Source organism: Oncorhynchus clarkii, chromosome 28 (genome assembly GCF_045791955.1).
Source record: "Oncorhynchus clarkii lewisi isolate Uvic-CL-2024 chromosome 28, UVic_Ocla_1.0, whole genome shotgun sequence".
NCBI lineage: Eukaryota > Metazoa > Chordata > Actinopteri > Salmoniformes > Salmonidae > Oncorhynchus > Oncorhynchus clarkii.
In genome coordinates this window covers 9,022,404-9,141,084 of record NC_092174.1, presented here as the reverse complement: position 1 = coordinate 9,141,084, position 118,681 = coordinate 9,022,404, and the positions used below count along the sequence as shown (strand labels likewise).

At 41.6% G+C, this 118,681-nt stretch overlaps 1 protein-coding gene across 2 annotated transcripts; it reads left to right on the top strand.

Annotated features, from left to right (window-relative positions):
- The first annotated feature begins 27,986 nt into the window (after positions 1 to 27,986).
- On the top strand, positions 27,987 to 95,148 carry LOC139386914 (potassium channel subfamily T member 2-like). Of its 2 annotated transcripts, none has more exons than XM_071132796.1 (30): positions 27,987 to 28,382; positions 28,591 to 28,670; positions 28,918 to 29,017; positions 31,532 to 31,576; positions 32,162 to 32,210; positions 32,392 to 32,451; positions 34,478 to 34,552; positions 35,003 to 35,086; positions 35,339 to 35,433; positions 42,898 to 43,078; positions 43,788 to 43,952; positions 44,215 to 44,351; positions 44,635 to 44,698; positions 49,073 to 49,181; positions 49,412 to 49,520; positions 49,783 to 49,932; positions 55,314 to 55,516; positions 55,781 to 55,997; positions 56,855 to 56,960; positions 57,256 to 57,428; positions 59,684 to 59,755; positions 60,103 to 60,237; positions 78,336 to 78,447; positions 83,529 to 83,630; positions 84,062 to 84,145; positions 84,591 to 84,719; positions 84,978 to 84,998; positions 88,264 to 88,576; positions 91,372 to 91,462; positions 92,356 to 93,800. In XM_071132796.1, the coding sequence occupies exons 1-30, from the start codon at positions 28,288 to 28,290 to the stop codon at positions 92,468 to 92,470; spliced, it is 3,471 nt and encodes a 1,156-aa protein (XP_070988897.1). In that variant the 5' UTR covers positions 27,987 to 28,287; the 3' UTR covers positions 92,471 to 93,800. The 2 variants fall into 2 exon arrangements, with proteins under 2 accessions (XP_070988897.1, XP_070988896.1); XM_071132795.1 differs by having other exon boundaries at positions 28,032 to 28,382; positions 56,855 to 56,969; positions 92,356 to 95,148.
- Positions 95,149 to 118,681: the final 23,533 nt, after the last annotated feature.

The window sequence follows — 118,681 nt, the reverse complement described above, 5'->3', positions numbered from 1 at the left end:
TCTCCATTCTAGCAACACGAAAGCTTACATAATAGACTGGAACCTACCTCACATATATTTAGGAGTAGGAGGACCTGTCTCTTACGTAGTTGTTAAAAGCAGTGTGCGTTTAGCCAGTTGAGGCAGCATCTGCATTGGCCAGAGGCCAGCGGAGGCAATATGGCTCGAGTCTGTCTCGCTGTGGCACTTCTGTCACCAAAACATGTTCCATAATGAAACACTGTTACAGGCGTTGAATCAAACCTACTGTACAATAAAACACAGCGGTAGCGCACTGTACATAGGGAGCCAATTTGCATGACGTCAGTAAATCTAACTGAGGCATTGTTTTTACGTTTATGCTGATTAATTCATATTTGTTGATGCTGACATACTGAGTTGCCTAATGTACTGTATGTAAATACCATGTCATAATCAAAATACAAATTGCAAGTGGGTCTGAAATGAGGGAGAATAAAGGGCAGAACAGTAAAGGGGTCTATACTGTTGAAGTAAAAGGAAGGTTTGCTGCCCAAAGAAGACATGGAGAAGGACGAAAGGGGATGAGATGAAGAATGCAGTCACCACGATTGTCAAAAGAGTACAGCTACGACTGGAAGTTACTTTTTGTAGTAGGTCAGGAGAGCACTCTAGCTATACCTAAACCTTTCCCTAACCATAATCTAATTATCCAAACCTGCTAAGTTAACTTACCCAGCAGGTTAGAGGAGTTTTCCTAACCTGTTTCTAAAGGACATCCCTGCCGGCCAAACCCTCCCCTAACCCGGACAACGCTGGGCCAATTGTGCACGGCCCCATGGGTCTCCCAGTCATCACCGGCATCGACAGAGCATGGACTTGAACCAGGATCTCTAGTGGCACACGACCACTGTACCACTCGGGGGCCCCTGATGTGTCTCTACACTGAGTATACAAAACATTGATAAAAAGAGATTTCACACTGGGATATTATGTTGATCTTAACAAGTGAAATGGCATGAACACTGAGTATACAAAAAATGAAGAACATCTGCTCTTTCAACGACATAGGGGCTCCCGAGTGGCGCAGTGGTCTAAGACACTGCATCTCAGTGCAAGTGGTGTCACTACATTCCCTGGTTTGAATCCAGGCTGTATCACATCTGTGGTAGGCTGTCATTGTAAATAAAAATGTGTTCTTAACTGACTTGCCTAGTAAAATAAAAATGCTTTCGACACCTTGTAGAGTCCATGTCCCAGCTGTTCTGAGGGCAAAAGGGGTGGGTGCTGCAGTGGTCTAAGGCACTACATCGCAGCGCTTGAGGTGTCACTACAGCCCTAGGTTCAATACCAGGCTGTGTTACAACTGGCTGTGACTGGGAGACCCATGAGGCGGTGCACAATTGGCCCAGCGTTGTCCAGGTTAGGGGAGGGTTTGGCTGGGTGGGATGTTCTTGTCCCATTGTGCTCTAGTGACTCCTTGCGGTGCAAGCTGACTTCAGTTGCCTGTTGGACGGTGTTTCCTCTGACACATTGGTGTGGCTAACTTTCTATAAACACCCACTAGAGGGAGCCAAACAACACAATATACTGATAATGGCATACTGACAAAATACTGCTATTATGGCTGATGTAATGTGGACAAATTGGGGAGGGAAGCCATGGGTGGGCCTGGGAGGGCATAGGCCCACACACTTGGGAGCCAGGCCCATGCCAATCAGAAATAGTTTTTCCCCACAAAAGGGCTTTATTACAGATAGAAATACTCCTCAGTTTCATCAGCTGTCCAGATGGCTGGTCTCAGACGATCCCGCAGGTGAAGAAGACAAACGTGGAGGTCCTGGGCTGGCATGGTTACACTTGGTCTGCGGTTGTGAGGCCGGTTGGACGTACTGCCAAATTCTCAAAAAATATGTTGGAGGTTGCTTATGATAGTGAAATGAACATTACATTTTCTGGCAACAGCTCTTGAGGCGTCTGTGGCATTGTGTTGCATGACAAAACTACACATTTTAGAGGGGTCTTTTATTGTCCCCAGGACAAGGTGTACCTGTGTAATGATCATGCTGTTTAATCAGCTTCCTGATATGCCACACCTGTCAGGTGGATGGATTATCTTGGATTATTTTATCCATTCACTAACAGGTATGTAAACAAATTTGTACGAACAATTTGAGGGAAATACGCTTTTTTTTGTGCGTATGGAATATTTTGGGGATCTTTTATTTTACCTCATGAAACATGTTACATTTATAAATGTTGTTCCGTGTATATAAATGCAATCACTTCCTTATTTACATGTCATGATCAGTTATGTGACATTGTTACTGTGTTGTTAAGTGCTACTAGTCATTCAAGAAATCTAATCTTTCACCATCCATTTCAAAACATTTGTTTTTGTTTTGCCTAACTTGTAACAGTACTAAAGAGACATAGTACTAAAGAGGGATATGAAACCTCATTTGTCAGCAAAAGTTTTAAATGTTTTTTGTTTGTTGTCAAAGCTAGCTAGCTATTTAGCAGCCAGTGTTAGAGACCACGCTAGCAAAGCTATCTAACTTACAAATATTTTGGAAACACAACACATAAAAAATAACTGATACCCCCTAACATGTTTATATAGAATGTGTTGTAATTGTAGTATGTTTCTGACTATGTTTCACCTCCACACACTTTATCTTCTCCAGCACTTTGACTATCTGATATGGCCCTAGGAATACCAAAATTCTGCAGGATTCGGTTCTTCAGGATCCGTGTTGGGATATTCTTGGTCCTGCGGGAATTGCCAGGTCCTGCGGGAATTGCCATATCCTGCCGGAATATGAAAATCCTGAAGGTTTTGGTCCTGCAGGAATTGTCATGTTTGTGCAGGATTTTCAAAACTTTTGCAGGACATGCTGCCACCTATCCATGGTTTTTGGTTTGTATAAGTTCTTATTGTCAGGGACTTTTCCTGAGTTTATCAAACCTACAGGATTCCTGCAGGATTCCTTCACAAAAGGTTGAATTCCGGCAGGATTCCTGAAGGACTTTTTCGTAAGGGATAGCATTATGGAGGTCATAGCTGGTCTATTTGTACAGGTCCATGTTCCCAGTCACCTTCCCGTGCTAAAATGCTTTGGTTCACGCTTTCAGTTTTGCGCAAATGCTGCCATCTATCCACTGCTTGGAACTGCCTGGCTTCCGACTGCAAGGCGCTACAGAGGGTAGTGCGTACGGCCCAGTACATACTGGGGCCAAGGTCCCTGCCATCCAGGACCTCTATACTAGGTGGTGTCAGAGGAAGGCCCTAAAAATGGTCAAAGACTCCAGCTACCCATAGACTGTTCTCTCTGTCACCGCAGGGCAAGCGGTACCAAAGTGCCAAGTCTAGGTCCAAAAAGCTCCTAAACAGCTTATATCTGCTGCTACTCACTGTTTATTATCTACAGTGCCTTCAGAAAGTATTCAGACCCCTTGATTTTTTTCCACATTTTGTTACGTTACAGCCTATTTCTAAAATTGATTCTTGTTTTTTCCCCTCATCAGTCTACACACAATACCCCATAATCACAAAGCAAAATACATTTTTGCAAATGGATAAATAATAAACTGAAATATCACATTTACATAAGTATTCATGACTGTTTACTCAGTACTTTGTAAAGTACTTCTTCTTGGAGATGATGCTACAAGCTTGGCACAACTATTTTGGGAGTTTCTCCCATTCTTCTCTGCAGATCCTCTCGAGATCTGTCAGGTTGGATGGGGAGCATTGATGCACAGCTATTTTCAGGTCTCTCCAGAGATGTTCGATCGGGTTCAAGTCGGGGCTCTGGCTGGGCCACTCAAGGACCTTCAGAGACTTCTCCCAAAGCCACTCCTGCATTGTCTTGGCTATGTGCTTAGGGTTGTTGTCCTGTTGGAAGGTAAAACCAGCGATGGTTTCATCAAGGATCTCTGTACTTTGCTACGTTTATATTTCCCTTGATCCTGACTAGTCTCTCAGTCCCTGTTGCTGAAAAACTTCCCCACAGCAGGATGCTGCCACCGCCATGCTTCAGGCCAAAGTGTTCAGTCATGGTTTCATCAGAGAAGAGAATCTTATTTCTTATAGTCTGAGAGTCTTTAGGTGGCTTTTAGCAAACTCCAAGTGAGCTGTCATGTGCCTTTTACTGAGGAGTGGCTTCCATCTGGTCACTCTACCATAAAGGCCTGATTGGTGGAGTGCTGCAGAGATGGTTTTCCTCTTGGAAGGTTCTCCCATCTCCACAGAGAACCTCTAGAGCTCTGTCAGAGTGACCCTCGGGTTCTTGGTCACCTCCCTGACTAAGGCCCTTCTCCACTGATTGCTCAGTTTGGCTGGGCAGACAGCTCTAGGAAGAGTCTTGGTGGTTCCAAACTTCTTCCATTTAATGATGAAGGCCACTTGGGGATCTTCAAAGCTGCAGAACATTTTTGGTACACTTCCCCAGATCTGTGCTTCAAGACAATCCTGTCTCGGAGCTCTACAGACAATTCCTTTGACCTCATGGCTTGGTTTTTGCTCTGACATGCACTGTCAACTGTGGGACCTTATATAGATAGGTGTGTGCCTTTCCAAATCATGTCCAATCAATTGAATTTACCACAGGTGGACTCCAATCAAGTTGTAGAAACATCTCAAGGATAATCAATGGAAACAGGATGCACCTGAGATCAATTTCGAGTCTCATAGCAATATTTTTTTTTCTAAAAACCTGTTTTTGCTTCTTCATTATGAGGTATTGTGTGTAGATTGCTCCGGATTTGTATTTATTTAATCAATTTTAGAATAAGGTAGTAACGTAAGAAAATGTGGAAAAAGTCAACATACATATTACCTCAATTACCTTGACTAACTTGTAACTCCGCACATTGACTCGGTACCGATGCCCCCTGTTTATAGCCTCGTTATTATTATTTTTTGGTGTTATTTATTTTTATATATTTTTTCACTTGAGTTAATTTAGTAAATATTTTCTTAACTATTAATTTTCTTAAAACTGCATAGTTGGTTAAGGGCTTGTAAGTAAGCATTTCACGGTAAGGTCTTCTACACCTGTTGTATTCGGCATGTGACAAATACAATTTTATTTTATTTGATTTGAAAATCTGGGACACTCAAATGAATATGATATGTTAAGTTTGGTTACATAAGACAGAAGGTTACTTAAGGCAAAAACAAAAAGAGGGTGGTTGGTCGGGGTGGCTATATAACTCAAACGTCTAGCAACCCAAAGGTTGCATGTTTTAATCTCATCAAGGTCAACTTTGCAACTGGCACATCAGATACACTCCAAGAGGCACCCTGCACTTCTCACCACAGCATGGTGAACTCTGACCTTAGTGTGAGTATCACAACAGCATTAATGCATTTTATTATAAACAAATTATGGCTTGTCATATTCTGGGGAAGATAAATTACATATTTTAACATAGTCAACATTACTCTGATGGTCCATTAATGTTACCACATACTAATTGATTTTGCATTCAGTCCCTGGGTTTCCCAACATCTTAAGGGTGATGATTTGAGGGCCTCTTCACAGTTATTACAATGGTTTACTCTACAGATAGATGACACATTCTTATCGCTCAGGTTGAAAGTTGTATCCGCTTTTGGCCACAAGGTGGCAGTCTTGAAACGTTAATGACAGGGAACTGTATTGACCTGCCCAGATTTAATTTCTTCCTGTTTTCTAAGACTTCTCCGAATGGTATGTAATACACAGTTTTGGTACTTCACTGGTGACTATTACTATGGTGACATAGTCTCTTGGACTCTAGGGAAATTTGGTTTCCTGACGGACACCTTGGTTTTCCCCACCCTCCCGGATTCTTATGGGACTCTAGTATTAACAACTGCTTCTATTAGTTACCACAGCCACAACTTCAAATTGGCGATATCGTACAAAATTTATGAAAACAAAAATGAGCTTTTTGGTGTTAATTTAAGGTTAGGGTTAGGCACAAGATTAGTAGTGTGGTTCCATCTTGGAGGGCGGTCAAAATGATTAGCCAAGCAAGGAAAGTTTACAACGTAAGTCCCTCAGCCCTCATTTTTAGTCGAGTTTGCGTGTACAACTATGTTCACTTCAGGGCCTGTACTCCCCATAATTCAATTCGCGACGATTGTACATCCGCCAAGAAAAGTTAGCCAAAAATGAAAACCACAATGTCAAAATGGAGTCAACATACAAGTGTAAGTAAAAAGAAATGTAAATAAGTTAGAGATTGTGCTACTAATGCACATGACGGCACAAACACATCACAAATAAAAATGCTGTCACATGCACCGAAGTGTAGACCTTACCGTGAAATGCTTACTTACTTAACCAACAGTGCAGTTCAAGAAGAGTTAAGAAAATATTTACCAAATAAACTCAAGTAAAAAATAAAAATTGATTAAAGAGTAACACAATAACAATAATGAGGCTATATACAGGGGGTACAGGTTAGGTAGGGGTGAAGTGACCATGCATAGATAATAAACAGCGAGCAGCAGCAGTGTACAAAACAAATGGAGGTGGGTCAATATAAATAGTCCGCTGGCCATTAGATTAATTGTTCAGCAGTCTTATGGCTTGGGGGTAGAAGCTGTCAAGGAGCTTTTTGGTCCTAGACTTGGCGCTCCTGTACCGCTTGCCGTGCGGTAGCAGAGAATACAGTCTATGACTTGGTTGACTGGAGTCTCTGACAATTTTATGGACTTTCCTCTGACACGCCTATTATATAGGTCCTGGATGGCAGGAAGCTTGGCCCCAGTGATATACTGGGCCGTACGCACTGCCCTCTGTAGCGCCTTACGGTCAGATGCTGAGCAATTACCATACCAGGCGGTGATGCTATCAATGGTGCAGTTGCAAAACCTTTTGAGGATCTGAGGACCCATGCCAAATCTTTTCAGTCTCCCGAGGGGAAAAGGTTTTGTTGTGCCCTCTTCACGACTGTCTTGGTATGTTTGGACCATGATAGTTTGTTGGGGATGTGGACACCAAGGAACTTGAAACTCTCGACCCGCTCCACTAGAGCCCCGTCAATGTTTAGCCCGCCTTTTCCTGTAGTCCACGATCATCTCCTTTGTCTTGCTATCATTGAGGGAGAGCTTGTTGTCCTGGCACCACACTGCCAGTTCTCTGACTTCCTCCCTATAGGCTTTCTCATCATTGTCGGTGATCAGGCTGGTGAGCAGGATCACTGTTGTTGTCCGCAAACTTAATGATGTTGGTGTCGTGTTTGGCCACGCAGTCGTGGATGAACAGGTAGTACAGGAGGGGACTAAGTACACAACCCTGAGGGGCCCCAGTGTTGAGGATCAGCGTGACAGACGTGTTGTTGTGACAGGTTAAAGGAAATATTCATAGCCTGTTATACATTAAAAAGTATTAGTAAGTTCATAGTATATGAGGATCTTAAAACATCTAAGGTTAAAAAGATCATGCGTTCAGTATTAGTTGATAGAGATTGATAACATTCATATAATTGTGTTAAAGTTCAAATCCGTCAAGCGTACAAAGGGTACGAATTGTGAGAGGAATGTGTAAACGTTATATTGATCACTTTATTTTGTGGTGCCTAAAAGTGTTAATCTGTGATCTACTAAATGCTCTTAATCTATGAGCCTGAGATCGATTGCTCTGGTCTCCACCCATGTTCCCGGGGAAATCGTGGTCTTTTCTCTTTGCACTAAAAGTTATTGTTGAGAAAACAAGACCATATAATTCTCCTGATTATTTCTCCCCTTTTTCAGGAGCGTAATATTGTTGCCTACCCTTACCACGTGGGGGTATCCCGTCAGGAAGTCCAGGATGCAGGGAGGTGTTTAGTCTCAGGTTCCTTAGCTTAGTGATGAGCTTCGTAGGCACTATGGTGTTGAACGCTGAGCTGTAGTCAATGAACAACATTCTCACATAGGTGTTCCTTTGGCCCAGGTGAGAAAGGGCAGTGTGGAGTGTGATTGAGATTGCGTCATCTGTGGATCTGTTGGGGCGGTATGCGAATTGAAGTGGGTCTAGGGTGTCCGGGAGGATGCTGTTGATGTGAGCCAAATAATGATGCTTTTGGAAATTGTAGAAATAAAACACAATTTTCCTTTCTCAGAAGTTCCAGCTAGACAGGCTAATGTTATTTAGCTAATTAATTTGCTAGCTATCATACAGTAAGCATATATGAATAATTATATATTTAATGTAAGTAGACATGCATTCATAATTGACTGTAGTGCATATAAAGCACCCACAAGCTACCGGTGGCTGAAAACACAATCATCGCGGGATGAACAAGTGACGAATTTCCGGGCAAAGGCGGTCCACTTAAAAATCATTCCTTCCTCCCTTGCCCTGCAAGTGTAAACTCGTCAGACATCATGATATGTCATCATGATATGTCATCAGAAGTTTTCCACTTAATTTGAGGGCTGAGGGGATAGGGTGCGTCTTTTAAGTGTTTGGATTGCAGACATTGTCTCAAGCAAGGGGCTATGGTTCTGGTCTTGAGTTACGGTTTCGACTGATCCGACAGTGTTACTTCGGTACTGCAGTTTAACTATTTAACTAAAAATATAACTTCCATACACGGCCACATAGAGAAGTCAGATTTCAACATTCCAGTAAGACACTTTAGTCATCACCTCCGTGCATAAAATGAGCGGACAATGCAGAGTTGAAAAGTAAGAAAAGATTAGCAAGTAAAAAATAAAATAAAAAAAGGAAATAGTAACACAATAAAATAACAATAATGAGTCTATATACAAAGACTACCGGTACAGAGTCAATGTGTAAGGGGTACAAGGTTGTTGAAGTAATTTAGGTAATGTGTACAGTACATGTAGGTCGGGGTAAAAGTGATTATGCAATCAGTGTGAGTGTCTGTGTGTGTGTGGCGTCAATATGCATGTGTGTGTGTTTTATGAGTGTGTGTCTGGATGTGTTTAACTATTCTTGTGGGGACCAGAATAGTAAACAAACCCCCCCCCCAAAAAAAATGTACCAACTGGGGACATTTTGTTGGTCCCCACAAGGTCAAATGCTGTTTCTAGGGGGTTTAGGGTTAAGGTTAGAATTACGTTTAGGGTCAGGAGCTATGGTTCGTTTTAAGGTTAGGTTTTTGGGTTAAAGTTAGGGTTATGGTTAGAGTACGGGTTAGGTTTAGGGAAAATAGAATTTTGAATGGGACTGAATTGTGTGTCCCCACAAGGTTAGCTGTACAAGATTGTGTGTGTGTGTGTGTCGGAGTGTCAGTTTAGCATGTGTGAGTTTAGCATGTGTGAGTGTGTGGGTAGAGTCCATTGAGTGTGCATAGGTTGTGGGCAGGCAGCAGTGGAGAGTTTCAAAAACTTCAAGGTCCTCAGCATGCACATCACTGAGGACCTGAAATGGTCCCTTGTCACCGACAGCTTGGTGAAGAAGGTGCAACAGCTCTTCTTCAACCTGAGGAGAAATTTGGTTTGGCCCCACACAAATTTCTTCAGATGCACCATCGAGAGCATTCTGTCGGTCTATATTACCGCCTGGTATGGCACCGCCCGCAACCGCAGTGCTCTCTAGAGGGTGGTGAGGGTAGACCAACGCCTGCCCTCCAGGACATCTACAGCACCCGTGGTCACAGGAAGACCAAAAAGATAATCAAAGACCTCAGCCACGGCCTGTTCACCCCGCTACCATCTAGAAGGCGGAGACAGTACAGGTGCATCAATGCTGGGACTGAGACACTGATAAACAGCTTTATCTCCAGGCCATCTGAGTGTTGAGCTCAGTACCCTGCCCTGAATCTTAGACACTGTCACTAGCCGGCTACCACCCGGCACTCTACCCTGCATCTTAAAGACTGCTTCCCTATCAGTCATTGAACACGGGTTAATAATGTATACATACTGTTTCACACACATTATACAGTATGTACAGTACATTCAGAAAGTATTTATACCCTTTGACTTATTTCACATTTTGTTGTGTTACAGCCTAAATTCAAAATATATTAAATAGATTTGTCTCACACATACCCTCCAAATGCCCTCAAAAGACCAAGTGAAAACCTGTTTTAAGAAATGTTTGCAAATGTATTGAAAATGAAATACAGAAATATCTAATTTACATCAATATTCACACCCCTGAGTAAATACTTTTACAGCCTAAGACCTGGATTGTACAGCATTTGCCCATTATTAAAAAAATTCTTCAAGCTCCATCAATTTGATTGTTGATCATTGCTAGACAACGCCAGTGTAGATTTGGCCTTGTGTTTTAGGATATTGTCTGTTGGAAAGAGACTGAGGTTTTCAGCTAGTATTCTGCCTGTGCTTATTCTGTATTCTGTTCATTTTTATAAAAACAACTCCCTAGGCCTTGCAGATGACAAGCATACTCATAACAAGATGCAGCTACTCAGTGATGTGTTGTATTTGCCCTAAACATACTGCTTTGTATTCAGGATAAAACATACAATTTGTTGTGAGTAATTATAATGTTGTTGAATCATCATCAGTTTTCTCCTATCACAACCATTAAACACTAACTGTTTTAAAGTCACCAATGGCATCATGGTGAAATCCCTTCCTTTTCGGCAACTGAGTTAGGAAGGGCTCCTGTATCCCCCCCAAAATAATCTACAGTTGAAGTCGGACGTTTACATACGCTTAGGTTAGAGTCATTGAAAGTTGTTTTTCAACCACCTCACACATTTCTTGTTAACAAACTATAGTTTTGCCAAGTCGGTTAGGACATCGACTTTGTGCATGACACAAGTCATTTTTCAACATTTGTTTAGATACAGTGAATTATAAGTGAAATAATATGTATCACAATTCCAGTGGGTCAGAAGTTCACATAAATTAAGTTGACTGTGCCTTTAAACAGCTTGGAAAATTCCAGAAAATTATGGTCATGGCTTTAGAAGCTTCTGAAAGGCTAATTGACATCATTTAAAAAATATATATATATATTACCTTTATTTAACTAGGCAAGTAAGTTATGAACAAATTCTTATTTTCAATGATGGCCTAGGAACAGTGGGTTAACTGCCTTGCTCAGGGGCAGAACAACAGATTTGTACCTTGTTAGCTCAGGGATTTAAACTTGCAACCTTTCTGTTACTAGTCCAACGCTTTAACCACTAGACCACCCCATCATTTGAGTCAATTGGAGGTGTACCTGTGGATGTATTTCAAGGCCTACCTTCAAACTCAGTGTCTTGCTTGACATCATGGGAAAATCAAAAGAAATCAGCCAAGACCTCAGAAAAGAAATTGTAGACCTCCACAAGTCTGGTTCATCCTTGGGAGCAATTTCCAAATGCCTGAAGGTACCACGTTCATCTGTACAAACAATAGTACGCAAGTATAAACACCATGGCACCAAGCAGACGTCATACCACTCAGGAAGGAGACGTGCTCTGTCTCCTAGAGATGAACGTACTTTGGTGCAAATCAATCCCAGAACAGCAGCAAAGGACCTTGTGAAGATGCTGGAGGAAACAGGTACAAAAGGATCTATATCCACCGTAAAACGAGTCCTATACCAACATAACCTGAAAGGCCGCTCAGCAAGGGAGAAGCCACTGCTACAAAACCGCCATAAAAATGCCAGACTACGGTTTGCAACTGCACATGGGGACAAAGATCGTACTTTTTGGAGAAATGTCCTCTGGTCTGATGAAACAGTAATAGAACTGTTTGGCCATAATGACCATCGTTGTGTTTGGAGGAAAGAGGGGGAGGCTTACAAGCCGAAGAACACCATCCCAACCGTGAAGCACGAGAGGAAATTATGTGGATATATTGAAGCAACATCTCAAAACATCAGTCAGGAAGTTAAAGATTGGTCACAAATGGTTCTTCTAAATGGACAATGACTTCCAAAGTTGTGGCAAAATGGCTTAAGGACAACAAAGTCAAGGTATTGGAGTGGCCATCACAAAGCCCTGACCTCAATCCTATAGAAAATGTGTGGGCAGAACTGAAAAAGTGTGTGCGAGCAAGGAGGCCTACAAACCTGACTCAGTTACACCAGCTCTGTTAGGAGGAATGGGCCAAAATTCTCCCAACTTATTGTGGGAAGCTTGTGGAAGGCTACCTGAAACGTTTGACCCAAGTTAAACAATTTAAAGGCAATGCTACCAAATACTAATTGAGTGTATGTAAACTTTTGACCCACTGGGAATGTGATGAAAGAAATAAAAGCTGAAATAAATCATTCTCTACTATTAATCTGACATTTCACATTCTTAAAATAAAGTGGTGATCCTAACTGACCTAAGACAGGGAATTTTTACTAGGATTAAAGGAAAACTGAGTTTAAATGTATTTGGCTAAGGTGTATGTAAACTTCTGACTTCAACTGTATATATGTTCTCCTCTAATTGGCAATTGGCACCATATCAATCAAGTCAAAGCATCAGCAATTTTTTGGTTTACAGTAATATCATATGGCGTAAACTAAACAACATTACACTTACAGACTTGCTTTTTATCTAGTTGTTTCATGGGTGGAATCCTCAGTGCTTGGGGCTAGAAACAAGTGGGAAAATGGTTGCAATAGTGGGCTCAGTCCCTAGACAGTTCCTGTAGGTCTGAAAGGATCACAAAATGTATGTGTAAATGTACAGTATGTGTTTGTTTGCCATATTGCTTACATCCTTAAAATACTTTGCATTGTTGTTGCTATATATTTATAAATCAGAGCTTATTCATATTTATTTTTTAAATATATATTTTTAGGGTGTAGATCACTAATATGGCAGAGAGATTGTGACTTCTTTCAATGTAATTGTCGGCATCTTTTCCAACACCCCATATATATATTTTTTGTAAATATACAGTACCAGTCAAAAGTTTGCACACTCATTCCAGGCTTTTTCTTTATATGTACTATTTTCTACTTTGTAGAATAATAGTGAAGACATCAAACTATAAAATAACAAATATGGAATCATGTCGTAACCAAAAAAGTTATAGAATCCTGTCCTTTACACGGAAATGTCTGACTCGCTCCTTCCTTCACAAACATATATTTTGTAAGATCCAGCAGGTCTAAACTCCTTTGGTAAACTGTACAGGGATCTGGTATATAGGAAGTTGATATAAAAGACAATGATGGTTGAAATATCATGAGACAAGACAGTTGGATGTGTGATTGCATCTTGCTCATTTTAGCTAGTGATTCATTTAATTACCTATACAAGTGGATTTGCTTGACCATTTGTGACCAACCGGCTCGATTCGGTCTTATGTAGAAAAATTTGAAATGGTGTTCTTTACAATGAATAAAAGTAGAGACTCAGAGCTTAGAAAATGGTACAGTGGGGCAAAAAAAGTATTTAGTCAGCCACCAATTGTGCAAGTTCTCCCACTTAAAAAGATGAGAGAGGCCTGTAATTATCATCATAGGTACACTTAAACTATGACAGACAAAATGAGAAAAAAAATCCAGAAAATCACATTGTAGGATTTTTTATGAATTTATTTGCAAATTATGGTGCTTTTTGACTGACACCGGCCATATTCAATGGTTGTTGAGCGTTCGTAAATTCATCAACTAGATAGCCAGAGCGAATTGACCAAATACGTCTATCAACAGTTGTCGCAGTGACATCATTAACATTCTATTGAAATGGTTAATTGCATAGTGGAGTCTTTTGTTAAGACATGTAGCTAGCTAAACAATAAACCATAATCCCAACTCATGACGTTACTACCCTGCATGAATCTGCAGGTAGCTAACCAACCAGGGTCAATTTATTTATTTTAATTTTACCTTTATTTAACCAGGTAGGCTAGTTGAGAACATGTTCTCATTTACAACTGAGATCTGGCCAAGATAAAGTAAAGCAGTGTGGCACAAACAGCATCACAGAGTTACACATGGAATAAACACGCGTACAGTCAATAACACAATAGAAAAAAAGAAAGTCTATATACAGTGTGTGCAAATGGCGTGAGGAGGTAAGGAAATAAATAGGCCATAGTAGCAAAGTAATTACAATTTAGCAAATTAACACTGGAGTGATAGATGTACAGATGATGATGTGCAAGTAGAAATACTGGTGTGCAAAAGAGCAGAAAAGTAAATAAAAAACAATATGGGGATATTAGCTAGCTAACATTAGGCTATAACTAGTGAAGCAAATGGCTCTGAGATACGAATAATATTACTACGCAGATCAATGTTAGCTAGCTAGATAACAGTACACTTTTACTTGAAATGAAAACAACTTTCTGACAACTTTAGAGGCGTGTAATATCTGACAATGTATTTTACCAGTATACATGGATGGACACTTCTCCCTCTGACATGGATGCCATGGTTGCCCTTAGTTGTAATCCGGAGACAGGTGTTTTCTCCATCCCTTAGCTATCATACTCTAATTCCACTGATTTCAAAACACAGTCCTCCAGAAAGTGGAGAGCAACATTTATGCACTTCTACTATGTGATATCTTTAAAAAAAAGCTTTGTTAGAAAGGATTACCTGCACATACTGACTAGCTCAAATAGACAGAAGCGTGCTACATGGCAGACCAAACCGAAATAATCTCTCGGCAAGTCCAGCCTGTTCATTATTTCAGCCAATCGTGGCTAGTGGGAAGGTTGCTGGCTTTTTCTGTGGCTAAACCAATTTAACAATTGTATGGGTATTTACAAATGGCTTACAAGTTTGTTATCAAGGCACAAGAAAGTTCACATGTTCCAGAAGGCATTTCTGCCAAAATACGCAGTTTACGTTTGAATGGCTCTCCTGTGAAGAAGTGATGCCGTTTCCCGAAACTAGTCACATTTTCCATCACTATGACACATCACTTGCTCTGGGCCCTCAAGTTTATAAAAGTTACTACATGTGTGAGTCAATGCATTTCGATCGTTGTCACTGATAAAATCCCCATTAAACAACTGTTGGCTTCTCTCCACATCTAGCAACTGAAAAACAAGTACAACTCTTAAGGATAACAAGGATATGCACATATTGTTCTGAGACATTTCAGCTCATCAAGCAGGCCACTGCCAGATGAAAGGAACCAGGGTAATGTCAGGCAGCCGAGGGTAGAATGTAGCCGTACTACGCCACCTAGGTGTGATATAAGCCCAGTAGGAAGTCAATGGAATAATTACAAAATAACAAGATCTTGGTTTAGGAGGGGAGCAGTGTAACAATTACACAAAAGGAGGAGGCTGAAGTAGTGTACACAATTATAATTTTGATTATATTGTTTTGTATGATGAATTATAAAAATAATGTCTACAGAAAAGTATTCAGACAAAAATGACAAAACCATTATGCTAATTTGATGTCCGCTAGAAAAAGTCACTTTCAAAAGACAGTCTTATTCCAACAGATGGCACCAACGTCATCCTCAGTTCAGTCCATATTCACAGGTTCACCAACAGTAGTATAGATTCTCTCACAGCAGCTCCTCAATTTCCCACACGGTGAAGCCAGATCAGCGAATCACCTTAAGGTACACAATACTGCTGTATTTCAGGCGTTCCGAAGGCTGGCTTGGTCTAGTAGTTGCGGCTCCAGAAGTATATACAGGTTGGCCTTCCTGCTACACTATAAATCTATCATGTTTTCCACAGCGGTCTGGCGTTTGTCCAAAGGTCACACGTTAGGAGCGTCAGGATAAAACTGCTCTGTCCTGCCCAGTGGGCTCAACTGCAGGAGCAGTATAAAAAACATCTACTCCAGTCACTGTGCTGCCTTCCCCTACCACACCGGCTTACCTAGGACCTGCGAGGAAGTCTGGGTATTGTGGACATGGTTCTGCCTATGCTTCTTAGTAACTGCTTCTACCTCCCTACTTACAACAGTGGGGCTTAAGGGGACTCTAGTCTCCACTGTCTGCAGGCAGCAGATAGTCCCCCAAGAGTGAAAACCCCATACCTCTTCTACCATGCGTGGCCAGAAGAAGTGCTGACGAATTTGAGACACGGTCCTCCTCCCCCCCACATGGCCAGCACCTTCAATGTACTTTGTCCACACGTCCTGGTACATGGATGTTGGACAATCTGTAAGCGTTGCTCGTGGATGTTAGGGTCTGTAAATCTCCTACACAACACATCAACATGCCCCTGGCATCAACTCCATCTCCACATACCGTTTGACAGCTTGGATGTCTGGATCACTCAGCAGACCAGTCTGCCACTCAATAACCTGTGTACCAGAGTCCCCCTGCTGGTCAGGTACCACCACCACATTGGTCACACTCCGGTCTTGGGCTCCATGGGCACCCACATCCACAGTGTCTGGATCGGGCGAGGAATACGGGTCTCATGGCGGCCAATAGGCCCAACATATCCAAGAGACCCCTCCTTCCAATTGGCAGTATCTGTCCACCGGCAGGTGGTAGAGGCTCCTCTTTTGACCGGCTGAGGACGGGGGATCTGGCAAGGCAAAGTCACTGCGTTCCCATGGCTTTTGAATAACAGTGTCTGTCCAGCCATGCAATTATAACATTCATACCAATAATGAGGGGGTCAGTTGAAGGTTCATCCTTTACAAATCCTCGATTTGGTATTTTGACATCTCCAACTTCAAAGTTCATAACTTACCCTAATGTAAGGAATCTCAATGCCACTAGAGTGTCAAAACCGCAGGGTTTCCCCCCCACCCTCATACTACAATGAAGGAAGCATTGGTTCAGTAAGTGTTGTTGCATCAGAGTTACTTGCGAGCCTGTGTCTGGCTCCCTTGGAAGTTTAACTCCATCTATATGAACGTCCACTGTTGGACAATCTGCAATACAAGTTGCGGTGGCCCATTTAAACAACCATTACCAGGTGACCGTACTGCTCGGACCTCATCAACAGGGCTAGCTAGTTTAAAGTTGGGCCAGATTCTGAGAAATGCCTACTAATCTCTTGCTATGTTTTCGGCCTGGCAATGGTGGCAAAATGAGTTACCTTCAGCCCATATGTTAGAGTAGGATATTGGCCTCCTTCGTTCGGCCACAGTAGGTCAGCTCTTTGAAAGGGTTTCAGCTCCTGGATGATGTCCCTTGTTAGTGCCTTCATCTGGTCCTTAACCTCTTCCATGATTTCTCTTTTTAAAGCCTGCTTCCAGTCAGTTTCCTGTGGACGAGATCGCAGAACATTATACTCTCCTAAAGCAGAACACATTACCTCAGCCAAACTTTTGCCATGATGTTCCTCAGCACAGCCTCCTGGCATATCCGCAAATCCCTTTCCTGGGTTACAACGGGCATACAGTTGAAGTCGGAAGTTTACATACACCATAGCCAAATACATTTAAAAATCAAATCAAATTTATTTGTCACATACACATGGTTAGCAGATGTTAATGCGAGTGTAGCAAATTGCTTGTGCTTCTAGTTCCGACAATGCAGTAATAACCAACGAGTAATCTAACTAACAATTTCAAAACTACTACCTTATACACACAAGTGTAAAGGGATAAAGAATATGTACATAAGGATATATGAATGAGTGATGGTACAGAGCGGCATAGGCAAGATGCAGTAGATGGTATCGAGTACAGTATATACATATGAGATGAGTATGTAAACAAAGTGGCATAGTTTAAAGTGGCTAGTGATACATGTATTACATAAAGATGCAGTAGATGATATAGAGTACAGTATATACGTATACATATGAGATTAATAATGTAGGGTATGTAAACATTATATTAAGTAGCATTGTTTAAAGTGGCTAGTGATATATTTTACATCAATTCCCATCAATTCCCATTACTAAAGTGGCTGGAGTTGAGTCAGTGTGTTGGCAGCAGCCACTCAATGTTAGTGGTGGCTGTTTAACAGTCTGATGGCCTTGAGATAGAAGCTGTTTTTCAGTCTCTCGGTCCCAGCTTTGATGCACCTGTACTGACCTCGCCTTCTGGATGATAGCGGGGTGAACAGGCAGTGGCTCGGGTGGTTGATGTCCTTGATGATCTTTATGGCCTTCCTGTGACATCGGGTGGTGTAGGTGTCCTGGAGGGCAGGTAGTTTGCCCCCGGTGATACGTTGTGCAGACCTCACTACCCTCTGGAGAGCCTTACGGTTGTGGGCGGAGCAGTTGCCGTACCAGGCGGGTGATACAGCCCGACAGGATGCTCTCGATTGTGCATCTGTAGAAGTTTGTGAGTGCTTTTGGTGACAAGCCGAATTTCTTCAGCCTCCTGAGGTTGAAGAGTCTTCTTCTTCTTCACGATGCTGTCTTTGTGGGTGAACCAATTCAGTTTGTCTGTGATGTGTACGCCGAGGAACTTAAAACTTCACAATTCCTGACAATTCATTCTAGTAAAAATTCTTAGGTCAGTTAGGATCACCACTTTATTTTAAGAATGTGAAATGTTAGAATAATCTTTTATTTCTGTCATCACATTCCCAGTGGGTCAGAAGTTTACATACACTCAATTAGTTTGGCAGCATTGCCTTTAAATTGTTTAACTTTGGTCATTTTGGCCCATTCCCCCTGACAGAGCTGGTGTAACTGAGTCAGGTTTGTAGGTCTCCTTGCTCGCACACACGTTTTTTTCTGCCTACAAATGTTCTATAGGATTGAGATCAGGGCTTGACTTTGTTGTCTTTAAGCCATTTTGCAACAGGTTTGGAAGTATGCTTGGGGTCATTGTCCATTTGGAAGACCCATTTGTGACCAAGCTTTAACTTCCTGACTGATGTTTTGAGATGTTGCTTTAATATATCCACATAATTTTGCTGCCTCATGATGCCATCTATTTTGTGAAATGTACCAGTCGCTCCTGCATTAAGGCACCCCCACAGCATGATGCTGCCAGCCCCTTGCTTCACAGTTGGGATGGTGTTCTTCGGCTTGCAATCCTCCCCCTTTTTCCTCCAAACGATGGTCATTATGGCCAAACAATTTTATTTTTGTTTCATCAGACCAGAGGACATTTCTCCAAAAAGTACAATCTTTGTCCCATGTGTTGTTGCAAATCGTAGTCTGGCTTTTTTATGGCGGTTTTGGAGCAGTGGCTTTTTCCTTGCTGAGTGGCCTTTCAGTTTATGTCAATATAGGATTTGTTTTACTGTGGATATAGATACTTTTGTACCTGTTTCCTCCAGCATCTTCCTTGCTGTTGTTCTGAGATTGATTTTGCACTTTTCGCACCAAATTACGTTCATCTCTAGGAGCGGCTTGACGTCTGCGTGGTCTCCCTCTGTTCACCATTGTGTTGTTCGGTTTTTCTTACTATATCCGTTGGTCCTGTGACTACATATAGTGTTGGTTTGACTTCTGTGCTGCGTGCTTTGAATGTTTGGCTATGTTTGGCTATGAAAAGCCAACTGGCATTTACTCCCGAGGTGCTGACCTGTTGCACCCTCTTTTTTAATGTTTTTATTTTTTTAACCTTTATTTAACCAGGTAAGTCAGTTAAGAACAAATTCTTATTTTCAATGACGGCCTCGGAACAGTGGGTTGCCTGTTCAGGGGCAGAACGACAGATTTGTACCTTGTCAGCTCGGGGGTTTGAACTTGCAACCTTCCGGTTACTAGTCCAACGCTCTAACCACTAGGCTACCTCTACCACCACTGTGTTTATTATCTGACCCTGCTGGTCATCTAGGAACGTTTGACTATCTTGGCCATGTTCTGTTATAATCTCGACGCGGCACAGCCAGAGGAGGACTGGCCACACCTTAGAGCCTGGTTCCTCTCTAGGTTTCTTCCTAGGTTCTGGCCTTTCTAGGGAGTTTTTCCTAGCCACTGTGCTTCTACACCTGCATTGCTTGCTGTTTGGGGTTTTAGGCTGGGTTTCTGTACAGCACTTTGAGATATCAGCTGATGTATAAATAAATAAATACATTTGATTTGATTTGACTTTATAAATACATTTGTGCAATTGTTATTACGGGTCTCATCCTGTGCAATTATTAGAGATTTAATCTCACTCTTTTGTTTTGGTTTACATCCCTGTGTGTTTTGTATACGTGTTTGTTTTGGGCTTCGTCCCCGTAACCTTTCATGGCATGTTGTGTAGTTTGAGTATTAAAACCCCTATTACGTTTTCCTTCGCCTGTCTCCAACCATTTATACAACGTGACAGTACTTTACTATTTATATTTGACCATTTTTACTTCAATACATTCCTAAAGAAAATATTGTACTTTTTACTCCATACGTTTTTCCTGGCAAACCCAAAGTACTCGTTACATTTTGAATGCTTAGCAGGATAGGAAAATTGTGAAATTCAGACTCATCAAGAGAACATGTGGTCATCCCTACTGCCTATGGTCTGGTGGACTAACTAAACACAAATGCATCTTTTGTGTTATGCATGTGAGTGAGGACCCAAAAGCGGTTTAACAAAAACAGAGTCCTTTAATGTCAAAACACAGGTAAGACATAGATCCTCTTCAAATGTATATGATGGCAAAATAAACAACCCGCAGAGAGGGCGACAAATGAAACATAAAGTCCTTCTGATAATCACAGAAGAGTTCCCCTTCTAGCAGCAGAGGAGAATAGCTGGGATAGAGTCCCCTTCTAGCAGCAGAGGAGAATAGCTGGGTTAGCGGCGACAGACTGCTGGTCTCTCTGGGTAGGCGCGGGTCGTAGAGGACAGAGGTACCTGATCACACGTAGCATCAGATGAACAGGCAGATTCCGACAGGACAGGACAAGGGTGAAGCAAACGAGACGATAGTTTGGTTCTGGCATGAGAAACTCAAACGAGAATCTGACAAAGACAGAAGCAGGAACAGAGAGAGAAATAGAGACCTAATCAGAGGGAAAAAAGGGAACAGGTGGGAAAAGGGTGAACGAGGTAGTTAGAGAAGATGAGGAGCAGCTGGGGGAAGGAGAGGAAGAGAAGGTAACCTAATACGACCAGCAGAGGGAGACAGAGTGAAGAGAAAGAACAGGAACAAGACATAATATGGCAATACATGACAGTACCCCCCCACTCACCGAGCGCCTCCTGGCGCACTCGAGGAGGAAACCTGGCGGCAACGGAGGAAATCATTGATCAGCGAACCGTCCAGCACGTCCCGAGAGGGAACCCAACTCCTTTCCTCAGGACTGTACCCCTCCCAATCCACTAGGTACTGATGACCACGGCCCCGAGGACGCATGTCCAAAATCTTACGGACCCTGTAGATAGGTGCGCCCTCGACAAGGATGGGGGGGGGGGGGAGACGAGCGGGGGCGCGAAGAACGGGCTTAACACAGGAGACATGGAAGACCGGGTGGACGCGACGAAGATATCGCGGAAGAAGAAGTCGCACTGCGACAGGATTAATGATCTGAGAAATACGGAACGGACCAATGAACCGCGGGGTCAACTTGCGAGAAGCTGTCTTAAGGGGAAGGTTCTGAGTGGAGAGCCAAACTCTCTGACCGCGACAATATCTAGGACTCGTAGTTCTACGCTTATTAGCGGCTCTCACAGTCTGCGCCCTATAACGGCAAAGTGCAGACCTGACCCTCTTCCAGGTGCGCTCGCAACGTTGGACAAAAGCCTGAGCGGAGGGGACGCTGGACTCGGCGAACTGAGACGAGAACAGCGGAGGCTGGTACCCGAGGCTACTCTGAAAAGGAGATAGCCCGGTCGCAGACGAAGGAAGCGAGTTGTGGGCGTATTCTGCCCAGGGGAGCTGTTCTGACCAAGACGCAGGGTTACGAAAAGAAAGACTGCGTAAGATGCGACCAATAGTCTGATTGGCCCGTTCTGCTTGACTGTTAGACTGGGGGTGAAAGCCGGAAGAGAGACTGACGGAAGCCCCAATCAAACGGCAAAACTCCCTCCAAAATTGAGACGTGAATTGCGGACCCCTGTCCGAAACGACGTCTGACGGAAGGCCATGAATTCTGAAAACATTCTCGATGATGATTTGTGCCGTTTCTTTAGCAGAAGGGAGCTTAGCGAGGGGAATAAAATGAGCCGCCTTAGAGAACCTATCGACAACCGTAAGAATAACAGTCTTCCCCGCTGACGAAGGCAGTCTGGTGATAAAATCTAAGGCGATGTGAGACCACGGTCGAGAGGGAATGGGAAGCGGTCTGAGACGGCCGGCAGGAGGAGAGTTACCGGACTTAGTCTGCGCGCAGACCAAACAAGCAGCCACGAAACGACGCGTGTCATGCTCCCGAGTGGGCCACCAAAAACGCTGGCGAATGGAAGCAAGTGTACCCCGAACGCCGGGGTGGCCGGCTAACTTGGCAGAGTGAGCCCACTGAAGAACGGCCAGACAAGTAGGAACGGGAACGAAAAGAAGGTTCCTAGGACAAGCGCGCGGCGACGGAGTGTGAGTGAGTGCTTGCTTTACCTGCCTCTCAATTCCCCAGACAGTCAACCCGACAACACGCCCCTCAGGGAGAATCCCCTCGGGGTCAGTGGAGGCTACTGAAGAACTGAAGAGACGAGATAAAGCATCAGGCTTGGTGTTCTTAGAGCCCGGACGATAAGAAATTACGAACTCGAAACGAGCGAAAAACAGCGCCCAATGTGCCTGACGCGCATTAAGTCGTTTGGCAGAACGGATGTACTCAAGGTTCCTATGGTCAGTCCAAACGACAAAAGGAACGGTCGCCCCCTCCAACCACTGTCGCCATTCGCCTAGGGCTAAGCGGATGGCGAGCAGTTCGCGGTTTCCCACATCATAGTTACGTTCCGACGGCGACAGGCGATGAGAAAAATACGCGCAAGGGTGGACCTTGTCGTCAGAGAGGGAGCGCTGAGAAAGAATGGCTCCCACTCCCACCTCTGACGCGTCAACCTCGACAACAAACTGTCTAGAGACGTCAGGTGTAACAAGGATAGGTGCGGATGTAAAACGATTCTTGAGGAGATCAAAAGCTCCCTGGGCGGAAACGGACCACTTAAAGCACGTCTTGACAGAAGTAAGGGCTGTGAGAGGAGCTGCCACCTGACCGAAATTACGGATGAAACGACGATAGAAATTTGCGAAGCCGAGAAAGCGCTGCAGCTCGACGCGTGACTTAGGGACGGGCCAATCAATGACAGCTTGGACCTTAGCGGGATCCATCTTAATGCCTTCAGCGGAAATAACAGAACCGAGAAATGTGACGGAGGAGGCATGAAAAGTGCACTTCTCAGCCTTCACAAAAAGACAATTCTCTAAAAGGCGCTGGAGGACACGTCGAACGTGCTGAACATGAATCTGGAGTGACAGTGAAAAAAAATCAGGATATCGTCAAGGTAAACGAAAACAAAGATGTTCAGCATGTCTCTCAGGACGTCATTGACTAATGCCTGAAAGACAGCTGGAGCGTTAGCGAGGCCGAAAGGAAGAACCCGGTATTCAAAGTGCCTTAACGGAGTGTTAAACGCCGTCTTCCACTCGTCCCCCTCCCTGATGCGCACGAGATGGTAAGCGTTACGAAGGTCCAACTTAGTGAAAAACCTGGCTCCCTGCAGGATCTCGAAGGCTGAAGACATAAGAGGGAGCGGATAACGATTCTTCACTGTTATGTCATTCAGCCCTCGATAATCTATGCAGGGGCGCAGGGACCCGTCCTTCTTCTTAACAAAAAAAACCCCGCTCCGGCGGGAGAGGAGGAGGGGACTATGGTACCGGCGTCAAGAGCTACAGACAAATAATCTTCAAGAGCCTTACGTTCGGGAGCCGACAGAGAGTATAGTCTACCCCGGGGGGGAGTGATTCCCGGAAGGAGATCAATACTACAATCATACGACCGGTGTGGAGGAAGAGAGGTGGCCCTGGACCGACTGAACACTGTGCGCAGATCGTGATATTCCTCCGGCACCCCTGTCAAATCACCAGGCTCCTCCTGTGAAGAAGAGACAGAGGAAACAGGAGGGATAGCAGACATTAAACATTTCACATGACAAGACACGTTCCAGGAGAGGATAGAATTACTAGACCAATTAATAGAAGGATTATGACAAACTAGCCAGGGATGGCCCAAAACAACAGGTGTAAAAGGTGAACGAAAAATTAAAAAAGAAAGGGTTTCGCTATGATTACCAGAGACAGTGAGGGTTAAAGGTAGCGTTTCACGCTGAATCCTGGGGAGAGGACTACCATCCAAAGCGAACAAGGCCGTGGGCTCCCTTAACTGTCTGAGAGGAATGTCATGTTCCCGAGCCCAGGTCTCGTCCATAAAACAGCCCTCCGCCCCAGAGTCTATCAAGGCACTGCAGGAAGCTGACGAACCGGTCCAGCGTAGATGGACCGACAAGGTAGTGCAGGATCTTGAAGGAGAGACCAGAGTAGTAGCGCTCACCAGTAGCCCTCCGCTTACTGATGAGCTCTGGCTTTTACTGGACATGAAGTGACAAAATGACCAGCGGAACCGCAATAGAGACAGAGGCGGTTGGTGATTCTCCGTTCCCTCTCCTTAGTCGAGATGCGGATACCCCCCAGCTGCATAGGCTCAGCACCCGAGCCGGCGGAGGAAGATGGTAGTGATGCGGAGAGGGGGGCAACGGAGAACGCGAGCTCCTTTCCACGAGCTCGGTGACGAAGATCAACCCGTCGCTCTATGCGAATAGCGAGTTCAATCAAGGAATCCACGCTGGAAGGAACCTCCCGGGAGAGAATCTCATCCTTTACCTCCGCGCGGAGACCCTCCAGAAAACGAGCGAGCAAAGCCGGCTCGTTCCAGTCACTGGAGGCAGCAAGAGTGCGAAACTCAATAGAGTAATCTGTTATGGATCGATTACCTTGACATAGGGAAGACAGGACCCTGGAAGCTTCCTCCCCAAAAACAGAACGATCAAAAACCCGTATCATCTCCTCCTTAAAGTCCTGATACTGGTTAGTACACTCAGCCCTCGCCTCCCAGATTGCCGTGCCCCACTCACGAGCCCGTCCAGTAAGGAGAGATATGACGTAGGCGATACGAGCTGTGCTCCTGGAGTAAGTGTTGGGCTGGAGAGAAAACACAATATCACACTGGGTGAGGAACGAGCGGCATTCAGTGGGCTCCCCAGAGTAACACGGCGGGTTATTGATTCTGGGCTCCGGAGATTCGAAAGCCCTGGAAGTGGCCGGTGGATCGAGGCGGAGATGGTGAATCTGTTCTGTGAGGTTGGAGACTTGGGCGGCCAGGGTCTCAACGGCATGTCGAGCAGCAGACAATTCCTGCTCGTGTCTGCCTAGCATCGCTCCCTGGATCTCGACGGCTGAGTGGAGAGGATCCGAAGTCGCTGGGTCCATTCTTGGTCAGATTATTCTGTTATGCATGTGAGTGAGGACCCAAAAGCGGTTTAACAAAAACAGAGTCCTTTAATGTCAAAACACAGGTAAGACATAGATCCTCTTCAAATGTATATGATGGCAAAATAAACAACCCGCAGAGAGGGCAACAAATGAAACATAAAGTCCTTCTGATAATCACAGAAGAGTTCCCCTTCTAGCAGCAGAGGAGAATAGCTGGGATAGAGTCCCCTTCTAGCAGCAGAGGAGAATAGCTGGGTTAGCGGCGACAGACTGCTGGTCTCTCTGGGTAGGCGCGGGTCGTAGAGGACAGAGGTACCTGATCACACGTAGCATCAGATGAACAGGCAGATTCCGACAGGACAGGACAAGGGTGAAGCAAACGAGACGATAGTTTGGTTCTGGCATGAGAAACTCAAACGAGAATCTGACAAAGACAGAAGCAGGAACAGAGAGAGAAATAGAGACCTAATCAGAGGGAAAAAAGGGAACAGGTGGGAAAAGGGTGAACGAGGTAGTTAGAGAAGATGAGGAGCAGCTGGGGGAAGGAGAGGAAGAGAAGGTAACCTAATACGACCAGCAGAGGGAGACGGAGTGAAGAGAAAGAACAGGAACAAGACATAATATGGCAATACATGACATTTTGTAAATGTTGGAGTGTGCACCTGGCTGTCCGTACATTTTAAAAACAAGAAAATGGTGTCTGCTTTGCTTAATATAAGGAATGTGAAATTATTTTTACTTCTACTTTTGATAATTATATTTGAGCAATTACAGGTACTTTTGAAAAAACCAAATACTTTTAGACTTTTATTCAAGTGCTATTTTACTGGGTGACTTTTACTTGACTGACTTTCTATTAAGTTGTCTATACTTTAACTCAAGTATGACAATTGGGTACTTTTTCCACCACTGCATAGGTCTAAAAGGCCTAGCCCAGGGTGCCATCTTCAAGTCCAAGAAACTGGTCCAATAGGTTTCGGTCGGTTGAGGCATCCTCTGGGCTGTGCTGCTGTAGCCTGCAATTTAGTTCCCTTAAACGTAATACGTAAGCTTTTAGTCTCATCAGGCTTTTGCTTGCAACTATAAAACTGATCTTACTGTAAAGGGAATCTAAAAACATAAATATCTTGGTGGCTCTGTTGCGCTCCCCCTCTTACAGTACCTGTTGCTTAGCTTCCCTAATTAAGGTCCTCATTCGGATTTTTGTTCCTGTCAATTCTTGAATGCCTAAAAGCGCCTGAATCGGCTCTTTCCGTTCACCATACTTCAAATTACCATTAGGGCCTTTTAATTTTTCTAGGCCGCATTTCCTTCCAGTTCTCTGCTGCCAATGACTGGAACGAATTGCAAAAATCACTGAAGCTGGACACTCATATCTCCCTCACTAACCTTAAGCACCAGCTGTCAGAGCAGCTCACATATCTATGCGCCTGTACATAGCCCATCTGTAAATAGCCCATCTGTAAATAGCCCATCCAACTACCTCATCCCCATACTGTTTTTTTCTTCTCCTTTGCACCCCAGTATCTCTACTTGAACATTCATCTTCTGCACGTCTATCATCTCCAGTGTTTAATTGCTACATTGTAATTATGTCACCACTATGGCCTATTTATTGCCTTACCTCCCTTAGTTTCTCTCATTTGCACACACTGTATATGGACTTTTTTTCCTATTGTGTTATTTGGGGCGGCAGGGTAGCCTACTGTTTAGAGCGTTGGACTAGTAACCGAAAATTTCCTAGTTCAAATCACCGAGCTGACAAGGTACAAATCTGTTGTTCTGCCCCTGAACAGGCAGTAAACCCACTTTTCCTAGTCCCTCATTGAAAATAAGAATTTGTTCTTAACTGACTTGCCTAGTTAAATAAAGGTAAAATAAATTGACTGTATGTTTGTTTATTCCATGTGTATTTATTCCAACTCTGTTTGTGTCGCTTTGCTTTATCTTGGCCAGGTCGCAGTTGTAAATGAGAACTTGTTCTCAACTAGCCTACCTGGTTAAATAAAGGTAAAATAAAAATATGGGCACCCAGGGTGCACTGGGGTATATTAGCATCATGTTTGTTTAGCTTAAAGCTGTCCATTGGTCAACTGCACACTGCTCCCAAAAACCCAATTCTGATGACTATGCCAAATGTCAAGGGTGGAATGTAGCCAGCCGTACCTCGCCACCTAGGTGTGATATGAGCCCAAGAAACTGAATGTAATAGGTTATTGGTTTGGTTCTGGGTCAATCATGTCATCATTATACTTGGATGTGTTACTGATGTGTTACTGTGTAAGTGTTACTGGACTAGCTTCTATTTGAGTCACTAAATATGATAAAATACCCTGGTGAAAAGTGGGAAACAAAAAGCGGCTGCTCGGCCGTGGAACAGTTCTTGTGCTGATGTTGCTTTCAGAGGCAGTTTGGAACTCAGTGAGTTTTGCAAGATGAGGACAGGAGAGTGTAACGAGCTACGCGCTTCAGCACTTGGCAGTCCTGTGGGTTTGTATGGCCTACCACTTCGCGGCTGAGCCGTTGTTGCTCCTGGACGTTTCCACTTCACAATAACAGCCCTTACAGTTGACCGGGCAGCTCTAGCATGGCCAAAATTTGACGAACTCACTTGTTAGAAAAGTGGTATCCTATGACGGTGCCACGTTGAAAGTCACTGAGCTCTTCAGTAAGGCCATTGTCCTGCCAATATTTGTCTATGGCGATTGCATGGCTGTGTGCTCAATTTTATACACCTGTCAGCAATGGGTGTGGCTGAAATAGCCAAATCTACTACTTTGAAGGGATATCCACATACTTTTTTATATATAGTGTATATTCACATCATCATTATTAGCTTAATCATTATCACCAATAAACCGACGACTCCAATGACTGAGATGTGCGCTTTGGATGATGCTTGCAGTGAGATGACACATGCACAACGTCTCAAGAGCATAATGATGCTCTTGGGTGTCTAGTCGCAGACATGCACTCAAGGATGCTCAACAATGGGACGACTTTGAATAATTAGCCTATATAGCTGCTTCCTTGTTTTCCAAATAATTAAACCATATTTTTGTGATGGATGCAGTCTTTTCGAGAGCTTGGAATAAGGATGCACGACTGAGTGCAACAATTGATTTGAAACATTGTTATAAAAGTGTAAATTTTTAGATCTGGATTGAGCTTTTGTTTCAACTGATGTAGCTACAGCTAAGGAGAACTATGGTTGATTTGGAGAGCGAAGTACCCCGTCTTCCCCCGAGGTATAAATTCAGGGACTTACTCCTCGGGGACCAGAATTTACTAAATGATGACAGGTAGGTTGAGTTTGTTTGACATGTTAGCTTCAATTTAAAAAAATGTGTTTTAAATCATGTGGTTTAACATTGTTGTATATTATTTAAGAGTTTGCACCTGTGGAATTCTTGCACTTAACATCCAGCCTTACCCATGTGAAAATGCTTAGTAAATATGGCATTATTCATTTTATTTATAGAAACTAATTATATGACTCTTTTTTTTAAGGGTGCAAGTTGAATTTTATGCCAATGAAAGTACTTTCAAAGAGACACTTAAACTGTTCTTCATCAAAAACCAAAGATCAAGTAAGTCATGTTTTTTAACTGTGTAGTCACAGTTGAACTACACTATATGCTGTTACTATCCATCTAATAAATCTTTTTTGTACTTTGTTTTAAAGACATAGTAAAAATACACCTGTTGCATCGGTAACAAATAGCAAACTGTTGAACCAGTTATATCAAAGGGGCCCGGAGATGTTCCTGGTCAGGTCACATGGTGAGGAAGTACTGACCCTAGGTATGACATATAACCTCTGTCTTTGTCTCCCAGGCCTGAGAATACAAGTGTTTGACTTCTCCCTAAAGGTCCTGAGCTGTATCTTATACATGTGTCGCGTATTGACAGATGACCCATCCAAAGGACATGGCTGGTAAGGATAGTAATTTAATGTCTCGCAGGTACAGGTAGATACCACCTGGTCTTCACTGAATTGTCACAGAAATGTTGCATTTTTTATGACTACAATTTGACAACAGCCTCTAACGATGGCCCTCAAGGTATAGTAATTCTCAGAGAAGAAACCAGGGATAATTAGTAGAGAATGTGGACTATTAGCTATTTCCATGCCATGGAAAATGTCTTACTAACCAGGTTTCCATCCAGCCATTTCATGCGGATTAATTACCTGTTGCATGAAAAAAAATCGCAATCGGGCTAATGGAAACAGAAAATGCCGGTTCACCTTTATAATGTCGACAGAGAATTAGTTCATTCGACATGGTGGGATCTGTTTGTGTCGGTATAATTAATTACGCAAGTACAAATACAGTAGGAATACAATGTCAGGTATTTTGTTTATTTATACAACTGAATGTGTCATCGACTAGCAGAACCAAATGACCTGGATTGCAGTTGAGATTACATTAAAATACATGGTGCAAGTGATCAATGGCGTTCGAGGTTCTGCTCAGATTATTATAGCAATTGTGGAAATCTCCACAGACCTGTGACAACCTATGCATGCTATCTTGAACATGATTACATAAAAACAAATTAATAGTTACAGTAACCTCAATGTGGCCATGTATGTGTTAAACATTTTTAAGGGTAAATGTTACATTAGTTTGTAAGATAACCTTAACTTTAGGCTATTTGCTGTATTACAAAGGTCATATTGAATTGTGTTCGGTTGGCAACGCAATGCAACCAAATATCCACATTTAAAGGTGTTGTATCCACAGCTTGAATAGTTCCATCTGAGCCACTGGCATAATCCCATTCTTTAAAGTGGTGAATTCAGCATATCATTTGTTAACTTGTTGCCAAGTTAATAGGCTATGCATTGTATTTCAAAAGAGATATTGAATTGTGTTTAGCTGTCAATGCAACCAAATATAAACATTTAAAGGGGATTTATATTCTGCTTGGATAGTTCCATCTGTGCCACTGACTTGGCTTTAATTCAATTTTTTTCTACAAATGAATAATTGATATGCTGGATTCATGTTGGAAATGCAAGGCCTATTGTATTGTATATTTTCTGATGAATTCTGGGATGAAATTAAACAATAGCCGTTGATGACTATATAGGCCTAAATAGCATCATTGATTTATGAGGGATAAAGTATGGTTACATTTCATTTGTTCTTAAATCTACCCTTCGGAATGATTTCAATAGCAACAGGGAATCTATTTAGTTTTTACATGGCGATCTCTCAACAATCATTCTCACAGTAGCTCATCGGTAATAGTCAGTGACAAATATCTTACATAGCTAAGAAGGGCTGAACTTGGTTAAAATCCTGGATAGGAGACCAAATGGTAGGTGTAGATAGATCAACTCTCCAGTAGGACGTTCTGTCCGGTGTATTTTTTTTCTTTCTGATAGTGGATATAATGTTGAAGATCTGACATTGTTTTAAAGGTACAAACTTGACATATTTCATACAAGGTTTGTCTATGTTGAAATTTGGTTATCATGATGATGTAATCCTGTGGCTGAAATGTCACCATCAAAACAACAGTTTACATTGATTACTTTTTTTTTTTCTTAGATTCCATGCCACAATATGTTGACAAATTATGTTGAACCAATGTTGATTCAACCAGTTTGTGCCCAATGGGATCAGTAGAGTTGAAGATTCTATGGAAACCCATTTAACTTGCACTTTTTATTCGGTACATGGGAATTTAACCACAGTTATTTTTATGTGCACTATGTCATCATGCACAGCCTTTTATCCGCAATAAGTCAGTTTGATGGAAACGCATTTCTGGTGGGGAAATGTCCGTATTGTTTTATGCAGATTTGATTAATATTCACATGAAAATCTGTCGCCAATTGTAGGGAAACCTAGCTAACGACAATGATTTTAATACTTTCATTTCTATGCCTGGAAACAGAGCAAGTGAATGCACTGAACATGTACGGAATCATTCAATTCACTGTCTATCATTCTTTCTAGACACTAGCTCAGTGTTTCACAACTCCAGTCAAAACAGCAGTAAAATGTAAAAAACTGAAACACATTTTTGTGATTCATGTCTGGGACTACGACAAAAATGTGTTTCAGTTACATTTTTTTCATACATTTGTAAAAATGTCTAAAAACCTGTTTTCACTTCGTCATTATTGGGTTTTGTGTGTAGATTGATTAAGAAAAAATAGAATTGAATCAATTTTACAACAAGGTTGTGTACGTAACAAAACGTGGGAAAGGGGAAGGGGTCTGAATACTTTCCAAGTGCACTGTATATCAGTACACTCGTAACAACCAAAGCATTAAGAAACTTCTATTAGATCAAATAAGTTTCATGTATAAAAATAGCAATACAGTCGGTTTCCTTGCCGTTGTCCTTGTTTTGAAATGACTGTAGAATTTCATTTTCTTCAATATTATTGTACAAGGTGCATGTTAAATATTTTGAAATTTTTTCTCTACAGCTGGGGATGCCCCAATCAAACATACATCTTTTTAAAGATTGACTGGTGAGTGTTTACTCTCTCTACTCTTATCTAATAGTGTTAAATAAAACAGAAGCATATCCAGACCTAATAATATCAATATTACCCGGTAACAATGCATCGAGACACACACTCACTTAGAGAGGAAACATAGCAGAACAACGTGGTTTTGACCAAAATATTGGCTGCCATTTTCCCAACAATTCTACATGTTGAATTGGCACAAACAGGTGGTCGCTAGAACACACCACGATGACTGCAAGCAATAGGACAGCCATCCACTGCTTTAAGCTGTTTGTCTTTTCTAAAGCCTTGTCAGATGTTTGTAGTGGTTTCATGTCTCAACATTGTCCTACACCAGTGTCCCTAAATCCACTCTCATACTAGGGTACCATCCTGAACAGAAACATTGTCCTACTTAGTCTAAGTTTGGGAAAACTCCTGGACAATATATTGTTTTCAGGGACTCTTTAATCCAACATCAAGCACAACCAATGAGTTATTCTCTACACACCACTGATGGCTAGTTATTCTCTGGACATGATTCAAATCTCTCTCTTCATCTCAATCTCCAGGTGTAAACTAACACACAGCTTTTTCCCCCGCCAGGTCTCCCATAATGTGGGTCGAACGAAGTCTTCTAATATGGCCGTTACAGGTGAAATTTCTGCCAACAAATTTTCTTCATAATTTATTCAATTGTAGTTGTTTGCTAACTACTGTATACATGGGCACTATGCGGTTACTGCTGTTTGTCGTTTATTTTCTCAGTCAACCTGCTTCTCAGTCATTTTTTATGAGCCTCGATGAAAACAAAGAGTCTTCTATTTCTTCAACAGGTGTCTGTGGCAGTTATCTGTCTTTTTGAAACTGTTCTATTGACTTACCTGAGTTACAAGGTAAGTACCATCCCACTCCATAAGGTGTCACTCAGTCTAAGGAAACATTCATTGTAATGTCCACTCTACAGTCATGTCAATATGTATATCTACAGTGCCTTGCGAAAGTATTCGGCCCCCTTGAACTTTGCGACCTTTTGCCACATTTCAGGCTTCAAACATGAAGATATAAAACTGTATTTTTTTGTGAAGAATCAACAACAAGTGGGACACAATCATGAAGTGGAACGACATTTATTGGATATTTCAAACTTTTTTAACAAATCCAAAACTGAAAAATTGGCCGTGCAAAATTATTCAGCCCCTTTACTTTCAGTGGCGCAAACTCTCTCCAGAAGTTCAGTGAGGATCTCTGAATGATCCAATGTTGACCCAAATGACTAATGATGATAAATACAATCCACCTGTGTGTAATCAAGTCTCCGTATAAATGCACCTGCACTGTGATAGTCTCAGAGGTCCGTTAAAAGCGCAGAGAGCATCATGAAGAACAAGGAACACACCAGGCAGGTCCGAGATACTGTTGTGAAGAAGTTTAAAGCCGGATTTGGATACAAAAAGATTTCCCAAGCTTTAAACATCCCAAGGAGCACTGTGCAAGCGATAATATTGAAATGGAAGGAGTATCAGACCACTGCAAATCTACCAAGACCTGGCCGTCCCTCTAAACTTTCAGCTCATACAAGGAGAAGACTGATCAGAGATGCAGCCAAGAGGCGCATGATCACTCTGGATGAACTGCAGAGATCTACAGCTGAGGTGGGAGACTCTGTCCATAGGACAACAATCAGTTGTATATTGCACAAATCTGGCCTTTATGGAAGAGTGGCAAGAAGAAAGCCATTTCTTAAAGATATCCATAAAAAGTGTTGTTTAAAGTTTGCCACAAGCCACCTGGGAGACACACCAAACATGTGGAAGAAGGTGCTCTGGTCAGATGAAACCAAAATTGAACTTTTTGGCAACAATGCAAAACGTTATGTTTGGCGTAAAAGCAACACAGCTGAACACACCATCCCCACTGTCAAACATGGTGGTGGCAGCATCATGGTTTGGGCCTGCTTTTCTTCAGCAGGGACAGGGAAGATGGTTAAAATTGATGGGAAGATGGATGGAGCCAAATACAGGACCATTCTGGAAGAACCTGATGGAGTCTGCAAAAGACCTGAGACTGGGACGGAGATTTGTCTTCCAACAAGACAATGATCCAAAACATAAAGCAAAATCTACAATGGAATGGTTCAAAAATAAACATATCCAGGTGTTAGAATGGCCAAGTCAAAGTCCAGACCTGAATCCAATCGAGAATCTGTGGAAAGAACTGAAAACCGCTGTTCACAAATGCTCTCCATCCAACCTCACTGAGCTCGAGCTGTTTTGCAAGGAGGAATGGGAAAAAATGTCAGTCTCTCGATGTGCAAAACTGATAGAGACATACCCCAAGCGACTTACAGCTGTAATCGCAGCAAAAGGTGGCGCTACAAAGTATTAACTTAAGGGGGCTGAATAATTTTGCACGCCCAATTTTTCAGTTTTTGATTTGTTAAAAAAGTTTGAAATATCCAATAAATGTCGTTCCACTTCATGATTGTGTCCCACTTGTTGTTGATTCTTCACAAAAAAATACAGTTTTATATCTTTATGTTTGAAGCCTGAAATGTGGCAAAAGGTCGCAAAGTTCAAGGGGGCCGAATACTTTTGCAAGGCACTGTATATACAAAGTCAATAGATTGTGAAACAGATTAACTGTGATTTAAAAAAAAATTTAACCTTTATTTAACTAGGCAAGTCAGTTTAAGAACAAATTCTTATTTACAATGACAGCCTACTGGGGAACAGTGCCTTGTTCAGGGGCAGAATGACAGATTTTTACCTTGTCAGCTCGGGATTTGATCCGGCAACCTTTTGGTTACTGGCCCAACACTCTAACCATTAGGCCCCAAAAGGAAGCAGAAGATAAACCCCCAAAAGGGCTAAAAAGATACAAAGAAAGAAGAAACATGACTGCTCTCTACTTTGTCCTCAGGGCAACATTTGGGAGCAGATCATTCGGTTGACGTTTATCCTGGAGATGGTGAACACAGTGCCTTTCCTGCTCACCGTAAGAGTTAACACACTCTAACAGGGCCTAGGATCAGATTTTCCATTTAAATAATAATTAAGAGGGGGGTGACCTGATCCTAGATCAGCACTCCCACTCTGAGACGTGAATATGGGCCCTGGACTCTAGCAAAACACAATGCTATGGCAGGGCTATTATGGTCTCATCCCATAGTCACAGCTAATGAGGAACACGGCTGAATTATACATTGTATGTGGTTTTAACTGGGATTTTAAGATGTTTTAAGTTACATCATATACTGTACGTACCTACGAACTCCTAGTAGTATATTTAGTCTCAGAGAGTATCATGACCAGAGTCTTCCCAGGTAACATAGCTACATTGCTGAAACATTGTGATAACCTATCTCTTTGTATCTGGCAACATTGTCAGGAATGTTTTGGGCTTCTATAGATGGGATAGCCTACAACAATCTCTGTGCTCTTTCAGGTCATGTGGCTCCCTCTGCGGAACCTTTTCATCCCAGTGTTCCTGAACTGCTGGTTGGCCAAGCATGCCTTGGAGAATATGATTGTGAGTGTTAACCTGCCTCAACTCCGATACGGCTGAATCAGCATGTCGCGATAGTGCTGCTGCCTCTGGACCACACATTACATCTGGAGGCAGTGGTTCGATCCCTGGTCCTGCCACTGCTCTATCCCTCTGTTCTGTCTCCCCATCTCAACTATGTGTGCCTACCTTATTCAGCAATGAAATATTAAAAAACATCCTTTACAAAAATAGAGGTAAGAGGTTTACCAACCATTCGTAACCTCTCCCCCCTAGAATGACCTGCATCGTGCCATACAGCGAACACAGTCTGCCATCTTCAACCAGGTGCTCATCCTCATCTCCACCCTCTTCTGCCTCATATTCACTTGGTGAGTGTGTGGGTGCGTGCGTGAATGTGTGTGCACTGGTAGATTGCAGTCTGCAACCCAAACATGGGCACTTCGAAAACCAATTTTAAATTAAGCAAACAATTAGTTTCAGAAACGACGATAAACAACAACAACAAAAAGATGTTGGCACTTAGACTGAGAGGACATGCTAAATTGCTAACTCAATAAGTGGATGGAGGAGGCAAAGCACCCTGCTTTGGACCATCTCTCCCTCTCCCACATCCAATAGGATCTTACGGGGTCAGCCCAGATTGAATTGCTGGGCATTATCTGTGGTTTTCCACCTCAGAGCTTCAGGCACTTACAGTCATTTGCCACTAATGCACCACGTCTGACATCATATTTCTGGGTTACCAAGTGTACAGCTCTGGGACCTATTTTCTCCAGTGCACTCTGTGTAAATGGCATTACAAGGTCAATTACCTCGGAACAATTCCCTCAATATCTGGCTTCCTGTTGACTGCCACAAGACCATTAATGTAATGTGTGCGCTGCCACAAAAGCAAGGTAGTGGCAGCAATTACTACTAGATCCTGGAAAATGTATTTTTTAAGAAAAGTTGAAGGCACATATTCCAAAGAACCAACCCTGCACTCAACAGACAGTATTTCACTGTGTTTATTCACATTGCCTAGAACATTAAATATTCCACTGGGCACAGATGTCAATTCAACGTCTATCCACATTGGTTCAGCGTAATTTTGCTGAAATTACGTTAAAAAATGTTGACTGAACTAGTGTGCCTTGTTTTTAAGGTATAATGCTAGCACGATGTTGCCGTTGCTTTTCGTGATGGTAATAGAATGTCACAATACTGAATTGGTTTGTTATTGGTCAATAGACAGCTAGTCAGTAGACAGTTAGTTGAATGACCAGATGGAAGTGAAATGGAAGGACAGTGATTAGCTATGTTATCTAAGGTAGGGGTCCCCAATCTAGGGGCAACATTTTGTGTAGGGGCGTGGGACCTTCCTTGATTTGAGGGATAAAAAAATATATATATATATTTTTTACAATTTGCAAATGTTTATACCTAAAACACTAATCTGCTATGCTTTAGGCTAGAAACAAGTGGTAAAATGCCCGAGGACGACTCGACTCTGATGCACATGGGAATATCTTTGGTTTGTCTCTATGGCATTCAGAAGCTGAGCTACAACCTAAAGTTGAGATGTCAAACAAATTGGACTTTCCTTGGGAAGTAATCTTATACAATGTGTGAATCTGTCACTATGATTTGATCTTTCCAATGTCATCCCATATGAAAAAAACTGTCATATGTAGCACATTTGCATCTTTGGTCAAATGCATGTAATGCCTTAAAACGTATTCTGAGGGCTTTATTAGTCATGAATGTGTCTGTTTATGATGTACGTGTTTTTATTTCTGCTTGCATTTTGTATTTACAGTACCTTCGGAAAGTTTTCAGACTCCTTGACTTTTTCCACATTTTGTTACATTACAGCCTTATTCTAAAATGGATTCAATAAAAAACAATTCCTCAGCAATCTATACACAATACCCCACAATGACGAAGTGAAAACAGGTTCAGACATTTTTGCACATTTATTAAAAATAAACAGAAATACCTTATTTACATAAGTATTCAGACCCTTTGCTATGAGACTCGAAATTGAGCTCAAGTGCATTCTGTTTCCATTGCTCATCCTTGAGATGGTTCTACAACTTGATCGGAGTCCACCTGTGGTAAATTCAACTGATTGGACATGGTTTGGAAAGGCACACACCTGTCTATATAAGGTCCCACAGTTGACAGTGCATGTCAGAGCAAAAAAACGAAGCCATGAGGTCGAAGGAATTGTCCTTGAATCTCTGAGACAGGTGTGTCGAGGAACAGATCTGGGGAAAGGTACCAAAACATGTCTGCAGCATTGAAGGTCCCCAAGAACACAGTGGCCTCCATCATTCTTAAATGCAAAAAGTCCAACAGGACAATGACCCTAAGAACACAGCCAAGACAATGCTGGAGTGGCTTCAGGATAAGTCTTTGAATGTCCTTGAGTCCATGCACTGTGTCATGGAAATTCAATACTGAGAGAGACTTGGTCATTTTTTCAAACAACCATCTTTATTTAATAGTGATTAATTATTGCAATAATGAGTCTGGTCCTCCCCACACCCTTGAGTGTTGGACAGACTAACCTAATCTTTACACAAATGCAGAGTACTATATATAGCGGACACTACCAATGCTCAATCATGGTTGGTTCAACCCGCCTCTTGCAGACCAAGTGGCATCATAAGCCACTCTGGGTTCATCCTGTCATTATCTGCACGTGGGTTGTTGTCTTAACCCCACCCTCGCTTAGTTTCCCAGATGCAAGGATGATTTTGAGACAACAAGGGATTGTTCTACTCCTAAGCTTTCTCTAGTAAAACACATTCTTGTCTATGCGATGCAGTCTTTAACTAATTTGTAAGCTCAAGTCATCTCCAGTGACCATACTGTACGCCAAAATTAGCTGCAGGGAACGAGAGTGGAGCCCATGAAAACACAGACACTAGTAGGACAGAAATCTCTTACTATTAGTTAAAGAATTGTTAACCATTAATATCAAATGGATCAGTTAAATACAGTTGAATTCGGAAGTTTACATACACTTAGGTTGGAGTCATTAAAACTAGTTTTTCAACCACTCCACAAATTTTTTGTTAACAAACTATAGTTTTGGCAAGTCGGTTAGGACATCTACTTTGTGCATGACACAAGTCCTTTTCCAACAATTGTTTACAGACAGATTATTTCACTTACAATTCACTGTACCACAATTCAAGTGGGTCAGAAGTTTACATACATTAAGTTGACTGTGCCTTTAAACAGCTTGGAAAATTCCAGAAAATGATGTCATGGCTTTAGAAGCTTCTAATAGGCTAATTGACATAATGTTAGTTAATTGGAGGTGTACCTGTGGATGGATTTCAAGGCCTACCTTCAAACTCAGTGATTCTTTGCTTCACATCATGGGAAAATAAAAAGAAATCAACCAAGACCTCAGAAATAAAATTGTAGACCTCCACTAGTCTGGTTCATCCTTGGGAGCAATTTCCAAATGCCTGAAGGCACCACGTTCATCTGTACAAACAATTGTACGCAAGTATAAACACCATGGGACCACGCAGCTGTCATACCGCTCAGAAAGGAGATGCGTTCTGTCTCTGAGAGATGAACGTACTTTGGTGTGAAAAGTGCAAATCAATTCCAGAACAACAGCAAAGGCCCTTGTGAAGATGCTGGTACAGGTACAAAAGTATCTATATCCACAGTAAAACGAGTCCTATATCGAAATAACCTGAAAGGCCGCTCAGCAAGGAAGAAGCCACTGCTCCAAAACCGCCATAAAAAAGCCAGACTACAGTTTGCAACTGTAGAAATGTCCTCTGATCTGATGAAACAGAAATATAACTATTTGGCCATAATGACTATTGTTATGTTTGGAGGAAGAAGTGGGAGGCTTGCAAGCCGGAGAACACCATCCCAGCTGTGAAGCAAGGGGGTGGCAGCATCATGTTGTAGGGGTGGTTTGCTGCAGGAGGAACTGGTGCACTTCACAAAATAGATGGCATCATGAGGAGGTAAAATTATGTGGATATATTGAAGGAAGACATCAGTCAGGAAGTTAAAGCTTGGTCGCAAATGGGTCTTGCAAATGAACAATGATCCCAAGCATACTTCAAAAGTTGTGGCAAAATGGCTTAAAAAGTCAAGGTATTGGAGTGGCCTTCACAAAGCCCTGACCTCAATCTTAAATGTGGGCAGAATGTTCCAGTATGGAACGAACGGAGTACGCCGGGGACCCCTCGGTGTTCAGAGGGGGCGGAGGAACCTCCCGCACCTCAGACTCCTGGAGCGGGCCAGCCACCACCAGCCTGAGGAGAGACACATGGAACAAGGGGTTTATTGCCCCACAAACCGCGGACCCAGCTTCCGACAGGGCAGGCGGAGGTGCAGGTTTCGGGTCGAGAGCCAGACCCGGCCCCTCACTGCAATGACGGTCTGCGCCAACTTTCTGGCGCAGCACTGCGCGCTGAAGATGGACATGGGTGGCGTCCCATGTTTCCTCCGCGCGCCGGAACCAGTCGTCCACCACAGGAGCCTCGGTCTGACTCTGATGCCAAGGAGCCAGAACCGGCTGATACCCAAATACACACTGGAAGGGATAGAGGTTAGTGGAGGAGTGGCGAAGCGAGTTCTCGGCCATCTCTGCCCAGGGCACGAACGCTGCCCACTCCCCTGGCCGGTCCTGGCAGTAAGACCTCAGAAACCTAACCACATCCTGGTTAACTCTCTCCACCTGCCCATTACTCTTGGGGTGAAAACCTGAGGTAAGGCTGACCGAGACCCCCAGACGTTCCATGAACGCCCTCCAGACCCTCGACGTGAACTGGGGACCCCGATCAGAAACTATATTCTCAGGCACCCCGTGCCGGAAAACGTGTGTAAACAGAGCCTCCGTAGGGATGTTAAAGTTAAACAATTTAAAGGCAATGCTTCCAAATACTAATTGAGTGTATGTAAACTTCTCACCCACAGGGAATTGTGATGAAAGAAATAAAAGCGCTTAAAACGGGAACGTTTTTCATCCAAAAATGAAATACTGCCCCCAGAGGTTCAAGAGGTTAAAGTTAATTTGAGGAATTTCTTTCATTTTTAATGCTTTTGAAGAAATCAGTTATGTTGTGACATGGTAGGGGTAGTATACAGATGATAGCGCTATTTGGTAAAAGGCCAAGTCCATATTAATGCAAGATCAGCTCAAATAATCAAAGAGAAACGACAGTCCATCATTACTTTAAGACGTGAAGTTCAGTCAATTCGGAAAATGTCAAGTTTCATCAAGTGCCATCGCAAAAACCATCAAGGGCTATGTTGAATCTGGCTCTCATGAGGACCGCCACAGGAAAGGAAGCCTCAGAGTTACCTCTGCTGCAGAGGATAAGGGGAGACAGGTAGCCTAGTGGTTAGAGCGTTGGGCCAGTAACCGAAAGGTTGATGGATTGAATCCCCGAGGTGACAAGGTAAATATCTGTCGTTCTGCCCCTGAACAAGGCAGTTAACCCACTGTTCCTAGGCTGTCATTGTAAATAAGAATTTGTTCTTAACTGACTTGCCTAGTTAACTCTAATTAACTTTTTAAACCTATATTTAACTGCAGCCCAAATAAATACATCACAGAGTTCAAGTAACAGACACATTTCAACATCAACTGTTCAAAGGAGACTGTGAATCAGGCCTTCATGGTTGAATTGCTGCAAAGAAACCACTACTAAAGGACACCAATAATAAGAGACTTGCTTGGGCTAAGAAACATAAGCAAAGGACATTAGACCGGTAGAAATCTGTCCTTTGGTCTGATGAGTCCAAATTTTAGATGTTTAGTTCCAAGCACTTTGTCTTTGTAAGACGCAGAGTAGGTGAACGGATGTTCTTCGCATGTGTGGTTCCCACCGTGAAGCATGGAGGAGGTGGTTTGATGGTGTGGGGGTGCTTTACTGGGGACACTGTCGCTGATTTATTTAGAATTCAAGGCACACTTAACCAGCATGGCTACCACAGCATTCTGCAGTGATATGCCATCCCATCTGGTTTGTGCTTAGTGGGACTATCACCTCCAGGCTGTGTAAGGGCTAGTTCACCAAGGAGAGTGATGGAGTGCTGAATCAGATGACCTGGCCTCCATAATCACTCGACCTCAATCTAATTGAGATGGTTTGGGATGAGTTGGACCGCAGAGTGAAGGAAAAGCAGCCAAAAAGTGCTCAGCATACTTGGGAACTTCTTCAAGACTATTGGAAAAGCATTCCAGGTGAAGCTGGTTGAGAGAATGCCAAGAGTGTGCAAAGTTGTCATCAAGGCAAAGGGTGGCTACTTTGAAGAATCAAAAAATATATGTTGATTTGTTAAACACTTTTTAGGTTACTATAAGATTCCATATGTGTTATTTCATAGTTTTGATGTCTTCACTATTATTCTACAATGTAGAAAATAGTAAAATAAAGAAAATCCCTGGAATGAGTAGGTAATGGCCTTGGGGTAATGGCCGCTAAGTGATCTCAGTTCTGCCTTTTGCCGCCCTGCCCATAATGTATGTGTGTGTGTGCGTGTGCGAACGAAGTGTTTTTTTCTCTGTCCCTGTATGGTCATAAAGTGATACTCATGATTATGGGTGTGTACACACACACGTGCGTACACACCCTTATCTGGTAGTCTGTCAGTTATCAGTTCTCAAAACAACATATACGTTATAGATGATATTAAGATGTATACGATTTAAAAACAATATGTAAAAATGGATATTAAATGAAATCATGTTGAGACACACTTATGTCTGTGTAGACAGAATATTCCTCTTAAGGTCTGTTTGTCCTGGCTGGTAAATTTAGGTTTACTGGAATGACGACATTGCTCCATGTAAACGCTACTCCAAAAAATAAGAATAGAACACTCTTTCAGTTGGCCAAGTTTTACTAATCGATGTATTGGACCAGTGGGATCACAGGTTAAGCTACTTCCAATGTCAATACATGACTGACCACAACATTCAACAACAAAAAACTGATAGGATGGATACTATGTATTCATTCAAGAATTGAAAAAAATAAGTTTCCATAATATGCAAAGCATTTTTGTTAATAAATACATCCTCAGATATATTTGAGGGCAAACAGTATATCAATCATCATTAACAATAAAAAAAAACTAAACAAATCACTTTCATTTGGTCACATACACATGGTTAGCAGATGTTAATGCGAGTGTAGCGAAATGCTTGTGCTTCTAGTTCCAACAGTGCAGTAATATCTAACAAGTAATCTTAACAATTCCTCAACAACTCCCTAATACACACCAATCTAGTAAATGGATGGAAAAATAATATGTACATATAAAAATATATCGATGAGCGATATATGTTACAAAGAGATTTCAGGATATATGCCTGGCTTTGGGGAGTTCAGTTGAAAGTCTTGTAGGTTGATGTTTCTTCTCGGCTAAAACCTTATAGGCCGGTTTCCCAAAGACAGATTAAGTTTAGTCCCGGTCCAAAAAGCTAACTGAGTCAAGTAGTCAAGGAGTAACATTCAGTAACAACTGTCCAGAAAACGGTCCCTATGTGCAGTACAAATAGTTTTTCTTGACCGTCTACCTTAGTTAAAGGTTAAAGGACACAGTGTTTTTCCTGGTTTGGTCATGTGGTCTGGAAAAAGTCTTGGCCCTACTTCATATGTTTCAGTGTAGACACCAAGGGCCAATTTCCCCTAAGTCTAGTCCTAGACTAAAACACAAACTCAATGTAGAACCTCAAATGAAAATCCTTAAAAATCAAAGACTTGGCTTAATCTGTGTCTGGTAAACTGTCCCCAAATGATGCAATGACACCACTCCCTTCACAACCTCTGTGTTACTGCTTCCTGTATCCCTGGTAGTATCTGTGGAATCCAGCACCTGGAGCGGGCGGGCAAGAACCTGACGTTGTTCGACTCCTGGTACTTCTGTGTTGTCACGTTCTCCACAGTGGGTTACGGCGACGTCACGCCCAACGTGTGGCCCTCCAAACTGCTGGTGATCATCATGATCTCAGTGGCCCTTGTGGTGCTGCCCATTCAGGTGAGAGAGTTGGCCAAAAACACACACACACACACACACACACACACACACATTGCACCGCACAGACAGACAGACAGACAGACAGACACACACACACAAAATGACCACACTGTTTGCTAAAGGGAAATCAATTGGGCTAATGTTTGGACATCTAGGAAATGCCAAATCGATAGAACACATGCGAGTAGGGAATCAGCTGAACTAGACGGTGCATAATCATGCTCGAGGCATTGTAGAGGCATTGGTAGGCCAAAAGTATCCCTACTGCTGCTGTTCTGCCAATCTCCCTGTAAACATATTGCCATAAAATGAAGACAAAAACAGGCAATTTACTGTGGCCTTTTTTTATGGATACAATTTCAATGTTCTGTTGAAGCAGCTTTTTTCTAGTACTAGTCCTGGAGACCCGAAGGGTATGCAGGCTTTTGTACCGTCTAGCTGTAATAACACACCTGACTTGATGATTAGTTGACTGTATGAAACAGGCGTGTTGGTACTGGGCTGGAGAAAATAATAGCTCAATAGGACCAGGATGGAAGAACACAGCAATAAAAGATAAACGCTTTAATCTATATTATGAAATGTGTCGGATTGGGTGAACTGTATGCATTTAGCCATGCATTTAGCCTATTTGGTTGATTTGAGCATTTGTTTTACACAACATGAGCAGTATTAGTAAGGTGTGCCTGTGCTGGGCACTATTGGTCAGTTTGAGCAGCTGGCCTACCTGTGGATGGAGAGACAGAAGTCGGGGGGGAACTACAGCCGTCACCGGGCCCAGACGGAGAAACATGTGGTGCTGTGTGTCAGCTCCCTCAAGATAGACCTCCTGATGGACTTCCTCAATGAGTTCTACGCCCACCCCGGGCTGCAGGTGTGTGTGTGTGTGTGTGTATTTGTATGTGCGTGCATGCATGCGCGTGGGTGGGTGATTGAGTTTGTGTGTGCGTGCATGTATGCTTGGGTCTTGTTCATTCATGCACGTAATAGGAAAGGTTTTAAAACACTTGGCAACAGAAATGTGCATTACTTATTGGACAAGTCCAGGTAGTCCCTCCCTGTTTAAGTCCGTTTTCGTCTATTTGGTGTCGAATGAACACGACCCAGGCTGTTCCTCGGTGTTCCTCCCCATTCAGGACTACTACGTCATCATCCTGTGCCCGACAGAGATGGACCCCCAGGTTCGTCGGGTCCTCCAGATCCCCCTGTGGTCCCAGCGTGTCATCTACCTCCAGGGGTCAGCCCTCAAAGACCAGGACCTCATACGGGCCAAGTGAGTCACCAACACTAAGGGCTGTGTCTCATTCCGCTAAAATAGTTTCCTCTCTTTGGATCATTGGTCTCCTTTCCTTCAACTGCACTGATGTGGAAGAGCTGGACTGGTAAAAAGCAATAGTGAATAGGCAATAGGCATCCACCATATTGCTTTCCTTTCACCTCTCCTATGTTTAAGATGAGTGTGGGTAGGTATACAGTTGGAGAGGAGATGAGAGGAAGCCACTGTAGAGTATTGAGATGTTACCACTTGGTATTGAATGGCTGTCCTTCTTTTCCAGACTGGACAATGCCGAGGCTTGTTTCATCCTAAGCAGTCGCTGTGAGGTGGACCGCACTGCCGCAGTACGTACATTTGCTACTATTACCGCTAAATCAGTGGCAGACTGGGACCAAGAGACCAGCCCACTGGCCTAAGGAGAGACCAGCCCACTGGCCTAAGGAGAGACCAGCCCACTGGCCTAAGGAGTGACCAGCCCACCAGGCATTTGTCCAAACTATCAGAACTCAGGATAAGACCCAGATGCGACAGCTAGAGTCACAGATGTTTATTGACTCAAAACAGGGGGCAGGCAAAAGACAGGTCAAAGAGGTCCGTAATCCAGGGCAGAGTCAATAAGGTACAGAACAGCAGGCAGGCTCGGGGTGAGGACAGGCAAAGGTTCATAAACAGGTCAGAGTCAGGCAGGTACAGAATGGCAGGTAGCCTCGGGGTCAGGGCAGGCAGAATGGTCAGAACTGGGGAAACTAGGGAACAGAACTTGAGCAAGCAGGGAGATGGGAAAACATACTGGTAGGCCCTGTCAAGATGAACTGGCAACAGACAGAGCACACAGGTATAAATACACCGGAATAATGAGGAAGATGGGTGACACCTGGAGGGGGGTGGAGACAAGCACAAAGACAGATGACACAGATCAGGGTGTGACACAGACTTTTTGTGTTAGATTGAGGTTAAATACATATTTTGTTCATTGCTGAATAGTCGTTAAAAAAACTTGCTGATTCCAAGGCATTTTAGCCAGTGTACAGTAATATTATTAGATCATTTTAGTTTCAGCTAGTCTGATTATTAAAAGTATAGATTTTTCCTCTATTTGCCCTCACCAGTACACCATTTGTCTGTTGTTCTCTCTGGCAGAGTTCACTCTGAACTGTACTTCTAGTGATTGTAGGGTATATAAACTGAAAGAAATACATGAAGTGGCTTGTAAGACCAGGCTAGAGTGGAGTTGTATTGTACTACTGAAAGTAAAGACAAAGTCATAGTGCAAATTATACTGTGACATTCAGGGGGTGTCCTAAGCATACTAAGCATAAAGGAACATTAGTGGCTTATGTAGCATTTGCATTTTTTAAATTTATTTCACCTTTTTTAACTAGGCAAGTCAGTTAAGAACAAATTCTTAATTTACAATGACGGCCTACCCCAGCCACCCTCCACTAACCCGGAAGACGCTGGGTCAATTGTGCGCCGCCCTATGGGACTCCCGATCACGGCCGGTTGTGATACAGCCCGGGCTCAAACCAAGGTCTGTAGTGACTCCTCTAGCTCGGAGATGTAGTGCCTTAGACCCCTGCGCCACTCGGGAGCATTAGCATAATGTGAATAAACAACATGTGGTCATTAGGTCAATACAGACCTGAATGGGCACTAGCAAACCATATGCTAAAGGTTACTACTAGTTAGCATAGTAATATCTGCACGTACTCTTCCATGTGAATATTAAAGTTTTTAAAAATTGAAAATTATCTGCCATGACTACAAGGTCCGATAGGAATTCAGGAAACTCAGTGAGGAATGCTGTTTATGGCCCAGGAGGCCTGTACACAGTAGCTATACAAAGTGATTGAGTAGGCTGCATAGATTTCATGACTAGAAGCTCAAAACACGAAAATGCTGTCATTTTTTTTTTTTTGTAAATTGAAATTTGCTATCATAAATGTTAGCAACACCTCCGGCTTTGCGGGATGTGCGGGGGATATGGTCACTAGTGTAACCAGGAGGTGAGGCCTCATTTAACACAATAAATTCATGTGTTCAATGTTTCAGTCAGGCCAATCACATCAAGATTAGGATCAGTGATTAGTTCATTGACTATGACTGCCTTGGAAGTGAGGGATCTAATATTATTAAGTATCCCTATTTTTAGATGTGAGGTATCACAATCTCTTTCAATAATGACAGGAACGGAGGAGGTCATTATTCCAGTGAGATTGCTAAGGCGAACTCCGCCATGTTTAGTTTTGCCCAACCTAGGTCGAGGCACGGACACGGTCTCAATGGGGATAGCTGAGCTGACTACACTGACTGTGCTCGTGGCAGACTCCACTAAGCTGGCAGGCTGGCTAACGGCCTGCACCCTATCTCATTGTGGAGCTTGAGGAGTTAGAGCCCTGTCTATGTTCGTGGAAAAGAACCCCTCCAGCTAGGATGGAGTCTGTCACTCCTCAGCAGGCCAGGCTTGGTCCTGTTTGTTGGTGAGTCCTAGAAAGAGGGCCAATTATCTGTAGATTTTCTCTTTTGGGAGGGGTAGAAAACAGTTTTCAACCAGTGATTGAGTTGTGAGACTCTGCTCATCACTCCCCCTAACTGGGAGGGTTGCCAGAGACAATTACTCAATGCCGACAAATCTTTGTTGCTGATTTACACGCTGAAGCTATGTTGAGCTTGGTGACCTCTGGCTGTTTCATCTTAACATCGTTGGTGCCGACGTGGATAACAATATCCCTATACTCTCTACACTCACCAGTTGTAGCCTTAGCCAGCACCATCTTTAGATTAGCCTTAACGTCGGTAGCCCTGCCCTCTGGTAAACAGTGCATAATTGCTGGATGATTCGTTTTAAGTCTAATACTGCGTGTAATGGGGTGGCTAATGACTAGGGTTTTCAATTTGTCAGAGCTAATGGTGGGAGACCCCGTAACGGGAGGAGGAGAGACCAGAGAAGGCTCGCCCTCTGACTCCGACCCGTTGCTTAATAAGACTATTTATGTAGCGATCGCCGTATGTTGTGGAATTTCCGCCCGCTAGCGGGTTCCGTGCGCAGAGAAGTTAATGGGGAGAACCGGTTGAAAGTTTCTGTCGGCTGAATGAGCAACACTGGTTGAGCATTCCTACCAGAAGCCATGAGAAAATTGTCCGGGGACTGTGCGTGGGGATTTATACTACTATCTGTAGTTATTGGTGGCACAGACATGGTTTCATCCTTTCCTACACTTAAATTACCCTTGCCTAACGATTGGAGGTACTGACGAACCACGTCCAGATAAAGCGTCCCAGGGTGAAAAAGTTGAATGAAAGAAGTCGAGCTAGGGAATAAATAAAAATAAAAAACGTAAAGTTGGCAGGTAGCAAAGTAAGGTTAGCAACAAACCGCACAGCAACACGTAAACAAGTCTACAAGTTGAAACATGCTGAAACAAGAGGTGATGGCAGCGAATGAATGGCATGACAATGGGCCTCAGGATCTTGTATGTCTGTGCATTCAAAATGCAATTATGTTCATTGTCCGTAGCTTATGCCTGCCTGTACCATAACCCCACCGTCACCATGGGGCTCTCTGTTCACAATGTTGACATCAGCAAACCACTCTCCCACACAACGCCATACACGCTGTCTGCCATCTGCACCGTACAGTTGAAACCAGGATTCATCTGTGAAGAGCACACTTCTCCAGCGTGCCAGTGGCCATCGAAAGGGAGCATTTCACCACTGAATTTGGTTACGACGCCGAACTGCAGTCAGGTCAAGACCCTGGTGAGGACAATGAGCTTCCCTGAGACAGTTTCTGACAGTTTGTGCAGAAATTCTTCAGTTGAGCAAACCCACAGTTTCATCAGCTGTCCGGGTGGCTGGTCTCAGACAATCCCGCATGTGAAAAGCAACATTTCCTCTCAGCCTGTCAAAATGTGTAAAATCGAATGGGATTAGCTATAATATTAATTTTTCTCTGCCCCATGGGGGGGGGGGGGGGGGGGGGACTGCGCTATGACACTGTTCTGAACATGTCATTATGAGTAGATTCGCATTGAAGAATTCATGAAACCATGCCTCTAATTTCTGATACAGCAGTTTTTTCAGTGTAGTAGTGTTCGAGCTGTGCCTGTTCTGACTGGTTATAGCATGGTGGAGCTAAAATAAGTTTTATTGCAAATTGAGTTGAATACTATGATACACACTGGCAAGAGTATCACTTATAATAGGACTTATACAAGGTAGACAGACTTTGTATTGCACAAGCTTTGTATGACATCTGACATAAACATACCTCTAATAACGATAATAATAATAAATTGTGTTTGTAGAGCTCTTTAAAAACTTTAATAAAAGGGATAAAAACATTTGAAATTGAAAGATAGCTAGTAGCACAGTACTATACAAGATACACAACATAATGAGGCGACAGGGACAAAACAATGGAACTTACAACTAGCGTATAAGACCAGCAAAAGACGCCACAAAAATGTATCACAATTGGCGAAAGCCAGTTTGAAGAAGTATTTCTTGAGCTCAGACTTAAAGGGAGTGGTGGTCTGGGGCTTGCGGAGGTGGAGCGTGAGCTCGTTCCAGAGCCAGGGCCCGAGACCCCAGAGTGCTCGGTCACCCATTGTTTTTAGGCGCCAATGTTATAACCACACTGCAGTGCATAAAGCAATGTCGCTTTAAACAGCTCTAACAAATGTACCTCTGTCTCTGTTGTCTTGTTTGCCTCTAAGGACCATCAGACAATTCTGCGAGCTTGGGCTGTGAAGGATTTCGCTCCAAAGTGCCCCATTTATGTCCAGATTCTGAAGCCAGAGAATAAATTCCATGTGAAATTTGCAGGTAAAGACGGATGAATGTACTGTTAAGAAACATTTGTTTAGATGATGTGGGACCTTGGCATAGATTCTTTGGGAATATCCTGAATTGTGGCCCCAATAATGGGTTAACCCGTCCTTCTCTAGTTTTGCATTTATATTTTCTCTATGTATTCCGGTTCGTCTCATTGAGTCCCATCTCAGTAATACTCTTTTTAAAACGTAGTCAAATGTTATTATTCTCCTTTGCCTTAGATCATGTTGTGTGTGAGGAGGAATTCAAGTACGCCATGTTGGCCCTGAACTGCATCTGTCCAGCGACCTCCACCCTCATAACCCTACTGGTCCACACTTCACAGGGCCTGTAAGTACACAACCACCCTCCACCCTCATACCTAGTCAACACTTCAATGGTGTACACTCCATAAGATCTGCAAAGTACAGTAGGCAACGCGCCAACCCACCGAGTCTCTACCCAATTCTTTACTCTACCCATCAAGTCGTCGAAAAGGAACAAATGCCACAGACCCTCATGTGATACCTGTTCAATTGTCTGCAGCGAAAGCCTAAACTAAACCCAGCTAAACGGTTACACTTCATATGAATACCCTCTTCATGTGCTTCAGGGAGGGGCAGCAGTCTCCAGAGCATTGGCACAGGACCTATGGCAAGTGTTCCGGAAACGAGGTTTACAACATCGCCATGAGAGACAGCGTCTTCTTCTCGGAATACATGGGGAAAAGCTTTACCTACACCTCCTTCAAATCGCATAAGAAGTAAGTAGAAAACACCAATAAGTTTTTTTTTGGGGGGGGGGCTAGGGTCAAGGGTCACAGACTTGCCAATAAACAAACCTACTGACCAATGAACATATTTTCTTGTGATCCCAGTTCTAATGGTTAGATTTACTGTGCTATTTAATTTGTATCCATGGATGAGGACGGATATGTGGACTTAAACGCTCAAGAAACACTTTTCACCGACAAATGTTTATTTATCACATGCTTCTTAAACAACAGGTGTAGACTAACAGTGAAATGCTTACTTATGGGCTCTTCCCAACAATGCAGAGAGAAAGAAAATAGATAAATAATAGAAAAGTAATAACACGCAATAATAAAAGTAATAATAAATACATAATGAGTAATAATAACTTGGCTATATACATGGGGTACCAAAACCGAATCGATGCGGGGGAACGAGGTAATTAAGGTTGATACAGCTGAAATTCGAAGTTTACATACACCTTACCCTAATACATTTAGGTTTTCACAATTCCTGAAATTTAATCCTAGTAAAGTTTTCCTGTCGTAGGTCAGTTAAGATCACCACTTTATTTTAAGAATGTGAAATGTCAGAATAATAGTAGAGAGAATGATTTTTTTTCAGCTTTTATTTCTTTCATCACATTCCCAGTGGGTCAGAAGTTTACATACACTCAATTAGTATTTGGTAGCATTGCCTTTAAATAGTTTAACTTGGGTCAAACGTTACGGGTAGCCTTCCACAAGCATCCCACAATAAGTTGGGTGAATTTTGGCCCATTCCTCCTGACGGAGCTGGTGTAACTGAGTCAGGTTTGTAGGCCTCCTTGCTCGCACACGCTTTTTCAGTTCTTCCCACACATTTTCTATGGGATTGAGTTCAGGGCTTTGTGATGGCCACTCCAACACCTTGACTTTGTTGTCCTTAAGCCATTTTAAGCCACAACTTTGGAAGTATGCTTGGGGTCATTGTCCATTTGGAAGAACCATTTGCAACCAAGCTTTAACTTCCTGACTGATGACGTGGGATGTTGCTTCAATATATCCACATAATTCTACTTCCTCATGGTGCCATCTATTTTGTGAAGTGCACCAGTCCCTCCTGCAGCAAAGCATCCCCACAACATGATGCTGCCACCCCCGGGCTTCACGGTTTCGACGGTGTTCTTCAGCTTGCAAGCCTCCCCCTTTTTCCTCCAAACAGAACGATGGTCATTATGGCCAAACAGTTCTATTTTTTTTTCATCAGACCAGAGGACATTTCTCCCAAAAGTACGATCTCTGTCCCCATGTGCAGTTGCAAACCGTAGTCTGACTTTTTTATTGCCGTTTTGGAGCAGTGGCTTATTCCTTGCTGAGCGGCCTTTAAGGTTATGTTGATAAAGGACTCGTTTTACTGTGGATATAGATACTTTTGTACCTGTGTCCTCCAGCATCTTCACAAGGGCCTTTGATGTTGTTCTGGGATTGATTTGCACTTTTCGCACCAATGTACGTTCATCTCAAGGAGACAGAACGCATCTCCTTCCTGAGCGGTATGACGGCTGCATGGTCCCATGGTGCTTATACTTGCATACTATTGTTTGTACAGATGAGCATAGTACCTTCAGGCGTTTGCTCCCAAGGATGAACCAGACTTGTGGAAGTCTACAATTTGATTTCTGAGGTCTTGGCTGATTTCTTCTGATTTTCCGATGGTGTCAAGCAAAGAGATACTGAGTTTGAAGGTATAAGCCTTCAAATACATCCACAGGTTTATTTTATTTTTTACATTTTATTTCACCTTTATTTAACCAGGTAGGCCAGCTGAGAACAAGTTCTCATTTACAACTGCGACCGGGCCAAGATAAAGCAAAGCAGTTCGACACATACAACAACACAGAGTTACACATAATAAACAAACATAGTCAATAATACAGTAGAAAAAAAGTATATATACATTGTGTGTAAAGGAGGTAAGATAAGGGAGGTAAGGCAATAAATAAGCCATGGTGGTGAAGTAATTACAATATAGCAATTAAACAAGGGAATGGTAGATGTGCAGAAGATGAACGTGCAAGTAGAGATACTGGGGTGCAAAGGAGCAAGATAAATAAATACAGTATGGGGATGAGGTAGTTGGATGGGCTATTTACAGATGGGCTATGTACAGGTGCAGTGATCTGTGAACTGCTCTGACAGCTGGTGCTTAAAGCTAGTGAGGGAGATATGTGTCTCCAGCTTCAGTGAGTTTTGCCGTTCTTTCCAGTCATTGGCAGCAGAGAACTGGAAGGAAAGGCGGCCAAAGTAGGAATTGGCTTTAGGGGTGACCAGTGAGATATACCTGCTGGAGCGCGTGCTATGGGTGGGTGCTGCTATGGTGACCAGTGAGCTGAGATAAGGCGGGGTTTTACCTAGCAGAGACTTGTAGATGACCTGGAGCCAATGGGTTTGGCAACGAGTATGAAGCGAGGGCCAGCCAATGAGAGTGAACAGGTCGCAGTGGTGGGTAGTATATGGGGCTTTGGTGAAAAAACGGATGGCACTGTGATAGACTGCATCCAATTTGTTGAGTGGAGTGTTGGAGGCTATTTTGTAAATGACCGAGGTCGAGGTTCGGTAGGATGGTCAGTTTTACGAGGGTATGTTTGGCAGCATAAGTGAAGGATGCTTTGTTGCGAAATAGGAAGCCAATTTTAGATTTAATTTTGGATTGGAGATGTTTAATGTGAGTCTGGAAGGAGTGTTTACAGTCTAACCAGACACCTAGGTATTTGTAGTTGTCCACATATTCAGGTACACCCACCTCCAATTAACTCAAATTATTTAAATTAACCTATCAGAAGCTTGTAAAGCCATCATTTTCTGGAATTTTCCAAGCTGTTTAAAGGCGCAGTTAACTTAGATGTTCGAACTGACTTGCCAAAACTATATAAATATGTGGAGTGGTTGAAAAACAAGTCTTAATGACTCCAAACTAAGTGCATTTAAACTTCCGATTTCAACTTTATGTACATAAACTCAGCATAAAAAGAAACTTCCCTTATTCAGGACCCTGTCTTTCAAAGATAATTCATAAAAATCCAAATATCTTCACAGAAATTAATTGTAAAGGGTTTAAACACTGTTTCCCATGCTTGTTCAATGAACCATAAACAATCCATGAACATGCACCTGTGGAATGGTCGTTAAGACACGAACAGCTTACAGACGGTAGGCAATTAAGGTCACAGTTATGAAAACTTAGGACACTAAAGAGGTTTTCTACTGACTCTGAAAAACACCAAAATAGAGATGCCCAGGGTCCATGCTCGTGCTGCATGCTGCAAGGAGGCATGAGGACGGCAGATGTGGCCAGGGCAATAATTTGCAATGTCCGTACTGTGAGACACCTAAGACAGGGTTACAGGGAAACAGGATGGACAGTTGATCGTCCTCGCAGTGGCAGACCATGTGTAACAACACCTAAACAGGACCGGTACATCCTAACATCACACCTGTGGGACTCGTACAGGATAGCAACAACAACTGCCCGAGTTACACCAGAAACACACAATCCCTCCCATCAGTGCTCAGACTGTCCGCAATAGGCTGAGAGAGACTGGACTGAGGGCTTGTAGGGCTGTTGTAACGCAGGTCCTCACCAGACATCACTGGCAACAACGTCACATATGGGCACAAACCCACCGTCGCTGGACCAGACAGGACTGGCAAAAAGTGCTCTTCTCTGACGAGCCGCGGTTTTGTCTCACCAGGGGTGATGGTCGGATTCGCGTTTATCGTTGAAGGAATGAGCGTTACACCGAGGCCTGTACTCTGGAGCGGGATCAATTTGGAGGTGGAGGGTCCATCATGGTCTGGGGCAGTGTGTCACAGCATCATCGGGCTGAGCTTGTTGTCATTGCAGGCAATCTCAACGCTGTGCGTTACAGGGAAGACATCCTCCTCCCTCATGTGGTACCCTTCCTGCAGGCTCATCCTGACATGACCCTCCAGCATGACAATGCCACCAGCCATATTGCTCGTTCTGTGAGTGATTTCCTGCAAGACAGGAATGTCAGTGTTCTGCCATGGCCAGCGAAGAGCCCGGATCTCAATCCCATTGAGCACATCTGGGACCTGTGTGATCGGAAGGTGAGGGCTAGGGCCATTCCCCCCAGAAATGTCTGGGAACTTGCAGGAGCCTTGGTGGAAGAGTGGAGTAACATCTCACAGCAAGAACTGGTGCAGTCCATGAGGAGGAGATGCACTGCACTATTTAATGCAGCTGGTGGCTACACCAGATACTGACTGTTACTTTTGATTTTGACCGCCCCCCCCCCCCCCCCCCGCCTTTGTTCAGGGCCACATTATTAAATTTTGGTTAGTCACATGTCTGTGGAATTGTTCAGTTTATGTCTCAGTTGTTGAATCTTGTTATGTTCATACAAATAGTTGCACATGTTAAGTGAACGCAGTTGACAGTGAGAGAACGTTTCTTTTTTTGCTGAGTTTATAACCAGGAGTAAAATGACTAGGCAACAGGATAGATAATAAACAGTAGCAGTGGTGTAGGTGATGAGTCAAAACGTTTGTGCAAAAAGGGTGAATGCAGATAGTCAGGGCAGCTATTAGGTATAAACACACTAGGTATCCAATAAACATCAGCAAGTTTTTTTTAAACTGAAATTAGGACTGATCCTACATACTTAAAACCAGCCCTATTTATGAGTATTCTAATACAGGTGACAAAATGTAGGTCAAAGAACAAAAGTAGGGCCTTGGCCACAATAATAATAATAATTAATAATAATAATGGATTAAACTTCTATAGAACTTTTCATAACAGAAATATCAAAGCACTTCATAAGCACAAAACAAACAAACAAGCAATATATCATGACAGGTCAACCAATAGATGCCAAGTCTTTGAAAGCTGCATCCTACGAAGAAGGAGTCAGTTCATGGCTTGAGCTGTTCATGGCTGTTCAGAGGATGGTATAGGATGGTGATGGAGTCTGCTGATTATCTTATAGAGGGCAAGTCTGGGAACCAGCATTAATCTAATAGCCACTGGACTTCTCCTCGTCCACTCTTTGAAGCACCCATTTGGGTGATGCGTCGGCAGCTCTGGGCAATAGAAAGCTCACCACAATGTTCAGAATAGTAGCCTGTCATCCTCTCTACGAGCCCTCTGCCTCTGCAGTGTATTCCTCCATCTCCAACTCCACTTACGCTTCAAGCGACTCCTCATGACCATACCTGGAAAAACCTAGGGCCTTAGCAAACACTCTGGTCTCGTCATGTGGTCAGGAAAACCTCAGGCGCCCAGTCAAATAGGCTTTGAATAGGCTTTCTCTCCCTCTGTTATTTTCCTCTGTATCTCCACTCTGTATAATCTAACACTTGCCCTATATCTCTATCTCTGTCCTCAGGTATGGTGTGTGTCTGATCGGGGTGTGCCGGGAGGACAGTAAGAGCATCCTGCTGAACCCCGGGCCCCAGTTCCGAATGAGCCCCAATGACACCTGCTTCTACATCAACATCACCAAGGAGGAGTATTCTACCTTTAAGACCCAGAGAGAGAGGATGGTCAGCCGGCCTCGCCTGCCAGTACCCAGTGTCATCGCCAGCATGGGTCAGTAATATGAGCTCTATTTCAATATCAAAACTTATGTACTACGTAGTATGAAGTGATGTACACTAACAAGTGAGTAATGTATTGGACAAGTATAGTGTGCTAGTGTGGATATTGGAATATATTAACATGGATTATTCTGCATTATTGAACTACAATTGGTATTTTTCTGAAATATTGTGAATGAATTCACTTGTAAGAAAAATGCCAACAGTTAATAAATAGTATGTTGTAAATGTTGTGCTACTTTGTATCCTTGTTCAGGCACTGTGGCCATAGACCTCCAGGACGCAGGCTGCAAGCCCCACTGTGGGCCCACTCTCTGTCTCCCCCCAGAGGACTTTAAGGGTAATAGCAGGAGGCCCAGCATCAGCCCCGTGCTAGAGGTGCCAGACACTTCCTCTCTGCACACAGGTGACCTCTATAGTGACCAATCAGAGGACGAGAACCTGCCCTCCGACGAGGACGTATCAACTGAGGAGTATGTTTTATATCATTTCTATAAGAGGATGTAAGCCAAGCTTTCCGCAAAAAAAATATATACATTGAAACATTGATACCATGCAATATGTCTTACTTTTTATTCTCCAATTTGTTTAAAAATGGGGTAAAAAAAAGAGTATGTAAGCCTTTTGGTTATTTCAGTTTGGGGTCTCCAACTTTGGTCCTGGAGTGCTACAGTCTGCACTTGATTCAATTAACTACAGATATAGGATCTTAATTTGACCTATTTTGTCACAGCAAAACAATCCTGCAGCAACAGGATTTTAACGTTTAGTCCAGTGGAGGCTGGTGAGGGGAGAACGGCACATAGTAATGGCTGGAATGGACTTTATGGAATGTAAGGTGTTTAATTCCATTCAATCTACTCCCTTCCAGCCATTACTATGAGCCATCCTCCCCTCACCAGCCTCCACTGGTTTAGTCCATAATGTTGCTTGATCAGTGGTTAGGCTATTAGCTGGCCAAAAGTAAGTTACATGTCCAATAATGTTAATATAAATGTGTGTTAGTGTGGGTTTTCAGTGAATTTATGTAAATCACAAAGCTCATCTGCATTTCCTGTGGTGCAAGAACATTCTCAGCAACAAAAGAGTGATCAAATTAAGACCCTACACCTGTATGGTCTAGACTGAAGACCATGCATAGTTGATTGATTCAGGTAGGTTAGTGCTGGAACAAAAACTTGCACACCAGTTAGCTCTCGCCGAGACTGGAATTGGAGAACAACAGCAGTAGATTATGATTTGTGATACAGTAATGAAATTTGTTTGGCTATGAATTTGAATGGGAGATCCATACTCATAAAATATGAATTGTGTGTCTGTTTATTTGAAGCTATGTGAAAGGCTATTCTCCCAACCTGCCCTACATCGGTAGTTCACCAACACTTTGCCATCTACTGAAGGAGAAAGTACCATACTGTTGCCTCAGACTGGAAGGGGTAAATGAAGCAAGTCACTTATTCAGTTCAAGCAATATAGGTAGTATTAAGTCATGTTAACCATTGGCGCTATTGATGCTGATTTCCAGACACAGATTAAGTCTAGTCCTGAACTAAAATGCATGCACAATGGGTAATCTGCTTTTTAGTCCAAGACTAGGCTTAATCTGTGTCCAGGGAAACCGGACCACAAAATATAGCTTATGGTATTTGAATTCAAATACATATTTGTTTGTGTATTTGAATTAATACATCAAAAACAACAACATAAAAATGTATGTTATTTTCCCCATAGGGTTGTCAGCATAACAACTTTGAGGACGCCAAAGTGTATAGCTTTAAGAACAAGCTGATCATTGTGTCGGCTGAGACGGCGGGGAATGGACTGTACAACTTCATCGTCCCACTTAGAGCTTCCTACAGACTTAAGAAAGAGCTGAACCCGATTGTGCTGCTCCTGGATAATCAGTAAGAACAGCGTTTTATTTGATCTTCTTACCCTTTTTATTGTGCTGCCCTCTTGGTCGGATCCACATTGTAAAAGCGTTACAGATTTTCGGCGCAGGATGAAGACAATCCTGCAGCAGGAAGATTTGAATATCTGAAGGAATGTTTAGAATCGCCGCCAGGGTGCAGCTGGAAGCAGTGTTTGTATACGGCAGTGGTTAGAGCGTTGGACTAGTAACCGGAAGGTTGCAAGTTCAAACCCCCGAGCTGACAAGGTACAAATCTGTCGTTCTGCCCCTGAACAGGCAGTTAACCCACTGTTCCTAGGCCATCATTGAAAATAAGAATCTGTTCTTAACTGACTTGCCTAGTTAAATAAAGGTAAAAATAATAATACAATGCAGAACCATAGCTAACTACGCTGCAGGTCCACTGGGTGCCAGTTCTAGTAGCCTATGTAGTTTTATTACATGTTCAAGTGGTTACAGTAGGCCTGTGCTATACTGACAAATTATACATAGCCTAGCTATAAAAATGTGGGCGAGCATCCACACTGAAGGTAAGTGTATTGTTCTACAGTAAGCCTATATCTGCCAATCAACTGATGGCCCAAATCAGCAGTGATGGAAAAAGTACCAAACTGTCATACTTGAGTAAAAGTAACAATGCCTTTTTTTTACGGAAAGCCAGGGGCACATTACAACATTCAGACATTATTTTCAAACGAAGCATGTGTTTAGTGAGTCTGCCAGATCAGAGGCAGTAGGGATTACCAGGGATGTTCTGTTGATAAGTGTGGGAATTTGTACTTTTGCGTTCATAGAAAATGATGAGGTAAAAAGTACAATATTTTCTTAAGGAATGTAGTAAAGTAAAAGTTGTCAAAAATATAAATACAACTTAAGTACTACTTTAAAGTATTTTTACTTAAATACTTTACACCATTGCAAATCAACTCATCCACAGAAACACAAACAGTAGGCTATTATCGGGTTTCACACCTTTTATTATGTGACAGTGGATTGGAATATAATATATTGGAATATAATCAAATAACAAGGGGCATATTGCAACCATCGATGGCACTAGATTATCGCCAGCTGATATCTCGTTAGACCGTCAATACGCGCACAGCTGATCTCAATTGCAACCATTATTGGTCACCTCATTATCGCTCCCTAAAAGATGATGTCAGTGTTACTTTAGTCTAGCCTGTTGACTCACACTAAATTATTCCGGTGCTCTGTTGTTCGCGACATACTTTAGTCGTTTGTGGTGATGAGGGGCATAGCCTTGCTACTCAACTACAAAACATTTTGAGTGCACCATACACCTGCTGCATTCATTATTTATTTCGTAAGCTAAAAACCCAGAGCCTAACGTTAGCTGGCTAGCTACTATGAGGATGTCATGTCATTGAAGGAGTGGATGAGTGACTGAGTTTTTCCCCTCATATTGTTTTTCGGTGGCTACTGCTAGAGATGCAAGTGTCATTTGGTTAGCTAGCAAGAAATGTGAATAACTTTGCTAGCTAGCTATGCTGAACTTGAACGACTCTAACTGCACTGAAGCCGCTCAACATTTACATTACATTCAGTCGTCTAGCAGACACTCCAATCCAGAGTGACACACAAGAGCAACCAGGTACAAGCGCCTCGCCCAAGGGCACATTGACAGATATCCCACCAAGCCAAATCGGGGACCCGCCCAAGCTCCCAACTGCCAGGACACCAACCATCCAAGATCCCCCAACTGTTCCCCGAGAGCTGCTCCTCAACCATCCAACCCCCCCCCCCCCCCACACACACACACACACACACAGTAATGAAATACTAAGAAAATTTAGTTTTTTTGTCAAGTTCCATAGGCAAGCAAATATCCGGCACCATTCCCAGAAAGTTGTGGGAAGGTTGTATTAAAAAATAACCATAGGACAACCACGCGCTCACCAAGCTCTATGTAACATATGTTTCTCAAAACGTTATGTGCTAGCTGGAAAGTGAATGTCAAATGAGATTGAATGGCTGTAGTTTATCTTGAATTCAGCAAGATACCATAAGCACCCTTTTTGGTACTTTAACCGCAAGCAAATCAGCACTTCCTACCATATTTTCTCTATTTTATAAAAGTGACTGTCTCTTTTGGATATGTCGGGTACCTTGATAACAAAAATGACAATAGCTCTTCGTATGGACAATGAGGATCCATTCAATTGAATTATATTCCATTCTATTCTATTATTTTCTATGTTGTGATGTGTTATGTTGTCTCACCAGGCCTGACACACAGTTCCTGGAGGCTATCTGTTGGTTCCCCATGGTGTTCTACATGGTCGGCTCCATCGATAAGTACGTGACGCACAACATGACCTTATCATCTAATTTAGTGCATGTACTGCATTTGTATGCTATTAGTCTCCCTATCAAGAATACATCTAAAAGGAAATGGACTGAGTGAACCGAAATATCAATTTGTCAAATAAGTCCTGTGTCCAAAGTCACCTTTCTAGACAGCCCCTGAGAAATTACTAGTTACGATTCTCTCTCCACAGCGAATCTTTCAGAATATAGCTAGCTCATGTGCAGGGCCCAGAGGTTTTCCTGACAGTCTATAACTACGGTCTAGAATTTTTCCTGACCTTTTCATGTCAAGAAGTCAAATTCAATTCAAATGTGTGTGTGTGTGTCTCGCATAGCCTGGATGACCTCCTGCGCTGTGGTGTGTCCTTTGCGGCCAACATGGTGGTGGTGGACAAGGAGAGCACCATGAGTGCAGAGGAGGACTACATGGCTGACGCCAAAACCATCGTCAATGTGCAGACACTGTTCAGGTACCGGAACCATCGTCATTGTGCAGACACTGTTCAGGTACCGTAAACATCGTCAATGTGCAGACACTGTTCAGGTACCGTAAACATCGTCATTGTGCAGACAATGTTCAGGTACCGTAAACATCGTCAATGTGCAGACACTGTTCAGGTACCGTAAACATCGTCATTGTGCAGACACTGTTCAGGTACCGTAAACATTGTCAATGTGCAGACACTGTTCAGGTACCGGAACCATCGTCCATCATTTGTACACTTACCTTAATGTCATTCCTTCTAACTGCCATCTCTGCTTCAGAGGCAAGTCTTTCTACATATTTAGGTGTTCACAGCAAATGACTATTTCTGTCTGTAATAAAGCCCTTTTGTGGGGAAAAACTCATTCTGGCTCCCCAGTGGGTGGGCTTATGCCCTTCCGGGCATGGATGGGCTCCTGCCCAGTCGTGAAATCCATAGATTAGAGCCTAATGAATTTATTTCAATTGCCTGATTTTCTTACATGAACTGTAATTCAGCACAATCTTTGAAATTGTTGCGTTAATACTTTTGTTCAGTAAATGTACATGTCGTTCCTCAAGCTGAACAAATTTGCCTCAAGGACCAATAAGGATAGATTTTTATCCATCTTGAAAATTTTGGACAGCCTTTAAAAATCGTACAGTATTCTCATAAACCATATGTTGGAAATTCGGTATGTAGGCCCATGGTACAGTTGAAGTCAGAAGTTTACATACACTTAGGTTGGAGTCATTAAAACTCGTTTTACAACCATTCCACAAATTTCTTGCAAGCAAACTATAGTTTTGGCAAGTCGGTTAGGACATCTACTTTGTGCATGACACAAGTAATTTTTCAAACAATTGTTTACAGACAGATTATTTCACTTATAATTCACTGTTTCACAATTCCAGTGGGTCAGAAGTTTACATACACTAAGTTCACTGTGCCTTTAAAACAGCTTGGAAAATTCCAGAAAAGGATGTCATGGCTTTAGAAGCTTCTGATAGGTTAATTGACATCATTTGAGTCAATTGGAGGTGTACCTGTGGATGTATTTCAAGGCCTACCTTCAAACTCAGTGCCTCTTTGCTTGACATCATGGGAAAATCAAAAGAAATCAGCCAAGAAATCAGCCAAGAAAATAAATTGTAGACCTCCACAAGTCTGGTTCATCCATGGGAGCAATTTCCAAACTCCTGAAGGTACCACTTCCATCTGTACAAACAATCGTACACAAGTAAAAACACCATGGGGCCATGCAACCGTCATACCGCTCAAGAAGGAGACTTGTTTGGTCTCCTAGAGATCAATGTACTTTGGTGCGAAAAGTGCAAATTAATCCCAGAACAACAGCAAAGGACCTTGTGAAGATTCTGGAGGAAACAGGTACAAAGTATCTATATCCACAGTAAAAACAAGTCCTATATCGACATAACCTGAAAGGCCGCTCAGCAAGAAAGAAGCCACTGCTCCAAAACCGCCATAAAAAAGCCAGACAATGGTTTGCAACTGCACATGGGGACAAAGATCTTACTTTTTTGAGAAATGTCCTCTGGTCTGATGAAACATAAATAGAGCTATTTGGCCATAATAAACATTGTTATGTTTGGAGGAAAAAGGGGGAGGCATGCAAAGCCCAAGAACACCATCCCAACCGTGAAGCACAGGGGTGGCAGCATCATGTTGTGGGGGTGCTTTGCTGCAGGAGGGACTGGTGCATTATGTGGATATATTGTAGCAACATCTCAAGACATCAGTTAAGTTAAAGCTTGGTCGCAAATGGGTCTTCCAAATGGACAATGACCCCATGTATACTTCCAAAGATGTGGCAAAATGGCTTAAGGACAACAAAGTCAAGGTATTGGAGTGGCCATCACAAAGCCCTGACCTCAATCCTATAGAACATTTGTGAGCAGAACTGAAAAAGCATGTGCGAGCAAGGAGGCCTACAAACCTGACTCAGTTACACCAGCTCTGTAAGGAGGAATGGGCCAAAATTCACAAAACTTATTGTGGGAAGCTTGTGGAAGGCTTGACCCAAGTTAAACAATTTAACGGCAGTGCTACCAAATACTCATTGAGTGTACTTAAACTTCTGACCCACTGGGAATGTGATGAAAGAAAGAAATGCTGAAATAAATCATTCTCTCTACTATTATTCTGTCATTTCACATTCTTAAAATATAGTGGTGATCCTAACAGACTGAAAACAGGGAATTTTCTACGAGGATTAAATGTCAGGAATTGTGAAAACTGAGTGTAAATGTATTTGTCTAAGGTGTATGTAAACTTCCGACTTCAACCGTACATCTGTTAACCAATACCTTTTCTCAAGCTAAGTTAAGAGATGGCTGAGTTCTTGATGAATCAGGAAATCAGATTGTAGGTGTCCATTTAAATGCTTTGTAAATCCACTTCACAATGGTATCAGGCAGAGTGGAACAGAGGAACCCAAGAGCAGACGCCAACGAGGGGACTGGGATGAAGTAACCAAGGTATTTATTGAAACACAGAGGGAAGATGGAGTGCAAGCCAGGGGAAGCTCGGGTGGGTTGCAGGAAACCAGGTGCGGAGGCTAAGTTTTGCATTTATATCTTAAAAAATAAGGAACTATTAACAGCGAACTGTTTTGACTTTGTAACACTAATGCTTATAATAATCATACAAATATATTTATCTCATGGACCAAAAGTCAGATTCACTCCAGATTTGGTCTTTAGTTTGAGTAAAATAATGCATTCAAAGATGGCCACACTACACCAGCAGATGCATATTACCACGTACGTTAATATGCAAACATTTTCTTTTTATGAACCATAGGACACCAACTTTGGCCCAAGGTACATGTCTTAACTTAGTTTGAGAAAAACTAAGGGATTTGTGAAAAGAAGATTGAGTTATTGACTAATCAAAAATCAGATTTTACTTGTCCATTTTAAACCACTGTAAATCCACTCCACAGTGGCCTATCTGGTCATCGCTATCATGGATGTCCTTAAGGTGAACTACACTGAATTTGGTATTGATATATAAAAAAACAAGGAAATTATTAACTCATTCTTTGCAAACATAGTAGTAGTAGTCGTAGTTGTAATATTAGTTCATTTAAAGGGACCATGTGCAGTTAGAAACATACATTTCACATAGTGAAATATGATGTTTGCACCAGAGTTAGCTAAACACAGCTCATTTTAATGGAGGATGGAGGATTTGAAGTCGCTAGTGCTTCTTAAGGTAGAGGTGAAGGAATTATATTTCCTGGTGCCTGAGTTGGAGAATGTTGACTACCCAAAGGTGGTTTTGCTTTTAGGAATGACACGGCCTCCTCTTGTGGAGATCCAGGTGACTCTGCTGTTAGGTTAATATGAAATAATCTTTCAGAGGTGGCGGCGCCACATAATCTTATAAACTAGACAATCATCTGAGAAAAACATCAAGTTGTCCACATTGAACAGACTGTACTTGTGGAGAGTATTACAGTGATGATAATGATGTGATTTCCTGTCCACGGGTCTTCAGTCCTTGTTTATATAGTGATCGAAGGGGTTTCATTGGCTGGAGAACAGCCGGTAATGGAACAGGCCAGGTGAGAGAAGATCATTACATGTAAATAAAGTACATATTGGCTGCCACTGTAGAGAGTGAGTTCCTGATGTTTTGAAAATTCGAAAGACTATATGTGATTTTGCTGGACATCTTTTCAATGTGTTTTTTGAAACTTCAATGTAGGGTCTAGGCCAAAGCCCAGGAATTTAAACTCAGGGACTGTTTACATTTTTTGTCCGTGGATGAGTATGTCCAGGTAAGCCTAGTTGTTTAGTTTTGTGGAGTAGTACATAGCTACCGTTTTTCCCACATTGTGGTTGGACCATTCAGCTACTCACGTACGTTCATCCACTCGCAACACATTTCCAGCCTCCAAACAGTGGTGAACGGAAAGAGACATCTGTTACGCAAAACACCACAAATTGTAATGTCATTTTGCCGATTTGTCATTAGACCAGAATTTCTGCATCCACTGCTGTCCACACGCGTCTTGGTGTTTGCCATTCATCTCTGCCTTTGCAAAATTTCAGTGTTCTCATCTAACCACATCGCATTTTGGAGTGTAGGCTACACCACCAGTCTTTTAAAAAAATGTTTTTTTAAAATAGATTTTCTCCCCAATTTCGTGGTATCCAATTGTTTAGTAACTACTATCTTGTCTCATCGCTACAACTCCCGTACGGGCTCGGGAGAGACGAAGGTTGAAAGTCATGCGTCCTCTGATACACAACCCAACCAAGCCGCACTGCTTCTTAACACAGCAAGCATCCAACCCGGAAGCCAGCCGCACCAATGTGTTGGAGGAAACACCGTGCACCTGGCAACCTTGGTTAGCGCACACTGCGCCCGGCCTGCCACAGGAGTCCCGGGACAACCAATTGTGCGTCACCCCACAGACCTCCCGGTCGCGGCCAGTTACGACAGGGCCTAGGCGCGAACCCAGAGTCTCTGGTGGCACAGCTGGCGCTGCAGTACAGCGCCCTTAATCACTGCGCAACCCGGGAGGCCTACACCACCAGTCTGGCTCATTTTTCAAGCCTCTGACATGCGGTAGCCTAATGATAAATAGTGGTGTAATAGCCTACAGTTTGACATTTCATTTTAATTATTGTGATAGCCTCGTGTTTTATGCCTCATGTTTTATTTTAAGAAAGAAATCAGCTTTGGCTTTCCTGAAACTCTTAGTCACTTAATTTCTCAGTCTCTTGTGAACTAGACGTTCAACCTCTAAGCCAGATTTGAGGGATTTCTTCAGAGCAGCATCTCTCTTATTCGTCAGGTGCCAAAGAGTGTCATTTAGCCAAGGTAGGCTCTGTTTTTGTTTTTTTGTGAGGGACTTTCCTTGAGAATTTGCTTTGGATTTGATTAATTGTTATTGCCATTTCATTGCAGTCATTGCAGGTTTTCCAATGCCTCGCAAAAAAGGACACCTATTGGTTCATGGGTAAAACAAATGCATAAATTGAATATCCCTTTGAGCATGGTAAAGTTATTAATTACACATTGGATGGTTTATCAATACACCCAGTCACTACATAAATACAGGTGTCCTTTCTAACTCAGTTGCCGGAGAGGAAGGAAACTGCTCAGGGATTTCACCATGAGGCCAATGGTGACTTTAAAACAGATACAGAGTTTAATGGCTATGATAGGAGAAAAATGAGGATGGATCAACAACATTGTAGTTACTCCACAATACTAACCTAATTGACAGAGTGAAAAGAAGGAAGCCTGTACAGAATAAAAAATATTCCAAAACATGCTTTGCAACAAGGCACTAAAGTAACAATTGCGTTGCTACGCTTTTCGCAGTAAATTAAAGTTTTGACTTAAATATGCTTGAAAATGTATGGCAGGGCTTGAACATGGTTATCTATCAATGATCAACAACCAATTTGACAGAGCTTGAAGAATTTTGAAAATAATAATGGGCAAATATTGTACAATCCAGGTGTGCAAAGCTCTTAGAGATTACCCAGAAAGACTCACAGCTGTAATCACTGCCAACAGTGATTCGAACATATATTGACTCAGGAGTGTGAATACTTACAAGTACCAGTCAAAAGTTTGGACACACCTACTCATTCAAGGTTTTTTTTTTTTGTTAAAAAAAAACAAACTATTTTCTACATTGTACAATAATAGTGGAGACATCAAAACTATGAAATTACACATATGGAATCATGTAGTAAACAAAAATGTGTTATACAAATCAAAATATATTTAGATTCTTCAAAGTAGCCACCCTTTGCCTTGATGACAGCTTTGCACACTCTTGGCATTCTCTAAACCAGCTTCACCTGGAATGCTTTTCCAACAGTATTGAAGGACTTCCCACATATGCTGAGCACTCTTTGGCTGCTTTTCCTTCACTCTGCGGTCCAACTCATCCCAAACCATCTCAATTGGGTTGAGGTCGGGTGATTGTGGAGGCCAGGTCATCTGATGCACAGCACTCCATTTTCTCTGTCTTGGTCAAATAGCCCTTACACATAAATGATAGTCCCACTAAGCGCAAACCAGATGGGATGGTGTATCACTGCAGAATGCTGTGGTAGCCATGCTGGTTAAGTGTGCCTTGAATTCTAAATAAATCACCAACAGTGTCACCAGCAAAGCATCCCCACACCATCACACATCCTCCTCTATGCTTCACAGTGGGAACCACACATGCAGAGATCATCCGTTCACTTACTCTGAGTCTCAAAGACACAGCGATTGGAACCAAAAAACTCAAATTTGGACTCATCAGACCAAAGAACAGATTTCCACCGGTCAAATGTCCTTTGCTTGTGTTTCTTGCCCAAGCAAGTCTCTTCTTATTATTGGTGTCCTTTAGTAGTGGTTTCTTTGCAGCAATTCAACCATGAAGGCCTGATTCACGCAGTCTCCTCTGAACAGTTGATGTTGAGATGTGTTTGTTACTTGAACTCTGTGAAGCATTTATTTGGGCTGCAATTTCTGAGGCTGTTAACTCTAATGAACTAATCCTCTGCACCATTGGTTACTCTGGGTCTTCCTTTTCTGTGGCGGTCCTCATGAGAGCCAGTTTCATCATAGCACTTGATGTCGTTTCTCTTTGATTATTTGAGCCTTTCTTGACCTAATATGGACTTGGTATTTTACCAAATAGGGCTGGCTTCTGTATACCAACCCCTACCTTGTCACAACATAACTGATTGGCTCAAATGCATTAAGAATGAAGGAAATTCCACACATGAACTTTTAACAAGGCTGTTAATTCTAATGCATTCCAGGTGACTACCTCATGAAGCTGGTTGAGCGAATTCCAAGAGTTTGCAAAGCTGTCATCAATGCAAAGGGTGGCTACTTGGACCCGAGTGGTGTGGTCAGCATGTTAGTCAAGGATTTCAGATTTGTCCAACAGTGGTCTAGTTTTTTTGCTCTGCAATAAGTTCTGGTGATCCTGTAGAGTGACATGGCTTATTTCAGCTTTGTGTAACTGGCTGCTTTAGGACTGAGTTCATTGGGATGGCCATTGCCTGACTTACAAATTGTAGCTCACTAGAAAGGGTCTTCCACTGCACCATATTGTCCTGGGTCTCTTTTAATTTGTATTTTTAGAGACAGATTGTCTGGTTGTAATTCATTCATCTGAGACCGTAGTTAAAACCACTTTGTGCCCATTTATGCAGATTTTACCAAGACAAAAAACAAAATGGACTAATATATTATTGTCCACAATGATAGATCAGCTATATTGAAGACAGTGCTGTGCAGATCCTATCCCTATGTAAGAGAACAGGTTAATAATTATTATTATAAATAAGGACGCAGAACTTGATATTCCCAAATTAACCATGGACATGTATGACAGTGGAACTGTCCCACAGTAATGAGGATTACCGTAAGTCATTTAAGGAATTCTTTACTACATTGAAAGCTGAAGTTGAAAAAGAGGCCTATTTTCTGCCAAGGATGATCACAACAAGGAACAATTTGAAGCGACATTTAATGCATCTAAACTTTCAGCTTTACTTTGCCCAATACAAATAACAAATTGTAGTGCACATATGAGGCAAGCCAAATTCAGCACTTGAGGTATGGAATCATCAAAAACCAAATCTCTTAAAGCACAGATACTTTGTGATTCTTGGCATCTGTGCTTTGTAATTATTCCGGGTAAACAAACAATCTCCATAACAACGTCTTGGACAATGTTTCTCTTGAACTATGCTGGGATGATTTTTTATTGTATTTTTTTAATGGCAACTTTTTTGTTTGTTTTTGAAATATTTCAATTGTGGTTTATACAATTACTGAAAGAATAAAATATTCTGAAATATAATAGTACTAATACTGACTTATAGTAAGATACAATTATGCTCAGTTCAGTATCATCAAAGGAGTAGGCCTAACTTCCCTTCAAGTGTCTCAAGTTCACTCACAGGTTTACTGATTATTTTATTATGCTTCAGATATGTAATACTCTGGTCATTTCTTTGTGCACTTGTATGTCAATACTTTAGTCCTGAGGACCTTGAAATGTGTTTTTCCGATATAGTTGTTCTCAGAAGATTTCAGTGGTTTGCTAGCTTTTCCTGAAGCTGATAAATCCTGTATTTGGTCCTGTTGCTGGAAAAAGTGCACTTCCTTTGAAGAAAACATATAAATTTGTAGCTTTTGAAAATGACATTTCAAAAAATATATAGTACATTAAGAGTGCATTCTGTTAGCCTAGACATTTCTAGCAGGAGCTTATCTTAACTGCTGCGGTTTGTGCTCAAAATCTGCAAATCATCTTCTCCACATAAACCATACGCCAAATTCCCTACCGAGATTTTGTGTTTAGACTCAACATTGCACTTAAAGGAAGATCGTGCTTGCTTTGTTACCCAACTGACCTTGTGACCCTTCTGTCTTCCCGTGAACCCTGTTCATTGCTGCTCGCAGCTATATTCTCTTCTTTCCTTGCTCCTTTCTTGACCTCTGTCATTTGCTGAGTATTATTTCTCTATCCTTTCCTTCAGTAGAGTAGATATGGCATCAAGCAGACGTTTTCGTATGTGTTTCCATTCTTTTTTTCTTGTGACCAAGCACTTTCTCCCCTCCTTCACCATAGATTTGTTGAAGCTTTCTATGGTTAACTCAGTATCATCTTCTAGGACAGCAAACCTGTTTTTTAGGCTGACGTTGAAATCCTTTTTCACATCTGGGTGTTCCAACTTGGATAGATCAAAACAATGTTTCCAGTTTGGCCCTCCTCAGCTTTATTAATATTTTTCCAATCGGCATATTATGGTCGCTGCTGATGTCTGCCATTCTTTTGACTCCTACACCTTGCAGAGATCTTCACTTGCAGTTTATCATAATGTGGTCGATCTGACTTTCTGTCTTGCCATCTGGTGATTTACATGCAAGCTTGTGTATCCTTTTATGCTCGAACAGGATGCCCCCTATGACCAAGTGGTTTTCTTCACACAAACTGCACAGATGTTCACCATTTTCATTTCTTGCACCGATGCCATGTTTCCCCATTGTCCTTTTCTCTTGCATGATTGTCTTCTCCAACTCCTATTATGAGTAGGACATCATGCTTGGGTACTTCTAATTGTGCTTGACAAATTAAAAATGGAGTCCCCACTTGCCAGTCTCCTTTTTCCTTCAGCTGGCCATATTTCTTCTGTAACCCCTAACAGAGTTTGTATTTGTGCATATGTTGTATCGCTGGAGCATGGCACCCCATTTGAAACAGTGTTCTGACATTCCAACATCCAACTTTCATTTTGGATAGCACTCTGGATAGTCTCAATGGCCTTGAGTTGCAATCCTGTCGCATTCAAATGTATCCACTCACGGGCCAGGCCCAGAGGGCCATGGCTCCTGGGTGAGAGTAGAAAATCTCCTTGTTCACTTGGGTCAAACGATCCCTGCGTAAATGGTAGCTGCCAGGGCTGGTTGTAAAGCAGGAGAGTGAACCTGTAAACCAGAGCTTCCCTGGCTGTAGAGAGACTCTAAGATGAAGGAAGAGCCCTGTTTCCTCACTATGTTTAACAGAGTGGGTGTGTCAGGCATAGAGAAGGGAAAAAGCATAAGGCATCACCCTTGCCAGGGGTGTGCTGGCGCTCTCCCCTCTTGGACTGTGCCCCTAGTGCGCAGCGACATGTTTGCAGCTACAGGTTTGGCTATACGGTGTCACCAAGCGGGGATATCGGCAAGACAGAGCAGCCGGCGGAATAACATAAGCCGTCAAACAGTGTAGATTAAAAGGAAGAAGGAAACATATTGGTTACCCAGACGTCCTAATCCTGAGCAGTAGAGCAGCTATGTGTCTGGTCTTTCTTGTCCCTACTCCAAAGATGAAGATTAACAACAGCAAAAGTATACCCAGCCGCTCACTCCTGTAAAGGGAGGTACAGATAGCTGTATGGGGCTCTGTCGCATGATAAGGGTGCCCTAAGGGAGTGGGCTAAGGGAGTTTTGTGGTGAGCCAAGAGAACCTGTTCCCCTGCGAAACCAAACACATTAAACCCAGAGATGAACTGGATGACAGGAATCCACAGAGAGAATGGGTAGGTGTTACCAGGTTTTATTCCCTGCCTCGCTCACCTAGAGTGATGGTTCCCCCTTGTGGCGTTCTGAGGAGGTGCATTCGTGATCCTATTCAACTGTGTTCGCTTGCACACACAAGACAGTTTTTAGGCAGAATGTGCAGGGCATAAGAGGAGGACCATGATAGATGGCAACTGGAAATCCGTCATCCTGATCTGTTAGTCTGAGACCGGAGGGAGAGCATTCCTCACCTTGACACCCCACCCCCCCAAAAAAAGAAATCCTGAACCAACAAAATTGCGCTTGACCCTCCCTTACTATACCTGCGATACGTGGTTGTCCCACCTAGCCATCTTAAAACTTATTTGGGATCGGTGTCCCGTCCGCGGGATGTTTGAGCTAACGTAGACTAATGTGATTAGCATGAGGTTGTAAGTGACAAGAACATTTCCCAGGACATAGACATATCTGATATGGGCAGAACGATACGATATCTGCCAGGCACGCAGGCTGTCAGAATGGGGGAAAGAGAAAAGTAGTTGAGTGTCATCCGCAAAGCAATGATAGGAGAGACCATGTGAGGATATGACGGAGCCGAGGAACTTGGTGTATAGAGAGGGCCAAGATCCAAGCCCTGGGGACAGCAGTAGTGAGAGTATGTGGTGCAGACATACAGTGCATTGGGAAAGTATTCAGACCCCTTGACTTTTTACACATTTTGTTACGTTACAGCCTTATTATTAAATGGATTAAATTGTTCGTTTTTTTTCTCAATCTACACACAATACTCCATAATGACGAAGCAAAAACAGGTTTAGAAGTTTTTGCAAATGTATATACATGTATAAAAAAGAAAACGGAAATTTCACATTTAAATAAGTATTCAGAGCCTTTACTCAGTACTTTGTTGAAGCACCTTTGGCAGAAGTTACAGCCTTGAGTCTTCTTGGGTATGACACTACAAGCTTGGCACACCTATATTTGGAGAGTTTCTCCCATTCTTCTCTGCAGATCCTCTGAAGGTCTGTCAGGTTGGATGGGGAGTGTTGCTGCACAGCTATTTTCAGGTCTCTCCAGAGATGTTGGATCGGGTTCAAGTCTGGGCTCTGGCTGGGCCACTCAAGGACATTCAGAGACTTGTCCCAAAGTCACTGCATTGTGTTGACTGTGTGCTTAAGGTTGTTGTCCTGTTGGAAGGTGAACCTTCACCCCAGTCTGAGGTCCGGAGCGCTCTGGAGCAGGTTTTCATCAAGGATCTCTCTGTACTTTGTTCCGTTAATCTTTCCCCTCGATCCAGACTAGTCTCCCAGTCCCTACCGCTAATAAACATCCACACAGCATGATGCTGCCACCATGCTTCACCATAGGGATGGTGCCAGGTTTCCTCCAGACGTGAATCTTGGCTTTCAGGCCAAATAGTTCAATCTTGGTTTCATCAGACCAGAGAATCTTGTTTCTCAGGGTCAGAGTCCTTTAGGTGCCTTTGGCAACCTCCAAGTGGGCTGTCATGTGCCTTTTACTGAGGAGTGGCTTCCGCCTGGCCACTCTACCATTAAGGCCTGATTGGTGGAGTTCCAGACACAATCCTGTCTCGGACCTCTATGGACAATTCCGTCGACATCATGACTTGGTTTTTGCTCTGACATGCACTGTCAAATGTGGGACTTTATATAGACAGGTGTGTGCCTTTCCAAATCATGTCCAATCAATCGAATTTACTACAGGTGGGCTCCAATCAATTTGTAGAAACATCTCAAGGATGATTAATGGAAACAGGATGAATACTTTTGTAAAAAGGTATCGGTTTAATATTTTTTATACATTTGAAAACATTTCTAAAACAATTTTCGCTTTTCAATATAGGGCATAGTTTGTAGATTGAGGAAAATCCTTTTTAGAATAAAGCTGTAACGTAACAAAATGTGGAAAAAGTGAAGGGGTCTGAATAATTTCCAAATGCACTGTAGATCCTCTCCACATCACCTAGTAGGAGCGGCCAGCAATGTAGGATGCAATCCAAGAGTGTGCAGAGCCTGAGACGCCCAGCCCTGTGAGGGTGGAGAGTAGGATCGGATGGTTCACTGTGTCGAAGGCAGCCGATATCTAGGAGGATGAGAACAGAGGAGAGAGTCAGCTTTGGACATACGGAATACAAAGGGAAACCCAGACGTGAGCTGCCCAGTGACGCGGTGACGCGAGAGTAGTGTGGGGTTAAGCTTCCTGCCATCCAGGACCTATATACCAGGCAGTGTCAGTGGAAGGCCCTAAAAATTGTCAGACTCAAGCCACCCTAGTCATAGACTGTTTTCTCTGCTACCGTATGGCAAGCGTTACCGGAGTGCAAAGTCTAGGTCCAAAAGGCTTCGCTAGGCGTCCCGCTAGCGGGACATCTTCCGGTGAAACTGGAAGGCTCGCAATTCAAATAAATAATCATAAAAATTATGGATATTAAACATTTAGGTAAATACAAGTGTCTGATATCGGTTGAAAGCTTAAATTCTTGTTTATCTAACTGCACTGTCCAATTTCCAGTAGGCTTTACAGCGAAAGCATGCCATGCGATTGTTTGAGGATGGCGCCCCACATCAAAATATTTTTCCACCGGCACAGATTTCATAAATTCACAAATAGCGATAAAATATTCACTTTTTCAATATCTTCCTCTGATATGTCATCCCAAGGGTCCCAGCTATAACATGTGGTGTAGTTTTGTTAGATAAAATTCTTCTTTATATCCCAAAAAGTCAGTTTAGTTGGCGCCATCGATTTGAGTTATCCACTCGTTCAACATGGCAAGATAGGAATCCAAAAATCTGCCCATAAACTTTCTTTCAACAAGTCAAAATATGTCTCTATTTAATCCTCAGATACACTAAAATGTATTTAAACCATAATATTTCATACAAAAAAAGTATGTTCAATAGGAAAATGATATTAGCAGGTGCGTGTCCTCTTCATTGCTTGCGCATACACACATTTCCAAGTCTGTGTCCCTGTAGTTAAACTCATTATTCTTACTCGTTTTGAAAGAAACAAGCCTGAAACCTTGAACATTGAGTGCTGACACCCAGTGGAGCAAGATTTAGTTATTTCCCTATACTTTCCAATGTAAGATCATGGGCTCTCTCTCCAAAAAAATATCTGGTTGGTTTTTCTTTGGATTTTCTCTTACCATATCTATTGTGTTATAGTCTCCTACATTATGTTAACATTTCTACCAACTTCAAAGTGTCTTCTTTCCAATAGTACTAATTATATGCATATCCTAGCAACATACATTTTACTTTGGGCATGTCAATGAGGCGGAAATTGAGAAAAAAGGACCCTAGCCTGAAGAACAGCTTCTAACCCTAAGCCATAAGACTCCTGAACAGCTAATCAAAGAGCTACCCGGACTATTTGCATTGCCCCCCCCCCCCCCCTCCCCTTTTACGCTGCTGGTACTCTGTTTATTATCTATGCATAGTCACACCTACCTATACTATACCGGTACCCCTGTATATAGCCTCGCTATAGTTATCTTACTGCTGCTGTTTAATTATTTGTTACTTTTATTTTACATTTTTTACTTACCTATTTTTTTGCTTAACACTTATTTTTCTTAACCTCTCTGGTACAAGTGCTAGCGTCCCATCTCGACAACAGCCAGTGAAATTGCAGGGCGCCAAATTCAAAACAACAGAAATCCCATAATTAAAATTCCTCAAAAATACAAGTATTATCCACCATTTTAAAGATAAACTTCTTGAAAATCCAACCACAGTGTCTGATTTCAAAAAGGCTTTACTGCAAAAGCACACCAAACAATTATGCTAGGTCAGTACCTAGTCACAGAAAAGCAATTTTTTTCCAGCCAAAGCGAGGAGTCATAAAAAGCAGAAATAGAGATAAAATTAATCACTAACCATTGATGATCTTCATCAGATGGCACTCATAGGACATCATGTTACACAATACATGTATGTTTTGTTCGATAAAGTTCATATTTATATCCAAAAATCTCAGTTTACATTGGCGCGTTATGGTCAGAAATGCATTGTCTCAAACAAACATCCGGTGAAAGTGCAGAGAGCCACATCAAATAACAGAAATTCTCATCATAAACATTGATAAACGATACAAGTGTTAAGCATGGAAATATAGATTAACTTCTTAATTGAACCGCTGAGTCAGATTTCAAAAATGCTTTACGGCGAAAGCACACTTTGCGATTGTTAGGTTAGCTCCTAGCCACAGAAACCCATACAGCCATTTTCCAAACAAGGAGAGGTGTCACAAAAGTCAGAAATAGCATTAAAATTAATCACTTACCTTTGATGATCTTCATCTGGTGGCACTCCCAGGTCTCCATGTTAGACAATAAATGTTTGTTTTGTTCGATAATGTCCCTCTTTATGAGCAAAAATCTCCTTTTTTGTTTGCACGTTTTGTCCAATAACCCGAATGCAGAAGGCGCGTGCACTAATTCCAGACTAAAAGTTTTTAAAAAGTACAATAAAAGTTCGTAGAAACATGCCAAACGATGTTTAAAATCAATCCTTCGGTTGTTTTTGTCATAAATAATCAATAATATTTCAACCTACAAAAGCTTCGTCAATAGGAAAGGAGAAACAAGAAAGGCGCGTTCACGATCAGGGCGCATGGCTGATGAATGGAAATTTCCACTGGCCACTGATTGAAAATGCTGTATCTCCATTTTTCATAGTAAAAGCCTGAAACAATGCCTAAAGACTGGTCACATGTTGAGGAAGCCATAGAGCTTGTGAACTGGGTCCTAAGTCTTTGTATGGTGAATAGGCTTTCAATGGAAAAACAGCCTTTCAAAATAATAGTACTTCCGGGTTGGATTTTCCTCTGGTTTTCGCCTGCCATATCAGTTCTGTTATACACACAGACATTATTTTAACAGTTTTGGAAACTTTAGAGTGTTTTCTATCCAAATTTACAAATTATATGTATATCCTATCTTCTGGGACTGAGTAGCAGGCAGTTTAATTTGGGCACGCTTTTCATCCAAAATTCCTAATGCTGCCCCCTACCCTAGTGAAGAACTGCATTGTTGGTTAAGGGCTTGTAAGTTAGCATTTCACTCTAAGGTCTACTGTTTGTTGTATTCGGCGCATGTGCCAAATAAAATTAGATTTGATTTACGGTGTCCTTCAGTATCTCAGCCTGATAAGCCATCAATAAAGAGATCACGTTGTGTGCTCTGATTGACTGGGCTTTGTACGTCTTCTGAAAAATGGAGGCAGAAAACCGCTCTGTCTGGCAAGTGGGGTCGAGGTGGTCAGCCAGCGGGGGAACATTTTGCATGTCCAGGCTAGGAGAGCCCCTAGCAAGGATCTTTATGGTAAGGGTTTTTGCCCATGAGCCCTTTGCCTCCCTGAGACAAGCTGGAACTGTGGGAAGCAGAGTATTTTCCCATTGTACAGGTCCCTTTCAGAATCCTGACACCAAGGGAGTGGGCCACTTGATCCCAAAGTCTGGCCGCGGCTCGCTCGCAAATGTCGAACTCCAAGCTGGGGAGGGCAGCCCCCGCATTTTGGTAGCAGGGTGACATTGGGACTTAAGAAGGGGGAAGAACAGGGTCTTTCGGTTGCAAAGTCGAGGAGAACCACGAGATTAATCCCGTCATCATCCTCGTCATCCCCTAACTGGCGTTCCCCTAACACCAAGTCGTCAGACAGTGAGGGGAGGGAATCTAGGCTGTGACTTCGCCCCAGCTGGGCCCGGTCGCGGAGAGCTGAATCTCAGCCTCGGCCGGTGGCTTTGATGTTAGAGGGGCGGCAGAGAGAGAAGTTTGTTTTAGCCGCCTTCTCAAACCCGCCCTAGTCAGTGCTTTGTAGTGACCGAAGGACTCGGGTCGTCAAGTGCTGCTTGAGCAAGTTCCCTTCCCAGGCAGTTGATAAATAGAAGGTGAAAATATTTCCCTGCAATCATGGATCCCCAAGCGCAAGAACGTGGCGGTTTGAGTGCTTGACCTATCCTGGGATGGGGTAGCAGTGGACATTGTATAGAACAGGGCTTGCTAATACCAAGGCTCTGGTTGTAAAAACAATGTGTCAGCAAGGAGGCTTTGAATAGGAGTAAGCTAGCATGTTAAAAGCCTTCCGGCTAATGGCTAGCTAAGGTGAGCACAGTATTAACGCTATAGCCATGAGACTAGTAAGGGTTTAGTTAGCTAGCAGCTACCATGCGTGGTTAAGATGTGCTGTAGCTAGCACAGTGCTAGCCGAAGAGAACCACAGTGTTTAACTTCGGTCCGATATTCTCCTATGACCTTAAAACCGTGAGGCTAAAAACGGTCGGTCTAGTTGACACAAACGAGTGAACGTATATTAAACAAAACGAGAGAAGGGAGATATGCCGTCTGTGCTAGTGTGGTTGGCTTGCTTTCCAGCGAGCTAGACAAGTTAGCTTATGCTTTGCAGCATGAGCTAACGAGGTCTAGATAGCTAGCCATGTGACGCTAGCTACTAAGAAGTACAAAACAAATTCTACTTGAAGCAAAAACTTTCCTTTTTATCACTACATAACACTATCGACAGGAGCTGAGGTCCGACGTTTGGCAGCGCTAACCTGTTGGCCTGAGAACAGTTAAGCAGGAAGACGGGGATCAAGTCATGCTGAGGAGAGCTTCAGAGTGATGAGAGTGATGAGATTGAGAATAACCAGAGGGTGGTGCAAGTGGCGCCTTATAAGGAGGGATGTGCTCACCTCATTTGCCACTCGACCTGTCTGTCTCTGACAGACACTGTGTGATTGGTTCTTCTTGTAGTGATACGCCTATCAGCGAATCCCTATTGTGAGACATCGAAACAAGTATTTGAAAGAAAACCATTTTCAATATCCAGACAGGGTTACCAAAATCACTGTTAATTTTTAAATCTTTGGTCAAACTGTTTTATAGTCCAATACACCGGACCACATGTTCAGGCATTTTATGCAGGCGTTTATATGATATCAAAAATGTCATATACAGGCTAATATTTTAATAAACCTTTATTGAACATTTTAGAGGTGTGTTTCAAGATTCATTTTGATGAGATGGATTGTAGATGAAAGACAGGAAAAGATACCCACTGCAGAGCTAGTTTCCTTGGCAACCTTACCACAATGCATCAGTGAATGAATTTGTTTTCTGATTTATTGTAGTTCTCATGTTTCATGTTGTCAAAAGGTTCATCAAAACATTTCAACTCACCTTAGTATTTTCACCAGACAACATAGAAACTTGCACAAACATGTTTTGAAAAACATTGATTTGGGGTTAATGTTTCATGAATTGCACCCACTGTTATTTTCTAGCGATATGATATAAACTATATCAGGTCATTAATATACAGTTTATTCAGAAAGTATTCAGACCCCTTCCCTTTTTTGACATTTTGTTATGTTACATTCTTATTCTAAAATTGATTAAATAGTTTTTTCCCCTCATCAATCTACACACAATACCCCATAATGGCAAAGCGAATTTAGGTTTTTAGAAATGTTAGCAAATTTATTACAAATACAAAACATCTCCCCTGATTGCTCAGTTTGGCCAGGTGACCAGCTCTAGGAAAAGTCCTGGTGGTTCCAAACTTTTTCCATTTTAGAATGATGGAGGCCAATGTGTTCTTGGGGACCTTCAATGCCGCAAAAATGTTTTGGTACCCTTCCCCAGATCTGTGCCTCAACACAATCCTGTCTCGGCGTTCTATGGACAATTCCTTCAACTTCGTGGTTTTGTTTTGGCTCTGACATGCACTATCAACTGTGTTCCATATCATGTCCAATCAGTTGAATTTACCACAGGTGGACTCCATTGAAGTTGTAGAAATATCTCAAGGATGATTAATGGAAACGGGATGCAGTAGAGCTCAATTTCGAGTCTAACAACCTGTTTTCTCTGTCATTATTGGGTATTGTGTGTAGATTGATGAAAAAAACCATGAATTTAATACATTTTAGAATAAGGCTGTAACGTAAAATGTGGAAAATGGAAGGGGTCAGAATACATTCCGAATGTACTGTATATTGTGTTTCTTCTCACACAGGTTGTTTTCCAGTCTCAGTATCATCACGGAGCTAACCCACCCGGCCAACATGAGGTTTATGCAATTCAGAGCTAAGGACTGGTACTCTCTGGCTCTCTCTAAACTGGAGAAGGTAAAATCGTCACTGAATGTACACAAACTGTACTTCAAGGCCGGGATACAGAGCAACACACTGGACAAAGCACATTTTAAAACCCCTATAGGTCTTAGCCCTTAGATTGGCATAAACAGTGCCTTGCGAAAGTATTCGGCCCCCTTGAACTTTGCGACCTTTTGCCACATTTCAGGCTTCAAACATAAAGATATAAAACTGTATTTTTTTGTGAAGAATCAACAACAAGTGGGACACAATCATGAAGTGGAACGACATTTATTGGATATTTCAAACATTTTTAACAAATCAAAAACGGAAAAATTGGGCGTGCAAAATTATTCAGCCCCCTTAAGTTAATACTTTGTAGCGCCACCTTTTGCTGCGATTACAGCTGTAAGTCGCTTGGGGTATGTCTCTATCAGTTTTGCACATCGAGAGACTGAAATTTTTTCCCATTCCTCCTTGCAAAACAGCTCGAGCTCAGTGAGGTTGGATGGAGAGCATTTGTGAACAGCAGTTTTCAGTTCTTTCCACAGATTCTCGATTGGATTCAGGTCTGGACTTTGACTTGGCCATTCTAACACCTGGATATGTTTATTTTTGAACCATTCCATTGTAGATTTTGCTTTATGTTTTGGATCATTGTCTTGTTGGAAGACAAATCTCCGTCCCAGTCTCAGGTCTTTTGCAGACTCCATCAGGTTCTTCCAGAATGGTCCTGTATTTGGCTCCATCCATCAATGTTAACCATCTTCCCTGTCCCTGCTGAAGAAAAACAGGCCCAAACCATGATGCTGCCACCACCATGTTTGACAGTGGGGATGGTGTGTTCAGTGTGATGAGCTGTGTTGCTTTTACGCCAAACATAACGTTTTGCATTGTTGCCAAAAAGTTCAATTTTGGTTTCATCTGACCAGAGCACCTTCTTCCACATGTTTGGTGTGTCTCCCAGATGGCTTGTGGCAAACTTTAAACGACACTTTTTATGGATATCTTTAAGAAATGTCTTTCTTCTTGCCACTCTTCCATAAAGGCCAGATTTGTGCAATATACGACTGATTGTTGTCCTATGGACAGAGTTTCCCACCTCAGCTGTAGATCTCTGCAGTTCATCCAGAGTGATCATGGGCCTCTTGGCTGCATCTCTGATCAGTCTTCTCCTTGTATGAGCTGAAAGTTTAGAGGGACGGCCAGGTCTTGTTAGATTTGCAGTGGTCTGATACTCCTTCCATTTCAATATTATCACTTGCACAGTGCTCCTTGGGATGTTTAAAGCTTGGGAAATCTTTTTGTATCCAAATCCGGCTTTAAACTTCTTCACAACAGTATCTCGGACCTGCCTGGTGTGTTCCTTGTTCTTCATGATGCTCTCTGCGCTTTTAACGGACCTCTGAGACTATCACAGTGCAGGTGCATTTATACGGAGACTTGATTACACACAGGTGGATTGTATTTATCATCATTAGTCATTTAGGTCAACATTGGATCATTCAGAGATCCTCACTGAACTTCTGGAGAGAGTTTGCTGCACTGAAAGTAAAGGGGCTGAATAATTTTGCACGCCCAATTTTTCAGTTTTTGATTTGTTAAAAAAGTTTGAAATATCCAATAAATGTCGTTCCACTTCATGATTGTGTCCCACTTGTTGTTGATTCTTCACAAAAAAATACAGTTTTATATCTTTATGTTTGAAGCCTGAAATGTGGCAAAAGGTCGCAAAGTTCAAGGGGGCCGAATACTTTCGCAAGGCACTGTATACTATGCTAACATACAGTACCAGTCAAAAGTTTGGACACACCTACTCATTCAAGGGTTTTTCTTTATTTTCACTATTTTCTACATTGTAGAATAATAGTGAAGACATCAAAACTATGTAATAACACATATGGAATCATGTAGTAACCAAAAGTGTTAAACAAATTCAACTATATTTTATATTTGAGATTCTTCAAAGTACCGATCCTTTGCCTTGATGACAGCTTTGCAAACTCTTGGCATTCTCTCAACCAGCTTCACCTGGAATGCTTTTCCAACAGTCTTGAACAGATCCCACATACAGTATGTTGAGCACTTGTTGGCTGCTTTTCATTCATTCTGTGGTCCCACTCGTCACAAACCATCTCAATTGGGTTGAGGTCGGGTGATTGTTGTAGGGAAGGTCATCTGATGCAGCACTCCATCACTCTCCTATTTGGTCAAATAGCCCTTACACAGCCTGGAGGTGTGTTGGGTCATTGTCCTGTTGAAAAACAAATGATCGTCCCACAAAGCGCAAACTAGATGGGTCTGCATATCACTGCAGAATTCTGTGGTAGCCATGCTGGTTAAGTGTGCCTTGAATTCTAAATAAATCGCAGACAGTGTCACCAGCGAAGCACCATCACACCTCCTCCATGCCTCATGGTGGGAACCACACATGTGGAAATCATCCATCCACCTACTCTGAGTCTCACAAAGACACGGCGGTTGGAACCAAAAATCTCAAATTTGGACTCATCAGACCAAAGGACAGAGAAACTATTGTTTCTTTTCTTGGTCTTTTACCAAATAGGGCTATCTACTGTATACCACCAATATCTTGTCACAACACAACTGATTGGCTCAAATGCATTAAATTGAGAGAATGTCAAGAGTGTGCAAAGCTATCATCAAGGCAAAGGGTGGCTACTTTGAAGAATCTCAAATATAACATATTTTTTTATTTGTTTAACACTTTTTTGGGTACTACATGATTCCATATGTGTTATTTCATAGTTTTGACGTCTTCACTATTATTCTACAATATAGAAAATAGTAAAAATAAAGAAAACCCTTGAATGAGTAGGTGTGATCGAACTTTTGCCTAGTACTGTATGAAATTGTTTAAAGATGGTAATAAAGTGTATAATTTAGCCATTTTATTTTGAATTGTAGAACCCCTGTAGGCATATTTGATGAAACATTGAATTTTGGCCTTTACTGCTATAGGCTAATCCATATAAACGCATTAAATAACACATTATTTAATGGCAAAACAGACAGGCAAAAATGTATTATAAGGAACAAGGTTTTGGAGTGTCTGAAAAAAATATTTAGACACATTTTTGGTCACGTTATTTTTTGTACATTTTACCACCTATGCACTTTTTGCCATTTTTACGGCCCTGTACTTGGTTACCTTCAGACGATGAAATGATGACGTCAGTGATCTTCAGGTCAGAAAGCCGGAACACTAGAAAGAGGCCAGTGTTCCCGACTTGGAATTCCGAGTTGGATGACCGTTCAAAAAAATGTTTCCAGTCTGAGCTCGTTGTCTCGAGCGCACTGAAGTTTGAAGTCAGAGATTTTCAAGTTCCCATTTCCCAGTTGTTTAGAACACAACATATGTCCTGGACATTGGTGGAGATCGCATTCATGCTGCAGATGTCAGCCCAACCGTAAAGTAGAAGCTCGTTGTCGTCTGTTCAGTGTGCTGCTCTATATCACGCATTGGATTGTATAGATATTTTTACTAATTATTTCTTCAAACTATTGTGTGCAGATGTCTGTAGCTCTATAAATGCAACATTTACACCAATGTCTTGTTGTCTCCAGCAGCAAAGGCTACTCACATTGAGTCGTCTTCAAAGCAAAAGAACAGAATACATAATTATGCAAAGATTGGACAATAGCCTACATACAGTACAAACATATTGCATTTCCAAAGATACTGGTAATAAACCCAAGATACAGCCACCTCCCAATTATTGTCACCATTGATAAAGATGAGCAAAACATACTGTGTAAAATAAATAATACAAATACTCAGCTATATTGTATTCTAAATACTGCCTTTTTCTAAAATAATTGATGTGATTGGAAAACACATTGGGAGGGATCTTAGGCCATTCCTCGATACAGAATCTTTCCATATTCTAGATATCCTTTCATCTGAGTTTATGGATTCCACTTCAATTCAAACCACATGTTTTCAATGGGGTTTGAGATTGCCATTGCAAAAGATTGATTTTGTGGTCAATAACCATTTATTTTTTTATTTTGATGTGTGCTTAGGGTTATTGTCTTTCTGGAAGATCCACTTGCGGCCAAGTTACACGTGACCAGTGGAAGAAAAACAGCCCCATAACATAAGATTCGCAACCATATTTTACAGTATGAGGTTATTGTCTGCATATCCATCCTTCACTGGTGTGCATGGACAAAGAGCTAAACATTGTGTCATCTGACCATAGCACCGGGTACAAATGTAATTTAGCCTACTCCAGGCTGGTTGGTTGCTCTCAATAAAGGCCAGCTGACAAAAATTCTCTGTTGGCTTTAAATACAGCGCCCTTAACCACTGCGCCACCCGAGAGGCCACTTAAATTACTTGTTAAACTAAACATTTTTCTCTGAGCAATTGTATTAGTATAAAATAATCTAATGTTCAAAGTCTTTTTGAACCTATAATATAGCTCAGTATTTGTATTGTTTCTTTTATACGGTCTTTGTCTTTATCAATGGTGGCAATCATTTTGAAGGTGACTATGACCGGTGTCGTTTCCAATGGGAGCAAATTAAGCATAGTGGGCAGAACAAACAAAGATGTGGGCAGAGCCAAGCACAGGCTAACGAGATTCAAGTTAATGAGATCCTATTGGCATGTATTTCCATATTTCCGTTTGGGAATGCCTAATCTGTGAAGTGTGCATGTGCGATAACAATCTGCCCTTGCACTGCTTCTAAACAATGGCATTTTTTGAAACTTTTTGAATGGGTCAAGTCTACAAAGCTTAGTGCACTCGGTTCATAATATATTCTAGTTTTGGTAATAAAAAACTGTATTGAGATCGAATGTTTCATCGATGACAAAATGTTGGCCGTGTTTAATCTAGCTCCATCTTCTCCCACTTCCCACCACTAGACTTCCTCTCATCACCATATTTGGTGGTGAGAAGAAGCTCTGAATGGATGCTACAGATTTATACACCATGTGATGCTGTCCTAACATTAGTTTGTTGGTCTTCTGTGTCCCTGACTGGTATACAGTATGTCTATGGGAGCAGAAAGAGCTTTGTGATTCCATCATGTATTGAAAAGCACTCTACATATATGTATTAATATGACTTATTACTTATCAGAAAGAGCGGGAGAAAGGCTCCAACCTGGCTTTCATGTTCCGCCTGCCATTTGCTGCCGGGAGGGTCTTCAGTATCGGCATGCTGGACACTCTCCTCTACCAGGTAACCAGGCGGTAATAACCTGTACTGTACTGCAGCAGAGAGCATAGGAATGCTATTGGATGTATACTCGCTGTTGAGGTAGCTACCTAATTAGAGGTTTATGGTACTGTATACAGAGGCTAATCTCTTTAATTAGCCTACAGAGGCTAATTAAAACAAGGTTATCTCTGTGGCAGAGACTGGTTTTGCTGAAGGGCATGTCCTGGAGTGATTATAGTTATTTATTGTCCAAAAATGTACCAACCAGATATTTACTTTTAAACCCCTTAATGGAACATACAATGTGTTCATATGTATCCCGGTGTTCATAGGCTATAATGCTAGTTGAATTGATCATAAATGCCCCTGTTTATTAAATGACTGTGCACAAAAACACTCTTTGACATAATTTTCTTAACTTTTCTTCTGTTTGTCCTGGTCTGCTTTCCCAGTCGTTTGTCAAAGACTATATTATCTCCATCACCAGGCTGCTGCTTGGCCTGGACACCACCCCGGGCTCTGGCTTCCTCTGCTCTGTGAGTTACTCTCTGTCGGGGTGCACCTCAATAGTCTAAAGTATCTTCCTTCTCATTCCAGATGATAGGCAAAAAGGCAAGGATTTTCTTGGTTCATCCCAATAGTTTAATGCGACTTCCTCTCCTTATGTCAGATGGAAGGAAATAAGTAAGGAGGCTTCTGTAGACTATTTTAAGATGCACCCGTTGTACAGTAGTCCTATGTGTGACAGCACAGCAGCTAAGATCTGAGAATATACTCAGCAAACTGCCTAAGTGCATGCTTCCTTTGTCTGTCCGCATCCTTATATTGACAGGTAAGTAACTCCAGTCGGTGTACTTCTCATGGTTATAGTGTAATGCACAGTGTTTCTGGAATCTAGATCAAATATGTTGCTGCTGCAAGGAATGTGTTTTTCCTGTATAGAGAAATGGCATTAGAAATGACCTCCTCCTCACCTTTTAGATGCAGATCTCCGAGGATGACCTTTGGATCCAGACGTATGGAAGGCTCTATCAGAAACTGTGTTCCACTGTCGGTGACATTCCCATCGGCATCTACAGGACAGAATCCCAGATGGCTGATTCCTCCGAGGTGCCCTCTAGATGTTCTAATAATGTTATATAATTTGTTTGGCCGTAAAATGGCAGTTTAGGTTGAATGTTTGAGTTAATTACATATTACAGCGACATTGGTTATAGTGTCATTATGGTTCATTGAAGTGTGTGTTTTTCTTCATTTGTTACGTGACATGTTTAGTGTTTGCATGGTTTCATGATTATTTAAGCACATCACAACACAGTAAGAGTCATTGATATTATTCCTCTTTCCTTTTTTTATTTCCCCCTTAAGCAATGCGAGCCATACTCCCAAGTAAGTTCTGTGAAAACCAATTAATATTCAAGCTGACATATGGAATTGTTTTAAGATGGTCATACCATGGATCATTTAAGTATTTAATGTTTTATTTTAGTTCCCCTTCAGGGATTAAAAAATAATAAACAAATAAATGTATTTGATAAAATATTAAATTTGGCCTTTAGTTCCAAATCCCATGGCAACGTATTGAATAACACATTCATAAATGGCAAAAATATCTCTAGGAGATACAGTTGAAGTCAGAAGTTAACATACACTTAGGAGTCATTAAAACTCATTTTTCAACCGCTCCACAAATGTCTTGTTAACAAACTATATTTTTGGCAAGTCGGTTAGAACATCTACCTTGTGCATGACACAAGTAATTTTTCCAACAATTGTTTACAGACAGATTATTTCACTTATAATTCACTGTATTACAATTCCAGTGGGTCAGAAGTTTGCATACACTAAGTTGACTGTGCCTTTCAAAGAGCTTGGGAAATTCCAGAAAATGATGTCATGTCTTTAGAAGCTTCTGAAAGGCTAATTGACCTCATTTGAGTCAATTGGAGGTGTACCTGTGGATGTATTTCAAGGCCTACCTTCAAACTCAGTGACTCTTTGATTAACATCATGGAAAATCCAAAGAAATCAGCCAAGAACTCAGAAAATACATTGTCGACCTCCACAAGTCTGGATCATCCTTGGGAGCAATTTCCAAACGCCTGAAGGTACCATGTTCATCTGTACAAACAATAGTACGGAAGTATAAACACCATGGGATGAGAGAGAGATGAACGTACTTTGGTGTGAAAAGTGAAAATCAATCCCAGAACAACAGCAAAGGACCTTGTGAAGATGCTGGAGGAAACAGGTACAAAAGTATCTATATCCACAATAAAAATGAGTCCTATATCGGCATAACTTGAAAGGCCGCTCATCAAGGAAAAAGCCACTTCTCCAAAGCCGCCATAAAAAAGCCAGACTACGGTTTGCAACTGCACATGGGGACAAAGATCGAAATGAAAGAAATTTACTCTGGTCTGATGAAACAAAAATTGAACTGTTTGGCCATAATGACCATCGTTTTGTTTGGAGGAAAAAGGAGGAGGCTTGCAAGCCAAAGAAAACCATCCCAACTGTGAAGCACGGAGGTGGCAGCATCATGTTGTGGGGGGTGCTTTGCTGCAGGAGGGACTGGTGCGCTTCACAAAATAGATGGCATCATGAGGCAGGAAAATTGTGTGGATATATTGAAGCAGCATCTCAAGACATTAGTCAGGAAGTTAAAGCTTGGTCGCAAATGGGTCTTCCAAATGGACAATGACCCCAAGCATACTTCCAAAGTTGTGGCAAAATGGCTTAATGCAACAAAGTCAAGGTATTGGAGTGGCCATCACAAAGCCCTGACCTCAATCCTATAGAAAATTTGTGGGCAGAACTGAAAAAGCGTGTGTGAGCAAGGAGGCCTACAAACATGACTCAGTTACACCAGCTCTGTCAGGAGGAATGAGCCAACATTCACCCAACTTATTGTGGGAAGCTTGTGGGAGGTTACCTGAAACGTTTGACCCAAGTTAAACAATTTAAAGGCAATGCCACCTAATACTAATTGAGTGTATGTAAACTTCTGACCCACTGGGAATGTGATGAAAGGAATAAAAGCTGAAATAAATCACTCTCTACTATTATTCTGACATTTCACATTCTTAAAATAAAGTGGTGATCCTAACTGACCTAAAACAGGGAATTTTTACTAGGATTAAGTTTCAGGAATTGTGAAAATCGAGTTTAAATGTATTTGGCTAAGGTAAACTTCCGACTTCAACTGTATAAGAAAGCTCAGGAAATTTTACAGGTTTTTAACCCAATGTTTTTGGTAGGAACAAAACTAACCTCTATACTTCCATTATTTTTTTAAACTGGTACCGGTTATCTTCAGACGAGTCCCGTTTGTGTTGGTCGTAGGTTTGTGAGAGTCATCTTTCCATAGAGTAGTCAAATTCGTTTTTAGGCCAAACCGTTTTCATGACAAGACCGATTTTCGGGATGTCTCATGGTCTGATAAACACTGCTGTAGCACGGGCACCTTACACTGCAGATGCGGAAGGCCGGCACAGAGGTGGATGCGGTGGACTGAGACGCAGCCCATGCAAAAAAAAACAACACATACAGTGCTTTTTTAATTTTCTCTACTTTTGCATATTTTTTAAACTGAATGTTATCAGATGTTTAACCAAAACCTAATATTAGATAACGGGAACCTGAGTGAACAAATAGCACAACAATGACATACTCATAAACAAATGCCCCCGTGTGAAAAAGTACACTCAATAACTGGTTGAGCCACCTTTAGCTACAATTGCTCAAACCAAACACTTCCTGTAGTTGTTGATCATTCTCACCACGCTCTTGAAGGAATTTTGTCCCACTCTTCCAAATTATTATTATTTTTAAATGTGTATTTCAAGACACTCTGAGTAGATAATTTAAAACCCCTTTATTCATAGGCTACTTGGCTAATATTTGTCCAGGATACAAATATGCACTTCTGTGAAGCTGCTAAACCAGCCTTGATTAAGGGGAGGGTAGGTTGTTCTTGTTTTTTAATCTAATGAAATGAAATGGGAGGAAGCAAATAATCATCTCGTTCCATGGGCATCCCGGCTGGATGGGCTGTGCTGCCGCTCTAAAAATCAGTTAAGACCTGCTTTTGGTGGGTCTTGACATTTTCCTTTAGTGTTGCATGAAATTGTAACTTTTGCGCTTGATTTTAAGGACACACCTCAAATATTTAACCACCCCTCCCACCTCAGTGCAAGTGAGCAGTTGATGTTAGACAGGTCAATTGCCTAACCTGGTATAAGGGGTGTAAAATTCTAGCGTGCCAGTTCTTACATGAAGAAATTGCAAACTAGCGTGCATTTGACTCTTGCGCCTCCTTAGCATCAGCCAAAAATAGAGCCCTAAGTCTCATTTTAGTGCAGATGAAGTTGGATTTCCTCTGCTGTAATATGTCTTGGTTAAATTGTGCTTGACAAACGCGGTGAGACTTGCCACTGGTGGTAATGTCAGTAAGAAATCATCGTCAAAAACACTTATAAATTCTCTGGCCTCGCTCTTGATCATTTGTGAAACTTTTTGGGCATCAATTTAACTCCATATTTCTGTGTGTTTTAATTGGCTTTGTTCTGGTCATTTCATTTTACCCTGTTTCACCATGGAAATACTATGGACTTCATTCATTTATATGGCATTGTGTTTCGATTGTACTCAGTCACAGCTCTCGATATGTGTCGAGGACTTTGACGACGCCAAGGAGCAGACCGACATAGAGCTCCCCCCTGTGGCCGGAGGGCTCCACCGCAGCTCCACCTCCAGCGACCCATCGGACGGGAAGGCCCCCCTGCTGAGGAGGAAGAGCATGCAGTGGGCACGAAAGCTGAGCTGGAGAGGCCCACGGGGAAATCAGAGGGGGGCTCAGAGGGCTGCCCAGCAGGGTCTGAGGGCCAGACGCTCGGAGAGACAGGAGCTGGCTGAGCTGGTCAACAACCGAATGAAGAGCCTGGGACTCTCTGCCACAGCTTACGGTGAGAGACCACACCTGGGGAGGGATGTTTTGGGGGGATTGCTAGTTGGATTTCCAAGACCTGGAATAGAAGGCAAAATACGTTATGTGTTCGAAACATGAGACTCAGGCTTAGTTGATTAATGGATGGACGACAGAGATGATTGTCAGTCAACACACTGACAAAAAAAGAACAATGATAAATGCATATAATTGAACACATATTCACACGTCTCAGTTTTGCCGCATTCATCATTGTCCGTTTTTGTCTGTCAAAAGTTACACTCTAGTTAACTATTTGCATTTGCGGGAAAGGCAGACATTATGAGGTTTTAAAAGAACAATCATCTCCATTGTCCATCATCTATCCATCGCCATTGTCCATCATCCATCACTGGGTGTCCATACTTAAACTTCTCAAAATCAGCCAATTAGAAACGATGACGTGATAGAACGCTACATTTGAGCTTTTCCCATGAGATTGATTGATTTAATTGACAATTTCAAAACACAATGCAGCCAGAAATGCATAATAAAATGTGTTGAGCATAACACTACAAAAGTTTAAAAATATATATTTACATTGTGGTCCTCTTCAGCACATTGAACATTTTACACATTCATAGTTAAATGCTGATCTGTAGTAAACGTCACGTGGTCAAAAGAATTCAACAACTGTGCAAAGACCAAAACAATAACAGATTTAAATAGTCCACCAGATGGCAGTGGTTGCACTCCTTGGGAATAGCTCACAGAACTAATCATCCAGCAACCATCACTGTCCAAACCACGTTGGCTGCGACGACTTGCAAGTAGACTGGTTTCACCTTGCAAATATTTCCACTGCTTTGCCATCCTCGCTGAGTCAAGTCACCTCCCTGCAGCTCCTCAGTCATCAGTCCCTGCTCTGAACCAGCCCGAGTAATCTCCCGTGGTGTTCTTCAGGCTGAATAGTCTCCCAGTAATTGCACATAAAAACACAAAATACACTGAACAAAAATATAAATGCAACATGTAAAGTGTTGGTCCTGTGTTTCATGAGCTGAAATAAAAGATAGCAGAAATGTTCCATACACACACACAAACATATTTCTCCCAAATTTTGTTCACACATTTGTTTTACATCCCTGTTAGTGACAATTTCTCCTTTGCCAAAATAATTCATCCACCTGACAGGTGTGGCATACTGTATCGATAAACTGATTAAACAGCATGATCATTACACAAGTGCACCTTGTGCTGGGGACAATAAAAGGTCACTCTAAAACATAATGCAACAGATGTGCAATTAGCATGCTGACTGCAGGAAAGTCCACTGCTTGCTCGTCATTCTCCCCGAGGGTCTTGACCTTATTGGCAGGCTGGAGAAGTGTGCTCTTCACAGATAATCTCTGTTTTAACTGTAGATGGCAGACAGCATAGCGTGTATGGCGTCATGTTGGCAAGCAGTTTACTTAAGTGAACATTGTGAACAGAGTACCCCATTGTGTCGGTGGGGTTAAGGTATGGGCAGGCATAAGCTACAGACAATGAACACAATTGCATTTTATTGATGGCAATTTGAATGCACAGAGATACCGTGACGAGATCCTGGGCCCATTGTCGAGCTGCATGAGGTAAATGGTGGTCACACCAGATACTGACTGGTATTCTGATCCATGCCCCTGATCCACGGCCCTTTTTTTAAAGGTGTCTGTGACAAACAGATACATATCTGTATTCCCAGTCATGTGAAATCCATAGATACATGTATTTCAATTGACAGATTTCATTATATGAACTGTTGCTCAGTAAAATCTTTGAAATTGTTGCATGTTGCTTTTATATTTTTGTTCAGTGTATAACAAAATTACCTGGCACACTTAGCCCTATGCTAACACAATATCAGCTGGCCACGATTATTTTCTGTATCAAATTCCGTATCACTCAATCAAAGATCTTAAACTTTATATCCATCAAACAATGGCATGTGGTGGAAAAAGTACCCAATTGTCATATTTGAGTAAAGTAAAGATACTGTAAAAGAAAATGACTCAAGTGAAAGTCATCCAGTAAAATACTATTTGAGTAAAAGTCTACAAGTATTTGATTTTAAATATACTGAAGTATCAAAATTAAATGTCATTGCTAAAATATACTTAATTATTAAAAGTAAAAGTATAAATCATTTCAAATTCCTTATAATAAGCAAACCAGATGGCACCATTTAAAAAAATAATAATTTGAAGATAGCCAGAGGCACACTCCATCACTCAGACATAATTGACAAACAAAGCATTTGTGTTTTGTGAGTCCTTATTAAGATCCGAGGCAGTAGGGATGACCAGGGATATTCTCCGTTTTCCTGTCCTGCTAGGTATTCGAAATGTAACAAGTACTTTTGAGTGTCAGGGTAAACGTATTGAGTAAAACGTACATTATTTTATTTAGGAATGTCGTGAAGTAAAAGTTGTCAAAAATATAAATCGTAAAGTACAGACTACTTAGTAAGTAGTACTTTAAATACTTTACACCGCTGCTTACAATAGGTCAACTTGGCCAACAGATGGATATTTTAAACCTCAAAATTCAAGGTTTACCTTTGTTGACTAGGCTACCAGCTGGACGTGCTAGCATAGGACGTAGCATAGCATAGCAATGTGTGCCAGGCTAGCTCATGGGAAAAGCGAACATGTAGCATTCTATCATGTTCAACTACGTCGACAATTCTAATTGGCTGATGCAAATTTTGAGATGGATAAAAAGTTTACGTTTAAACCTTATCAAGAGTTCACAAGTATGAACAGGACCTATGATTGCTGTTTTTTCCTATTCTAGATGACATGAGCGAGAACCAGAGCACTCATTCCCACACATATGTGTTGATCAACCCACCTCCTGACACCAAACTGGAACTGAATGACATAGTGTAAGTATGGCAATAAGTAGTTAAGTATGGGCTAAAGACACACCCAAACATTTGACGATGTGCGCACGAAAGCATGAAACACAGAGAATCTCACTGCCAATAGGTACTTATCACAGTGGAAGGCCATTCCTTCTCTTGCTAGAACAAAAGTTGTACCTGCTGCGTGACGACCCCGTAACAATGAACCTACCAATTAAGAAAAAGAAAAAGAGGGCATTTTCTCCGTACATCCACGGATGAGCCAGTCACACTTCATATGCAATGTAGGCTATGGGATGGTAGCACAACACTAAATACTTCCTCCAAGCTAGCTAACCACTGTAGCTAGTATTGACATAATAATCCAATCACAATGGATAAGCTACTTCCATGAAACAGCTGCCAGTGTTAGCTGCCGAGTTAGTGCAGTGTCCTTAGCTAGCTAGCAATGGATGTGCTAGCTAAACATTTGGCTATGGGCTGGTACTGGCAGTATGGGATCATAGAGAGTGAATGGAATTGTTTCTTCGTCATCTTGCTATCTAGCTGTGGCCATCTGGCTAGTATCAATAAGGGCTTTCTAGAAACATTAGCGCAGATAGCTTGGAAGCTAGACATTAAGCAATACGCACGGATATGCATTGCTAAACAACGCTACTGCCACCTTCTGGTTTATTTTAACAAGGCTTAGTGGCTGACGACTTCCAAGGTCTTCCAAGGAGTTTGACTGCCGACACTCTGTTCAATGTTCTAATGGTGTGTCAGAGCTTAAACCAGATCATAAAAGTCGAAAAAAAATCAAGAATGTCTCCTACTCGATATTACTCCCATTTCCATCTTATTTTGTGGATAAACAAATGTTTGGAAATATCAAACCACTCCGAGTGAGAGGAATTCTCCATCCTATTTTACAGGTATATCATCCGTTCAGATCCCGTGGGGTATGTCCCTAAGGCTGGTGACAGCAGGGAGAGTCTGGGAAGCAACACCTGTCTTGGGGAGCACACCAAGACAGAGTCTTCTTTTTGATCCATACCTACACACAACCTGCCTTTACAGTAGTATTGGGTGGTTAAAGGGATCATTCATTTTTTTTGCACTGCTACATCTTGCCGGGAGATTCTGGACGTTAAATTAGAAAATAATAATAATAAAACTAGCTAAATAACCAACTAATGTAAAACGGTTAGGATGAAATGACAACATCGAAAAATGAGCTAAAACCTCAACAAAGTGAACCATCCCTTTAATGCCATAATTATGTTATGTGCTACAATTCATATTGCATTGCGCAGAGCATGGGGTGGTGCAAATCAATATAATCTTGGAATGTATCATCCCCATACTTTATCTACTTTTCAATTAACATAGATGTACGTGTGTCTTAAACTGTATCTCTCTCTTTCACAATGTGGCCTTTCCAGAGGATAAACTCAGTTTAAGGAACTCAATGGTTTTAAAGACACTCCATGGTCAAAACTCTTCTAGGAGAGCAGAGTCCCTGCTCATCTTCCAAATATGTCTGAAACCCTATCTCGTCAAATAGTATTTTGGTATGGTATAATCCCACAGCATTCACACCCCCACTTCACCCCTCACCCCAAATATTGGTTGCCTTTCATGAAATAACCCTCACACTTGATCCCCTCCCCCCCCCATCCAAATAGCACTGACTTTGCTGATAGCTACTTTATTGAGAAAGAATGTACTTAGTATGACTGAGAGGTGGGGAAATCACACATATCTAGCTTAAGATGAATGCACTAGCTGTATGTCGCTCTGGATAAGAGCATCTGCTAAATAACTCAAATGTAAATTGTGGTATTTGTTTGCATGTTTGAGGGGTGGTGACTGAACTGTTTGGGTTGCTATGCAAAAATCTGTCCTCATAGTTTACAGTATAGAGCTCGCCAGCTTGTAGTCCTAAAAAAACCCAGAAATGAGTAACCTCTGGTTCGTTCAACCATTGCTATGGCGGAAATTAATGGGGGTTTCGAGATAAACGTCGGGAAAAAAGTCTGAGGTTAACACAGGCTTAGGAGATCTTATTTACATTGTGTTCCAGAACAAAACTTATAAGATCTCTGTTTACCACAGACGTTATTTTAGCAGTTTATCAATACAAAAAAAACATTCATTTCCCCATAGGCTTTGCCCAACGAGCCATGGCAGAGTTAGTGCCTACAAAAAGACGCCACATTGCTCTATTACTATTGCTCTCTATACCTCATGATATCATATTTACTGTTTATTTACTCATTTGTATAGTCATGTGAATCATGCATTGTACTATACTCATCTGTTGAATGTTTGTTGTCATTCATATTGACTGTCATAAATAATGGAATGTTTACTCTCATTATCTTTGCACACTTTGAATGCAAATAGATTTCTGAACTTGTGGGGGAACTCTTTTCTTCATTAGCTTTTAAGTTTATTTAGACTGGGATTTAATGCAAGGCATGTTGGTGCACAGCGCACTAACATACTTTTAAAGGAAATTATGGTTGAGCCAAAATGCACAGTGTTTACCATGAACGCAATAGTACGATGGGGGAAATGCGGGGATAATGCCTTTAAAAGGCGCATTATCGGCTGTATAGTGCACCACGCTTTGCATTAAATATATCTTTCTTTTTTTGACAGGGACAGTGCACATTACTCAACACGATTATCACGATGACGGAACACATAATAGCATAATAGTATTCAAAAGTAGGCCTACAGAGTGGCCATAGAAACAACTCATTTTCTGTGAATATATATATATATATATATACTGTCTTTTAGTTATTCTAGTCTGCAGGTGAGGAGTGTTTTTTGGACTCCGGTATCTCCTGGGTCTGTGATGTGGGCGGTGCCAAAGGCATGGAGTACTGGAGATAAAGCTCTCTGTATTGGAGTGGGTGGGTGGTGGATGTGAGAGAGAGAGCACACGTGTCTATCTGTGCATGTGCAGGCACGCTTGTGTGTGTGTGTGTGTGTGGCATTAGGCTTAAGAGCTCAGAGGAAGACAGTAGAAAATCCCTGAGGGAGGGAGATGGCAGACTGACAGCTTCACAATGCCCCCGGGAGAGGTATCTAAAGTAGGACTCACATTTATTAGACAGTAATGTACAGCTTAGTTGGTGTGATAAAATCACAACTGTCCAAACACAGACTGTATATGAAGTTGCAAATTGGAATTCTAGGTGACAGAAGCAGTCCTTGGCAATGGCTTGTGATATGTCATCTCTCATCGACAAATACAATCGGGAAACTGTTGCATCCTTCCTAGGACCAATAGCATCCTCTGTAATTCATTATCTAGAACACCAAATAATCATCTTTTGTTATGCTGTTTTCATTTTTTTTGTCCTATTACACACCCACCATTTGAGATTCACACAACAACACACCCAACATCAGTGAGCCTCCCAAGGGAGATTTAGAACTGTGCCGAGAACAAGACACATAGCTGTTCTTTGATTTGCAGCAATAGCCCACATACTCCACCTCATTGGCGCTCCACAGCTGCCTCTGCCAATGCTAGAACATCTAAGTCTGAATTCACTCAAAGGAAGATCAGTGAAAATCAGCATAAAATAATATTGGGGAAAGTAATCCAATGTTTTTTTTGTCAAGATTTGGATCTATTCCGCTTCACTCTGCTTCCTTAACACTCTTTCATATTTTCCTTTAATTAGTTAATAAAGAATGAATCAAAACACGTCTCATCAGCACCACTCATCTCATTCCAGAAACATCATCTTCAAAAAGAAACAGCCTTTTTTTTAAAAGGACAGGTCCTTAATGAAGAGCTGCTAAAATGCATACATACCGGGAAACAGCAGGGGACACATAAGGTAGTGGACTATCGGGGAGCTTACAGTCACATTAAAAAGTTGCTAATGTCTTCGGCTGATGTCTTTCACCGCTGAGGTGTCAACGCCTCTTCAAGTGGTGGTCTCCTGAGCCACAGCAAACGATCCCTTCACGTAATCTCAGTCGTTGTGGTCTCGTAAATAAAAAAACAACAACCTCATCTCTGCTTATGAGGGCGGCGCTTGCTGCTCGCGTGCCACTTCAATATGCAAATTCAAGCCTTAATTGTAGCCATGGGAATCTTGTAAGAGCGAGGGAAGAAGAAGAGTCATCGGGGAAACAAACATCAAGGCCTGTGCGCTGACAGTGATGGTAGTTTAGATCTAAGACTCAATGGCATTTATTTACCTGCCTGGGGAGAGAGAAGGGGGATAGAGAAAAGGGGAGAGAGAGAGAGAGAGACGGGAAGAGAGATGGAGAAGGAAAGAGAGAACGTTTAGATCTGAGACCCAAGGGTACTTCTTTACCTACAATGGTGTGAGACGGGGGGAGAGGTGGGAGGGGGAGAAGGAGAGAGAGAGCAGACTACAGAGACCAACTGTCGTGTGAAGGCACATTTTTAAGACACATTTTCACACACTTTGTGAAATGTGTTTTATGTACAGTATAAGGGATGAATACTGATATCAGTGGTGATTGCTTTTCAATGGCTGTTTTATCCAATATAATCATGCACATACATAGTTGTACTAAAATCATGTCTTTCCATGATAATATATCAATAGACAAATGTATTTCAAAATTTTTTGGGGGGGACAGGTCCTCCATGTACTGTACCTAGTAAAGGTTACACCATTGGTTACTATCACAGTGTTCATCGAGGTGACATTGTTGCCTACTTTGAATTGACACAATGAGCACAAAAAAATACTTGTTTATACCTGCCGTTAACATGCGTCATTTGCCCTGATCTTGTCCACATTCTGATTTTGCCCACCTTCTCAGAAATATGTCTACACATGGGATTAAAATGTGTCTCATATCCATCCACTGTGTTCGTATTGTGACCAGATTTCCTATATGCAAATAATTTGATAGGTGTTCTTAAAGAATATTTTAAGACGCATATTGATGCCGTAAGTCAATGGTGCCACCTCTCAATCACTTTAGAAGGCGAGATAACGATAGAAATGGTTTCACTGTCCAGATCTGTCTATACTTGTAAGATATCCAGACACAATGCGTGCCTGACTACCTCCCGAGGTGGTCAGGAAGATCACAATCAGATCACAATGACTCTTTTAATCGTCTACACCTGTTTTATAGGTTTTATTTATTCACACCAAAGAAGATAAGTGAAAGACAAAACAGTACAGATAAAAACAAGGTAAAAACAGTGTGCAGGTGAGTTTGGAAACCCAAGAGTTTTTATATGAAAATCACACCCTGCAAAAACGATGTACAACGATGATGATGTTTTGGCAATGTGAAGATATCAATTCCAGAGTATGGAACCTCTGTATCTGATAGAGAGGTGACAATGTGTGGTGCGGCAGTGGGGAGGGTGAAGGTTATCGGAGTGTCTTGTGTTGTATGCATGGATTTGGAAGAATCGATTGAAGGGTTTGGGTAGGATGTCTGGGAGGTATGTGTATTTGTAAATTAAGGTGCATAATTGGATATTGAGTTTCTTAAACAGAGGGGCAGATGGAGCCAAGTAATTAGAGGGGATGGCTAGCCTTGCAAATGTATTTTAGATGAGTAAATTGTCTAATTCCATTTGGGCATGAGATAAAAAATAAAAAACAACACTCAGCTTGATTGTTTAAAAAAAAAAGTGTCACCAAATTGAATATTTTTTTAGAGCAGAATCTGTTGATATTGTTTGCATTAAAGGCATAACATTATTTTAAAATAATCAATATAGTGACAGTCAGCTGTCAGCTTCAATGATTGTTGACTAATTAGAAAATGGGAAGACAGTGGGCATGTGCATGCACCCCTTCTCACCTGTGCACTCGTTCACCCCCCTCAAAGATTAAAAGTAGTGGATTGTTGTAACTGTATTGGTAGACAATTAATCTACATCTACCCAATTCTTTTGCATCTTTAAGATGAGTTAAGGTGAGTGGCCAGAGCTAGCAATAAATGGGATACAGCTCAAAATGACATGGCTAACGAATGACAGCAGGATGCCTCTTGCTTCCAACAAGTTTAGGATGGGATGTCGATTGCTTTGCTATCTAAAATCAAAATAATTCTTAACTGCTGAAATTACTGCAATACTGTTAATATATTTTGATCACTTTTCATGTAATTTTGGCCAGATGATAGGCTTACTCACTGATCCAAACAACATCGGAAGAAAAGTGTGAACCTCTTATGAACGTTAGCTCTGGTGTACGGCTACTTGTAGATTGTAAATTACAACTTTATACTACGACATGTATCATGATACAAGGCGAGACCCAGATGCAGACACAGGAGGCAGATGGTTGGAGTTGTTTAATAATCCAAAAGAAGTAGGCAAGAGAATGGTCGTGGACAGGAAAAAAGGTCAAAACAGACAGGCTCGAGGTCAAGGCAGGCAGAATGGTCAGGCAGGCGGGTACAGAGTCGAGACACAGGCAAGGGTCAAAACTGGGAGGACTAGAAAAAGGAGAATGGCAAAGGCAGAGGTACGGGAAAGGACGCTGGTTGACTTGGAACATACAAGACGAACTGGCACAAAGAGACAGGAAACACAGGGATAAATACGCTGGGGATAACAAGCGACACCTGGAGGGGGTGGAGACAATAACAAGGACAGGTGAAGGAGATCAGGGTGTGACAACATTACTAACTAGCTAGGTAATTATTCGGTGTCTAAACCAGCCTGATTTCAGTGATCTGTAGCATGTTATCTTGAATAGGCCAAGTCAGCTACGATACTTAGGTCAGGGATGTTCGAGCTAGCGTTTTCAAATTGGGCATGCTAGCTAATGTAAAAAAAATGTGGAAATGAACTATTTTCCTTAAGTAATCATACAATATGTTTACATTACAATCCTTGAACCTTTGTTAATCGAAATCTATATGGATGACCTTGCTGATGTGTCCTCTACTGTACTTCCTATACATATTGCTGATGATACCAACTTGTTTTATCACTCAATAATTTCAATTCACTAATCAATGAAGCCAACTCAGGCATGGCAAAATGTTCGGAATGGTTCAGATAAACAAATAAACTTTAAATGTAAAAAAATATTAACCTTTATTGTAATCACTGTTAAGAATAAGAAATATTGTGAGTAAGCATGAGAGCATAAGCTGTTCTGGACGACTGTGATCACATTCTTCGCAGCAGATGTGAGTAAAACCTTTAAACAGGTCAGCAGCGTTCACAAGGCCATCGTGCCAGACGGATTATTCAGGACGTGTACTCCGAGCATCCGCTGACCAACCGACAAGTCTTCATTTTTTTAAACCTCTCCCTGCCTGAGTCTGTAATACCAACATGTTTCAAGCAGACGACCATAGTCCCTGTGCCCAAGAACACTAAGGTAACCAGCCTAAAATACTACCGACCCGTAGCACTCACGTCTGTAGCCATGAAATGCTTTGAATAGGCTGGTCATGGCTCACATCAACACCATTATCGTAGAAACCCTAGACCCACTCCGATTTGCATACATAATAAAACCATATTGGTGCTCATATACAGTGCATTCGAAAAGTATTCAGACCGCTTGACTTTTTCCACATTTTGTTACTTTAGCCTTATTCTAAAATAAAAAAAATCCTCATCAATCCACACACAATAACCCATAAAAATAAAGTGACAGTTTAACAGTTCTCTTTTTTAAATTTGAGCAAATTTACTAAAAATAAAAAACAGATACCTTGTTTGCATAAGTATTCAGACCCTTTGCTATGAGACTCGAAATTGAGCTCAGGTGCATCCTGTTTCCATCGATCATCCTTGAGATTTTTCTACAACTTCATTGGAGTCCACCTGTGGTAAATTCAATTAATTGGACATGATTTTGAAAGGCACACCTGTCTATATAAGGTCCCACAGTTGACAGTGCATGTTAGAGCAGGAATTATCAATAGAGCTCCAAGACAGGAATGATTTCCATCATTCTTAAATTGAAGAAGATTGGAACCACCAAGACTCTTCCTGGAGCTGGCCGCCCGGCCAAACTGAGCAATCGGGGGAGAAGGGACTTGGAGTTCCTCTGTGGAGCTCCAGAGTTCCTCTGTGAATATGGGAGAACCTTCCAGAAGGACAACCATCTTTGCAGCACTCCACCAATCAGTCCTTTATGGTAGAGTGGCCAGACAGAAACCACTCCTCAGTAAAAGGCAAATGACAGACCGCTTGGATTTTGCCAAGAGGCACCTAAAGGACTGAGAAAGAAGATTCTCTGGTCTGATGAAACCAAGATTGAACTATTTGGCCTGAATGCCAAGCATCACATTTGTAAGAAACCTGGCACCATCTCTACGGTGAAGCATGGTGGTGGCAGCTTCATGCCGTGGGGATGTTTTTCAGTGGCAGGGACTGGGAGACTAGTCAGGATTGAGGGAAATATGAACAGAGCAAAGTATAGAGATATCCTTGATGAAACCATGCTCCATAGCGCTCAGGACCTCAGACTGGGGCGAAGGTTCACCTTCCAACAGGACAACGACCCTAAGCACACAGCCAAGCCAACGCAGGAGTGGCTTCGGGACAAGTCTCTGAATGTCCTTGAGTGGCCCAGCCAGAGCCTGGACTTGAACCCAATCCAACATCTCTGAAAATAGCTTTGCAGCGATGCTCCACATCCAACCTGACAGAGCTTAAGAGTATCTGCAGAGAAGAATGGGAGAAACTCCCCAAATACAGGTGTGCCAAGCTTGTAGCTTCATACCCAAGAAGACTCGAGGCTGTAATCGCTGCCAAAGGTGCTTCAACAAAGTACTGAGTAAAGGGTCTAAATACTTATGTAAATGGGATATTTCCGTTCTTTATTTGTAATAAATCCCCCCCCCCAAAAAAAAGCATTTTTTTCTTAGTGAAAAACAGTTTAATCCATTTTAGAATAAGGATGTAACGCATAATGTGAACAAAACATTCAGATTTAAATATATTATAGAACAAGTGTCTGACATGTAGAATATGGAACTTATTCACATCATCTCCACGGGGCCCTGTCACTTATAGCTGATTTCATGGATGAACTATCGCCAAAACTCAGGGAGGAATTCGATCACCAGTTGCTTGAGTTTGTGCATGAGTTCAAGAAGAATAACAAGGGACCACAGTAAAATTTATGTTCTGTTGTTCTGACCCTCAACTACTTTTCTCCTTCCCGCCTTCTGACACCCTGATGGTGTCATGACTGTCCTGTGAGGAGCCGAATGGGTCAGATCAGCTTGGCAATAGATGACAGTAACCACCCACTCACCCACAGAGGGGGGAGGAGGGAGCTGGTGGGGGGTTGACACCTCATGCTCTGTTGTAAATTAAAGGAGAGGAGATCCAGGGTCTCCCTCTCCAAATTCACACATGAATGTGTCTTTGTTCACCGAAGCTCTTAACACGTTCTAAATCGAATACTGGAACAAGATTTCTAACATAGAACGTGGGAAATGGTCTAGAGGCGATCTAGAGAATAATATTGTCATATTGGTTGTTATTTTGAGATGTCATTAAAATGTTATAAAGGAAATATTGTAACGTTAAAAGTATATATATACACTACATGTATGAAATCTCCATCCTCTACATTGTGCATGAAATATGGACAATGATGCAAGTATTTTTGTTAAGATAGGGATGTGATTTTAGGAGCCATCAGAGATCATTTGTTTTCTATAAACTTTGCACAGTAAGTAGCCACGCCCCGAGTGAGGTCAGAGAGCGTGTTAGCCTGACGGAACCGTCCCTTTTGACCAGAGTGCATAAAAGGTAAAGAAATTAACATTTAGACCAGAGAGACGTGTAGCTGCAGCTCACGTACAAAGTGGTTTGAACTCTGAAATCTCAACACGAGGTAGAGACAAGAACGTCACCTCCCGGACAATCACTGGTACGGCTGATTAGCGGTCCTAAGCAAAGTATATAGAAAAGCGAATTTAAGTGGGACCATTCTACTACTCTTCAAACCATCCTATTCCACTACTCTTCTCAAGTCACCATATTCTACTACTCTCTGGTTAGCTTATCTTCCAAGGAGCATCTTCCAGAGTGAACAACAGTAGGAGACGGGGACGGGCATTTTTGGACAATCAGAGCCTTTCAAGCATGCCGCGGAAAGACCCAACACCCTTCCTAAGAAGGCCTGGTTCCAACAGTGATAAACCCGCGAACAAAGGCATTAAAACGTAAATAAATTAATGATTTCTTACTCCAAACGGGTGGCGGTTTGTGTGCAATGTATATGATTTACTGTCAGAGTTGTTCCTAAAATGTATCAATGATAAGTGTCTCCCTCCCTCTCTCCCTCTCAATCTTCTTTGTAATAAGCCGCCGTATGTTGTCAGTCTGCTAGGGACCTTTTTCTGATGTATTAAGTGTGTATGTTTATCCTGTGTTATCATCTAGTTATCTAGTAAATAAATAATTAAACCAATTAGTGTAGTACTGAATCATAAGGCTGGGGTTTTTGCAGATGCAAGGAGGTTATGACTGTTCAGAATGATGATATGAAAAGAGGTTATGATTAATACGTTGACTGTTTTATGGATGTGATAGGTAAAGACCTTTTAGAGTTTATTTCGGGAGATGGTAACTCTTTAAACAACTGCTCTCATGGTGCACCACATTCCTAATGAGTTCATTGTTACCTGATTAATTTAATTTAAACATAGTTGATTCGATTAATAAATAATCAGGTGAATGAAAGTAAAGTCACAAAAGTGATGACACACATCACTGCGTGCCTGGCAGATATCTCAGGTTGGATGTCAACCCACCCCGTCAAGCTCGACAAGACGGAACTGCTCTTCCTCCCGGGTAAGGCCTGTCCACTCAAAGACCTTTCCATCACAGTTGACAACTCCAAGGTGTCCCCCTCCCAGAGTGCAAAGAACCTTGGTGTGACCCAGGACAACACCCTGCCATTCTCTGCAAACATCAAACAGTGACTCGCTCCTGCAGGTTCATGATCTACAACAGGATGTGACGCAGATCCTAATCCAGGCACTTGTCATCTTCCGTCTTGGAAAGAATGAACCAGCGTGTCCCTGATTGTGTGTGCCTGTCTGTATGAAAACAGAGCGGAATTTTCCGCCAGAGACTAGAGCATCGATACTGTTTGTGAATGTCCAGCATTTCAGGATTGCACTTTTGATTTAGTTTGAACGATGATTGAAGTCTGTTATAAAGCACAGTCGTGACATGTTGTCCTTTTCGGGCTTTTGAGCTATAAGTGACAATCTCCCACCATAATAATAGTCTTGTATCGCTTGCAGGGTTGATCATTTATTATATATATTTTCAATCCTCTAGGATTTTGCCTGTGCTTAGCTCTATTCCATTTATTTTTATCCTAAAAAACACTCCCTAGTCTTTCGCGATGCCAAGCATACAGGGCGCCAGGTGGTAAGAGTGTTGGACTAGTAACTGAAAGGTTGCAAAATTGAATCCCCGAGCCGACAAGGTAAAAATCTGTTGTTCTGCCCCTGAACAAGGCAGTTAAGTTAACCCACTGTTCCTAGGCCGTCATTGAAAATAAGAATTTGTTCTTAACTCACTTGCCTAGTTAAATACCAATAACATGATGCAGCCACCACTATGCTTGAAAATATGAAGAGTGGTACTCAGTGATGTTAAATTAGATTTGCCCCAAACAGCTTTATATTCAGGACGTAAAGTATATTTCTTTGCTACATTTCATTTTTGCAGTTTTACTTTAGTGCCTTTATGCAAACCGTATACATTTTTTAGAGTATTTGCATTGTGTTCAGGCTTCCTTATTTTTACTCTGTCATTTAGATTAGTATTGTGGAGTAACTACAATGTAGTTGATCCATCCTCAATTTTGTCCTATCACAGCCATTCAACTCTAACTGTTTTAAAGATACCGTGGGCCTCATGGTGAAATCCCTGAGCAGTTTCCTTCCTCTACAGCAAGTGAGTTAGGAAAGATGCATGTATCCATTTAGTGACTGGGTGATTTGATACACCATCCAAAGTGTAATTAATTACTTCACCATGCTCAAAGGGATAGGTGCCCTTCTTTGCGAGTCATTAAACATCTTCCTTTGTCTTTGAAATTCACTGCTCGACTGATCTTTAATATCTCATTTAAGTACATATTTGTACATATTTCCAGATCTTGCAAATGCATTTTTCTGGACCCTGGATGAAGTCAGTCAAAATATTTTGGTTTCATTTAATTAAGACACTCCAGGACCAGAGTAGATAGTGTATTTTTTATTGATTTAACTTAGCAAGAACAAATTATTATTTACAATGACAGCCTAAAAGCGAACAATGGATTAACTGCCTTGTTCAGGTGCAGAACGACAGTTTTGTTCCTTGTCAGCTCTAACCATTAGGCTACCTGCAGCTCCAAAATAAATACTGGATAAATACTTTTTTCATCTTCCTATCTGTAAAACACAAAAAAAGACATGTATGTAAAATGCATTTTTGCCCAATTTTTACAGAGAGAATATGTTATCTAGAATTTAAAAAATGGAGAACATATAAACAATTCCCTCTGGGCAAGTCTGGATAATATATCTAAGGATAACCACACAACATTTGGTGAATGCAAATGCTTCTGAAGCTGAGAAAAAATTGCTGGCATGTGGGAAGAGTCTGACTTTCGGGAAATGGCAGTTAAAGGCAAATACACAGAACTTAGACTACCAAACACCTATTTAGACCCAAACACCATCTCTTCAAAGTAAGTTACTAAATATAGTCCAGTTTGTAACATTCTCTTTGAAATGGGCTTTGGAATTGTGTAAAGTAGTGAGCTTTGAAGTTATTGATGTGTCAATTTTAAAGCGATTACAATTCATTAAAATGTTGAAGATAGTAGTATGATAAACTAAAGAAAATACACATTTTCATCAAGTAAAAAAAAAAAAAACTAATAGTACAAAAGTACAAAAAATCTCAAATGTCATTTCAGCCTCCATCAACATGGAGCTAGCATCCCATGTTTTTTTTATGCATTCAAAGCTGTTCATTTTAGTCTATTCAAACAGAGCCCATTTCAAAGGAAACAAGCAATTATTAAGATCAGGCGTGGCCAATTAGTGGGGGCAGCCAACACACCTGAACACACTTTAAAAGATAGAGGATAAAGCAAGTCTGGTTGATGCGGAAAACTGTGTTTTTAAACAACATTCTCTGAAGTTAAAGTTTTCTTGGGGTTTTTATGGAAAGTTTTCTTAATGTTCTCAGAGCAATTTGAGAACATGACTTTAAATAGAACCATGAGGAAACCTGTAGGAAACTACACTGAGTTTTCAAAACATTAAGGACACCTTCCTGATAATTGAGTTGCAGTTCTTGACACAACCCAGTGCGCCTGGCACCTACTACCACACACCGTTCAAAGGCACTTAAATATTTTGTCTTGCCCATCCCCGTCATCTCCTCACCGCCATCTACACTGATTGAAGTGGATTTAACAAGCGACATCAATAAGAGATCATAGCTTTCACCTGGATTCACCTGGTTAGTCTACGTCATGGAAAGAACATGTGACCTTTGTACACTCATTGTATGCTGAAGTACTGAAATTCCGAGAGAAGAATGTTGTTTCTTAACTTCCTCTGAACTATTTGAGAATATTCCCAATGTCAAACCAGTCGGAGAACATTCCTAGGACATGAACAAAATTGAAGTTAAATGTAATCGTGTTTGAACTTCCTGGAAATTTTCTGTAATAAAATAAAAAAAATTTGGTCAAGTTCTTTAAATGTGCTGAGAACATTCCAAAGCCAAGCAACTATCCTGCACCATTCCCAGAAAGTTTTGGGAAGGTTGTATGCCGGACAACCAAGCTTAAAGAAGTATATGGTTCTCAGAACGTTATCTGATAGCTGGGGTGTGACTCAGATTTCTGAAACTGATAACTTCCCTCACACAAGATGAGTTTACCTTGAGGGTATCACAGCTGAGTCAATTGATCAAAAGTTCATCATGTTCTCCTCACATTCATGGAGATATTGCTGCCAAGCAAACGTCATTGAAAAGTTGAGGAATTGGATTTGGTCGTTTGTGTAAGTCTAAATCTCCCAATCTATTCCAACAATCTCACAGCAGAACTGCATATACACAGTCATAAGGGGAGTATTTTCATCTGCACTACAAATCATTCCTCTCCCTCCCTCCATCTCTGTCCCTGTCTCTTTCACAAGCAATGTACGGACGCGCACACACACTCTTCTAATATCTACCATAATGAACATCTTCAAAAACAACCTGGATTACCTGGTTATAAATCTTGACAAGGATCCAAAAGACTTTCCGACATTTCAGTCTCATTTCATGTGTTGATTCTACTGCTGACGTGTTTGTCCTTTGATAAAAGGTCAAAAATGCAGTTCTGATAAATGTAACATCTGCATATTGGACTAAGATACTCAACTTTGTTTTATTTTTATCCATCAAATATTGACTGTATTATGGCACATAAACAATTGTATAATGAGAGACCAAAAGTCCATGGAATCCAAATGTTTTGGTGGGACTTCATGTAATTAATTGAATGTCAAATATAAAAAACTGTACTGCCCCCCTTACAATCTCCTATCAACTTCCAGCATGGCTTACCAAAATATGGGTGACATTACTTATTCATGATTGACGTTTTCTTGAATATTAAACACAAGGCGGAAATGTTGGTTTGTACCAAAACACATAAACACATGGGTCAAATGTTTTTTGTCCTGTGTCTATGATTTCCCGACGATACCCCCATCCTTTTGATACATCGTGTCGCACGTTTTCCAAATAGTAAAGTCCAGGAGAGAAAGTGGTTAGCTCAGGTAATTATATGAATATTGTCCGTTTCTATTTTGAAAGCAATCGGTGAAGCAATCGAGGAAGTGAAGTGAAGTTGACAAATAGATGATCCACTTTTCAAACACAGCCAAATGAAAAAGGAACAGAACACTTCTGGGTCTGATGAATGCTGTGTCTGAGATTTCCAGTGAGCCAGGCTGTGGTGTGAAGGAGGTCAGCACGGTGAATCCTCCTAGCTCTGTCTGGAGCCCTGGGGCCTGGGAACCAGGGGAGGGGTCATGGGAACAGCCTGTCTGCCTGAATATCTGCCTCCCTGCCTGGGGGAAGGACATAAGCACAGCAGCACCTGCAGAACAAATACTTCCTCTGACTGAAACACTAAAGCTACGGATTTGGAGCAAGCGCATCCAATTAACCCCGAAATGGACCTGAGGGTGACACTGCAGAGATGTACATTCCTATCAAAGCTGAAAGTTATGCCTCCCAAATGGCACCCTATTCCTTACATAGTGCATTACTTTTGACCAGAGCCCTATGGTCAAGTAATGCACTATATAGGGAATAGGGTGCCATTTAATACGCAACCTATCTGGGGAAGGGAAGGGAAAGATACAAGTGTGAAGGAAGGGGAGAGAAAGCATTTCAGCACTTGAATAATGATGATTGAGAAAGTTACAGACGCACAAATATCATACCCCCAAGACATAATAACCTCTCACCATTACAATAACATTCTCGACACAGCTCTTTCTAATATTTCTACTACTTAACATTGCATTTTAGTTACACTGTTTATACACACCACATATTTACTTATACAGCAAGCTCCAAATGTACTGGGACAGTGACATTTGTTGTTGTTTTGGCTCTGTACTCTAGCACTTAAAGATTAAAAATTATTCAATGACTATGAGGTTAAAGTGCAGACAGTCAGCTTTAATTTGAGGGTATTTTCATCCATATCGGGTAAACTGTTTAGAAATTACAGCACTTTTTGCACATAGTCTCTCCATTTAGGGGACCAAAATTATTGGGACAATAGGAAGGAAGGAAGGAAATGTTATTTTCGTGTCAAATCGCCAATTGGCAACACATCCCTTACTCATCCCCAACACATTCCTTACATTAAACAAACATAATAATAATTCACTGTGGTAATTAAATAAAAATTATTGTTCCGCTGTTCTCTGCAAGCTAAATGTGTATTAAAGTAGTAAAATGTTAAGTATTTGGACCCATATTCATAGCAAGCAATGATTACATCAAGCTTGTGACTACACATTTGATGGATGCATTTGCTGTTGGTTTTTGTTGTGTTTCTGATCATTTTGTGCTCAATAGAAATGTATGGTAAATAATGTATTGTGTCATTTTGGAGTCACTTTTGTTTACTTCTACATTAATGTGGATGCTACTATGATAACGGATGCTACCATGATACCACCATGGCTGCGAAAGAGCCTGGGCTCGAGCCCAGAATCTCTGGTGGCACAGCTAGCACTGCTAGCTAGACCACTGCGCCACCCGGGAGGCCTTGATTTGATTTATTGTATCATTTATAATCTGGAATACAGAGCCACAACAAAAAATGTGTCACTGCCCCAATACCTTTTTATTTTATTTAACCTTTATTTAACTAGCCAAGTCAGTTAAGAATAAATTCTTATTTTACAATCACGGCCTACCCCGGCCATAAACTGTATCTTGGAAAGTCTACACATTCTAGTTATCAGATTCACATGGAATTGTTGTGAAATTTAAATGTTTAACTATGAAACTATTTGTGAAAAGATTAAATTATCTCCTAAATAAGATAATTGTTTCATAGTAAAACGTGGGCCCACTCAGTGGCCACGCCCAAGTGAACCGACATTGGTTGAGAACTATGAATTACACCCTTCTCTCCCAGTACAAAAGCCCGTTGACGGAAGTCAAACTCAGTTCCCGATGACGTGAGGACTGGTGTCCATATGTTTAAAACAGTTAATTTCGGGGCGGAGCTAGCATGTTGGAGTGAACGGCTGTGCGTGAGAGGCTCCTGCAACTTTTTTGCGAAATAATCTAATTTAACCTACTTTATGGCACTTTTTACAACAAACGTTTCTTTCTAATACAAGATTGTAACTTTTTATATGAAAATGCAGAGTAATAAGCGACCAAAGGACAATAAATCCACAGCGGAGGCCTACTCCCCACTAAACAACGAGACAGACGTGGCGGGAGGCACATGCAACAACGTGACACTTACAGAACTTACCCGGGCTTTGGGGAGCTACGTGTTGCTATAGCTGAGGATCTTAAGGCCACTATTGCTGAACTGGACACCAAAATCGATATACACCAATCCCCCGTACAGGTTAGAGTGCCTTGTCATTGTGTGTTAGGGCCTGCTCATGGACTCGAATCCATACTATACCATATTGGGTGAAACCGTATTAAACGGGCTCAACAAGGGCTACCGAACATGTAAGACGCTGAGCCGACCAATGGATGGCGGTCAGAGCTCTCATTTAACGTTAAATTCACTTTCATCCCGGCTGTGCTCAGAGCGATGTATATTTTTACTTCCAGGTTTGATCACTGACACCTTCGGATGGATGTACTTATATTCCCCCATTTTTGTTTTGTATCGTTATTTATTGTACAATCCTTGCATTATTCTTACTACCATACCATTTATTTATTGCTTGCAGGGGACTGGGGGTGATGGTTGGGAAGGGGCAGACGCAGACACCTGGTTAGCAAGTTGATGTTTTGTGCCGTTCTGCCTTTGTCTAGCCGTGGGCCTCTCTCCCGACTAGAGTCCCACCAGCGCTCTGTAGTGCTTATGTCTGTGTAGGTGTAGGTGTATTTTCTCTTAGCATTTTAGTATTATGCATGTGTGTATTTTAAATCAGTGTAGATTGTTATTCTGGGGTATGAATGTTTGTATGTGTATATGTGCATATGGATGTATATACATATTTTTTTTAATATATATTTTTATATATGATTTTTTTGTGTGGGTATGTATGTATGTATGTATGTATGTATGTATGTATATATGTATGTATATGTATGTATGTATATATATGTATGTATGTATGTATGTATATATATATATATAGATATATATTTTTTTATATATATTTTTTATTGGGGGGAACGTTTAATTTAGCAAATCCTTGTTTCGATCTCCTGACCCACAGTATGTAAAGGTACGGCTGACTATGTCGGTTGCGGATGGTTTATTTTTTGACCGGCATTGCTTAGCAATATAATCTTGAGGCTATATCTTGGTTATCTCTGGGATTGACCCAGGATGACGCTTAAATGCGCAATATGTTTAAGTTGCAACTTATTCTGTTTAGGTTTATTAGATGCTAACTGAACACTTTATTCGCGGGAGCCTCCTCAGTTCTTATGTTAGTAGAAGTTCTAGGGTAGTGAGAGGTGAACGTATAGTTAGGATTTTATTTTTGTTTTACCTCTTGTTCGAGGTCGCGCCGTGCTTCTTTGGCATCGGCCAGACAATGTGTTTATTATTTGTATTTTTCCTTTTTTTTCTCTCCTGTTTGTGCATGCCTGTTAAATGTGGGTTGATGGGGGGGGGGTAAGTGTTGGGGAAATTAGGGGAACAGGGTGGGAAGTAAAGGTGCTTGCAGGGGGGAGGAGTGGGTTGGATACTGCTCGGGTGTAGGTGCTACATATGCTGATCGTGATGGTTTGGTGTGCTTTCTTACCTTTTTATCAAGTTACGTGTTATGCAGGCCACCATAGGAACTACAAACGAGAGGAGGGCGGGACTTACATTCACTTCCTGGAATGTCAAGGGTTTAAACGAACCAATTAACCTGTTGCGTCGAGCAATCCCGTATCCGGGAGCGTAATTATAGCCTCAAGCTCATTACCATAACGCAACATTAACTATTCATGAAAATCGCAAATGAAATTAAATAAATATATTGTCTCACAAGCTTAGCCTTTTGTTAACACTGTCATCTCAGATTTTCAAAATATGCTTTTCAACCATAGCTACACAAGCATTTGTGTAAGAGTATTGATAGCTAGCATAGCATTAAGCCTAGCATTCAGCAGGCAACGTTTTCACAAAAACAAGAAAAGCATTCAAATAAAATAATTTACCTTTGAAGAACTTTGCATGTTTTCAATGAGGAGACTCTCAGTTAGATAGCAAATGTTCAGTTTTTCCAAAAATATTATTTGTGTAGGAGAAATCGCTCCGTTTTGTGCATCATGTTTGGCTAAGAAAAAAACCCGAAAATTCAGTCATTACAACGCCAAACTTTTTTCAAAATTAACTCCATAATATCAACAGAAACATGGCAAACGTTGTTTAGAATCAATCCTCAAGGTGTTTTTCACATATCTATTCGATGATAAGTCATTCGTGGCAGTTTGGTTTCTCCTCTGAAGCAAATGGTAAAATACACGCAGCTGGAGATTACGCAATAATTGCAACGGAGGACACCAAGCGGAGCACCTGGTAAATGTAGTCTCTTATGGTCAATCTTCCAATGATATGCCTACAAATACGTCACAATGCTGCAGACACCTTGGGGAAACGACAGAAAGTGTAGGCTCATTCCTTGCGCATTCGCAGCCATATAAGGAGACATTGGAACAAAGCGCATTCAAAATCTGGGGCATTTCCTGTTTGAAATTTCATCTTGGTTTCACCTGTAGCATCAGTTCTGTGGCACTCACAGATAATATCTTTGCAGATTTGGAAACGTCAAGAGTGTTTTCTTTCCAAAGCTGTCAATTATATGCATAGTCGAGCATCTTTTCGTGACAAAATATCTAGTTTAAAACAGGAACGTTTTTTTATCCAAAAATTAAAAGAGCGCCCCCTATATCGAAGAAGTTAAGAGAGGCAAGGTCCTAGCCCACTTGAAAGCACTCTCGTCTGACATTATATTTTTGCAAGAAACCCATCTGAAGAATAACTCTCATAACAGACTTAAGTGTAGGTGGGTGGGGCAAGTGTATCACTTTAACTTCTCTGCCAAAACGAGAGGCACAGCGATTCTGGTACGGAAAGGAATTATCTTTCTACATAAAACCACTATTGCGGATAAAGAGGGTCGGTATGTGATCGTAATAGGAGAAATCCACTCTACCTCAGTAACTCTACTAAATATCTATGGGCCAAACATTGATAACCCCTCTTTTTTCAAAAGAGTCCTTGCCCTGATTCCAGATATCTCCCATACTAACCTGGTCATTGAAGGGGACCTTAACTGTGTGCTAGACCAATATTTGGATACATCCTCTACCCGGCGAACCCCTACCTCCTATTCAAGCGAATTCTTGAATACCTACATAAAAAATTCTAACTTATTTGATATATGGAGGATCGCTAACCCTACGGGTAGGGAATACTCCTTTTACTCTCATGTTCACAATGTTTACACTCGAATTGACTACTTTTTGTTGGATGCTAGACTACTCCCCTATACCTGTAATGTGAGGTATCATGATATTATAATCTCGGACCACAGTCCACTCACCTTCTCCCTGAGATTGGGTGACATTGTACCAAACGAGAGGGTCTGGAGGTTGAATCCTCAGCTCCTCACAGAACCAACATTCTGTGAATATCTTAAAGACCAAATTCAATTTTTCTTTGATACCAACGACAACACAGAGACTTCCCCAGCATTATTGTGGGAAACACTGAAGGCTTATCTGAGAGGCTGTATCTTCTCCTTTCAGGCTGCCAGGAGTAGGCAAAACAGAGGAAAACTGGAAGAACTGGAGGGACAAATTCACTTACTGGATAGGGAGAATGCTAGCCATCCATCTATGGAGAAACATATAATAAGATTCTCTCAGCTAAAATTGCTAAATCTTTTCTCTTATGCCAAGCAAAATATTTTGAGTTTGGTGACAAACCACACATATTGCTCGCCAGACAACTTCTAAAAAATGTGAGTGACCGAATGATTCACAAAGTTAAATCTGCATCTGGGGAATTACTCTCTTCCCCCAAAGACATCAATGATAGATTCCGGCAGTTTTATGAGACTCTATATACATCTAAAGCGGATCCTAACCCCTTAATTATGCAAACATTTTTGGAGGACTGTAATCTTCCTGCCCTGAACCAGGAAGATTCTAACTTCCTGAATAAGGAAATATCTCTTGATGAAATTCGAGAAACAATTAAATCTCTAAAGAGTGGCAAGACCTCGGGTCCAGATGGATACCCTGGCGAATTCTATAAAACATTCAGCAACATGCTCTCTCCCTACCTGCACAAAATGTTGGTTCAGGCCAATGAGGATGGAGCTCTCCCTTCTACTTTGGGACGAAGCGTTCATTACAGTTATACATAAGAAGGGTAAAGATCCAGAAGAGGTAGGGTCATACAGACCAATATCTCTCCTTAATACAGACCAAAAGATTTGAGCAAAAACTCTGGCTAACAGGCTTAGCACTTTAATTGGCAAATTGGTCCATTCGGATCAGACCGGCTTTATTCCTAACAGAAACTCATTCTTCAATCTCAGGCACCTCTTCAATATTATGTATTCTCAGAGGTTACCCAACGTGGACCTTGCCGTCATATCTCTTGACGCCGAAAAGGCCTTTGACCAAGTTGAGTGGCCCTATCTATTCAAGGTCCTACAGAAATGTAATATTGGAGATGGGTTCATAAATTGGATCCAGCTTTGTGCCAGAATACTCACTAAATTGGATCCCCCTGTGCCAGAATACTCACTAACCAATCATTGTCGCCCCGATTTAACCTTTGCATGGGGACAAGGCAGGGTTGTGCGCTGTCGCCTATGCTCTTCTTCGCCCTAATTATCGAACCGCTCGCTCAGACGATTAGATCTCATGCAGCAATACACGGCTATAATACTAAAGATACTCTAAATAAGATTTCCCTATACACAGATGACATCCTCCTCTATGTAACAGATATCCAGGCTAGTATCCCAGCTAGTCTTGATGTGATCAATTGGTTTGGTACCTTCTCGGGATACAGAATAAATTGGAACAAGAGTGAATTAATGCCCATCTTCAGAAAAATGTACCTACCTAGGAATTGTAGTTACCAAACAATACTCCTTACTATTTAAAGAGAATTTCCCCTCTCTGATACAAAAACTCAAGGCAAACATACTATTTTGGAGAGACTCTCCCAATTTCTCTGCTCGGAAGAATTAATGCCATTAAAATGGTCTTCCTCCCACAACTGCTCTACCTATATCAGAACATCCCAGTATTCATACCTAAATCCTTTCATAAACAACTGGACTCAATTATCAATCCTTTCACCTGGGATTATAAAACACACAGGATAGGTAAAAAAACACCTCTGTAAATCCAAGATGGAAGGAGGATTGTCTCTCCCAAATTGTATATTTTATTACTGGGCCGCTAACCTCCGCATTGTTACGTTTCTGCTGGATGACGCACTTCCGTCATCCAGCTGGCTTAGTATGGAGCGTGAGGAGTGTCACCCCTTCTCCATTGGCGCTGTGATTTTGTCGCCTGTCAATCTGGAGATGTCACTTTATTGTAACAATCCTATTATACATAGCACAGTCCGAATCTGGAAGCAAATTAAAATCCACTTTGAGTTTAGACCAATGTCATTCATGCTCCCTGTCGCCAGGAATCCTTCCTTTGCCCCCTCTAACCTTGATAACACCTTTGAGCGATGGGGAGAGTTGGGGATTAGTACCATAGGGGATTTATACATAGAAGGGACCTTTGCTTCCTTTGAGTTGCTGAGGGAAATTTATAATCTTCCCAGAAGTAATTTTTTCAGATACCTACAAATTAGAGACTACGTTAGAAAACACCTCCCAACATTTGGGAATGCTAAACCTTCCATGTTTGACAGATGCATAAAAATATGCCCCACCTCAGATAAACTGATATCCCGTCTATATGATGCTTTTCAATCTGTTAGCACAGCTTCTACAGATGCCATCAAGGCAAAATGGGAGGAAGAACTAGGGACTGACATCTCGGTGGCAGACTGGGAAGAGAGCTTGGAGTATATCCACACATGCTCCATTAATTCCAGACATCGTCTCATACAATTCAAGGTATTACACAGATTACACTATTCCAAAACTAAACTGCATAGGATATTTCCTGAGACATCCCCTACATGTGATAAATGTCAGGCTGCGCAGGGTACACTACTCCACTGCTTTGCCCTATGCTCTAGCTTGCATGGTTATTGGTGTGGAATTTTTGGGATCCTCTCTGAAGTTTTGGAGACTTCAATAGATCCAGACCCGCTTCTGATAATCCTGGGAGTATCTGAGTCCCTAAACGGATTAACCAACCCCCCAAAACAACTAATCTCTTACAGTCTCATTTCGGCAAAAAAACTAATCTTGTTGTTTTGGAAAAGGAGGGAAGCGCCCTCTACCAAATTATGGCTCAGTGAATTGGCAAACACTGTACACTTAGAAAGAATTAGATATATTCTGAACAATACATTTTCAACATTTGATCAAATCTGGCAGCCTTTCCTCTCCTACTTGGACGAGTCGGCGCTGTGAATTTGTACTTATTAACGCACTCTCAATTGTAATATTTTAATCTACCTTTGGGCAGTATGTGCTGGCCCTGCCACCCGAGCAGTTGGGGGGATAGGGGGGAATAGGGGGGAATAAGTGGGGGGGGGGGACATCTACCCTCTTTCTTTCTACATGTCCTTGTTTTGTATGTCGCGTTTTGTATTATTTGTTTTGCACCCAGAACTCTGGGTCTTGTTTTCCTGTATGCTCTTTTATGTTTAGATAAGAATTGTATACCCGTCTTGTATACCTATACACATTTCTTGTGTGTGTTTAATAAAAAATATTTGAAACAAAAAGGGCTAATTTCAACTTTGAGATGAATTTCGACTAGACCATCCAGAATAAAGTGTGAGTTGATTATAGCAACTTGGTATGAACTTTGAACAATTATTCACTAAAGAAGTGACACCTCCTAGACGTCGAGTTATCAGCTGCAGCTATAAACGTACGTGGCCTAGAAAAGGACTGACAATCTCAGAAGAACGACAGGGTACTTTAACGTATCCGTTCTACAACACTACAACCAGAAAGATTCTTCAAAGGACAATGGCGATCTCTGCTGGGTAAACCAGTCTTCCAGCTCTCATCCATCTATCGAAGCGCAGCTCAGAGTAAATATATATATATATATCTTGCATTTTCCTTTTCCGATTGGGCAGTTAGTAGAATGCATAAGATTCTATTTATGGTAGAGTAGCTTCTCAAGGTCTGATAGACCCAATCCCTTTGTCCCTCAGTCTTCCCGCTCTTTCATTCAAGCCCAACCCCCTTTGTGTAACCAGCCATCATATCGCGTTAGCCCACTGGGGTCTTTTCATGACATGATTAGTAATCAATGTGTGATCTATCCGGTGTGTGTTTTTATATATGTAATTCTGTGTGATTATTTAGGCATTTAGTAAATAAATAATGTGTGTAATGCTGATTAAACTTATTAGCTAGGGTTTGTGCAGATAACCAAGTACCTACGACAATCAGAATGAGACCGATCGAGGTGACGATTAATCCTTGACTGCTATTGATATAAAAGATCTTCAGATCTTTAAGAGAGTGGATTCGGGAGATAACCGCTCTATATCAATTATTGCTTGCTTGGTGCCCCATGTTATTAATGGTTTAATTGTTGCCTGTTTTAATTCAATAACATAATCAATTAAACGTTAGGTAATCGTTTTGACAAAATAGCATGTCATATAATTTAATCATGACATGACATTGCATTTGGATTACTGTTACAATGCTATTTGAGTTGTTAATTGGATACGTTCTTGTTTTTCATTTTTTAAATGTATTAGTTTTGCACCTGTTTGACATTTTACTGCATTGTTAGGACCTAGTAACATAAGCATTTCGCTGCACCCGCTAATAACATCTGCTGAACTGTGCACTCAACCAATAAACTTTGATTTGCTACACTACAACTACTACTCTGGGAAGATTTCATTTCTGTCCATCGCATGTGATACAAATGAGATGACATGGCGACTCCTCTATATGTCATCCTCTGTATGACTACATTAGATTGCTCCCATCACCCACCTCAACGAGCGTTCCTGGCTCAAAGCTGTCCAATCAATTGTGGAGGGAAAACGGTCCTGAAACTATCTGTCTGGTCATGTGTTTGATATTCATCATAGTTTTGATGTACCCAAGCCAGGGGGATTTGTCACACTACAAGTGTTCACAATCACACTATTGAAACAAGGTGACAGTGTGAGAGGAATAGGGGAGCCAATCATTTTTCCCATAATGAAATATCACTATGCAGAGGAGGCTTGTCCAAGTAGGAAATGGGCGGTGATCCTGCTGAATCAGCCTTGTAAATGGATTAATGGGGATTTTTTTTAATTCTCCAGCAACTGTATGTGATTGTGTGTAACCACAACCATGTCTAATAGATGCTGCAGAAATACACTCAAGATAATTGTGATGAAGATTGATGATGTAACTATAGAGTCACTTGTACTGAGCGTAGCGCTCGGGTGACTGTTGTCATTGATAGACATTCTCAGCTGTATCTCAATGATTTTCCTGCCTTCTTGGACTGAAACTTACATCAGATGTCAGCTGAAACGCTCAACCTTGATAACAACCACAGGAGATGAATGTAATGCTTTATACTTGCAAGTGTTAAATTGATCTGATGAACATTTCCTATGTGTCATACAGCAGACTTAGCAGTAGGGTGTCTACCAATGAGAATAGCTGCCAACAATATGCATGCATAAATCTTAATTCAGAGAGATAAGACACAGAATCAACAAACACAGTAGTTTTAAAGACACAGTTCTTACTTTGTGTTTCAGCCCAGACATGACAGCCCCACCACTTGGTTAGGGATAAAGCTGAGGAATTGGGTTGGGGAATTGTAACCACTCTCAAATGCATAGATGGAGCTAATCAATGGAGTAATGGAACTAATTGATGAAGTACCTTGTATTTTGGTGTATGATAGGGTAAGAGACCGTTCTAAACTCATGAGGCATTAACCTATATTCTTCAAGAAGCAATGGATATTCATGGAAATGACCAGTAAAAAAAATATATCCCACATATCCCAGATTGTGCCTTGAAAACTGTCCCTCCATCCTGACTAGAAAAGGGCAATTCTCTGTGGGCCAATTACAAGGTACTGCAGTAACCTTCTCTGGGTCACAGCACATAGATTGCCTGTTCCTTTTCCTTAAAGGGACACCAGGCATTAGCGTTTATGTTTTCCCCACTGCTAGCAGATTCATTAATTTGAGTCGTAAATCAGACTTGGAGCCCATTATTAAAACTGTGTCCGGGAACTAACGGGAGAGCATGAATATTTAAAACATTATATAAGCACACAAAGGGACTCTTTAAAGGAAGTAGCTAGCTGGTCTCTTCTAATGTTTTTCTGTTTTAAGTAGATGTTTCTAAAGGAGAGAGAGAGGAATAGCCAAAAAGCAGATACCAAATATTTGTGTCTGGTCAAAAAAAGAGTAATCTCATCAAAACATGAGACCATGCCAACACACTCCTTTGGTAGTTGTTTACCTGCAGTTAAGGCTAGCCACAAGATTGTCAAATTCCTTGCCTTAAAATCTACTCAAGTCTTGCTAATGCTGTTCAACCAAATGGAAAGGTGTTATTTACCATTTGTGAAGTCGTAAATACGAGTTGGATGCATTCACATGCTTTGAACTCTACAAAACGCTGATTGGTTAACAGCAAACAAGCTGTTGTCAACCATAAACTAAAAGTACAACTTTCATGCAAATGAACAAATTATAGTGTTCAAAAACCATATAACAGATTGCTTTGTGTAAATAATGCTTTGTTGTTGCATTTAACAGCATTTTCGGCAGTTAAATGCAACAACAAAACATTATTTATACAAAGCAATAGGCAATTTTCTTAGTAGGTGACAGCTCACGGATAATAGCTCAGTGATGATAGACAAGTTTCCCACCAAATCAAATCATTGATAATATCCTTAAAGCGGCAATCAGCAGTAGAAACAATAACAACGTGGTAAAAAGCTTGAGGGATGTGGCTGGAGAAATATAACCGCTCTCAAATGTATAGAAAGAGCTATGGATGCAAGAACTGACCATCCATGATATAAAAGTATAGTTCTAACCATGTTTTGAGGCTATATAGTACCTGTTTACATTTACTTTGTTTACAAACATTGGAGGAAAAAAAGCTTACATTTTGGGTTATGATGGGGTACGAAAGTTGAACTAAGCCCATGATGCATTTATCAGTTATATTCTACAATAATCACTGGGTACATCATTCATTTAATTTAAAATGGATGTAGCAACTGCTGATTGCCACTTTAAAAGGGACATTTTTTAAATAAATAACAAATATATATTTTGTTTTCTTACCTTGAAAGCAGTCCATGGACAAGGGTAAACTGTTTAACCCACACTTCGGTTTTGT

Coding starts and splice junctions, on each gene's coding strand:
- LOC139386914 (XM_071132795.1), top strand. CDS start 28,288: ATGGTTGATTTGGAGAGCGAAGTACCCCGTCTTCCCCCGAGGTATAAA. Junction 49,933..55,313: donor TCCTTCAAATCGCATAAGAA/GTAAGTAGAAAA, acceptor CTCTGTCCTCAG/GTATGGTGTGTGTCTGATCG. Junction 60,238..78,335: donor AATGTGCAGACACTGTTCAG/GTACCGGAACCA, acceptor CTTCTCACACAG/GTTGTTTTCCAGTCTCAGTA.